At 41.3% G+C, this 144,179-nt stretch overlaps 4 protein-coding genes across 4 annotated transcripts; 2 read left to right on the plus strand and 2 right to left on the minus strand.

The window, feature by feature from the left end:
- Positions 1–15,337: 15,337 nt before the first annotated feature.
- LOC149297701 (zinc finger protein 609-like) lies at positions 15,338–41,138 on the minus strand. The gene is made up of 8 exons (XM_089488298.1): positions 40,407–41,138; positions 25,704–25,929; positions 23,538–23,625; positions 19,621–22,024; positions 18,020–18,389; positions 16,542–16,717; positions 16,000–16,228; positions 15,338–15,411 (listed from the first exon to the last, which is right to left on the minus strand). Exons 1-8 carry the CDS (start codon positions 41,136–41,138, stop codon positions 15,338–15,340), a joined length of 4,299 nt encoding a protein of 1,432 aa, XP_089344424.1.
- Positions 41,139–61,012: 19,874 nt separating this feature from the next.
- On the minus strand, positions 61,013–71,052 carry LOC149297702 (activating signal cointegrator 1-like). Its single transcript, XM_089488175.1, has 13 exons — positions 70,976–71,052; positions 69,946–70,112; positions 69,611–69,756; positions 67,541–67,759; positions 67,373–67,451; positions 65,604–65,733; positions 65,268–65,483; positions 64,853–64,973; positions 63,525–63,703; positions 62,745–62,869; positions 62,565–62,656; positions 61,507–61,609; positions 61,013–61,080 (listed from the first exon to the last, which is right to left on the minus strand). Exons 1-13 carry the CDS (start codon positions 71,050–71,052, stop codon positions 61,013–61,015), a joined length of 1,722 nt encoding a protein of 573 aa, XP_089344301.1.
- Positions 71,053–76,445: 5,393 nt separating this feature from the next.
- On the plus strand, positions 76,446–78,572 carry LOC149297703 (PCNA-associated factor-like). Its single transcript, XM_089488359.1, has 4 exons — positions 76,446–76,497; positions 78,017–78,100; positions 78,216–78,396; positions 78,527–78,572. The coding sequence occupies exons 1-4, from the start codon at positions 76,446–76,448 to the stop codon at positions 78,570–78,572; spliced, it is 363 nt and encodes a 120-aa protein (XP_089344485.1).
- Positions 78,573–116,403: 37,831 nt separating this feature from the next.
- CSNK1G1 (casein kinase 1 gamma 1) lies at positions 116,404–138,820 on the plus strand. Its single transcript, XM_089488358.1, has 12 exons — positions 116,404–116,584; positions 121,967–122,007; positions 124,248–124,317; positions 125,975–126,126; positions 127,208–127,442; positions 129,731–129,816; positions 129,970–130,054; positions 130,326–130,474; positions 130,606–130,713; positions 132,357–132,467; positions 133,740–133,846; positions 138,763–138,820. The coding sequence occupies exons 1-12, from the start codon at positions 116,404–116,406 to the stop codon at positions 138,818–138,820; spliced, it is 1,383 nt and encodes a 460-aa protein (XP_089344484.1).
- The last annotated feature ends 5,359 nt before the right edge of the window (positions 138,821–144,179 follow it).

Below are 144,179 nucleotides of genomic sequence, written 5' to 3' on the forward strand. Positions count from 1 at the left end.
TAAATAATAATTGGTTAAATAAAAACATTATTATTGCATACCTTACATTTCACAGTCATTTATTATTTTTTAAGCATATTTAAGGCATTTAATTGCCAAAGGAAACAAAGCATACATTTATACCAGCAACATCCTATATACATGTGGTTAATCGTAATAAATGACCTTGCACACTAATGCCACCAATCCTTGGTTTGCGAAACAATATACATTATATTCCTAATAATGACAAATGTGGGTAATCATTAAACATTTACATACGGACCCTCTATTTACTTTTTATAGGTTTTATATAAGTGTTTAAAAGAGTGCTTTCTTTTCTATAATATGAATGAACATAAGCAGGAAAGGACATTTGGTGTAGTTTAATAATCACACGACATCTGGCTTTGCCCAATTTGTTCCTGTGTTTTTTCAGTAAGCACTATTTACCGGCTTCTCACTTCCACGCCGTTGATTGTTTCTCGCACCTCCTTACGTGATTACGCTACAATGTCTTGTGTGGCAAAAAATAAACACAAAACTAAAAGGGGGGTGGGGGGTAAAAGGGCTGGATCACAGGACACGTCTGCTCACAAGCCTTCCCAAGTCACCATGGTGGCTACAAGTTTAAACATGGGAGGGGGCTGCAAATGTAGGCACCTAGTGATTGTATCTACTTTAGGAATGATGATAGAGCCCGAAGCCATGATAATGTATGAAACCAGCATGGGAAGAGTGTAACCGGTTAGCCTACCCCTGGTGCAAAGTATCCATGGTGTAAGGGTTTGTTTTGTGTCCCCAAGAGATCCCAAGAAAAGGTGGATGCTATGGCGAGATGTGATCCTTTAACGGGTGCGGGTGGGATCTGGCACATGACCGGGGATCCCTACGGGATTACACCACCGATCGGATCATTAAAATCTACAGCACCAGAAACATCGAATTAAACGAGGGACCCGAGAAGCGCAGCAGATCGCCTTCCAGCCAGCGACACATGCTGAAGCCGGACTGTGTGTAAATAATATAATAGTGCTTCACATGGAGTGAAGTAAATAACCGAAACCGCTTTACCGGCCGGGGGCGTGTTACACAGCGGCTTCCTATAACCCCAGCACGCGACTGCTTCACAGAAAACTTTCCTCTGAGAACACGGTATGAGGCGTCCGAAGCGAGGGGCTTGGATGGGGTGTGTTTGCACTACATGCCCTCTCTACACATCCACTCCAGCGTCCCCTCCCCACTTCCCAACTCCCTGCTCTTTCCTCTAGTCACACCGTGTGTCCAAGAGGTCTCGCACCGCTCACCATGGAGTCTCTCCCGACACCGGCCTTTTCCACCATCCCGTCGGCACCGCACACTCCTGTCACAGCTCCGCCGCTACCAGCGGCCTCCCCTCAGTTTCCGTCTCACCGCAGCCTCCAGGCTTTGCTAGGCCCCGCCCGACACATCGAAACGAGAGCTCCGACGTCACGACGCACATTCAACGGCAGCGCGTACTACTCTTTGGGGCGGATGCAAAGTAAACGCCATCTTGCCATATCCATTACGCCTTCGGCTGGTAATCTCGCGTTGCGTAGCCAGTAGCGGCAGAGCGAAGCAATAGCTAAACACACGTGTACACACGCGACTCCCCCTCCCCCGACTGACCGTCAGTGGTTTAGCTCATACTTAAACAAAGCAGCGTGGTGTTAGGACACACAGCGCCGTGCGCCCTCCATTTTGGTACACCCGCTGCCTATCACCTGAGGTGAAGTGTGTGGAGTTGCCATATTTGTACACCCAGACGATACCCCTGATGCTATTAGGTTTGTGTGGCAGAAACACTTAACACCTTCATGTCAAAACATTTTCATCAGGTCGTTGTTCAGTTGTACATCAAATTATATATTACATGTTTTTCTTCAAGACAAGTAGTATGTGTGTATACTAAGATGTATTAGGTCTCTGAAAACGCGGGGAAAATCATGTAAATGTCTTTGGAGCAAGGTACTAGGCCTTTAGGGTTACACTGCAGCACCAGGGAACTAGAGACTCTCAGGGGGACTGATTTTAATGAAACCCTGCAGTATATCTTTTGTTTGGTATGATAGATTATTATTATTATTTTTATATAGCGCCAACATATTCCACAGAGCTGTACAATGAATAAGCGGACGATAACAATTCGACTTACAGAAACAAGGTAAGAACGGCCCAGGGCTGGACTAGCGATGACGAGGCGGCCCTGGCACCTCAGTGCCAAAGATGGCCAATTACACACGGCCATGCGCTACTTTTTTTTTGTCATGTAGTATATAGTCGGGCATATCCATCTACTGGCCGCGTGCTGGAGCAGCAGATCAGATGCCACTTTTCAGGAACCCATATTAGTTTTGTATTTTAAACATTTGAACTTGGAATTTCAGATAAACAACGTCCATTGCGTAAATTGGCATTAAATGAGATGCTGATAACACCCACCAACTTCAGCCAAACCTATCGCATGCTCAATCCTACCTTTAATTTTGTCCCCCTTATTGTGATAGGACAAATGCTAAAGACCCCACCCCATATTTAAAATGCACCTTCTTGGAACATTACATACACCGGGGAGTCATATAATTATTGTTTCACTGTATTGCACTAAATACAAATAATATATGGATTTGTTTAGAATTGTACTTAAAGAATACAGGTGTTCATCTTACAATAAAAAAAAACGTAAGCAGGTAAGCCATCCTCTGATACCTATTTGCATGGTATCATTAAATAATCTATTCTTTTGGGGTGTACACGTTTCTGGCAATATCAAGGTTTATTGACTAAGGTGGGAGCTGAAAGGTGAATTGTGGTTTCATCTTACCTACTTCACTAAACATTGCGAAAGGTGCAAGGAGGGCTGACCTTCCTTGGCCTTGAATAGTGCACTATTCAATAGGCTTTCAAGATCTCTTACCAATTTAACAATGTATTGTAAAGGTGAATTACAGTTGTAGCAGGTGGTAGATACAGGGAATAGCCTTCCAAGTGGTAGAAGCTAATACAGTGAGGTAATTTAAACATGCCTGGGATAGGCATACCTTGGAACCCTCTACCGGAGACTCCGGGAAGAGCACTGGTAGATAGAAACAGCAAATTAAATTGCATAAATAAAATACATTATTCTTCTAAATAAATATTTTTTTCAGTAACATAAATAATTTAGAGGTCACATGGTCAAGTATTGGGACCAACCACACCCCCTAAAACAAAGGTGTGCACATACATGTACAAATACTTTTAGGCAGTACATGGGTATGACAAATTGAAACAGAGTAAAGAGACCTCTTTGTATGTGTACAGTCTACCCGTGAAAAGGGGGGGAACAATAGCATGACCGAAAAGAAGCAGAAAGTTTAATGGGAGAAAGTTTTGTGATGAGAGTAGACAACGTGGGGGCATTGTCATGAATGGCTCTGTATTCATGAATTAGGGTTCTCTGGAAACATAGAGTTTGATGGTGGATGAGAAACTTTTGGCCCATCTAGTCTAATTTAAACTAAAAACTGGTATAACCACAATTTCATTTTGCTGTCATTGCCACTAGCTATCCAGCCCAGCAGCCTGTCTGCCTTTCCCAATGCTTTTTTGCATTGCCTGCTTGCCTATCTTAAAGCCCTTAGAAACAATCACTCCCAAGTCCCTTTCTGTTGTCACAGACAGCACAATACCCTAATACTATATTTTGCGTTTGCATTTATCAACATTAAAGAGCACCTGCCACGATCTCCACCATTGTTCTACTTTACTTAAATCATTTGCCATTTGGCTTATTCCATCAGGAATGCGTAGCCTGTTGCAGACCTTTGTATTTTTTATTGGGAGCGTGCAGTGAAGCACTGACTCATAGGTTAGATAAACTATTGTAAGCCTTGGCCTGCTGTCTGGGTGAAGCCCTCCAAATAGTAAATAAGTAGTGGCCATTGTAATCAGCAGGGTAAACATAGCAGGGGCCAAGGCAGGAATATTTTCAGAAAAATAACCTAGAGTGGTTATGTACCAGAAACAAATCTTTGTCCAGTAAAAACAACTGTGCGTTTTTACAATTGTGCTATATATATATATATAATTACTATTATTAGTTATTTTATATAGCGCCATCGTATTCCACAGCCCTGTACTAATGGTAAACAGGGCATAACAAGGAATGCAATATAATAATAACAATTTGACTTACAGAAACAAGAGGTAATGAGGGCCCTGTTCAAACTACCTTACAATATATATACCGTATTGGCTCGATTATAGGCCGCACCCGATGATAGGCCACACCCTTAGTGTACCATTCCATTAGTGGAATGGTATGACAGTATTTTACCTAATAAACAGGAATACATGTATTTACCATTTTTGGTATCTGCGCCCATCGCACAGGCGTAGACAACCTCCACTGCCGGCCCCGGAAGGTTATATCATGCCGGTGCTCCGTTATAGAAGTGCCGGGAGTGGAGGTTGTCTATTCGCACCTGTCCACAGAAGCAATCAATCAGATTCCAAACTCTCCACCAAGGCTGGAATGGGCTACTAGACCACCGCCAAGCAGCTTGGTGTGATGGTGACAACAATTGGTGCGATTATTCGCAAATGGAAGAAACACAAAACAACTGGCAATCTCCCTCGGTCTGGGGCTCCATGCAAGGTCTCACCTCGTGGAGTTTCAATGATCATGAGGAGAACTGGATGAAAGTGTTGTGAGATGAGACCAAAATCGAGCTATTTGGCATCAACTCAACTCGCCATGTTTGGAGGTGGAGGAATGCTGCCTATGACCTCAAGAACACCATCCCCATCCTCAAACATGGAGGTGGCTACATTATGCTTTGGGGGTGTTTTTCTGCTAAGGGGCCAGGACAACTTCACCGCATCAAAGGGACGATGGATGGGGCCATGTACAGTCAAATCTTGGGGAGAACCTTCTTCCCTTCAGCCATGGCATTGAAAATGGGTTGTGGATGGGTATTTCAGCATGACAATGACCCAAAGCACACAGCAAAGGCAACAAAGGAGTGGCTCAAGAAGAAGCACATTAAGGTCATGGAGTGAGCAAACCTGGTGGCCAACTACAAGAAATGTCTGACCTCTGTGATTGCCAACAGGGGTTTGCCACCAAGTACTATATCATGTTTTGCAAAGGGGCAGAATAGTTATTTCACTGAGTAAAATGCAATCTTATTATATATTTGAAATGCGTTGTTTTTTTGTTGCTATCCTGTCTCTCACTGTTTAAATAAACCTACCATTAAAATTATAGACTGATCATGTCTTTGTCAGTGGGCAAACGTACAAAATTAGCAGGGGATCAAATATTTTTTTCCCTTACTGTATAACTTAGTGGCAAACTATAGGGTAGTAGCAAATTGTGTAAGCCCCAGCCTCACTGGAGCAACAGTTTGTCCCTCACATACATCTCGCAGCCTTCTTACATATGCCCCAGTCCACCTAGCTAGGAAGAGAAAGCGCCTAAATTCTCAATAATCTTACTCCCTACTCTTACCACACACTCCATCATTTCAACATGGAGGCTCCTTCCTGCATGAGTTTGTGGATCAAAGGACCCATTAGCCTACACTTAGGTCAGATGTAACAAATGCCTTAGATGCCCATCTCATACCCTACTAAATAGCTTCTCTACATCAAATTCTCCGACCCACTGTGGAGTGGGGGATGCATTGCCTCGTGAAGAACAGATTTCACAGACATTGATACTGACACCCAGATAGAAGTCATGAACAAGGCAGTGAAGATCTTAGTGTGCATACACAGACATGTGCTTCAAAATGCTTCCCTAAAATGAGGGCTTACAGTGGATATAAAAAGTCTACACACCCGTTTAAATGCCAGGTTCTTATTTTGGTGCCTTCCACATAAACTTAGCCAGATCAGTGCAAAGATACAAACTCTTCTCTTGATTTAATCAGCAACTGGGAAAAAAGTAGTATTGTACACTCCACACCTCCAACTGTGGAAATGGCTTTGTCTAGGTTCCACTATATCTTTAGAATGGACTGAACTGAGTCAGCCTTACATAAGGAAATACACACCGAAGCCTTCTTTACACACTGGCTCTCCTATATTAATACCTTGGACCATCCTACCCAAACTATACTACTTTGGACATTTCGGTATACACAATGGTTCTCAAACCACTTACTGGAGGGACAACACCCCATCCCAACCCTATTGTCGACCTCCTGACACTCATTGACTCGAGTCAAATGACTCTTGTCCTTACTTAACAGGGAAAAGGCGGGGACACAAGGATGATTGCATCGTTCTTCCTAGTCCTCACAAATAGGCAACACCAGCTCCTTTCATGCATACCAAGGGCATACATGTGTTCTGGACTGCATCGATAAAGGTCTTCTTTCTTTGACTATGATATGAGATTGGCCTGCTGTGGGCAAACTAAGTTACCTGTTTTGGTGCCTAGTCATTACTGGAGTGCCGACCCGCTTGCTAACACCTTTACCTTTTCTCTCTTCAATATAAATCTGATCGATTGTAACAGACACTAGACAATTTCGATGAATGTGACCTTTTATTTCTCAATATGGAAATATCACCAAATGCTGTAAACATTCCCTGTTGATAATTAATAAAAAGATTTATAAAATAAAAGTGGCTTACATTTGTGAATATGGTTTAACCCCTTCAGTACTGAGGATTTTTAGCACACTAAATACTGTACATTAAATATCGTTTTCCATTTTTATCATATGTTGGTTTAATCAAGATCTCTCTTTTGCATGTTTGATGTACCCATACAAACTAGACATCCTTTTCAGGACAATTAGGGATTTCTTTTGAAACTGTAGAAACACATAAGAAAAGAATAACTATGAGTGCTAGTATGTAAAACAAAATATACTAAAATATTTATTTTAAACATTAGGTGCCACTGCTAAATGATGACACACGTTATGATCAGCAACATCCCCTGACTTCAGTAATACCCCACATAGGTAGTTTTTGCACAACCATCACTTTACAATTACCCTTTAGTGTACTATTTTTAATGCTACTAGCTTAAGGGGTTTGGGGACAGTGAAGGGATGGGATGGGGGTCGATACTTGTAGTGATAGGGCAATAGGAATAAATCATTTTTTCATAATTATTCCTCTGTATATATAACCGTGACCTTACTATATAGTGTATTTTTTTTATTATTCATATATCATTTAAAAAAGAAGTTTGTTGGCTCCATAGCCTTGCATGCTGATTGCAATGTGTGGGATCAGCCAGCAGGGTGAGCAATCAGAAATCCCCCAAGGTTCTAGCTCCTCCAGTAACCTTCTGGAGGGTGTGAGCATTGACACCTACTTGAAGTGAAAGCCTGGTCACATGATCGGGCATTCCTTTATAATTTGGAGCCTAAGCGTTTAAGTGTAAACAGGAGACATCTGTCTTTCACAGAAGTCTCAAGTGTACATTTAAACATGTGGAATTTGATGTGACTGGAGGCAACAGATGGCTGCCGATTAGCTTAGCATCCATTTGCACTACACTACAGAGGAGAATCTACACTACCACCACGTATGGAAAACATGGTTGGTCCTTGCAAACCACATATCCAACACGTTGATGACCCTAAAGTAAATTACCATTTCCAATCTATGACATTCCACTGGAACCCTAGCGCCCTGAAAGATCTTAAAATTGTGTAAAACTATGGCTGCCCACAGTATATGAGAGTCTTAAGGATTTCAGCTTGTTGGAGACTACCAGTGCCTCAGGAGACCAGATGCAGTGATTAGCATCAGAACAGGTTGTGGCAGAAACAGGTCACACAACTGTAGAAATGTCGCTAGTAAATTATTTGGTAAATTTTTAAATACCTACAAAAATTTAAGGATGACCCACAGTTAAAGGCCAGTTAGCTACAGCAGAAACTTTTCAAATATTCCTCTTGAGAACTGAATCAGGCACAATAAGTAAAACAAGGTGGCACAAAACAGATATCCAAATCTGAATAGGCAGCATCACATCCACAGCAGATACATGTAGAATGGCTGGAAATTATGTTTATGCAGTTGTATAAAGAAGCCACTTGCCTTGTTTTCTTCATAGTTGCATATTTGCAAATGCTTCCTGTACTTATTGATCAACCTTTCACAATGCTGTGGGAGAATATTGACCCACTCAAACTGCTAACTCTAGGGCATTTGTGGGGTTTCAAGCATGATCTGCTTGTTTTTATACCTACCCCAATATCTTATGAGATTTATGTCTGGTTATTGACTAGACCATTCCAAAACTTTCCAATTTCTCCTTTGCAAGCTACTCTGATGTTGCTTGTGTGTTTTGGATCATCAGCTGATGGGTCAGTGGCCTGACTTTCTGTTGTCCAGGCCCTGATGCAAAGCATCCCCAAATCATGACACTTAACACCACCATGCTTGACTGTTAGTATGAAGGTCATAATGTTGCTGTTGCAGTATTTATGTCTGGCAAAAAAAACCAACAGGACAAATGTTGCTCAATGAGCTCTGCTTTTGTCTCCTGTGCCCATAGAACATTGTTCTCTTGGAAGCATTTTGAGAAGCAGAAGGCTTTTTGGCAAACTCTAGACAAGCATCCATGTTCTTACAGGGCACTGGTTCTCATTTTGCTACTGTACCATGATTTCCACATTTTCCTGATGTGGAGACATGAATGCCAAATTTATGTCAGAGGCCTGCGGGTGCCTGGATTTCATTCTAGGGTCATTGTGACTCCATTTGGTCAATCTAACAGTTGTTTGTTGGAACCTATGCTGTGCCACCATTTGTTCAACATGGCTCAGTTAGTGGCTTAGTGGAGGCCCTTAGCCATAAAAATTTCAGTTTAACAATTGGTAAAAATATGTTTTTCGGAAGCTTGTGTGCTGAAAGCTTCAGCCTGGTGGCAGGAGCCAACATCAGTAAGCCTGGCCCACCTAAAGCAACCCAACCCAATAATCCCTTTAATTTGTGTTTAATTTAAACTGTGGGGGGTAATTTATTCACTCCTGGAGATTACACGTTTAGTTAGTTTAACAGACAAATTAAACCAGCACCAAATTGTGGGAAAGCTATCAAAGTCCCTCTGTACCAAGATAAAAATAAATTAATCATCTACATCGGCACACAGTCGCAAACCCGCAGCCAGAAGACGCACAAAAAATAGCAAGTTCTAAAAGTCTTTGTAAACTTAGAACATCCTAAGTAGTTTGCCCCCTTTACTTTGTTTAGTTAGTAAATCTGTAATTAGCCCCACCTCCAAGGAATAAAAAGGCTGTGTAGAATTAAAGGGCTTTGCAGTCATATACGTGATGTGCAATTGTGCTGCCATCTGGTGCTCATTAGGTAGACACAGTAGTCAAGAGATTTGGTTCACTAATCACCAGGGGGATGTGATGCAAATAAAACATGAAATTGCTTCACCAGGAGGCCCATGTGTTACTTGATAAAATCTATTTGAGAGGGAAACTTTCATTAAACCCACTGCCTTCAAAAGGGGGACAGAGCACAAAAATTAAGATTGTCACACTAAAACAAGGACTATTGGCAGCATGAAAAGGAGTCGGGGTTTATCTAGTAGACTAGGCTAAGATAGAGCTAGAAAGCATACGCATGGCTTTATGTCTCCACTGCCTGAAAACATTACATTACACAAAGACTAGGACTGTAAAATATCTTTGAAATGTATTTTTAATCTGATACTAGTAAATGAAAAAAAAAGTCTGGTGGGACTTCTGCTTTAAAGAGGAAAAGCTTATGCGAGTTTCCTGTAATAGCGAAGAGAAAGCTGCTAATTGATCTGTTTGCCAGTGTGAGATAAAAGTACGCCACCGCAAACTGTGGAAAATAAATGTGCTAGTAGGTTGCCAGCTTATCCATTGTGTCAGATAGTTAACATGCAGGGTTCATTCTCTGTGATGTCATAGGTGTCTCCATGTCAAACCCCCTTCCCCATAAAAAAGAACAAATATACACAAATATTTTGATAAACAAGAACAGGCGAAGCGTTTATCATCAACTCCCATCTCCCTCATCTAAAAAGCTGGTGATGCAAAAGTAATGCCATAAGACTGGAAAAGTGTATCTTATGTATATATTACTTTGTTTCTTAAAGTTATTATGGAATTTACCAACTTTTTATGTATGCTTTATCTGCATCATTCTTGCATTAGTGCGACACCGACACAGGATGGATGTGTGCGCATTTTTTTTGTTTTTAAATAGTTGATACGTTTATGATTTAGCTTGGTATATATGGGGGAATAATAGTTAGAACACATACATATACCCCAAGGTTACATGTAAGCTGTTTATAAAGTGGTTATCTAAATTATTACTATGGCTAAATAATGAAAAACTACCCCACCCCCCATCACTCAAATGGTAAAAGTGGCTGTGTGTGACTTAAAGCGCATATATATCCTTTACTAAAAATTTTAAATCTTGCCCACTACAGGGAATATTTAGTGTGATTATCGACAACCTATATAACTCATTGCTGACATAGGCAGCCATCGCCATAGACAAACACTGATAGTAGAATGGGTCATACCAAAGCGCTCAGTGACTACAAATGCAGCAGTGTCATAAGATGGTAAATGTATATTAATGGCATTACAGCAGAAAATACTAGGACCTTCCTGGATCCCATAGTGTTTTGATCCTGCTGATCTTGGCAGGAATACTTATCTTCAACTCTTTAGTTATCTTTGGGATACACTTGCTGAGTCCTTAATGATCTCTTCCTACACACGCAAGTCGTCCTGCATAGGCAGCAGCCCATGATTTGGCTACGTCAGGGGTTTCTGGACAAAATTATGGACTCGGGTCTAAATAGCCATATGCCTATCCCATGCGTGTTTGAAGCCTCTTACAAGTTCAGCCTTTATCACTTCCGCTCTACCACCTTCTCAGTAAATTGGAACATGCTTACATTACCTCGAACCCTCTAATTATTCGATTATGAGCTGTTCTAACATTTCCCATCCTTTGAAATAAACATTTCATTCTGTATATCACATCTGCTCCTTCACTTCCAAGCTATAAATATTGCAATCCTTTAGCCTTTCCTTATAGTTGTTAACCTGCAACCCTTTCACCACTTTACTAGCCCTCCTTTGAACTCTTTCCAAAATGTCCATATCCTTCTAGAAATGGGGTCTCCAGAATTGTACACAATTATCTAGATGAGGGTTGACCAGAGATCTGTAAAGTTCCCTATTCAATAAGGAACCTATTTCTGCCCATTTGTTTTGAAGGCATCGGGAAATGTGAAGGTTACCAATAAAGGGTTTTTTTTGTGTTTTTTTTTTTAAAGCCTTTTATCCAAAACCTGGAAATAACACAGATGCCTACTGTTGGCCTGAGCTCTAGACAGAACTGTAGTCCTTTCTTTCCCTTTGAAGATTTTCCAACAGATATATGTTTGCATTTGCATTCTTAGTTTTAACACTTTTGTGGTCCTCGTGTTCAGCTGTAATTTTTACCTCTCCCATTTAGTGTATCCGCACAGGGTATATATTGGGTTTTTTTCTCTCTTTTCCAAAGAAGAGCTTTCTTTAGATTTCATTTTTATCATACCTGTATTCAAAATGCAAGGGGAGCCCAGAGTTCTCTGCAGGGTCTAGAAAGACCCTCTCAATAACTTATTTTGTAAAGGATGCCACTATCTTGCAAGTGGCGCATGTGACTGCTCTCACAGCGCGTCCTGGGGTGAGTCCACACAGTGATACGGTTTAACCTTAGGAGGCGATCATTGACTGCCTCCTAAGGTCTTTTAAATCAGGCGTCTACACTGTATGGCGGCCGTAGATTCCTGAGGGAGGGGCCACATGGGGCTCGTAGAGTGTGGCTGAATACCTCAACATCAAGGCATTACAGCAACACCGTTTAATTGAAGAAAGCAATCTTAGATCGCTTTCCAAGCCTGTTTAATGCCATGACATGCCAGGCACGACATTGGTCGTTAACTGATTCTTTTTGCATCACCGGTCATTAAGGGGTTAAACATTTATGTTTGGTATATCCTTTCTTACTACAAAGACAGGAGTTGCCTATCTTATCTTTGTGTTAATAGGAAATGGACAGGGATAACAATCACGCAAGAACAGTTCTTCTATAGAGAAACAGACATATTTAAATACGGAGATTTGATACATTTGGTATGACCCATGTGGAGGTCAGTCATAACTTACCTGTATTTTCTACTAGTGTATAATATGCATCCCCAGATTAGGTCCCTGGCTGCTGATCATGAGCCTGATCAATGATCAGAAGCCTAAAGAGTAATTAATCAGATAATTAGGTTAGAAATTTTTAAAAATAAAATATAAATCTGTAAAATCAAATCAGGCCACTGACATTGAACGGTGAACCCGATCATCAAAGTGGGCATTTTTAGGTATTTTAAGGTATCCTCAGGCACTAAACCCCGCCTTTATTCTTGATGTTTGTTAATAAAGCTACCATTATGTAACATATCATCTGCACTCATATCACACTGTACTTCACTTGTAATACCATTAAGCCGTCACGTACCGCACGTAGGCAGAAGACATTTACTGAAATTATAGACAAAGTATGCATTTTTTATAACTGCAAAAAAAGAACAGAAAAAAAAAATCAACTTTAAATCCTTTTTTGGAAAAAAGAAATTGCTACATAACAAATATACGTTACATCTTTATACAGACATGTATGAAAGGTGAGGAGAGTAACTGCAGAATTGTATTATCAATTCCACCTTCAACTTTGAGTGAGTGAGAACATTCTGTATACAATCAGTTCTTTGTACAACAAAGCAATACAAAAAAAAAAACTTTATTGGAAAACATCCAGAAAGGGTTAAATACATTTTTTCCTCCCGTTTTGTATTTTCAACACAACTTTCTCCATGCAACCCCCAATGGGGGGAGGGGGTGCAACTTGTGGAAAACAAATGTTTACTTTAAAAATAAAACAAAAGCTCTTAGAGTGAGAGGCCGTTTCAAGTGTTGCATATCTTTCTTGGGATTTCAAGATCTGCATTACTATTCTCCGGGAAACAAAAGAAAAAATAACCTAAAGAGCTGAACGAAACAAAAGTAACATTAAAAAAAAAACAAAAACAGCGCCCTTTTATGAAAAAGGGAAATGGGTTATTGTAGTTAGGAGCTGTTTAAAGGGTTGTCGGAGGACCAATGACCTGCATAAAGAGGAGTAGCTGCTGGCAACTGATTTAGGTGTTCAGATCAGCAACTTGAACACAGTTGGGAGTCACTGGGTGATAAACAAGGTAACAATGTCCAATCAGCAATCGGGGGGGGGGGGTCTGGTGACAACATATTTAAAATATTATACCAGGCCAAAGTTACTGGATTACAATCCACAATAAACCCTTCTTTCACATTAGTATATTGTTTTATTCTGGGCAATTCATTGTTTGCTCATATACAACTATTTTTTTCTTTTTTGCTTAACTAGTGAACATTTTTTTTTTCTTTTCATCTTGACATGCAATAACCCAACTACTGCAGTTATGGGACCCGACAATGTGCTGAGCATATTTTAAAACAAACAAGACCTAACATTTTTAACAAAAGATCTGTAGATGTGTTGGACCTCCCTCGCATATCTATGAGAGAATGCGAGGGTGTGTGTACTGGGATATCTAATATACACACATATATACTTACGTGGTCAGTTAAATGCATACATTGTATTTTGGGACCAATTAGTGGTTAAACAGATCTAAAATGCAGAAGTGAAGTATTTTCAATATTTAAGATTAGTGTCTTACAAAAGAACAAAGTAACAGGGTTATGTACATTATGCACAGTCATGAGCTTTTACAGAAGCCAGCTATGACATCACAGTTGTGATATCTCTTCTTCGTGTGGTCAATTTACTTGAACCCTCCACAAGAAAATTGGAGAGTAGGAAAACAGGTTAAAATTTTAATTTAAGAGCTCTCTGGTTAAAACAAGTGATGAGCAGGAAATGGAAACATCCCAAGACAATGTTAACTTCTGTACCGCCAACGTGAGCAGCAATAAAATATAGCACATACAACATTACTACTGTTCTGGCAGCACAGTGTTTAACACCTGGACATCTGCATTGGAGGTAGCCAACCAACAGCTAGCTAGATATTGCTGAAACGCAGTCCTCATGATCCTCAGCCAGACATATGCTGATCTAGGATCACAAGAGTTGTAGCTCTACACCAAGCAGGAGAGCTGCTATTATGTCTTCATCTGTCCTATGTTACAGGAAGCTGTGATCCCTGCTGTTAACCTAGGGATATATTTTGGCCCTTTGAACCTTTTGGCCTAACATCTACCAAATCCGGGTGCCACTGCAGGAAAAGTGATGAAATTAAGGCAACCGAAACACCAGCTCCAAGCGGTCATTCCTAATAAGTGACAAACACAGAACTATATACCTTGTTGAGTCCAGTAGATCTCATCCCAAGTAAAAAAAAACAAAAAAAAAAAAACGTTGATAACTTTGGAGGTGAACTATGCCGGTTTAACTTTTGATATTTGGAAGAGTTTATGCCTGAGGATGTGTCAAGAAGGAAGTCCACAGACGTTATAGAGATGAGTGATGGAGTGCATTAACAAGACAAAAACAAATGTATCATTCTGTAACTTTCAAAACAACTTTTAACTAGAAGTCTGTTGCCAAAAAATGTCCCCCAAGACCCAGAGGGTTTATTAAAGAACAAGTGTATAGTTTCATCGCCAACACTTTGCGAAAATAAAATCCCTACTTCTGCGAAAGGCAATGCTGAATAAATACAGCCCCAAAACGTTGTCTCCAAATGGTTGCAAAGTAGACAGCTTGTGAAAGGGCAATGGTTGGGTTTTCTGTGTCTGGGAGTTGAGTTGAAACCTGGAGGGCTTAGCTGAAAGCTGTGGCCATAGAAAATGCTCAACACCATTCAAATGATGCACAGACTCATTCCCGGGTGTGTCTTGTGATCCCGTCACAGGACGCAGATTATACAGGGACCTCCAATGAAATCATTTCCTATGAGAGAGAGGATGGAACACAACATTATGGCATCAGGGGGATTCTGGGTAAACAGGAACAGCAGTTACATGTAAATTTGATGAGGGAATGCAGGGACTGCTGGTGGCATGCAGGAGGACAAGAGGCGGTGTGAAGAAAGATGAAGGTACAAAAAGTATATACAGGAAAAATCAGTGCAGTGAGGGGTCAAGAAAACTCAGGGCACAGGAGTAGATGGAGGCTATAGAATGGCTGTGCAGGAAAGTCGAAACCATGTGGCTGGGGGTGCAAACCGGCAGGACAGTAAAGGCAACCGAGAAGTAAGAACCAAAAGGATGGTCGTACATGGTGGAACTTACCGCTCTCACCTCCTGGGGGGCGGGTATAGTGAAGGTGCTGACCCTTGCTGACTGGCCACAATGGCCGTGGAGGACAAACCTAGAAGATGAAAAGAAAAAAAAAGCACATTCATCTCAAGGAAGCAAGGCACATTATTCACGTTCAATATTTTAGCCGTTTTCTTTTTTAAAACTGTCCGCGATAAAGGAAGTTTCTTGGCACAAATGAAATAAAACTGGTTTTTGTCAATGTAAGCATACAAAGCTGTAATTTGTGCTGGATGAGAAAATATTTCCTGCCCTTCCCTATTAAACAAATACTAAAAGCGGAACTTGTATTCTAAGTCATTGATTGTTACAGTAAGCACACTGTGTCTTAAACTGCAGACCAGAAGTGAACAAAAGCACTCCCAGGGAAACGGCAAACTCAAGTCATGAATAATATATCCCTGAAAATGGAAAAGCAAGCATTTGGAGGCTCAAATTACTCATTGGTCAGTATTACATGCATTTAAGATATTGCTTTTAAGAATATGTATAAAGTGTAAATCAAATTTAAAATCACTTTAGTTTTTTCCTCTTTAAATACAGTGCTAATAACATTTAAAAGGAACATTCCTGCCATCATGTGCACTTTAACGTATATGGTAGCTGCGTAAGAGGAGGACGTGGAATAGCTGTACTCTACCGGTGGCATAGGGCAATTGGTACTGTCCAGGGAGCAGGGAGTAGCCAAGGTGATGATGATGGTGGTGTGTGGACATTAAGCGTTGTGAAGGAGAAGTGCGAGGTCTTTCGGAACTCCTGTCCCCTCCTCTGTCAGGGGCTCCCATGCTGCTGCAACCTCCACCTGCCGAGGACCCTCCGGGCATACTGCATCCCCCTCGATCACGCTCTTGCGGAGATTTATCTGCAATCTGCACAAAGGCAAGGAAGTCATATGTCATGTTTACCTTTATATGAACACAATCATGAAAAACTACTTTGCTTGCCTTTTTATATTGTACACCTGCCTGCTAAGTAATTGGGTGGCAACATCTGATTCCTCTCTTCTAAAAATATTGCAGTGGCGTTGCATTTTATCTTTTTTTTAATTTTTACCTTATGTAAATTAATCTACAGAACAATAATGTATTTCAACTACGCATTTTTGAATTCTTTATCATTTTCACAGAACTTTTCCTGATTTCCATGGTTATTACCCCTCCCCTCCATGCTCAGACAACTCACTGTGGGTGACTTGCTCTTGTAATGGCTCGCATGTTGCTGTAAGATATCCAGAGCTTTGGATTCAGAGGTGGGTTTGCAGCCGACACTCGGACTGGCTCGGGACTTCTCAGACTCCTCACTGCCGGAGACCTTGTTACCATATGGGGAGAAAGAGTAGCTGGAGGGGAGATAAGAACCTGGATGGAAAAAGAGGAGGGGTTAAAACACATTATCATCGTTACAAAAGGAGTTTCCATACCACACGCAAATTTAAACATACTAAGGCTGTTTTGCCTTGCATTATTTAACCCCTTAACTACCAATGACGGCCCAGGCACGTCAGACACAAACGGTCAGGTAACGACCAATGACGTGCCTGGCACGTCATTTCATTAAACAAGCTTATAAAGTGATCTACGATCATTTTCTTTGCTTAAACGGTGTTGCTGTAATTCCTCGATGTCGAGGCATTCAGCAACACAGATCGGCATCAGGGGCCATGTCTGGCCCCTCCCTGTGGGCGACAACATCCGCCATACACTGTATGGCGGCGGAAGGCCGTTTTAAGAGTTTTGGAGGCTATCAACAACCGCTGAAATGCATCGAGAAAGCTAAAAAAAGTGGTAACATTTAAAAATTATGCAGTGATGTCACCATCAGAGGAACCATCCAGACTGACCAAAATGGGGGGAAAAAAGCGCACTTCTCAAATGTGGCCTTTCACTGTACTTGGGGGATGTTGCTGAACACATATTGGGGTGTTTGATAGTGACGTATACCTGGAGCTATAAATTTATACCTGAAGCACAATTTGTGTGAAATACAAAAAAAAAATTACTACCACAAACTTTGGCAAAGGCTGGTGGTAGAATTTCATGCATGGAAAGGGCTAAAATACCAGCAATTGAAATAACTTGGGGTGTCGAGTTATAAAATTATATGGTTTCAAAGATGGCCCTATTAGTACATGGGGGCAGTAGGACCAGATGTCAAAGCTCCAAGCACACTTCCTAAATGTGGTGTTTTACCTCCCAAACCCGACAAACCCATGTATCACTGTACTTGGGAGATGTTGCTGAACACATATTGGGGTTTTGTTTTAAAGTGACATATACCAGGAGCTGTAAATCCATACCTGAAGCACCATTTTTGTGATTAAATAAATAAAAAATAAATTACTACCACAAAGTTTGACAAAGGGAATGAGTGCATGAAAAGGGTTAAATACCAGCATTTAAAATACCTTGAGGTGCCTAGTTTTCAAAAATATATGGTTTGATGGGGTAAATTGCATTGGCCGGCTTTAAAGATACCCAAAATAGCACATGGGGCAGAATGACCAGATTATTTTTTTATCCCCACCCTCACAAACATTGCCTGATCACTAACAATCAAGCAACTTAATATGGGACAGATAACATAACAGGGCATGATAAACACAAGGTGTTTTTAATCTCTAAACTATGAGCTTGTTTACTGTTCTGCGTAGTTTTGTTTACCTGAGTAGTTCTGCATCATGACGGCAGGCATTCCTCTGTAACTCGGGTGATTTGGGTCATAGGCCTGACTGTACGTGTAACCGTGGAGATAAGGGATGTAGGACTGGTGCTGAGTGAGGGGTGAGGAGACTGGCACATGGGTACTGGTGCGTGGATCCTTGGGCAGCACTCTCAGGTCCTCTGTTTGTTGTGGTCCCTTGACATCCCCACTCCCGGTCTCTTTGCCATCATCCTTTGAAGACGCTTCCTTAATTCGGTTACGCTCCTCCTTGGCTTTTCTCTCCCGCTCCTCTTTCCATCTCTCATCATCAGCTTTCAAGGCATCGGAGTACTTGGGATAAACATACGTCCACATGCGAGATTCTGCTTCCTGCTGCATATTTCAGGACGAACAACACAATATTAACCACAGATACTCCAAAAGTCTCAGCACCCAGGGCAGGAGACAGAAGTGTTTAACAGGAACGTCCCAACATATATTACATGGCATGTTACTAGCACAATTTGTATTCTTACATGATATACACTCCTGCACATTCAATTATAGTTACTCTTAATTTCCTCTTTGTATATCTGCAGCACACAACCATTAACATACATTGTTTTTCTGCACCTTTTTGTCATGTTCTGCTAAAGGTCTGTTATTGACCCTAGGCTTTCCAAAATGCGTTTTATTTTTTAATCTGAGTTTTAAAGCCTTATTAGGTTTGTCTTTAATTAGGGCAAGCCTTTTCCTGAACAATTCAAGAAAGAAGGATATCGGCAATCATGCAACATGATAGACATTTAATACATTTCCTTTCCAAGACTTTACTTCCTCTTGTCCTAACGTTTCTCCTCATTTGAAATATATATATACATATATATATATATATATATACATATATACATATATATATATGTTAAAGCCCTTCTGTATCTAAAGGGAAACTACCACCATTTGTATTAGTATCAGATTAAAGTAAGTTTACAAAAGTATCGTGCCATTTTCCTCTTAGAAGGCGTTCTAGTTATCCCATACTGCTCTCAGACAGCCGAATATAAACCTTATACGTTATACCCCTGGTATCTCAGCCTAATCTATTTACTACACTGCTGACTCCTTATACTGCCTTGTCGCAAACAACAGAATGGCTCAGTCTTAGGTCACACAGGGTGACACACTGAGTTCTGAAAGTCTATGGAACAAAGGATTTTATTTGACAAATGTGGTGTTTGAGTCATCCAAAATATCAAGACTGACAATAGTGGCAGCCTCGAAGTCTGCGGGAAGTTTATTGGGACAAACTATGTTAAAACGAAGCGTTCTTCAATGTTAAACTGCATTGGTTTATATACCACTGTATTTAATGCACAAAGAAAATATTACACAAAATGTTACATAATACAAGGTGAGGTAATTCAACTGCAAACCTATGTTTAGTAAATACACTCTCTGTAACCCCCACCCTCAAATGAAATCACCCACAATAAATCAAAACGGTTACAGAACCTTCCATGGTGGTTTCCGACCGGATCAAATGGACAAGATTTGAAAACCACTTCTCTACGTTACAATCTCACAACATTCAAGAGAAATTGTGCTGAACACTAATACTTACTTGTCTGTACCACAGCACAGGATCCAGACCAGCTTGACGATTGCATTCTCCCCCTGGTTTAGCCTCTGATGCTTCCTTCCCTGAATGTCCACCTGCTTCAGAAACTTTTGCTTTCAAGCCTTCTGCTTGCTGCACAGGCATCTTAGAGTCCTCTGGTTTGGGAATAATCACTGACTTGCTCGCATCCGGTCCAGCTCCTAGGTCCTTACCTTTGCTTGGTCCTGTCTTTCCTAAATCAGTTAGACTTGGGGCCTTTGTTAGTGTTGGAGGAACTGATGACTTGTGCTTCCATTCTTCTTTCAGAGATGCCTCCCTTTCCCTCATGGCCATTTCTGCCTTCTTCTCCATATTGCGCTGTTGCTGTTGTTGCTCAAGATTCTGTCTCTGCTTCTGATGCTCCTCAAACTGCTGTCTGTATGCTGGGTTGGTGCTAAGCAAGTGAGCATGATAACCTTGATCGGTGTAACCATATGGAGGCACATAGGCATACTGGTTGTAATAAAGGGACTGCATGTACATATTGGGTCGTTGCTGGATTACAGAAGGCTGTTGGCTTGTGCTACATATCTCTGGCTTTTTCTCCTCAGGTGGCTCAGTTTTCATCTTTACCTCAGTCACTTCCATGTCCTCCTCTTTTTTGACCTTGGGAGGCTGATTTTCAGGTGTGGCCTGGCCAGCAGCATTAATAGCACCAGGACTGGAATGCGCATAGTTGGGAGAATAGTATGTTTCAAAGCTCTGGTAATATGGGGACTCTTTGCTTTGTGGTTGTGGTGGGAAGAGGGATTTCTTGGCACCTTCCTTCACCAGCTGCTCTGTGTCTTTGACTTTAGAGCTGTCCATTTTCCCCTCCCCATCCTCCCCTGCATCAGATATGTCAGAATAGGCTGGACTGTTTGTTTTAGCGGAAGTTCCTTCAGCTCCATTTTGGGTCACAACATGTAGAGGAGTCATTGGCTGCCCTGGGCTAGGATTGTCCATTCGGCTTGAAGTTCCCCCTCCTCCAATGGAAGGGCTGGGAGCATTGTCTGAGAAGCTGTAGATTTTGTCAGCCTCTGCCTTTATACTAGCCAGGCGGCTTTGGTGAGAATCGGAGCCATTGAGGAGTCCATCACCTTTCACAGCTGAATCACCCCCCGATTCCGCATAGGGGCTTTTCCCATCCTCTGAGCGACCAGGTTTGATAGCGGTTGCAGGGCTTTCTTCCTCCCTCGTCTCTTTCTTCTTCTTATCCTTCTTTTTCTTATCTCTGGATGGGGTTAACGACGGGTTAATATTGGACGGCTCCCCCATTACTGTTGGTTTTGGCTGAATGGGCTTAAGCTGGGGACTTGTAGGCATTGCTTGAACCACTGTTGTGGTAAGCCCAGAAGAGGAACCTGGACTTGAGGCAGTAAAGGTGGTGGTCTGGATGGTATACATTTGCTGGGGCACTATGGCCGGGGCAATGGGGCGGGCAGACTTTACACTCTTAGAAGAAGGCAACTTCTCCGATTTACTAGTACCACCACTTTTCTTATCTCTGTCTGTCTGTCTCTTTTCCTGAGACTCAAACCCATCATTACTGGTGTCATCAGCTGCTAGGGTTCCATCTTCTGAGCCATCATTTGAAAGTGCCCCTGGGTCCATGTCTCCTTCTGTACTTAACTTCTTTTTGCACACCACCTTTCCACCAAACTTGGCAGAGAGGGTGGGACTATGTGGCTCAACCAAACGGGCTTTCGGGGTAGCAGACCGGGCCGGAGAAAGGGAACCCTTTTGGGACACAAAGGCCCCATTGCAGCCTCCCATATCTAGGTGAAGACTGGGCTCCTCTCCACACTCACTGTCACCATCTGCCTCTGGTTTACTGTCATCGTCTGTGTGTGCATGAGCCTGATGATACTTCAGGCCATTTATGTGCTTGTATTTCTTGTTGCAATTTGGGTGAGGACAGTCTATTAGGATTGGAGAAGAGCAGTTCCTGTCTAGTGTGGTGGGTTCCACTTTGACAGTACTCAGTGGAACAGTTAAGGGAAGCGACACAGACCCTGGTGCTGAAGAAGAGCCCATTGAATTCGTACGAGCACGTTTGCTCCCTTTGGAATCTTCTGAGCTGGAGGTCAGTTCAAGGTCAGAAGGGGGTTTGCTCTTACGCTTGCTAGCTGAAGAAGGGCTAGCTTTGATGTCTTCAGCAGTGCCACATGGAGGAGGACGGTGCTCGCCTGAATTCTGGCTGCCGCGCCTCCCTTTGTTGTTGGCTCCAGCCCGGGTCTTGCTGCTGCTACTACTGCTGCTACTAGCACCTTTGCTGTCGGGGGCTGGAGTGGTGTCTGCAATGGGAGCATTGCTACTGGGTCGCATGCGTTTCCCCCTCCCCCGTCCGTTCCGCATCTCCAAGTCACTGGTGGGAGAGTCGCAGAATCTGGAGGGGGAAAGGGGACAAGAGGAGAGCATCAACATTAAGAAAATAAATTAGCTTTCCAGTGTCAGTACCATCAACAGAGAGAGAGGGGGGGCGAGAGAGAGGGGGAGGGCGAGAGAGAGGGGGGGCGAGAGAGAGGGGGGCGAGAGAGAGGGGGGCGAGAGAGAGGGGGGCGAGAGAGAGGGGGGCGAGAGAGAGGGGGGCGAGAGAGAGGGGGGCGAGAGAGGGGGGGCGAGAGAGAGGGGGGGGGCGAGAGAGAGGGGGGGCGAGAGAGAGGGGGAGCGAGAGAGGGGGAGAGCGAGAGAGGGGGAGAGCGAGAGAGGGGGAGAGCGAGGGGGGAGCGAGGGCAAGAGGGAGAGAGGGGGCAAGAGGGAGAGAGGGGGCAAGAGGGAGAGAGGGGGCAAGAGGGAGAGAGGGGGGCAAGAGGGAGAGAGGGGGCGAGGGCAAGAGGGAGAGAGGGGGCGAGGGCAAGAGGGAGAGAGGGGGCGAGGGCAAGAGGGGGCCACACAAAATGCCAGCATAGTCTATTTATTGGCTTTAGGCATTTTGCACATTCCTTTTAACCCCTTCATTCGCTGCGATAGAGATCACAGTGTGATCGGTGCAGGGGGATCGCGGGGAGGGGAGTGAGAAACCATGTCTCTCACTCCCCCTCCCATCCTGAAAGAGAAAAGCTGAAAAAAAAAAAGTTAGTTCATTAAAAAATAATATTAAATAAATCATTAAAATAATAATATAAATACTAAAAAAAATTATAATGTGAGCTGTGATGTCATTGTGACATCACTGGCATGTTCAGGAGGTCCCTAAGAGGACCTCTAACCATTTCTGTGTTAAAAAAATATATAAAAAATACAAAAAAATGTAATAAATAAATAATAAATATATATATATATATAAAAAATAAAAATATAAAACAAAAACCTTACTTCCCATTGCCCTAGCATAACATCTAGCCAGTATAACCCTCCTGCCCCCGTTCACAACCCCCAAACCCGTTAAGCCATAGGCATAAAAATTATACAAAATTGTACACCTTATAGTATGCTCCCTGGTGCTGGGAAAGTCTGGAAAATCTATATAAATTAGGTATTTCTGAAATCAGGACACCTGAATTGATAAACTTGGAGGGGATTTTCCATCACTTTACCTAATTTTGTGAGGATTCAGAGGGAAAATGTAAAAAAAAAATTAGTTTTTTTTTTCTAATCTTCGCTAGTTTTTACTAAATTTCTCATTCTAAATTTTCAGCTAATCATCCAACTATGGTATCAAACGAAAGCTCAATCTCTCCTTGAAAAAACAATATATAGTTTACATGGGTACACTATTCACAGGAAAGGAGAATAATCGCTAAACCGACATACCCCAAAAATGGCAAAATTGCTCCGGGCTTTGAGGTACCAAAAACCCCTGGGATTGAAGGGGTTAAATCATGATTTAAACTGGACTTATTTTGTTATTAATGTTTGAGGGATTTTTGTTTGGTAGGTGAATATTTCAAAACACTCACCGGGGTGGTGCCCAGTCATGTCGGGTGCAGTCCAACAGCGTGCCAACATAGGTCTTATTTCTCCAAGTCACATTCACAACCAGCATTCCTGGAAATGAGAATGTGTGTTAGACCAATACAGGAAGACTACAGACAAATCAGCAGCGCGGATTAAGCCAAAGATTGTCAACAGACGGAGGTCTCCCTCCCGGGACTGGCCCAGGACAAATCTGCAGCTTGGTCATGGTGGTGGTTTAGCAAAAGGGAGACAGAACAGCATGTCAGAGAGGTGTCTCTTGGAAACATGGTGCAAGACATGTGGAGGTGTTTAGAGTGACTGCATTTCCTCAACATTATGAACAATTGTGGAAACATGACATCCTGAGTATACAAAAAAAGCAATTCTTTTTTCTTGATTTATTACACCACTCACGCGGTCCTGTACAATTAGATCATCAACAATGCGGTATATAATCAAAACCTCTACCAAATTAGTAACAATGGTGGCCCTCCTGTTTAATTCTGTTTATATAAAACAGAGAAGAAATCTATACATAAGCAAAATATCAATACAACAGGACAGAAGAGACTTTTAACATGGTTTAATGGATTGTCAGGGAGGTGGATCAATCTTTGAGACTCATATCAGTGAATAATTCTCTGCAGATGAATATGGGGATGCCCGTAACTTTCCCTTCCTATGACAATTTAGGCATTAGCAGACCAATCTCTCTTTAAACTACCTATTGATCACTATCTTCTATATACATTCCCTTAAAGGGCAAGTGAAGCAGGAACAAACTTATACTTTAAAGTTTATAGGAATTTTTATTTTTGCATCTTCCACACGCCTCATATAGCATGCTGGGTGCATCCATATTGAACATATCGGTTGCTCCTGATGGAAGATGCATATCCCCGTCTAGGTGCGCATGCGCTGTGGCCAATTTTGTTACAGGCAGTGGTGGTCGCTTTGTTTATTGGCGGCGGTCATTTTGCACGTGAGTTTTAAATCAACATTTAAACTGTTCTTATTACTATTATCTTTTATTTATTAGTGTTCACGGGATTTAAAGAAACCTTTTTTCACTAGTTGTCCTTTAATGATGCACTAGTACTTCCCCAGCCTCACATTGTCTTATTAATGGTTCATTTTGTCCATATAAAAATATTAAAATAAATGTGATGGTGCCATTCTTAGTGACTGCCAGCAGGTGGCAGTGTGTCCCATCAGTTACAGACAAGGCCCTTCTGCCATTATAGAAGGTAGAAAGACAAAGGAGAGGTCAGTAAAAGTGCACATTACATCACTCACAGCTTTAATACCCTGCAAGGTCAAAGTTCACACTATTCCCAGTTATGGCCTATACATCACTAAGTGGTGCATACAACGGATATATACCGGTCTTTCTATTAGGTTTCATATATCAGTCACTTGGTGGAAAAACCATCTTTGCTGATTTTGAGAATTAAATTGGGCATTAGTGACTTGACAATGAACTTGATTAAGGCGCGTGTTGTAGCATGCTTTTTTGTTCATTTTAATGAACATCTGCAGTATTAATTCTACTGAGAGAATACAGATGTTTTAGGAAGCCACTTTCTACCTGCTGTTCCAGCAAGCTTCTGTACACCAGATGGCTAGACAGAGTAACCTGCAGCTCGACGAGACATGGACATAAGTACTAATAGCATTTCTTGCAAGGATGCAGTATCTACAGGGTACGATGAGCATATGGGGTTTGCCTGGTAAAGCAAATTTAAAAATCAACCGTAAGATATTATAGAAGACACTTTCATGCTGCACCGATTGATGTTAAATAATATTTCAGGTGGTAGATGCCAACAGAGATGGGGGCACAGATCCGCCGCAGGGGTGACAAACAAAAACAGAAAAAAAAAAACATAAGGAATGATGTATAACAATGCCGCAGGCAGAGACAGACAGAAAATGAATACTTGTGCCACAATATGTATAAATATGCAACCCATTTATTGTACTGAACATATGCACAATGCACCTTTCCACTCATGAGCAATAATGTTGATTGGCATCCAGCCATACCACTTATATGTACCAAGCTGCATAATTCTCCAAACACACCGCAAGGCCATCACGCAAGCCTCAGTGACACCGTTTCTTGGTATTCTATGTTATCAGGGCTTCCACGCAGTCTAACTTCTTACCATCCTCTGTCTCTTGCCACACGATGCCCTCTAGATTAACGCTGGTTCCGGGTTCACAAGGCCCCAGGCATTCGGGTTCAGTGGCAAGTGCCACGTCACTGGTGTTGATGCCTACAGAGCGCGTGCGCACCATGATCTGCTCACACGGTGAGGAAATGTCACTGCTCACCACTGGAACCAACAAATGGAGAGGCAAGCCTGAAGAAGCACACACTGGGGACTCCATCTAAAGGGAGAAAACACAAAAGGAAGATGTTAGTAAGGGAGGAGAAAGTGAACAAATTACTTTTTTATTCACTTGTACCTTCATATTTTTAGTTTCACAATAAAATTATCAGCACTTTAACCCCATATCATGTGTGTTATGGCACTGAAGAAAGATCACTTTTGTTGCGTAAGTCTGTAAATAGCGATTTATAACAGTTGTGGAAAAAATAGTACATACGCTGGTCCTTACTCTCATTCTGCTGTACGAGGCTCAACCCAAAATTCCACCTCTTTTTAAAGCTATTAAATCATTTGTAATAACTTTAACTCCTATTAACTCTCACTTCCTCAGACCCTAGCAAGTTACATTCTTTTCATGACGTGTCACCCAGAAGGAAGCATCTGCCAAACTCAGGTTCGGAGACAAGACCCCATTCTATCATTGTGCCAAATCACTGCGTAATGGCAATGACTTCATCTACGAGTTTGAATAAACGCTGCTAGGCAAATACGCCAGGGCACAGGAATGAGTTTAATGCTATTGTGGATGCAGTGCTTGTTGGCTGCTTGCTTAATGATTAGGTCATAAAATCGCAATCTCTTTTTTTCTATTGCTGAACAAATAGACTTCCTGTCCAGAAATAAGTATGTACTAGGAGTGTCTTAATTCTCATACGCAGCCGACTAGCACGTATAAAACGCTCCCTCGCATCATAAGTGATGAAAAGCCACCAATACAGAAGACGGAAATACACGTACCAACTCAAACCTCCCTGACGCACTTTGCTTGCTTTAGCTCCATAGATTTTTGGCTTATATAGGTTTGACCACCACAGGCATCTCAACCTATATGAACGCGTCATTTCACTCAGTGCACCCTTATCGTGGAAAGTGGTTATGGTTATTGTCTTGCGGTTTTTATGACTGGACAGGGAGCTATATCAATATGTGTTTAAACATCTGCTCATTCACAACTGCGCTGCACCGCGGCCTGAAGCACAATCTCGTATTTTAACAGTGCCGCCATGTTTCACAGGAAGCTGCAGGCCGGCATAATTTGCATATTGCCAACTCTCACTGCATTTATGTGAAAATTTCACTCAATAAGACTTCCCACCACAGCTTGTCACTCGCTGCTTCATGGTGTTTTCACAATGCAACCTATTCTACTTGTTGCCTTTCCACTGGAATGGCTTCTTAGCTACAACATGCCATGAACACCACTTCTTGATGACCACTCATGGTCTAGTTCGGTGCCAGGTGTCGAGCAAGCACTTTTCAGGATATCCTCGTGTCATCAAGATTCCACAGAAATCTGTGTTCTAGCTATCTCACAAGATATTGATAACCCAGCTGAAAGTATTCGAGTTTGGTTTGCACATTTCATGTCAAAATATTTAATCTTTATGGCTGGCTTTGGCTTGGAAAAGATGCCCAATTAAAGAACAAATTTGTGAGCCCATAAATACATCTGTCAAATAGCTCAGAAGCACTCTGCATGAGTGGTCAGTATATAAAATATACATAAACCTAAAATGTTTACACCTAACATTGCACTATTTGGTTCACGTGCAATTTCCATTTAAATGAGAGAGGTGGGGGAGGAGTGCGTTTAATTGTTGTGGGGATTATATTGAGCTTGAGCACAATGGGAACTTAATTACCTCAGCTCCGCTAATTAGTGAGCAGTTGCAATGGTAATTTGCATAGCACAGAATTATTAAAAGCATTCCTCTTCCAAGTAATAGCTGTGAGCAAACCAGTACGGTTTAAATTATAAGGTTTAAGTGAGTGCCAGCAGAAGCAATTGGTGACACGACCCCTGGAACATTTAAAATAACCTGCGGTAACCGGAGACCAAGCAAAGAATGTTTAACCTTCAAGCCACGAGACAGCAGCCCCAGCAGATGTTTGACAAAGTGTACCCTTCACGGCAAAGCGGCACAAAGCCAGCCTGGGCACAAGTTCCGATCACAGACCAGAAGCACGGAAAATGATCCTTCCCATGAGGCACTATGGGCTGTGTCAGCAGGTCCACGGACCACCAGGACCTCCCGTGCCCTTACACTGCATTGGGCTAGAAGCCATTATCCTCCTCCAGTTTACCCATTGAATCCCACTGTTGTGCTAAACCTTTACCACTCTGGGTTGCAAATGTAGAATATCCCCCTATGGAAGGCATTACTAAACACAAAGCCTCATTTCTTAAAGCTACCGACCTGAGCAAAGGGCTTCCAAAAGGAAAAGCAGTAGGAAAAAACCCAATGCAGTAGTGATCTTTTCCGAGGCCCTACAATTAATCGCTCCTTATTTTCATATTTAACTATTATGAAGGAGAGAAGCTTACTGTGGTAGTTTTTATTTTCCACTGCAATGCACATTAATACAGTGACCTGTTCCAGTGCAAACGACACACACTTTTTGAAGAGACATTTTGCAATATAAATGGACAATGAGGCGGTTCTACCAAAGCCACAAAGTTTACAGTGGATATAAAAAGTATTCACACCCCTGTTAAAATGCCAGGTTCTTGTGATGTTAAAGAATGAGACAAAGATAAATCATGTCAGAATTTTTCCACCTTTAATGTCACTTATAACGTAAGCAACTCAGTAGCAAAACAAACTACAATATTTGGGAGGGGGGACCCTCACAATTACACTTATGCAGATTATTGTGTGTGTCCCCTTAAAGATTTCAGTTTGTTTTGCTATTGAGTTGTTCACGTTCTAGGTCACATTAAAGGTGGAAAAAGTTCTGACATGATTTATCTTTGTCTCATTCTTTAACATCATAAGAACCTGGCATTTTAACAGGGGTGTGTAGACTTTTTATACCCACTGTATATTATTCAGCGACAACAGAATTATACCAGTTATGTTACTTTGGAGCAAATTTGTTTTAAGGCTGATTGCAAGACAAGGGCAAGGCCACCATTGGGAATGCGGGCCCCTTTGCTTGGCTGCAGCGGCGCGGTGATCGGGTGCCACGAGAAGCCCAACATGCATTACATGACAATGACACCTTAAAAAGAAGGGAGAGGGGCAATACGGTCAAAAAACATTAAATATATGGAAATAAGAACTCGATTGGAAAAAAACTGCCTCCTACATTCTTTGGCGGTCTCCTTGAGCCAAACCAAATCTGTCGGCCTCCTGGGTAAGAGACTCGGCGCTGTAATAACTAAGCTTACACAGAACAGCGGCCATGTAAATATTTTCTTCTAAATGCCATACTTTGATGATTCAGACGACGGTGTGACTTCTACTCTCCTTGAAGTCGGAGAGTACGGTACAGAAAGGGTCTTATCTGCTAAAGTACAGCAACCAAAAAAATTTAGCTTGAATGATTACTGTCCCTTTAATAAAGGCAGCGATGAGACAGACAGCTCTAGGTGAATCTTTGTAATAATATATAATCGCAAAGTCTTATAATCTTATAACACGATGCTTTAGACATTACATGTGCTCAGTAGTTTCCCTAGTTAATGACCACACGACAACGCTTACAGATTTTATTGACCCCCAACCCCACCGTCAATTATCACGCAGACACAGCACAGGCTGTACAAAAAACAAACGAAACTAAAGAAAACGCGGGGGGGGGGGGGGCATCTTAAAGTACAAATATGGGGGGACTCTGCGGACCATACGGGGAAAGATTTTATCAAGACCAATGGTAAGTGCTAGAAATATTCACAAAGAAGCGAAAGCCTTTTAAAAGATCTTAGGTTTCGGATATTTCCATACAGCTGCGGTGCGTAGTAATGTGATTATCTCTCTATCCATGCATGGACTGCCATGCTGTAGGAATGTAGCCATACAAGAATAGTAACTATTGCATAAGAAGCCAATAAAGTCTGCAAATATATCCATTCAAGAAAACCACCAAGTATCGCCTAGTTTGCTTTGCTTGCATAGAAATGAAAAGTTATTCATACTAGGCAATTTCATCTACTATCTCTATATGTGCCATAACGGGCATAATGATAACGACTACCAATACAGCCAGGCCAGTGTGTTGGCACCCAGAATCCTTGCGCAGGTATCAGAGAACGCACCGCGCTCAGGGACAGACCGGACGGCCCTGGGAACATGCATGAAACTCGCTAATAGCCCGGCTGCAAAAACTTCAGCTAATCTTCTTCTACAGCCGTTTCTTTAGTACAATGTATATTCAAATGTAATATTTAGTTAATTTGCCACATGTTTGTAGACGACAGATCTACTTTAAAGGGAAGCTCCATTTTTTACAATGGATTATACATTTTCATAAATACAGCAATATTCTATTTTTAAAGGAGCAAACAAAACAGATCTAGTTCTAGCATAATATGTTTTCTGGCTGCTGCATTTTAGCCATTTGTATAAGTCCTTATCACACTGCCTGTAGTAAACAATAGAATGACTCGCCCCCAATCACCCAGCTGGACTCTCTGACTAATGAAAGTCTATGGAGGGACATTGTCAAAGAATCAGCTCAGTGTGGTGATTGCCATTGTTAGTCATGCTATATTTTAGGTGAATTTCCAAGTCTGCTGCAGCAATGAAATAAAATTACTTTATTTGGTCAATGCTAACCTACATCATTGTATTCTATGTTAGGAGATTATTTTCCATGGGACTTCCCCCAATTAAGATGGAAAAGGAACGAGTGGGGGGGGGGGGGGGGGGGGGGAAAGACCTTTAAAAGTGAGCTTTCACCTCCAACGCTTTCTAAAGCCACTCCTAAAATTGCCGATGTTTATCCCAAGGTGCCAAGATCTATAGTAAAACTAGCATATCAATTAGTATAGGTTCTGAAGTCGTATCCCTTCTCCCCCACCCTTACTATATACTAATTTTTATCTGTAAAAAATGTAACATTCGGCGAAACGGACAAACCAACATCTGCACATGTAAAAAGTTATTAGAATCAATTTATAGTAACAGAAAAACAATAGAATTTTACTTTATCCTTAATAGAGAAGCAAACCTAGGATCATGTAAAAGAAAGCAATCGACTTAAGGTTAATCCAATCACACCTTGAGTTGTATTGCCACCCAAAGCAATCATTAACCCCTTAAGGACAATGGGCGGTCCCTAAACCCATTGAAAACAAAGCATTTTGAGCCCGTATATGTACGGGCTTTGTCTTTAAGGGGTTAACAAGGATAACAAACGCAGGGTGTATATATGCCTTATGTACCATGGAAAGAGTGCATAGATGTTACATATATTTGATTGCACACGTCATCTATGTTATACAAACATGCATGGGAAAAAGCAGAGACAGACAGACACACAAACACACACAAACACACACCATTGTTTCTTCGTATCAAATAATTTTACTGCGATAGCAGGCTGAGAGGAGCCGCTGGTGTCAGGAGAACAGGGAGAGGAAAGGGCAGAAGGTCCTTAGCAACACCTTCAATTAGACAGAGCTTTAAAGTAAAACTACAGAGAGCAGAACAAGGAGAGTGACACTCCTACCACACCTGAAGAAACAAAGGAGGAGAACCGCATAAACAACCAAACACAGTGCGATTTCCCTTCAACCGGCCAGGCCGTAAAAGGTTTTAAACCATAGTTTTGAAACAAGAACTGGTTCATTTTGAAATCGGTACATTCGGAAGTCTACAGATCCACATAAGGATACAAGCCACCAACTGAGGTCACCGGCATATCATCAGTAGCCAGCAGCATATTTTATTTAAGACTAGCCCGCAATATTTCAGATGTAAATGAGCAAAGCTAGGTTTTTATTCTTACTATAGAGGAATTCCAGCAAGACACAAAGGTTAATTCTAAGTCACAAGAACCTGTTTAGTGAGCAAACCCCCGTTCTGTTTGTCTTGCACCAATCTGCGCTCCCCACAAGCTATTTAAGCAGGCATTAATCCTGACGTGGACAGAAAGCAGATAATCATCATGTTGGTAACTTTAAGCAGCAGTCATTCCAAAGGCTCTTAAATGCAAGAGAAACGTCTACTGGCAGCCCTATCAACAAGAATATAAATGCAGCCAAAAAAGAGATGTTAAGAACAAATCAACTTACAGTTGTCGCTGATAAAACACACAATGCCCATGACGGTTCATCCAACAAAAGGCACACCGTGTGCTGCGGATAACAGGATCAGACATGTAGTCTACAAACCTTTGAGCATCCAACTCACTGCATTTTGGCTGTCGAACCTTTGATTAGAAGGCCAAACGTGCAAATCCACAACAGCAGCAGACAACGCGAGAATAAAGGCAGGGGACCATGTAAGAGCTGTGTCACAAGATCATAGTTAAGCCTTGTTGAGCAGGTAAAATTTTAACGGTAGCAACAAGGTAAATAAACAAATGCACTGTCTGTGCCTCGGGGACGCTCGTTACAGGCACACAGCCCAGGGGAATTAGGGCGACTGCGTGAGTGAAAGGGAATGCCCAGGCTGGCGGCAGCGCTAACTATTCTTCTAGACAGACAAAAGGTGACAATTTGGGTCCTATGGAGAGGTCACCGTCACTGGATCTTTCCTATCCCCAACTGCAAAGCCATTTTTTCTAACTGATATATCGTGTTCTCTCATTCAAGCCTGTTTATAGTGCTCATATTTGAACACTATGTTTGGGATAGTAGAAGAAATAGACATGCTGATGAACTCTAAGTACAGTAACACACAGGAGATGAACAACCACACTAGCAGGGTAATGAGGGGAGGGGGGGGGGTCAAACATGGTTCCAGAAAAGCCCTGTGTATTTAAAATCATTTATCAATAAAGAGCGCTCATTCCTATATCAGGGCAGGTGGAATTTAAAAGTAGAAACCACTTTACTAGAACTATCGAAAGTGATTTTGATTCAAAACAGAGACCCAATGGAAGAAAAAAACCATGACTGGAATATGCCAGTGATAAATGAAAACTAATTATTGAAGAACAGTCTAGTCCCCAAAATTATATTTATTTTATTTTTTTAATGTATGTGGGGGGCCATTATGCAAGGACACCAATACTGTTTCTGTAAGCTTTAATTAATAGAGTTGGAAAATGAAACCACTGTCATTTAAGTTCCTGTCTGGCTGCCTCTACTGAAACCAGGAAGCCTGTTTTATGTAAAACACTGAAGTCAATAAAACGGCTACCGATGGCATGTATGCAGGCAGAGCGTTCAGATGGCACACGTCAGCGACTGGTACTGCCAATTACTAGAAAGAGTTCATGCCAGGGTGTGCCCTCCACTTCCAAGAGCAACCGCTGGAGGAGTTAACGCAGAATTTGATGGCAGATAAGAACAATTTGGCCAACTAGTCTGCCCGTTTCAACGAGGTAAAGGAGGCAGAAGATGCCTCCAACAACTAAAACAATTCCTGCAATAAAATGCACTACACCATGCAAAAATGGACTCCAACACGCTTTTAACATGAAATCAGGACATGGACTCTATTAATAACACGGTGGGTATAGGGTTATTTTTCTCAGCTATATGTCTGAAGCATGTAATTGGACATATAACATTGTAAATCAACAGGATATTGGCGAGATGTGCCTTTACTTTCCCGAATTGAGCAAAAGGTAAGCAGCCTACCTGGCGAAGTACGCGTTGTTCCAGGTTATAGTCTGCGCCATTAAATTTTGGGTTCACTTCAGAGTCTGATTAACAGCGCATTACACAAACTTAAGGACTGCCCTAACTACGCTCAGGAGGTTTGTTGGGAATCAGATTTTTCTGTGTATTATACAGGACCAACTCTTGTAGGAGAAGTTAATTGGGGTCTGCTCTTCATAATTTAAAATAAAGTCCGGACGTTACCCCAAAGAGTTGATCTGCCAGTCCAGTTAAAGCATTTCTATTTTCACATTTAACATAAAAGCCACACACTTTTTTTTTTACACTTAAAAGTCATCTAATGGCCAGCCTCACATGTAGGCACCAACACGGACCCCTTTAAGGCTTAAACAACCTGCTCAATTCACCACGCTTGTAATTAAATAACCGCACAGCATGACCTTTATATTGGCACTGCCAGACTTCCAGTAAATGCCCGCATGGCCTTTGACAGCATGTTGCATGCTTGAGCGTTTTTTGGACCATGCATTTTGCGGTCTCTTGCCGGCTCTGAGCACATCTCTTCTCTCTTGGTACTCTGTCTCAGGACGGGGCATGCAGCATGGACTACTGCCAGCTGCCTGCCCTTTCTGCCAACAATAAATTGTTGGATTAAAAAAGCATTAGGACTGCATTCCAGGGAGGATCAGCTCAGATGCTGGATGTATGCCCAGCAGCCTAACACAGAACCTATTAGGGATGGAGAAATATTTCCTAGAGGCAAGAGAGCAGCTAACATTTGTCACAAACAAATACAACACAGATAACTAAGGGGACATATTACACAAGCAGGGAAACGGACGGGTAAAACATACTTCCAGAGCACGGGAACAAGCATTAGTGCTACACCCAGGGACTAGTCAATCACAGTAAGTGCATAATAGCTGAGGAGCAGGAACCAAAGCATGGTCTATTTATATAATTTAGAGACAGAAACAAACTGGTGCTATACGTAGAACCCCAAAATAGTTTTTAGGTGAGCAAGAGAGTCATCCGTTATTCCTGTAGAAGAGTCTCTCCGTGATATATTCCATTAGTCCTCTGTCGGCACTTATGCACACACTATTTGCTATAAAGCAGAAATGGAATGGAGATGGGGGTATTATCAAGGCATTATATGTAGGAGGATATGACAACTTGACAAGTAACTTTCACACAATATAATATACATTATTTGAAATTAAAATATCACACAGGTACTTCTAACTAAAGCCTACATGTACAGTCTGTATAGGTATGGACACAGATTAAGGTTCTTGTGCAGCACATGCACAGCCATTATCACTCAGCTACCCATAAATGCCTTAGTGTAATTTTAAAGTAACTTTGTTCCTCCTAAAAGCAAAAAAGCTCTATTATAACTGCCAGTCTGCAAGATAGAAGCAATCATGATACCCTGCTTCTCTCAGTTTAATCTTCTTAGTTTAGGATTGTAGCAAAATCTTCTGTGAATCAATGTGCCCACACACGACCAAGACACACCAAGTTTGGAGTCTTTGAAGAGAAAAGCCATTTTGTACATTAAAATAACATGAAACGGATCAGAAATACCGTATAACGATTGTAAAATGTTGTAAATGGCTATTGTTGCCATTATGCGATATCTTCATAGGTGTTCAGAGGCCCTTTATCAGCAACCATCACTCCTGTGTTCTAATGCCTCGTTGTATTAGTCAATCCACGTTTTAAGTTTTAAAGGCCACATGATCATTAAAAAACTAAGTTGCAATTTGAAAACAGCTAACTGACCCCAAAATGTAGCAATTGTTAGTGGAATTAATTTGCCACATGTCTGACCCCCTCGCTCTTTTAATACTGAATTCAACAGGTTGAATGTTTATCTTCAGTCATGTGGTTGGCTCAGCCCACGCAAAGGATTAGCGAATAGTTTTATTCGCATTTTATTTATAGAACGCCAGTAGTATAGAACGCACAGCGCTACGTGCGACATCCATAACACTTCAACTCATCAGCAGACACCTAGGTTACTGGATAACAGCGCGGCTGCCGGCTCTGTGCAAACCTTACGTTTACGGTGTAAACCTTACGTTTACACCGAAAGGGAGAAGCTGCAACACAAGGATGGCTGTGTGTCCGCCTGTGAATAGCTGGGATCTTGTACAAAGGGGAAAAACACACTCATCTGGATTTCTGTTTGAAAATGAAATGGTCACCGACAAAAAACCCCCCACGATCTAATACATTAAGACGTGAAATAAAAAAGGGGGGCTGCTAAGCAACAGCCTATTTATCTGCACCTCTACACATAACATTACGCGCCAATTGTACAAAGCATGTTACACTTATACGGTATGTAGCTTTTCTGTACAGCTCCTCCGTACCGTATCGCTGAATGTAACTAGGAAACACCAACGTCACACACAAGGGAGTTATGTCATTTGGTACTCGGCTTCACAGGACTAAACAATCAGCCTGCACACCATCCGCTTACACAACACCAAACGGCCTGGTCGCTAAGAAACCGAGGAGGATCGAACTATAAATGTATGACTGCCAGTGGGCTCTAGTACACAGACTACATGTACCTCCTGGAGATCCGCGCACACGCTGCCTACTGGATGTGATTTGTTTTAACGATTTGCTCTATAATATGTTCTCTCTAGTTATATGCTGTACTGTTTGACCAACCTTTCGTACTGTGGTCATTTACTTTAGTTTAGTACCCTATGAAATCTATTTACTAAAGTGTTTTTGGTCTAATTTCAATATGAGAAGGTGGCTATAAATGTAATGCATATGTTAAAATGTAACACCATACAGCAGCTTTAAAAAAATGTGCACGTCTGATGCAAGATAAAATGTCCCAGCATGCAACTGAAAGCAGTCCAAAGGCTTCAGAACATTTTGGAGCTATATAAGTCAAACAGCAATACCGATGAAAAAGAATCACTTTGAATATAGTGGCGGGGGTTAAAGTGTTTAGATATGGATGCCTTATGGGTGAAGTGTAACAAGCGATTAACCCTTTCATGTTCACATTCCCATTGAGGGTAGTCCAACCCAGTCTGTAACCGCAAGTATTCTGATTGATTTCAAGTTAAACACTGGAATTATCAGAAAGACGCGGTGAACATTTGTTCTGTTTCATTTAAGGGTGAATGCACCATACTGTGTGCACGATGTAACTGGATGTTGGAACTTGTCCCTAGTTTAACAGTGTAACTGAAACACTATGTACAGAAAGAATAAAAAAAAAAAATCCCTTTTATTTTTATGAGTTCTTGTGATCATGTCCGCTAGCCAAAAGGATGCATAAAAACCAAGTCCCTCTGGCTGGTAGGAGTCATGCGGAGTGGGGATACGCCTGGTGTGATCCTTATGTAAGCGACTACGTGTGCAGCAACACCGGCGCTTGTAATCCTGATACGGCCTTGCTCCCACAGGAGATTCTCCCCAGTACTACACCATGGCAGCCGCTCGGCCCTGTCGCGACTGTTACCACCTGAAATAATTCCATGGTACCGATCTGCTTATCTTGGATCCTCTCTTCTGTTACAACAATACCGGTGAACACATAACATTGGGAAACGTGTGGGTATCTGCCAAGTAGCAACGTGTCTACTGTATCTGTAAGCGGGTACATTAAGAATGATAAGCTGTAAGTGTAGAGGCAATTGGGTGTTTGCCTTAAAACAAGATGGCTGGAAGCAGGTATTGCACAGGCTTGGTAACTAATTTAGCAGGATTCATTCAACCTTAACTGGAAATGAACCTCAAGAAAGGAGTTTAGACATTTGTGTTGATGTTAGGAGTCAAATCTGAAGGCCAACCTAGTACTTTTAGAAGCCTGCAAGGTACATCCATAAAGATCTACAAACAGCTAGGAGCCGCAGCTGTCTGGATGCCGGGATTTGTGAAGCTCTGCCTAACTGATGCCAGGTTTCTACAGAAAAAACTATAACTGCTATAAAACCAGAAGACAAGCATCATCAAATGCATCTCTACCCAACACAGTTTACATTGTTTACAAATACCTTGCTCTCATCTTTTCTCCCTCCAAGGTAAAGAATGGATATTACTACAACAGAGTAATTGAATACGGGTTCATACAAGACTGGACCTTCGAGTGCACCAAAAAAAGCCAAAATTTTATAAATACAAATACACATAGAAGATGCAAACTAAAGAGCCGGGACAGGCATATGCATTTCTCATGTAATGCCAAACAATCTAGTGTGTTGATTAAAATATTACATATTCACCATGAGCAATATCAAGCTGATTTACACCAAACACTAAGTGTAAGATATATATATATATGAGAGAGAGAGCGAGAGATATATGGGTATACTTATACTATAGCACTTACACGACGATGGTCCGCGTCGGCGCCGTTGAACGGTGACTGTTACCAAGCAGTTGGAATTTGAAATTCCTGCCTGACAGTTGACTGGAATCTGCCGCATAGTCCTAGCAACCTGCGGGTTTCATCCCCCATGAACAGAGGCGATTGAGTTTGTGCTACCATCTTCATCAAAGCCAATCAAAAACTACAGTTTTTGGATCTTTTAGTAAAGGCATAAAACATAAACCGCTTCTTTTTCTCCTTTCCTAATGACTAAAAATGAGAAGACTAACAAGGTATCGCTTGCCAACATCTGCAGCATCAATTATTTTAGACTGAAGCATACTTAATTATATAAAACAACCAACATTCTGATGCTATCTGACACCACAGCGATAAATAAGGATGTACAGTACATAATGGAAAAGGTGTGCTTATGAAACTGGCTGTAACGCTTAGATTAGCCGGACGTGCAGTAGGCGCCCTTTAGTCCCTTTTATATTATCTTGGTAATACGGTGTTTGCTGCGGGGGGGGGTTAGAGCCAGGAGCAGTTTCATTTGCCAATTCTCCTTTATGTTCACATTTATTCCTGGTGCGTTGTTAAGGAGAAGGTAGTGTTTGTTTCACTTTATTTTTCCTTTTCAGTTATTATTGCTTTAGTGATGGTAAGTGTGAGGTATGTTTCCCATCGCACACCACCGTGAAGTGTGTTAGTAATAAACGGATAAAATGCTTGATCTCATAAAAACACAGCGCTCTCTCGCACTCTCGGGACACAACTGCACAAACATCTAAAAAGGTCCGCATAAAACAGCACAGGACCCAACGGCTACATAAACTTCACTCGAAAATCCACTAGTCAAAAGCAATGCAGTTCACAGAGACGATTAAGGGGCCAAACGATTACTGACATTGTTCCTGCTTTTTCCTACAAGAAGCTCCTGACTAAGGCAGTTTTGTCTGGAAACACTCGCCTGCTCCCTGAGGGATCTTTAGCAGAACAGAAAACGTCTCACACTTTTATTAGTGCAGCTACGTGACCGTGGCTGACATCTGGCTTTTGCTGCCAACTCTCATCAGTCTCTCTGGCTGGCGTCTATCCCCCTCCCTGCTATTCTCCTTAGCTGCTGACAAGTGCGGTATTCTCCAGCCTCTGGAAATTACCCTGTTACTGCTTCATCCCACCCACCCGTTCTGTGCCCCGGGTGCATTAAAGAGCCGGGGGAGCACAGAGATGGAAGTGGCAAGCAGCCAGAGGTCTGTCAGCAGTTACAAAGTGGGAACGGCAGGCACTCGTGTGAAGCTGGAGAGGATGCTTTGATGCTACATCCTTCTAACGCAGTGTTCAGCCCTCGTGGGAAGAAGCATCCACCCGCTCGCTAAGGCTACGGTCTCATTAGCAACTAGAAATCCACGGCTGGAAAGGTTGCCCAAGTTATAACGGGGTTAAGCTTTCAGTTGCCAAGGCTGTCGGTACACCCTGAACACACATAAGTATGCCTTTTCATCATCCTTTTACGTAACCAGAAATGTCACGCCTTGGAGTAATGGAAAACTCTCCTTATAAAGTTCAAGACTATGCACAGAAATATCTGTGGCATGGCTGTTCCACCAGGAGGTCATTCAATGCAGACATCTCCAACAGGAAGTTTGTGAGCTGCAGCCCGCTCTAAGTCCACCACTTCCGAGGCCAGCCTGTACCACAAAGCGCAACAACATGCCTTTTATCCAACACGTATCAACAAAATGCCACTTTTGACACATGGAGCTCCCCAATGCTCTCATTAAACAGAAGATGCTTTTATTAAACCTACCATCCAGTTAACGGTGGCCATTATATTGCTGCATAAATTGCTACATCTTTAGGAGTTATGTATGGAGCAAATTCCTTTTTGATCTCAATATCCCTAGAGGTATGTTTTATGGCACTTTGCAAGAGCAAATTTGTCCTAACCAGTCTCCCCCTGCATAGGACATGCAAAATCTAACCTAACAGGCAAATCAAGACTGCATGGACTGTAACCTACAGCACGATCAAGAGGCTGTTAGGCCGGCGCTACATTTGCAATCACACCCAAAATTATCATGAAAGCTTTGGTGAAGGAATGACTTAGATACCCACAATGAACACTCTGCCTGTATCCCATTTAGAGCTTCAACATCAGTAATTAAGCATCAGTCCACGAGACTGTACCGGGAGAACCACGGTGCCCCAGCCTGTGGTATGTGCAGCATTTTAACGGGAAACTGCTTCACTATTTACACTTAGCAGCTTTCTGACATCCCTAGTTCACTACAAAAGTGAACATATCGTAAATGCATCGGTAATGTGTGAGACCTCCGAGAAATTTATATTATATATATATATATACACACATACATATATACACACATACATATATACACACACACACGAAGCTCACAGGGGACTGCCCTTCTTAACGCATACCAATACCAGGAACTTGAAATGCTCAATGTTCCCGCAAACTCACACTTTAGTGACTAAACCTCAATGTCTATAATTTTTAACATCTGCACCCTACATTGTTTAAGAAACACTGCATAGATGTGAACGTATCATAATATACAAATCTACACGTTTAGGCACTCACCATCTCTGCTTTCACCTTCTTCAATCCACGACTGTCGGTTTCCGTATCCTCAGGCTCTGTTTTAATGGCTGCTATATTGAGGGTGCTGCCACTGTCAACTGCCATCCCCCCTCCCAACTGATCCACTGAAGCCACTACTGCCTCTTGCAATGCAACACCTCTACTCCCCACTCCTGTGGCAGGCTGAAGAACTCCTGATGGCTCCTTCTCTCCACTACTCACGGCTACCTCACTCTTGTCCTTTTTGGCCTTCCCACTTTCCTTCTTGGTACCAGATGAGGTACGAGAGGCCTTTCCAGATTTTTCCCCTCCCTTAGAAGTCACTGTGGATGAGGGAGCCCCAGAATTACCCCCAACCTCAGAACGTCCTGCTACGTCCTTCTTACTAACTTCCCCTACTGGGAAAAGTCCGGTGGAGGTCTGGCTACTCCTGCCTCCGTCTTTGCTGCTTTTACTCCTCTTCGACTTGGATTTAGACTCTTTGCTTTGGCCACTAGGAACAGGAGTCACAAACTTTATATTGTCAGGTAGAGTGGCCACAGCATTGGGGGCTGGCAGGCCCACCTCCTTAGAGCCGGACATCTCGAGCTTCTGCTGGTCCTTCTCTAGATCGGCATCCAAATCAATAATCAGATTGCCCACTCCGATGTCCCATTCATCACCACTGTCATAGGTCTCCACAGGGTTCGTATCCAGACCTTTCCCTCCTGATGCGCCACTGCTCAAGGACATCTTAAGAATACGCACCCTTCTGCGTCCTTAAATTGTTGCAGGTTGGGATGCCTCGCCAGCCCCTCGCCAGTCTTCTTGTAGTGCAGGATTACTTGAGCACAGAAGATGGAACAAGACAGGATGGAGGATCTATAGAGGTAGGGCACCAGGTGGCTGAGGAGACAGCATAGTTACTGCAGAGGCAAAAAAAATTGTGTGAGCTGGATAAGAATAAGACATTTGCACAAAAGGTACACTCATATGCATTCATCGGGATTAGTATTACTTCACTTACCACATTATTGTCCATGTTACTAAGTGAACTAAGAACTATGGCACGTCTATAATTACCGTATTGCCCCAATTATAGTCCGCACTTTCTGTAAAGGGGTGCAGCCTATACTCTAGGTTTAGCGCAGGGAATGCGCAATTCATATCGCCCGGCACATGCAGTTCCGGGCGCTAGGGAGGTGTTTGTTTTTTCTTTTTCATTTAGCCCCGCAGCACTGTTGGGATTCTGGATCCTCCTCTCTGGCAGCCAGTGGACGTCTGCACGTAGACAACCTCCACTGTAACCGGACCATTCCGCCAGAAGTGCCGGCCAGCAGCGGATGTTGTCTACACGCATCGCGCAGACTTCCACCGGCTGCCCCCACTAGACACCAGGGAGTCTGGAACACAGGTGGCATCGGGATGCATTGGCAAGTCGGGGGGGGGGGGCGGTAGAGTGGCATATCAGGGAAGCAGAGGGGCATAACTATAAGTCAGGTGCATTATGAATTAAGGGGGGACCTTAAAATGGCTTGTGGTTCTCAGAATTTCTGTTTGTATATAACCTATGCTGACTAACTGCATATTAGTTACCAAACATGTTAAAATACATGTATTCCTGTTCATTAGATAAAAAACGATTTTTTCTTTCTATAACCGGGCCAATACTGTATCTTCAGGATGAAAACTTTCTATATTTCTTAGCATTTGTACATAAGACACACATGCAACACAGTGATGCAGCTTTAGTCCTAAACTTAGAATACGTATTATAGTCGAGTGCATATAACTTCTTTACCAATAGTAGCTCATGGTACTTGGTTGGATGTTGTTGCTATTATGGATAGCTGACTAAGGGAAAGCAAATATTATTGGTAACTGACTGTATATGCATGTTGTGTGTGATTTTATTTAATTATTTTTAATGTGATGAACACCAAAGCAAAACCCTTTTCCTTTTAGAACTGGAATAGTTTACTGAGAATATGGTAGACACATGGAACAGCCTCAATACACTAAGTGAATTTACCCATGAACAGGAAGAGCATGAAGTTATCCTGAATGTAAGACAACACCAAGGAACGACTAAGCAGACCAGATGGGCCAAATTATTCTTACCTGCCGTCAAACTCTGCATTTCTATGTAACTGGGCACACAGGGCTTCGCAAAACTCAAGGGGACAATGATAACCATATACTACGGTTCTACGGCCGCTGGGAAAACACCCACGGTAGACAGTCTATCCAGAAATAACGAGCTCAATTGTCTACAATTCCGGCAAAAAAAATCAAATTATGTTTAATTATATGGGACTTGGGTGTGATAACAGTTGGTACATAGGTCATTCCAGGACACAAAGCAGCCTTAATATTCAGCCGCCACTGTAACATGGCATGTACCGGCATGCAAAGCCAAAAATAACACGCAGGACTACTCAAGGTGTTGCTTGAACTACTCTGGCTGAAACAATACCACTAAACATAACGTATTAATCATTTATACATGTAAATGTATTATTTTCATGTGGGTATAAATCCTCTCTACCATATACACTGCTGTCTTACTTGAAAAGTAAGGGTTAATCCAACAGCACTGCATCACATCAATAAAATAAGCTATTAGCAAAAATATCAGACTCGTTTATTTTTCTCTGGATGTTTGGCTCCAAAATACGTAAATGTTTTATAAGGCTTCATAACAGCAACTAGTAAGATAAGAGTCGCAAACGCAGCTAAACAGACAACCTGGTGGATGCAGGCATCGGGGGGGGGGGCCCGCACCCACTAGTTTCCATCATACGTGTTACTTTTATTTCACATCTGCCTTCACTATAGGCAATGCCAGGGCATTTCTTGCAGACCTTCCTCCGTTGGCAGCGAGGATGGCTTCTACTAGCGACAGCCCATGTATAACGTAAACAGCATCCTGTGCAAATTCTAAACCAGGTGCCATTTAGGATGCATATTTAAACACATTATTATACTAACATGGTAATATACTAACACAACACACAATCAGTAACAGTTATATATACACATTGTATCATACACATGCATGCACACACACTAACACACAATAAGATACGTACATACGCATTAACAGAGTAACATACTAACACACACACTTAACATGAGGTTAAAGCTAAAGCTTTATATAAAATAAAAAAAAATCTCCCCCCCCCCCCCCGAGAAAACAACAACTCATTGAAATGATCCCAATTTATCAAAAGGAAAAAAATGTGGTGAGGGATCAGCTCTCTATATAAACAAGATAATATACCAGCCCATAAGTACAAACACAACAAAGTCTGTGACACACGAAAATGGTCTTCGGAGTTCTAGGCAATACTTCTATTGCAACTTCACGTAAGTGAACACACCAACTATCTTTTCTAAAATATATTCTTCAGGTGTCTTGCCATTGTAACAGCGAGAGTAGGTTCTTCCAATATGCTGGCATCACACTTTACACACGGCTACATGGCAAACATTAACACATTACGTGAACGATGAACGGTTCTAAAACTGATATAAATGAAATATTTTTATCTAATAACGGTTAACTAGGATAACTTTCACACACGTGTCAGAAGACTGGAGCATGCACTAGGTGTACAACACTTGGCATAAGACTAACCAGTCAGTAACAGCATTAGTCAAAAAATAAAATAAAATATATATATATATATTTACACATCTGTATATACAATGGCTGACTTATAATACATTGCAAGCTTTCAAGACAATCTAGGTCTCTTCTTCAGGCATGTTATAATAGATAATATGATATATCATAACAGATATAATATGCCTGAAGAGACCTTGATTTCCATTATATGACAGTCAGCCAATAAAAGGTATCATCTTTACCAAAGTTGCTTTTGCTTTCTATGGCTAACTCGGTACAATTCTATACCTTAAAATATGATATGATCTTCATGTAAGTTATGATAATGAACAATCATTTAACACAAATTATTGTATTGTTCATATTGAATATATCATCCAAACATTCACAGTGTGAATCGCCAGGCTAATCACTTCAACAAAAACAAGCTTCTATTCTTCTGATGTGAACCATGCCTTCCAAAAAAGGAATCTCAGTAAACCTACAACCGAGAATTGTTGATTCGCACAACATTGGAAAAGGTTACAAAGCAACCTCAAGGAGTTTACGTATTTGTCAGTCCATAGTTAAATTGTTTATAAAAGGGGATGATTTAGTACTGCGGCTACTCTCCCTTGAAGTGAGTGTCCAGCCAAGGTGGCTCCAAGGGCACAACCAGAATGCTCAATTAGGTAAAAAAAATAAATTAAAAAAAAAGAACCCTGGAGTAAAAGCTAAAGGCTGGAATGAATCATTGGAATCTCTGTTCTTGAGTCTACAATACGCAAAACATTAAAACAGGCATGACGTCCATGGCAAGACACCACTGGTCTCCAATTTGACATCATTGTTTCAGAAGAACATGCAGTAATAAGTATGGCGTAAAAAGAACAACGCGTACCCTCATGAAAACATCATCCCAACAGTGAAGCATGGTGGAGGGAGTATCATGATTTTGGGCTGCTTTGTTGCCTCTGTGCCTGAACAGCTTGCCATCTTCGAGGGGACAATGAATTCCCCAGCTTATCAACGTATCATACAGAAAAATGTCCGCCAGCTGAAGTTATGTGATGCAGCAGGACAATGACCCTAAACATCAAAGCCTTTTGGAGAGGGCACAGTCAGGGCCCAGACCGTAGCTCAGTACAGATGCCACAGATGACCTCAAGAGAGTCCTTAACACCAGACATCCTAAGAATATGGCCGAGCTTACGCAGTTTTGTACGGAAGAATGGTCTAAAACTCCTCCCGAGCATTGTGCAGGTCTGATGTACACTTGCTTGAGGTTATTGCTGCCAAACGCAGTTCTACCAGTTATTAAAGCCAAGGGATCACTTACTTTTCCACCAGCACTGTGAATGTTTAATGGGTATGTTCAATAAAGACATAACGGTTACGATTGTTTGTGTTAGTAGTTTAAGCACGTTGTGTTTGTCTATACTTGTGACTTACATGAAAATTAGATCACATTTTCTTAAATAATGCAGAAAACCATTAATACTTATTTTTTAATGCTTGTGTGTGTAATATATATATATATATTATATATACACATTCACTGCTCCAAAAATTAAAGGGAACACTAAGATTACACATCCTAGATCTGAATGAATGAACTAATCGTATGACATACTTTCATCTTTACATAGTTGAATGTGCCGACAACAAAATCACACAAAAATTCTCAAAGGAAATCAAATTCATCAACCCATGAAGGTCTGGTTATGGGAGTCACACTCAAAATGGAAAAACACACTTGTGGACGTCGGGCCCTCATACCACCCTCATGGAGTCTGTTTCTGACCGGTTGAGTGGACACATGCACATTTGTGGCCTGCCGGAGGTCATTTTGCAGGGCTCTGGCAGTGCTCCTCCTTGCACAAAGGCGGAGGTAGCGGTCCTGCTGCTGGGTTGTTGCCCTCCTACGGCCTCCTCCACGTCTCCTGATGTACTGGCCTGTCCCCTGGTAGCGCCTCCATGCTCTGGACACTACGCTGACAGACGCCGCAAACCTTCTTGCCACAGCTCGCATTGATGTGCCATCCTGGATGAGCTGCACTACCTGAGCCACCTGTGTGGGTTGTAGACTCCGTCTCAGGCTACCACTAGAGTGAAAGCACCGCCAGCATTCAACAGTGACCAAAACATCAGCCAGGAAGCATACGAACTGAGAAGTGGTCTGTGGTCACCACCTGCAGAACCACTCCTTTATTGGGGGTGTCTTGCTAATTGCCTATAATATCCACCTGTTGTCTGTTCCATTTGCACAACAGCATGCGATATTGATTGTCCATCAGTGTGGCTTCCTGAGTGGACAGTGTGATTTCACAGAAGTGCGATTGACTTCAAGTTACATTGTGTTGTTTAAGTGTTCCCTCTATTATTTTGAGCAATATATATATATATTATATTATATATTATATATATTTATATACACACACACACACACACACCACTGTTTGGGGTCACTTGGCTGTTTTCATGGAAAATAAGGCCATTTCTAGCTGTCCTATCAGAATTGTAATAGGGTTTTCTAATGATCAATTAGATTTTTAATCTTAAAACTTGTACCAGCGATCACAATGCACCATTGGAACTCAGGAATGAGGGAAGTGATAAAGCACCTCTGTACGCCTATGAAGATATTCCATTCAAGTTATAACCCTAAATACCTTTTCTTTAAAAAAAAAAAGAAAAAACAGGAGTAGAGAAGAGTTGATCCTGGATGGTATCAATTACACTCCAGAGACATGAGGGGTCTTTGAAGGTGATGTGCTCCTGTTTCTTCTAATCCCAAAGCCAGGAGCAAACGTCAGCTGTCACCTTTGCCAACTTTTCCCACCTATTCCAGGCACTTGGGTAATAAAAGCAAGCACCAATAGGTTGTTGCCATAGTAACAGAAAAAGCTTCTTAAAGGTTGGATCATTATTATGGGTGAATAAAATGGTTAAAAAAAAATATATATCTAACTGCAACGGGATGCAAATGTATTTATCCGTTCTTAAACCTTGACAGTTCTTGTAACTCAAATATATAAGCAATATTTCAAACCATTACATATGCAATAAGTCAAAATATTCCACATATGATTAGTAATTAAAGACGTTTTTAGGGCAGAGAGGTTTATTAATGGGGGCAGGAGGAGATTTCTGCACGTGGCAAGGAAGAGGCTTATGTTAAGGCCTGATATTCCGGACCCTTTAACTTGACATGATGGCACAAACCCCAAACATTATCACATTCAACATGTTATACCAGAACATATTTTATTAGCGTGCATTTGGACACTGCCAGTAGACGTACTGTCAAGCTAAGGTTTGTTTCTTTCAAATGTGAAATATGAAGTCTACTGCCACTTTAAAAAGTACAAAAATTACTATGTTCTTTAATAACAACCTTTAACTATTTAAAATTACAGCTGTATTTAGAATGTTTTTGAAGATCAATGCTTAAGTCATCAAAATGGTTTTGAAAGGATTAACCCCAAAAAGACAGAAAGGTATGACAGACAATGAAGGAAGTGTGTATATTATAGACCATCATTAAAAAGCGAGTTATCTGCTCCAAGAGAGGGAAACTGACCTGGAAGATGTTCCAAGAGCGGAAGAACAAAGTCAGCAACAAGTCAGAGAGAAAAAAAAACACAAGGAAAGCTGAAGAACTGTCATTTTCATACAATGCAATGGTCAAACCCACACAGCTCACCAGACAGTGTCAAAAATATGTTTTAAATTCTACAACATCCACTTTATTCATCCAATTCGGCCCCTTCATATTACCATCAATTTCCTAATTTCCCTTTGAAGGATGATTGAACCCATAAATGATCAGTGCTAGGGGGCCTCCTGCGTTTCAGCACAGACTGGGAAAAGAACGTGCTCTTAGGAACATGTCACAATCTGGAGCCAGTTAACATCATGTATGTAAAGACCTTCTAGAATGCTGCTACGCGGTTACACACCTATAATAATGCTGCAAATCAATTAATAGATATTCTAGACCGTTGCTATAGTAACTACAGCCACGATCAAGCATTGGGTACAGAAGCTCCAAACACCGGCCTTTACATAGCCTGTAACCCTTTCGCATGTAAAATGTACCTTTAGAAATAAGGGATAGTTTGACATGAAATGGCAGAAAATACACACTTTAACATTGTTTTATGCATACATTAAATATTATCAGATAAACAAAAAGCAAGCAACCGCTGAAAAATAATAAAAATATGCTAGTCTTGTTACTTATGCAGCAGTTAACAGGTTAAAATTTCCGCCTGCTCCTTCCAGATGGTTCCGGGCTTATGAATTGAGACAATGAACCCCTGACCCGTCGGCCTCCACTTTCCAGGAAGGTGAAGAAGGGGTGAAACAATAGAGTTTATGACGCTAGGCTTTAAAACTTGGTCTGTTTCAGGGGTTAATCCGTGATAAGGCCTGTGTTTACTGGACACGAGTCGGATCACATATAAAACATATTGCTGGTGTTCCACGCGCAGATGTTTAGATTTGTGTTGGACAGCTTTCAAGAAATAGCAACACCTATAAAGACTGCTTCCACTGAACAGGCATATAACCTTGTTATAGGTTGCAGCAGGTAACGGATTAGAAAGTAGACTATTAAATGCCCGTGTTTAATAGCATTTCATAGTCTACAACCTCTGCAAGGTTCTCATACCGCAGCCAGAAGGCTACGATCATCTGCCAGAGGGCATCACAATGCATGCGAGCTACTAGATTTATTACACTAGCGTGGATGGGGGAGGGGGGGGTGAAAAGGAAAATGTTGAGGAGGTAGGCTTATTAAACCAGAAAAGGCCAAAAGACAGAACTTCTATCCTATACAATGCTAAAAAGTCGCCATTCAGCAATAACATTTACTAAAGGGAACACCCTGGGATGAAATCACCGCTGCGTGTCTTGTATATAAAATAAAAAAAAGTATTCTTAAAAATTCTAGCCGAAAGAAAGTTTGACTCTTCCCCAAGCTATGCATTAACTGCACTTACAGACATACCACTAAGCAGAACGAAAAGCAACATTATTATTATTATTATATAGAATTTGGAAAAAAACTCTCACAAGGAGAGTCGGCGCAGCAGGAGAAGAAAACAAAAAAAAAGGAAGAAAGCGCTTTACAGAAAATGATCCATTTAGCGTGGGATTAAAGGTGGTGTGTGAGGGCTTTCAAGATATTCGTGATTAATATCCTCTGTATGTAAACTTAGTTTCTCTTAAGTAGAGTGTAAATATATTCTGTAGAAAATAGAGATATCTGTAATAACTCCTTTCAACCAGAATTTTCTCCGGTTTCCCACAACACTTAAAAAACAAAAACAAGGTTAAATGAGCGGCCAAAACGAAGAGAAAGATTATATCCCGAGCAGAAGACAGAAAATTGAGAAGCACATTTATAATAAACGCAATAGAAAATGACCATATAGTGCGTTAAGAAGAACATATAGCAAATGTTTTTTTTGTGGTTTTTTTTAAACATTTGGTTTAACATACAGATACCGTATTTCCTTTATTATAAGGCAAGGTTTTTTCAAAGCAAATGCTCTGAAAAACAACCCTCATCTTACATTCGAGATCATCTTATAATCAGACCTCAAGACAGCGCTGCAGGGGACCTGGACCCTCCTCTCTAGCAGCCGGTGGACGCCTGCACAGACAACCTCCGCTGCTGCTGCTGCTGGCATCACATGACCTTCCAGTGCTCCACCCCAGAAGCCCCGGCAGCAGCAGAGGTTGTCTGTGCACAGCCCGCAGATGTTCACCGGCTGCCAGAGAGGAGGATTCCCCGCAGCGCTGCAGGAGACCTGGATCCTCCTCCCTGGCAGCCAGTTAATGACTGTGCGATGCGCGCAGATAACCTCCACTGCTGCACTTCCGCCGGGGCTTCTATGACAGAGCACTGGCATGACGTGACATTCCGGTGCTCAGTCATAGAAGCACAAGCGGAACTAACGGGCAGCAGAGTAGTCTCGTATTCAAACTTTTTATTTTTTCCTAAATTAAAATTCAAAATTTGAGGGTCGTCTTATAATCAGGGTTGTCTTATAATTGAGCAAATACGGTAATATCTGCGGCAGAGTTCATATTGTGAAGTAGTCTCCCTTTTCATTTTCCACTCTTTCAAAGCCTGGCAGGGAGCGTGCCACCGGCACTAAGGGATCTGGCAACAATTCAAGGAGGCAGCAGCCGCTAGTACAGGGAACAAGTGAATCATGTGCTTTAACATAAAGGTTTCTAAAATGTGTTACTGATTAAATGTTTCATTCGCTTATCAACAGAGGCCCCTTCCAGAATCATCTATTAATACATTATGCATAAAACCTATGGAGATCCTATATAAGAAGTACATTATTATGATCGTGATGTTTTGTTCTTATTTGCCTGTAAGTGCAGCATGCTCCAACTTAGGGAAAGTAAAAAGACCTGGAAAAGTATTTCTTTGAGCATTAAACACAGTGAGCGTTGCACAGTCATGTAGTTTAGCAATGGAGAAAAGGGCAATTTATTATATTTCAATAAAACCTGGAGGTCACCATTATTGTGTTTTGGATGACTTTGCCTACTCAAACATAAATAGTAAGCTCATTCTGTCCTGCTTCTGTCCTGCTTATCCAATGAATCCATAGATTTTGATTAGTCAGAGTCCTTCAGGGTGATTAAAACTAAGCCACTCTCTTGTGCCATGAAATGAAATACACTTACAATACTGATAGGCCCAAGGCTGAAATACACACCCAATGTGATAAGAGTTGCTTTAAAAAAAGCACACTATCTTTTGAAAACTTGTTTTTGGTATGATAGCAGTACTAATAAAACTGAACTCATTGCCTTCACTCCTTCCACCTCTAATGAAGTACTTGAATTCTCAATTAGCACAATGACTATTTCTTCCACTAAACTATTAGCCTTGAGGTCATCTTCAACTCAACCCCCTCCTTCATGCCTCTAACTGAACCTCTCGCCAAATCCTGCCGTTTGCACCTACAAAACATCTCTCGCATCTACCCATTACTTTGTGTATGCAGTCTATATATTGCTATAATTGCAATACTCTTCTGGTTGCCATCCATCTGCAAACTATCCAAAATGCTGCTAGGCTTATATTCCTTACACAACACTTCTTCTGCTCCCTATTACCTTAAGAATGCCATTTAACCCCTTAAGGACAATGGGCGGTCCCTAAACCCATTGAAAACAATGCATTTTGTCATTAAGGGGTTAAAATCATTCTTCTAACACACAAAGCCATCCATAACACTGATCCTCCATACATTTCTGCCCTTATAACAAAATACTCCTCATCTCCATCCTTACGTTCTGCCCGTGGGCTGAGGCTTTAATCCTCACCCATCAGCTTCCCCGCTTACAAGACTTCCATTTGCTACGGCATGCTTCCGGAACTCACTTCTACTTCCAGCCTACCTCTCGATATTAAAGAAAAATATCCAAACCCACTTCTTCAGAGAAGCAAACCATGTCAGTAGCTAGAACGTACCAGCAACATCCATCTATGACGCCATGTCTGCCCATACCTTGTTTCTCTATACCGCATTCCCTCTAGATTAGAAGCTTGCAAGCAGGGCAAGCAGAATACCTGCTTGAAGCATGAATAACCCTTATTCCAGCAGGAAGGTAAACGTTCCCATTTGACTCGCTGAAATATTTGCAGAGGTTACACAAGAGGACGATGCTACGGTAAGTATGTGTGCGCAGATCTGGGAGAGCACTTGCTACAAACAAGTTGCACCGGATGATTTCAGAAAACAAGGCCTGTGTTCCTCTGAATACAGGTCTGCACAGGTGTGTACATGGATCTTTTTGGTATATACACACATATATATATATATATATATATATATATATATATATATACACACACACACACACACACACACACACACATCTATACACACACACACACATCTATACACACACACATCTATACACACACACACACACATCTATACACACACACACACACATCTATACACACACACACACACACACACACACACATCTATACACACACACACATACATCTATACACACACACACATACATCTATACACACACACACACATACATATATCTATACACACACACACACACACACACATATACATATATCTATACACACACACATATACATATATCTATACACACACACATATACACATATATATATCAGAATTAGCCCCCACGAAAGACTACATCACATACATTTGTTTTGCGGCAACCAATTCTTCATCAAGCCAACATGGGACACTGGAGGTGTACAAAATATTCACCAAGCATGTGTACAAGTTTCTGGTCTACAAGTATGGCGCACAGCATAGGAAAGAATATGAGGAGTACTCGGCGCGGAGGAGGAATAACGGCGTCCATCAAGATATTCACTGATGCAACAGAACTCACACTATAATGTACAGTGTTTTCCAATAATACACTGGAATGAAAATGTATGAACGCAATTCACTGCAACAAACGGGGAAGCCAGAAGTGAAAATGAAGTGCTAGCCTTATGTGTTTAAATACAACTTCACGTAAAGATGTACCATATATATATAGAAAGTATGAGGCAAAAACACAAATATATATATATATACACACACATGCTAATACTTAAATTGCATGTGAGCTTTATATCCTAAAGGCAAGTTTTACCCTTAGAAAAGCCTATATATGTTTTATAGCACTACCAATAAAATATCAAGCTTTGTTGTACTTTGGCTGGGGAGGACAAATGACCCAGATTTTAAAGAACTTTCCCAATCACAAAGGAACCTAATCACGTTACAAGACATGCCAGTCTCTGAGTGCATTTGTCATGCAAAGAGTTAAGAGAGGGGGGGGAAGGGCAGTAATACAATGTCATGATGTACAATCTGTGCCTTACATTTAAGAGGCTGCATTATTTATGTGACCAGCAGTAAAAAGAGAAAGCGCTGGCGTAGTTTTATTCGGGATAATGACAATGCTTTAGTATATATTAGAATAGCTGCCAACAAAAAAAACAAACCACAACACAGTGGGAACAAAGTCATCATAGAAGGGAAGTAATGCTACCGGTCTCTAGAGTAAAGATCAAATACACACACATAAAAATAGTCTGCATCCCCACGCAGTCACACACACACACACATATATATTATATACACACACACACACACACACACACAGATATGGAATAGAAAGGGACAACCACGAGATTCCCAATCCAGAAGAAAGGAGGCCAAACTGGTAGAGGGCACAATGGAGATAGCAGAAACTGAACAAAAGGTCATATCCATTTTCCCTCAGCCCCAGAAAGACACAAAGAGCCCCGGCATGTTGCGATATACTGTGCATCTCGCCCATGTCCTTAAATCACCCCACCCGACACTTTCCATCTTTCCATAAATATAGGTTTGCTGTGGAATAGTAGGGAGTACTGTCTGAAAGCAGACTAGAGGAAAGAGTCTGAGGGGGGAGGTGAGCAATGAAGACTAACATGCGAGAGAAAACATAAGAAAGAAAAGCTGTGAAGTGAGAAGAATGAAAACAGGACTAGGAATGAAAGAAATGCAGAAGAGATGAGATTGAAAAAAGGAAACAAGGCCTGGGTGGGGGGGGCAGCCGCTTTGATAGAACTATTATTGTAGTAACCCAATCTACTACTGCAGATGCTTAGCATGAAAGAGAATAGAAGCTAGACAATCGGAGTGGGGGATGGGAGGAGGCAGGCAGCATTTCCCACGTTTAATCCTCCAGGCAAGCGGGGTACAGCTTTCACAAAACAGACACCCTGACCAGCGGCGGTGAGATGGGAACAGCCGCCGGGTACACAACCCAGACGACAAAAAACAATGGGGCAGGAGACCGATATTCATTTCTAATAACGGGAAGTTGGGAAGAGAAGCCGTAACTGTGAAAGACAGCAAAACATGCTTCCATAAAACAGGCTTTTTAAACCAAAGTAACGATAAGGACCAAACTTAGCCGCTGCTGCTTGCGCATAATTATGGTTAACACATTTTTTGGTAGGGGATTGTGGGTGTTCGGGTGGATATACGTACATATATACATTCTGTAATACGAATGTATGAGATACATATCCAAAGCATCTCCCGTGTAAAGTAATTCAAAAGCAACAAAACAACAGAAGAGAATAGAAAACCTCATGAAAATTGATACAAACAAAAATGTTGCCTCTCATGAAGAAGCAAAGTTTGCTTCGCTTTCCCAGGCAAAGTAAGAGGAGCAAGAAGCCGCCTCTTCTCCCCAGCGTCTGGGTTACCATTACAGGGAAATGTTTCGGAGGATGGACTTTAATACATTCTGCTATTTCAGTAGAGAACCAACGGTAACGGTCGATGGAGTTTATCTACATCAGCCCGGAAGAGATCGCTACTGGACGAGGAGCCACGACATCCTCAGTCCTGAACATCGGAAGCCATATGAAGCTGGTCCAGCACGGGGAAAAGTAAAGAGCAGCTGTGAAGTAGTGAGGATAATTCCAAAGATTAGTGACATGCTTCCAGTAGCGTGTATTTAGTGTGTTCCTACACACCAGTATACACGGCCAAGTTTCATAGAGTACACAGACATCGCAATATGATATGAAAAATGGATTTCCAGAAAACCAACAGCCGGTGAGAAAAGCTTCTAAAACTAGTGTGCCGGCCAGCAGTGTATTATTCACCTCTGAACGGGAAGTGGACAGGGTCACCGGCAAGCACTTTACCAAACCCCAGTCACTGCATTCGCTATCTGGGCCGTCTCTGGTACGCAGAGCACAGGGCGTGAAGAGGTTGGCAGAGAATGTATCGTCACTACGCAGATTAACACCAATTCCAGTGAAAACTTAAATATACGCGCTTCATACACATTTTAATGCATTCACTTGTTTCATGAAGGGATCCATCATCAAGACCAGAGTTCCCCCTAAGCTGTGCATTTTTAGAGAGCGCACACGTCCAAAAATTGTGCGCACAACAGTTTAGCCCAATAAAAAAAATATATATTATTTATTTTGATACTTTATGAGGCGCGGATATTGTGCGCACATAATTTTGGCTCTGGGACAATTTTTGCACAAGAGAAATTTTCTGCGCACACAACCTAAGAAAAATTAGATGGAACATTGATCAAGACCCCTTTATGTGTTTCCCCTCCCCCAGGGCGGCCGAGGTTTCGAACATCACGATGATCGATTTTAAGGACAACGAGCCACATATCTTAAGGCATTAGGGCTTATTTACTAAACCAGGTGCTTACGGTTTCAACTCTGACCTTACTATGCGTGGCGAGGGGCCAATCCAGTGAGGTTCCCAAAGATGGCCCTGTACAATGCATAATCAAGTCGCAATTAAAGCAGTTCTCGCTGGTGACAGGCACTGGCCCTTCATAACATAAAATGAAGCTGGGGAGTTATAACCGCAAACTAGTAAATGGACATGTTAAAGCGTACTTGGGTAGGAATACATTGTGGACACCCCCCCCTCCTCCTCCATGTACTTCCAGTCCCGTAGGACACAGGTCTACTAGCCCGTTTTACATAACACCATAAACACCAGGGCCTGTGCACGAGTCAGCGTGCCAGAACACGGATGTTCCGGAACGTGCACACTGGTTCTGTTTTGTACATATAGTCAATATTATATTTCCACCCCATTCAGCCATAAATCAGGGAACTTGCAGCAAAAGCAGAAATCATGTACATGTAGAAGATTCGCAGGGTCACACACATTGTCATCAATTCCCGGAAGGGGTACACCAACGAGGGGCACGTGCAGTCAGCTAGGCTAACTATAGGGTGTAATAACAATAATATAATATATAACGGGTGCACGCCGGCTTCAATCAGCACTTTCACGCGTTAAGCAACACTTGCCACATAAAGACAACAAACTTGGCAGGTACACATCCAGTAGCAGTCCAATATATAATATATCACGGTATGCAGTACACGTATATTGTGTGTACATATCGGCTGATAATACATGTTTTAGGTCTGTAGGCAGATATTAGCTACATGTATTTTTACATCGCTCTCTATAAGCAGTATTAATATACTCACACCACATTGGACACAGAAACGTTGTGTACACGAACATATCTGTACGTAAAACGTGTATATATATATATAAAAGGGACTGGCCTGCTAAGCGGTACAATGAGGTATATTTTAGGAACAGTATTCAGTCATGCTACACGGGAATACGTCGCGTTCTAATCACGAACTCGGTCACCGACGAGGAAATGCGTGCACATTATTCATGACAAGAGCAGCAGCATCGCACACATTCACTCTCAAGCTTTCGCTCACCCTCTTTCTGGCCTCAAGTGTCCTCCATCTTGTCCTATCCCGCACAGTTTCCAGGGAATCTTTTCACACGGGGCCCGGGATCCCCCCCATCCCTTCGCCCTCCCCCCTCAAAATACCCAGGCAATGACTACTCCAGTTCCAGGCTTCACCGTCCACACAGGCCTCAACTAGATTCGGACCGATAGGAAGACTGTGCTTCCGGCGCGGCCGGAGACACGCCCACTGATCCGACCGGGAACGCTCGCCTTCCCGCGATACGTCATGAAACACGCCCATCGACAACTGCGTCACGTCCAAACAGAACGTTAAACAGAGAGTTCTACACACCAGAGTTATGTGTGCCAATCGAATTGTTCCAAAATGTATTGCAAGGGGCTCGACCAGGTGTCTTAGAAATGCAGACATTCAGGAAGATATAGGCACTGTTTCGACCAAATGGCCTCCGTAATGGAGTAAAATATTTAAAATGATGACGTTTCTTGAAACAGGTTTCGGTTGTACCTTATAATTACGTCGTCAGTAACGTCATTGTGTTACAGCAATATGACCTGAGGCCTAGTAAGCCTAATGCCCTGAGCTTTGTATGTATATACGTGATCATTATTTATGACGTTCCATGTGTAAAGCATACTATAAATTATTATATTTATATATATCATGCTTAAGAATCTGTAAATCTAGTAGTTCTGAACAAAAAGCATACAGAAGGAAAGACCAGTTATATAAATACCGGTACATCATTACACAAAGAGATAGACAGATCTAGCTTACTTATTTTGAGTTTTCATACACCGTATGTACTAAGAAGAAACAGTGCATGATAATCTGTTACTGGACACAAAATATTTAGCCAGGATGAGGGCTGCAATTATTTAAATACAGATGCGTACTTTTAACATTTTTACCAATGTTATGCTGCCTGCTGTAAAAATCATGATATAGGGTATGTGGATGCGCATCAAACGCCTACTAATTTCTGCACTGTTATAAACCATGATGTACAGATTCAACTGGATAGTCGCCTAAATCTAACCACTCAAGGTTGTAGATAAATGGAACAGCCTTCCATTAGAAGTGGTAGACGTTAATACAATGAAGAGCATGGGAGTCTAAGATGAGATAAAGGACAGATGAAGGGCTGAGTCTTACGTCGGGAAAAATGGGTAGACTAGACAGACCGTAAGGTTCTTACCTGCCGTCAAATTCTATGTTTCTCTAGTCATTGGTAAAGCTATCCAAGTTTATTTAAGGTGTGAGTGGAGGCCAGACCGTTTCAGCTTGGGTGTCAAGTCCAAGCGAGAGGCCCAATAATATAATGACCCGTAATTTATTTAGCAGGCAATACACCTGATGAATGTTGTACAGAAGAGGTCCAGTGCTGTTATAACCGCTGCCTAATGCCATTGTTACTTTACATATTCCAAAGACTATTTAAAAGTTTAAAGTAAAACACATAAAAAGATTACGCTTTCGGTGGTACCCCAAACTCTTCTGATCGGCGTAATCCATCCAAATACTGTCAGTGCCTGGTATAAGTCGTGTGTAAGTAAGTACATCTGCCCCTCACGCCGGAGTTCAGCTACTAAGTGCCGGCTTGCTAAATGGTACCAGTATGAGCAAAGAGGTGCATCCCTGTTTCATTTACTTAATATAAAGTCACGGACATGTATGAGCCACTACAATGTATTTAAAAAGAAACAAAGAACAACATATTACGCTGGGGAGAGGGAAAAAAAATGTAACCCCTTACATTGTGTCTTTTACAGTGTGATAGATTGTGTACTTTTTTGAGACTGTGTCCAAAACTACATATCCCAGGAGCTTAACTTGAATAAATGAATAAAACAATATATAGGTCTCTGTAGGTAAACTATATGTGTATTTGATTAACATCTAAATCTAATTATGGCAAAAGTGGTGTTGGATGTTCAGAATGTATTGCGAAGGAGAAGCTGAAACACAACACTCCATTTAGTGAATGAATATTATTGTATATATTGGGGTTTTATAAGATTTGAGTCTTGCTCTTATGTAGAAAGCTCTTAGACATGCACACTGTATCTAAAATCTAAACACAAATGGGGGGATAGTATCATTGAGTGGAGAAATAGAGCAGTAGGTGTATGTATTATCCAAATAATTTCGTATTATAAGATCTGTGATTTTATATAACAAAAAAAAAAGCAGTGTGTTTAGGAGAAACGCCACTCGATCAGCAGAAAGACATAAATCAAGATGGGGAAAAAACTTCTCCCCGATACCCCAGGAAAGAAATATTATTATAATTATTACCTTTTATTTATTAAGTGCCAACAAATAAATAGCAAATATACATTAATACATTCAGACACATCAAAAATTGAATACTAGAATTAGGGTGAAAGATGGGTTGAGGGAGACTAAGAGGTAGACAAGGAGAGTAGAGATTTTGGCAACTTTTAAGGCTGGGAGAGAACCATAATGGATGAAATTAGGTAGGGACGAAAAATTTACATTTTTTGTTTAATGTATTTGCAAAACTCATACCATGCAATTGGTCATACTTGAAGTTTTTAACCAAACCCAATATTCAGACATTTTGTTGGAAGCATTTGGTGTTATTTAGAAAATAGTGCAGTCACCATAACAACCAGTGCAATGTTCCTGCTTCGTTGTGCACCAGAATCGTTCCGTGTGCATGAGCCGATGTCCAGGACACGCAAGTTCTTTGGAAGATCTGGCGGCTGCAGTGCCCTCCTGTGTCTTCTGGGTAATATTAGCAGTTCGCTTCTACTCAACCAAGACCTCACTGTATGCCTTCATACGTTCTTAATGAGATATGCAAAGACAATATAATTGGCTCGATCTATAAATAATGAAGTATCATCTATGCCCTACTTTAACATGCTATATAGAGAAGCGCCTGAAAGTGTTATCTCCGCAGCACTACCAATTTCAGGGAGTGTGGCAAAGATTTCTATCGCGATTAACTAATTATATAGAGAATATTCTCTATTCTAAGGGTATTTTGTACCCGAAAACCTAGAGGGGTTTCCCGTATTCTACAATGTGTTTGTTCAATATGTTTATAATTTATATGTTTTTATTTCAAGCGCAGGCGGGGGCTTCCTGGGGTCGGCTACTGGGGGCTGTCCAGGAGTAGGGTAGAGACATGACCTCACACTACTCTCCTGCCTGGAGAAAGAAGAAAGCAAACGTGGATCCCTGGGGAAGGAGGGATTTACTCAGAGCCTCCAGATCTAACCGTTTCCAATTATATATTTGTCTTGATTTTGAAAATACCAAATATAAAAACACATTTCTGGAAAGCAGACAACCCGGGGTGTTTCACTAGAAGCATTTAACCGCTTGTTATGCAGTCATTTGGCCACCAAAGTTAGCTGTAGTATCACTTTAAGGTGCTTTTTTTTGTTTGTTTTTTTGTTTTTTTGTACAAGTTACATGGGACTGCAGAAACAAAACTTCAAGATGTATTCAGTTGCATCCCCACCTAATAGAAATACCAGAAATAAATTTTTTGGGCCGTTACAAGCCACAAATCAGAATTTCTTATTACAGGTTCCAAAAATTCATATGGGATGTTGTAGTAGCACAGCAGTTAGAGCCCCCTCCCCATGAAAAATATATACTTGTGAAAAGCAAACTGGACGTATTTGATCTCCAACCTTTTCCAAAAATTAGCCAAAATACTAAATTTCTGCTCTTTCTTCCCCACCATCACATTGGTTAGCATTTGTTTTTACAAAAGGTAAGTGTGGCGAAATCCACCAAAATTCTATGTTAACTCCAGATAATGGAAATACCCCACATGTATAGGGTTTTTTATTTTGAGATATAGGGTGCCACGGGGAGTATTGTATATCTCAGAAGCAGACAGTATACTACATATGATAGGGACACATAATCTGGCGCACATCATGCTGTCACTATAGGTGTTAAGGCAGATGGATATATATATATTTTTTATTTTTACATGATCCACCATGATAATAATGCGTTAAGAGGCATATTATCTCATCATGGTACTCACAAAGACAGGCATATTCCAGTATGATTCTTCATGGCTTTCTTGCACTACTAATCTATATAAAAGCCATATTGCTCTTACAGATACAGGATGAGGCATTTGATACATACATATAAAACCCACTCAATGACTCAATTTTATATATAAAAACTATGATGTAGTATTATAACATGTTGAGATTATATATATATATTAGAATATATTTAATATTTATCATTTTCTAATCAGAATTGTACAATATGTTTGTAACATTCTGGACATTCTTATTGTGTATTTATATTCTACATGAATCTACAGCTGTTTTTTTTTTTTATAAATGGAGATGTGATTCACTGTCTGACTTTTTTTTGACAAAATAAAGATTGTCCATTCCAAAAAGGACAGGTCCATCAACACAGATATTTTCACTTTTTTCATGTATAGTTTGCAATTTTGTGACTATTAGCACAAAAACAATATTTTCTGAAATAAGGGATTTATTTGTCATTAAAGTCCATATATATATATATATATATATATATATATATATATATATATATATATATATATATATATATATATATTAAAGACTTTTGCAACATCAGCCAGTAAGTAAGAATTTCTTCCAAAAGACATCGCTTTCATCCAATCCTCCCTGATAAACTCTTCTTGGCATCTTCTAATGTACGTCATGTTCGGCTTTTTCTCATCAATAACCCTTTTTTGGCTCCCTGGTGTATTTTGGAATCCAACTTCCCTTTAAATAACATACAAAATATGAACATTAATGGTGTGCTTTTTATTTGTGTCCATATAACTTTTCAGCATGCTAAACGGTTATTATACAGTTAATACTAAGTCTGGAAATGCATTTATATATATATTTATTCTCCAACAATTTATCAAATCCAGACAAGTTTAAAACGACCGTCAACAAACAAATAAACCTACAGCATTAAAAGTACTAACCATACAGCACCTCTGATGATAATATAAAAGCATTACAGAAAATGAATAAATATTTATTTCGGAGCACCAGAACACATTCCCGTCACACGGATGGCCTTTTGGCTGAACCTTTGTATAAATCTTTATCTATGCATAGCTAAAATGAATTGCTTTTTAAAAGGCACCACAGTTGTGCCCTGCTCCATATGACTTAAGTAAGAATATTTGAACTTACAGATCTTGTGTTGACCTTTCATGGGAAATTTTACAAACAGTTCTTGTGGATTGGTGCAAATAAAGACAAACGGAGAAGCGGACTCCTGACTGAGTGAAGAATACTACAAAGAACAGATAATGCACTGATCAGAACAAAACATGCCTATGGTTTTATATCAATAAATAGTATTTTAAACAAAATGCTTACTAAATACATTGCGTACGATCTCAGGTATAATACACATGCTAAATTTAGGACTAGATTTAAAGGAAAACAGTACCTCAAAGCTTATGTTTAAAAGGAAAAAATGTGATTATATAAAAGATTTTATAGTAACTCTATTACTTTATTATGAAACCAAATGACCTTGCTTAATTAAGGAAAAGTGCTGCTTGACAAAGATGTTACCCTCCCTGGATTTTCTAGGACGTATACAAAAAGGAAATGGAGGTTTAATACAGTCTTGTAAATACTACTAAGTTTTAAGAAGGTACTTTAGTTTGTATGCTAAATCTACGAGATAAAACATTGTGCACAAAACTTCACCCAGGTGCACCCTCCGAACAGGATAAATCAAAGAAGAAAAGCACACCCGGGATTTTTATTATTATTAATGATGATTTTCTGTATTTACATCAACATAGTAGCGACACAAAAATGATGTAAATACAGAGAATTTGGGTTTTTTAATTCTTTGGTGTGCTCTCCTTCTTTGAGATGTATACATATACCCACACACTATAGAATTAGTATGGGTACATTAATAAATAGGGGACATGGTCAAATTTGTGGGGGGGTGTCCAAACCCTTGGGGGGACAAAAAGGCTCTTCAACATTCTATTGCTAATTATTCCAATGTTTAAGTAACTAAATGTTTAAAACCAACAGTTAAAATGACTTAACAGTTACACCCCACATTACCTTCCCGCTGCTCATGTATATGCATTCAGACTGCTGGTATTAAAAAAATGGCATATAATGTACTAGACATATTAAGGTTTTATTTCCTTTACTAGACTGTTGGTACATGCACATCCCCTAGTTCATTCTTTGCCTTACAAAGTATATATTCTCACCTGTTCTTTAAACTGCTCCAGGGGCAGGCAGTCCACCACTTCCACACACCCCAAAAGGCATCCAGTGGGGTAATCTTTGGGAAAGGCCACATCTACAGTGTAACGTGGGTAAAACAAGATATATTTTTATTGTAGCAAAATTATCATAGCACAAGTTAAAATGCTAACTGGGAAAAGAACCTTTGTCTAGCAGCACTCTGTATGAAGCTTCAATCTCGGAAATTTCTTGCGTGGAAGGTCTTTTCGCAGCCGCTGCAATCCACAGACGACCTCGGTGAGCACTGTACCATGTCCTGCCCTCCACCCTGCGCAAGAAACAAGGGTACATAAAGAGGGTCATTCATAAGTGAGCACAGCAATAGCAACAAGTGACTGCACTGGTGTTATCACAAACCAAAAAGATCCTTCTGTACAATTCTATTTAATCCATAGCTCATGAAACATGCCTCAATACCTCCATTGCTAGTTGTCAGTACACAGCAGAAGATATATATACACACAAACCAAAAGGGACGTCACAGGTAAATACAGAATTTGAAAGTCATGGCTATTTATTTTCAGTAACAGGAGCAGCGTTACAATGCGCACTATATTCAATGTCACAAGACGTAGCAATAGTGAAACGAGAAGAAAAAACCTGAAAGTGAAGAGTACAGTGAAAAAAATAAATATAAATATATATATAATACAGAAAGGATGCAGCAAAGCAAAGGTACATGCATACCATGTAAAAGTTACCTACAGGTTTAACCCTTTAACAGCCACAAAAGTGGCCCCATACAACCACCAGGATGTTACAGTACTTTCTAATGATTTCTCCACCCGCACATGTGAGATCAGGCTAATGAGATTAAAACAGTAGTAGAAATGAAAAAAGATCCCTGTAGCCTACAATATCACAGGTACCGCCAGTAAAAAAAAAACCAAAAAAAACCAACAAATCACATTAAACTGCCTCACCGTTTAATTCCAGCTACTAATAGGGAAGCCCAAGGTTGGTGCATGCTCAGACACATGCCCTGGTCACTTATCTCCTGCAGCTCCCGGTCCTGTATGCGCAGCCGGCTCCTTTCTGGGTGCTCTTCTGTCCCTTCTACGAGGGGTTTCTTCCTGTGTGAGCCACTAACCTGATCCACCCACTGGAATAATACAACAACATTTACGCACTCCATAGTACCCTAACATAGTACCCTACATCAAACTGCATGGAAAAATTGACAGGGGGGGGCGGTGGACAAAGGGGCAAATACATAATACATATAAGGGGGTCATCCTTTATATGTATGTTTGTGCATGCTGTTAGCATGTGCGTGCGCATGTTACTGTATGTGTTGGTGCGTGCAGCTGGAGTGTCAGGCGTGAGCCGGGGGGGGGGATGTGTGCATGTTGCAAGTGTAGTGTGTCAGAGCAACTAAGGTCAACAATCTATGGGGCAGAGCAGATTTCACTGCTCCCATCCAGTTGCACAGGACACCGCAGAGACAGGGACCCCCCGAGTACTCATGCAAGCTGCCCATAATACAAGTGGCACCGCTTTGACACAACGAGGGAAGCCACAAGAGCATGGCACATTTCACAACTATTGTATCCCATGTTTTCTGCGTTCTCTCTCAGTTACATGATATTCTCAACAATGGGGCCCCCTGCCAAAGTCAAATAGCCCTGGGCCATGCATAACACTAAGGAGGACTGGGACTATAATATCATATTAAATGTACATGACAGCTGGAGTGTCCCTTTAATTATAACAGACCTATCTAGCCATAAAAAGGTCATCATAGTGACTTATCTTATTAAATCCAGTAATCAGACAAAGTGTGTGTGTGTTTTCAGTTTGGGAGAATTGAGGCTGCGAGCCCAGAGACTGTGCATAAGGTACTGTTATGGATGTTTATTTTATTTTGCTAACCGGGAACCGGAGTACCTGGCCAGTGTGCTAGAGAGGAAATTCCAGTTATGTTTGTCTCCAAGCTGGAGTAGGACTTAATTTATCTTTTGTCTATTTGTTGGATGGCTGATTTAAAGAAACAGTCCTATGTATAAAACAAAGCATAATAAACCCTTATGTCAATGTATTATTTGAAGGTGACAACCCCATCAACCTGTCCCTAATTATATATATATATATATACACACACATATATATATATAAATCTGAATGTACAATTGTCACTAGACAATTTACATTTTTTAAAAAGGAACACAATTTTCCATTTGTTCCAAATAAATTAAATACAGCAAGAACTGAAGCATCATTGTAGGTTGACACTGCAATAGGAGAGGCTTACCAAGGGTGGGGGGAGCAACACGCTGGGATTTAGTAAAACGGAGTCATCTGATCTTTCCCTGGAACTCCTGGATGGTGGCACCACGGTTCCTGATTTAATAGTCTGAACTGTCTCATCAAACCTGCAATGCAAAGAGGTCAAAATCTGCACTAATCCTAGACAAGCAGTAAACCGTTTCCAAATACGCTATTTTTTTTTTCTTCAAACACATAAATCGGCATTTATGAGGGAAGTGAATTTATGAAACGTTCACCTGTGGCAACCACCTAATTGTTAATGCTGTAATATAAAAATGTTATTTAGTACAGGCTATTTTTCTAAATGTAACACTGTAGATTCAGTTATACTATGTAAATTAGACAGAAACAAAATACCACTGTGCTTTCATTCAAATCAGTTATACAGTCATCCCAACCTCTTGTGGTACTCTGCCAGATCCTCTCCCTCATCTAGGACTTTGCGGCCAGCAAAGTCTATGGTGACCTTGTGGCTGAGCCGAGAAGCGTGACGTAGATCTTGCAACTCCTGTTCCCTCCTACGAATTGCCTCACGTTCTGCCTCAGACAACCACTGGTTGGTATCGGAGGAGAAGTAATCAGACTCGTCATCGATCACTTGAGTTCGCCGTACACTGATGCGTGGAACAAAAATGCACGTATTCATGTCAGTTATCTTATGGTTTGCATGTCCTCTTACCTATTCTCAAAGAACAAAGCAATAGGACAATGCCACAGAACAAGAATGACAATACCTGGTCTTATCAAACTCCAATAGCCTATCCCGATGTTGCAAGGCCCTTTCCAAACCTTCTTTCATTCTTATCTCTTGTCGGGGTAAAAGGTCTTTACTAGAAACATCCATTTTTAAGGATGACTCAGCGCCTGCAAACAAAGGGATGCTAGTTAAAACAGAGAACACATTCAGCTGTCAGCCTCAGTAATTGTCTCGTAGACATATTTCTTCCCTGCCATCCCTGGTGGCACAGTGGAGAGATACAGGCTCCGACTCCTGAGGTAGGCAGGACTTCAGCACTTAAAAGGGTTATTCTGCCTTTTAGCCCTGTGTTCTCCTGCCTACCCCAGGTAGGCTTCAGCTCCCGTTTTTTTTTTTTGTAGGCTCTAGGTTGAGCCAAGTCCGGAGGCACTAAGTCCGCGCACAGTTCTAGGTTGAGCCAGGGGTTCTCCATGTTCCAGGACTGCGTGAGCAGCTTACTCCATCTTTATTCTGCCATTCTTCTATTCTAGCTCTTTTCAGGCATACCAGACATCTTTTTTCCTATGGAAGCTTCAAAATGGCGCCAAGCTCACAACATATCGCCTCTCAGTTGTCCCTGAATAAGCTTCTAGATTTTTTTACAAGATGGCTTTTCCAAGCACCTGCAGTTTTCTACTATCAAGGTAAACAGCAGCTATTGGTGCCTTCAACGATTCCAATCTGGCTAAGAAAAGCCGAATCAGACGATTCATTAAAGCTAATGACCAGATCCTTTTTAGAACATCTACCAAAATTCCTCCCTGGGACCTTAATGTGGCTCTTAATCAGCTCACCTAAGACCCCTTTGAACCATTGGAAGAAGCTTCTGTTCCTTTTTGTTTTGGAAGATATCTCTGTTTTGGAAGACAGCTCTTACAGTTACAGGTTATGAATATTCAATAACCTTTTGTTCAGTTTTTTCTAGACAAGATACTCCTGTGTTTGCCATCTGAATTGGTTATTTAGGTTCATTTGGCTTTCCATTACAACCAAGAGATTACTCTTCATGTTTTCTGTGAAGATTTCTAATAAGATGTCAGGATGATCCTTAATACCTTAGATATTTGAAGAGATTCCTTTCTATATTTCTTGGAAGAACTCAAGCTTCATAAGATACTCTAGTCTGTTCAGTTCATATGTGGGTCCAAAGAAAAGCCACAAGACATCCAAGCACTCTATTGTTTGGCGAATTCTACAAGTTATCTGTAACTGTAATGCCAGAGCTAATCTGCAGGTTCCGGATTTTCGCACAGCTCACTGCGCTGTGGCTGCTTCCTGGGCCAAAAGACATCTTGTCAGTCCTGACCGGATTCGCAAGGCTGCCACATGGAAGAGCTTAAACTCCTACACACACTACCACCTGGATCTTCACTCTGCCAGTGATGCCACCTCTCTAATTATTTTTTTCTCCCTCCCTTTCTTTGTTATAACTCTGTGGTGCCACCAGTGATGGCAAGGAAACATTGAATTCCACTTACTGTGAACTTTGTTTTCCCTGTATATCCCTCAGTGGCACGTGCTGCCCCCACCCCCCTATAATTTTTTGTTTTGGTATTTGTTGCCTTCAGTGTGGTCTTTGGGAAACAGCGAGGGCTTAAAGGCGAGAACAGAATGAGAACATCTTGCCTACCTCGGGAGGCAGAACCTCCATCTCTCCATTGTGCCACAAGGGATTCACAGGGAAAACAATGTTTACTGTAGGCATAATACAACATTTTGTTGTAGCAAGGAGAACACTAACTCTTCACAACAGTGTAAAGTTTTTACCTCCCAGAAGTTTCTTCCGTAATTTTTGGCTTTTGTTTGAGTCTCGTTGCAGAATATCCTGTTCTTCATTGGTGCACACCTAAGCGGTTGAATTAAAGAGGTGAAGAAGAACATGATGCTAAGCAGGGTTCAGTTTAAGAAAATGGTTAAGCAGTAAGTGTTGCTTACCAAGTTCCCACAGAAGAGACAAGGCCCGGAGCCCTCCTGTTCACACACAATACGTCCACAAGCCATGCAGTTGTTGATAAGCCTATGTTTCTGGGCCAGGCATTCGCAGGGGTAGCGTCCAGGGATCAGCACAGCCAGTCTGTCCTGGCCCTCTTTGGCATACAGGTTGACATACTTTTGTTTCTTCTTCGTAGATGTGAGGCTGGCCATTGCTTGAGCCTAAACAAATGAAAAAAATATGATTTGTTTAAGCACAGACTTTAATATAAATTCACTAAAATGGGGTAAACATAAATCACCTTTAAGAAAAGCTGCAGTGCAACACCCATCTGTGGTCAAATGTTTTGCCCCAGTGACTGGCTTCTTAAAACAGATGAGTAGCAAGAAAGCACTCCCACTGAAATAATCAGATCTCTTGGCGGGCCTGGGTGGCACTGAGGGCATCATGAAAATGCACTAAATAGCTGTGTGGTCCATTTAAATTTTCATGCTCTCTGCAGAATCCCCTCATATGCATTTTGATCCTTTCTACACCTCCACCAGCAAATGCATTGCAGAAGCTCTGGTGCCGGCTTAGCGAACACTGAAGTGAGGGGTCTGTTCAGACTTCACGTGCGTGTGTCTGGACACTACTGCCATTGATTTCAACGGGAGTACTTTACTGTCACTGACTGACAGCTTGAGGCAGAAATATCGGACCACTGAGGACAGCTTCTGCTGCAGGATTGGAAATTCTAGATCCTGTATTTTCTGGATTATTTTTTTTGTTGTAGGAATGTGTATTACAGAACTCACATAAAAATGTATTAAGGATTATTCTTTAGAGGGGATGTTATGGATATTAAACTGTCCCTTTAAAGTCCTTAAGAGTTCCCTGGAAGTTAGCTGCTAGTTAATCAGAGTGGCTTGTCACCAGGTATTTACACCAGGACTAGCCAGATAATGGCTGTTGATTTTCCATGGAAAGCCTTGTTTGCCACTTTGTATGCTTTACAGCTGTGGCTGAACAAAAGCTTATTTTCCTAAACCCATGTGACCCCTTTTCCCAAGTGTCATAACTCTATTGTTATCTTAAACTCAACCTGGCATTCACACACATAACCTATCACAGTGCTGAGGCATGATAGGGAAGGCATGAATGGAATGTGAGCCCTGTGATCATCTTTAGGCTACTGCATGTTTTATCTGTGTCAATCCCCCACTGAATAACACAGAGAAGGTAGGTACTTCTCTGATTACCCTACCACAGATCCTCCCATGAGTCACGAGGTTGTGCAATAATCTACCTCTGCTCGTTTATCTCTGTTTATTGGTTTATTTGCTCTGATGCCTAACTTAAATATTTGCTATTTTAACAGCTTGACATTCTGCACTTTATATAATAAATCAGTACTTGTTACTTGATTGGGTTACAATGAAAATTCAGGATTCACTTGGCCAAAACCTAAAATGATCCCCCACCTTTAAAATAATAAAGAAAAAATAACCACACTTTTATTAAACATAACACACCAAAATTGGATAGAAAAATTCAATAACAATATTAATATATGTGTGTGTATGTATGTATGTATGTATGTATATATATATATATATATATATATATAATATGATTGTTAACAGCAATCACACTCCTATCATGCTAAGTCAGCCGGTACATGCTGGAATCTGGGTATGATAGGATGATTGATAGGAGTGTGAGATATATATATATAGATATATATATATATATATAGATATATATATATATATATATATATATATATATATATATATATATATCTCACACCGTGTTTCCCCAAAAATAAGACACTGTCTTATATTTATTTTTCCTCAAGAAGACACACTATGGCTTATTTTCAGGGGATGTCTTATTTTTATTAAGTATGGTACAACAATCTACATTTATTCAAATATACTCTGGGAATACAGATACTCAGGAAAAGCATAGATAGGCCAGCAAAGCTGATGTGTAAGGGCTGGCTTATTTATCAGGGATCCAGTGAGAACTGGGTCCAATCTGCACAGTGAAGCTTTTCCCCTATCCCCTGGTTACACGATATCACAAACCTTAGCCAAGTCCATTGGAGTCTTCACTTCTTCAACAGTTGTGTTTACTAAAGACTGTGTAGGAAGAGGTTCCAGCTTGTTCCTGCCTTTTCGTTTCCCTTTCTTGCCCAGCTCTCCTGAAAGCAGCACCTGCACGTGGCAAGCCTCTTTTCCATAGACCATACGAAGGAAATACAAAACAGACCTCTTTAGACAACAATTCCTTGAGAAGGTCAAGGCTCGTCGCTCAAACAATTCATAAATGCAAATGCCAGTACAATAAATATAGGGTAAAATAAATGATTCATATTGTCGGCGGTATATTTATGTGCAGAAAACAATCTTTAGGAACTGACCATCTTTCTTGTATGTCTGTGGTGAGGTTGAGTTGGATGGTTGCTTGGTCTTCCTCCATCGATCCTTCAACTCACGAATAAAAGAACGCTTTTTCTCATCTGAGCCCTGGACAAGGTCATTAATGTACTCTTCAAATTCTTCTTCGTTGTCAATGGACAGCATGTACCTGTGTTAAAGTGATTTAATGCAAATAAAGTCTTTAAATTAGATTGCAGGCCTAAAAAGAGCAGGACCCTCTCTTCCTTCTATACAAATGTGTTAATATGCGTTAATGCTATTGTCATTTTGTATATTGTCAATTATACCGCTGATTTTCACTCTACGTTATTGTAATAACTATGGAATCTGCTGGAAAACAGGAAATAGTGAACTGGCTGAACAGAGTTTCAGCTTTAGGAGGACTAGAAGAAACTGATGCTAGGTACTTTTAGCAGCCTGCTTTCCTAGGTAAGATGGTCTTACCCAAATGACACATTGTATTCTTTAGGATCTGTATACATACAAACAAAATGTAGAATAAATGTTACTTGGAAACATTTAAGGAACAGTGACATTTTATTTCACAGGAGACCAAATCTCCCCAGTGAAATACTCCAGGTAGTCTACGTTCCAAAAATATGTACTTTGTGGGTTACTTACTGTTTTGTTTTTTTTCTTTTTGTCCTATAATTGTCACAAAGATATAGGAACTCATATTTCCAAACTCAATCTATGTTGGGTTATTTTGGTAAACTGCTTTAATGAAAAATTACATCAAAATCATATACAAATGTAGCACCCCCGGTTTTTTTAAATATACATATATACCCACAGTAAAGAAGGGGTTAAACCTCTAGCGTACAAAACCAATGACAGGTCTACAACACACCGCGTTCATGTACTGTTTACATGGAACTGGCCCTTTCATTTCAGGGGTTGTTGTTACCCACATGGAATTCACTAATCGTCTAAAAGTTAGCGATCCCCTTCGCATTACTCAGTTCTACATTGGTGACCGGTACTTTCTACCTAATTATTTCTTAAACTCACTGCACGATGTCCTCGCTGCCACTCAGCCCGAATGATCTTTCCAACTCCTCCACACACCATCTCAGCAGATCCGCCATCCTAACGCCGAACCGGTAACGGCGACGTCTGACTGCGGAACCGGAACTGCCAAGCCGGCCAATAACAGTGACACACACTCTGTGCTACACTTATAATGCTCCCCTCGGAAACACAGCCGCGAACCCTTAAGTCCTTCCTATCCTACAATGGCAAGAATGTTGCAATACAAATTGCATAATGTTTGTATCAGTGGTTGTTGGACGAGGTTAGCTGTACGATGTATATCAAGCCTGATGTGGCTTTACTATAAGCGTTCCATATACATTTGTATTTAACTATGTGTATACTGAAAAATAAAACTATGTATCATTTTTTTCTACGGAGTGTTTGGGACAGTCTGTCTGACCGTCATTAAAGCTTCCATGCAAATGTTTTCCATCATTTCAATTAAACCCCTTCAGGACCAGGGTTATTTTATAATGTTTGCATGACAGAACCACAGCATAGTGGCCAACTTTCCTACTGTTTCTGGGACAGTCCATAGAATTGGGAGCTTGTCTCAGTACTTTCATTGTCCCAGGAAATCAGCAGTTGTGGGTGTCAGGTGCAGGTCCGGTTGGGGAGATCACAGAGCAGGGAAGCACGAGGTCTGTTCCTTCAGACTTCTGCTTCAGTGCTCCCTAACACCGTGTGCTGATGGCAGAATGGAAGCCGCACATACAGCAAGGGAGCGCTGAAGCAGATCTCGCACTCCCACCACAGTCTTTGGCACAGGTGATAAATTAGAAAAAAACTGAGGAATAGTAGGAGGAGAAAGGGCGAGAGATAAAGAGAAAGGGGAGAGATAAGGAGAAAGTGGGGAGGTAATGAGAAACAGAGATAGGGATAGATAAAAATTAGGAGAGTTAAAAAAGACGGGTGATGAGAAACGGGAGAGTGTTTGTATTTTGAAAGTGTGTGTATGTTAGGGCTAGTGTGTCTAAGGTCAAATAAGTGTGTGGTTTGTAAGATTAAATATGAACCAGTATGTTTGTGTGTAAGGGCAAGCTTGAATGTGCAAGTGTATGTGTGAATGGGCAGGCCTTTGTAAGGGCAAGATATTGTGTGTATTGTGACAGTCTATCCATACTTTTAATGTTTTGGGCCTAAAATAAATAAAATGATTCACTCTAACACACGCTTAACTCAGGGGCACTATTTAGTATTGTTTGAAAATAAAAATTGGAAATCTCCTTCGCAACTGTGAAAATGTCCACCATGAACCATTGTCTGTGCCTATACTTGGTTAAAATGAGTGTGTGTGACTGTCGGTCTCAGTGTTCAGGGATAAAATGTGCGTGTTTGCATTTAGTGTTTGAGTGTATAAGCCCAGTTGGTGGTGTAGAGAACAGAGTACTGAGCCGTGAAGAAGCTGTATAGAGTAAGGGGGCAGAGCAATAAATTCCTATGCCTGGGTGTGATGTACCCTTTCTACCTGGCTCAGCTACCCCTGCATAGGAAATAACAGATCTGCACCCTGCTCTGTATTGCATCTTTATTCTGCTAGGCTCTAAAAATATTGCATCTATGTAAAACAAAAAAGAGGAGTGTAAGAGAATATTCTTGCCTGGGGTGCCACTAGGACCGGCTACTAAAACAAAGTTGAACCCCGGAATATTAAGGGTTGACCAGGGTCATGCAAAATTACATTATGTTAAGCAGTTGTAGCACGGCTACATTGAAGAAAAGGCCAAAGCATGATTAGCGAGTGGCGTGAGTGGGTGTGAATGTGTGTCTGGGTATGATAGTGTATATGAGTCTCTGTATGTTATCGTACACATGTTTTTCTGGGTAAGTTGGTGTATGTCAGGGTGAGTGTGTGTCAGGGTATGGTAGTGTAATGGGGTATGGTAGTATGGACAGATTTGGATATGTGTCTTTTAGGGTGATTGCCTCTTTGGATCGTCACCTGTCGGCAATGCTTGGTGTGTCAGGCGCCTTGGAAGGTGCTTTCAAACAGTCATTGTAGTGTCTGTACCAGCGTACAACGTAGTTCATCTGTGTGTGTGTTGATGTTGCTGCTGCATTATTTTATTTAATAAAATTACATAGGTTAAACTTCTTTAGGATAGTGCCAGTCTTATGTTAATTTTTAATGTATTATACGGTGGATATAAAAACTCTACACACCCTTGGTTGCTTAAGTGCGCAAAAGCCATGGTCCGCAGAGAGCTTCCAAAGCATCAGAGGGATCTCATTGTTGAAACATATCAGTCAGGAGAAGGGTACAAAAGAATTTCCAAAGCATTAGATATACCATGGAACACAGTGAAGACAGTGATCATCAAGTGGAGAAAATATGGCACAACAGAGACATTACCAAGAACTAGACGTCCCTCCAAAATTGATGAAAAGACGAGAAGAAAACAGTCGGGCTTACAAGAGGCCAACTGCAACATTAAAGGAACTGCAGGAATTTCTGGCAAGTACTGGCTGTGCGCTACAACAATCTCCCGTATTCTTCGCGTCACTTGAAGAAGCCCTGGGCGGGGCGAAACGCATCTGACATCACCTGGAGGTACCTACGTGTGAACTACCCAGCGAAAAATATCCAGGACTCCTGAGAATCGTTTAATTATTTGTGTTGTGACTCTCGTGATAGTAGCCGCCACAGCTAAGAGTAAGCCTTTTTAATCTATTTTTAACTTTATATGATTAAAAAATGTATTACACTATATCGTATTTTTCTTATGTTTTATATAATATGAGCCAGCGTCATCCACCATATGTCAGAGGTTGGGATGTGAAAACATAAAGACAAGCTGATATACTGAGCAGTATTTTGATCTGCTCCTGCTAATGTGAGTTGAACTACAGAGGGGGAGATTGTGTATCCAGAATCGTATCACACAGTGTGCACGAATATTTTTCTTGTTCTCTTTCTATTTTTTGATAAGCTATCCATATACTCAGAGAAAAGGGGGAAAAAAAAGAAGATACATTGTATTTTCAAATGAAGCTCTTCAGGACCCTCTAACAGTTTATTTAAGTATCATTTTTTTTCTTTTGTGATAAGATACCTGCACAATATTTTGTTATATTCTGTTACAATTGTATCATGGCGCTCCAGCTACTTTTCTTTCTCAATTTTGTAAAGGGTGTGCAAGGGAACCAGCACTTTAAATGTTGTAGAGTAGCTTTGTCAAATAAGTTAAAGATAGCTCCTAATAACATCTTTTGCACTTTACAGTCATCAAGTCGAGACAATATGGCACAATAGAGAAATTACCAATAACTGGACGTCCAGAATTGATGAAAAGGTGAGAGGAAAACTGGTCAGGGAGGCTTACAAGAAGCCTACTGCAACATTAGAGGAACTGCAGGAATTTCTGGCAAGTACTGGCTGTGTGCTACATGTGACAACAATCTCCCGTATTCTTCATATGAATGGGCCATGGGGTAGGGTGGAAAGATGGAAGCCATTTCTTACAAAGAAAAATATCCAAGCCAGACTGAAGTGTGCAAACACAAACATCAAGTCCCCAAAAGCACGTGAGAAAATGTGTTATGGTTCGATGAAACCAAGGTGGAACCTTTTGGCCATAATTCCAAAAGGTATGTTTGGTGCAAAAACAACACTGTACATCACCCAAAGAACACCATGCCCACAGTGAAGCATGGTGGTTGCAGCATCATGCTTTGAGGCTGTTTTTCTTCAGCTAGAACCGCAGGGAGGGAATTATGAACAGTTCTAAATACCAGGCAATTTTGGCACAAAACCTTCAGGTGTCTGTTAGGAAGCTGAAGTTCACCTTTCAGCATGACAACAACCCAAAGCACACATCCAAATCCACAAACGCAGGGCTTCACCAGAAGAAGATTAACGTTTTGGAATGGCCCTGCTATGCATGTTACATTTTTCTGTAATCTATGTATTTTGGACATTGCAGAGAACTTTGTCCTGGCATTGCATAACAGGCTCAACTCAGTAGGTGAGGGTACACAAGATTTTGCAAGGTCTACACTAAAAGGAGGGTACATAGGAGAGCTGTAGTTTCAGCTACATTATTATTTATTATTTTAAACAGCACCATCAAATTCCATAGCATTGTACAATGGATGGACAGGACAAAACCAATAGTATGTAACATAACAAGCTTACAACCAATAGTCTCTGAGATTTCCTCAACCATTGAACTGCACATTATGCAGGGTCAGTCCATCAATTCTGCTGACCTGGTCATCTGGCACGACTTAATCACTTGATCTTCTGTTGCAGTTTGCTGTTGTTGGCTGGATACGAACATAAAAACTTAACATCCAGCTGCGCATTTCCAGTTGGCGGCCAAACTTACATACCAGGTCCAGCCTTTATTCTTGCTGGAAAGACTTGAGAGACAGTGCATGGTAAAATGAGGGTGATGAAACTCCTCCTTCCAACTCTGTTTAGCGAATAAACCCCAATGTTTGATCGTGTGCATGATATCACAGTGAGTGTCAGACCTTGGAGGGAGGCGTTCCTCTAAAGCTTCTTCTAAAAATAAACCATTCTAGGCTTACCGCACATTACAGTACTTTAGAGTACTTTAATGTGCGTTCCTTGTTCACTAGTGTCCCTTTAAATCTTTTACAAGCTATACATGGCCTTAAATGACCAACACTTTACAGATATTTAAAACTTTTATTGTATGCTTTTCTTTGGTTGCGCATTACATAAGTATAAGTTTTGGTTTCCTGGCCTTCTGAACACAATTGCCACTGTTGCTCCCACAAACACTACCAATGTAGACCTAGCACGCCTAACCTTTTATTCTGTGGTAGGTAAGAGTGTATTCACCAACCCAGCTGTTTGCAGTAGCAGGTTTCAAAATAGAGGGCACATGTATATATATATATACCTGCTTGTGTACAGTCACAGGGTTTTTGTAACATGAAGATCCACATACTTAAGTGAGCATGCTTCTGTCGGATTTCCATGGCCCATATAGATTATTAGTTCATAGAGAATATCAAAGCTCCACTTCCGTAAAGTATTGTGTATTACATCTAACTGCGTGCTGGAAATGATGCGTATATACTGTAAACAGGATACTGGTTTTCCTCAACATAGACTGTCGTTTTAAATACCCAATTCTACACCAAATTGCAAACGCCAACACATCATCTCATTTCGGAAAGCGGGAAATGGGAAAAAACCGCCGCCTCGAACCCGCCGAAAGTCGAGACCAGAGGCAAGAGTGACAGGCTATCCTCAGGCGGGAAATCTAGAATCCGCGCTAGGAGGACCGCCTGCCTCATTTCAATTGGTGGAGTTTTGGTGAATGGGTGGAGACCCCCAATATTTACCCAATAAGAAACTAAAAGGCGTGGAAAAACGCCCTGCTAGTTGAGCGGGAAGTTTAAAGGCCGGCCAGGAGCCTCTTTGACGGATAGAGCGATTTTGGCGGCAGCGGGGGTCTATTGGTTGGGGAACATGGTGCGCACCAAGGCAGACAGTGCAGGTTCTAGCGGCAGCTACAGGAAAGGTAGGCGACATGTACATATATGTTCACTTGGTTTGTCTGTGATGTTCGGGATTTACATCTCGGATTTCTGTTAAAATGCCTCAAGTCGCCCCCACCTTTTACATTTACTCCGATAGTTGTTTTTCTGAAAGCGTGGAAAGGCATTAGCTGTGTAGTTGCTTTGTATGCGCTCTAATAAACATGTCCAAATGCCTACATTTCGTAATTTCACTTAGTTTTAACATGTGGTCGCAAAACGTACAGTTGTGATCTGGTCTCATGGGTGATTTAACCCCCTTGTTTGCCCGCTTGCTTGGGCGCCGAGACGATTTGCCGGTAGCCAAGTTCCCGTTACCGATCACATCGTGTATGTAGCATCCTCCCGCCAAAAACTATATGTAGAAACAGGCTTTGAGGGTTAATGAGTATGGGTTTGTGCCCATATAGACCTGTATCTGCCATCATAATAGGAGATAAAACTAAGTCTTGTGAATCTCTCAGCGACCTCTGACGAGTCGGACCAAAATATCCCATAAAATAGCTCCGCTGACTGAACCGATTGCTCATGGCATCCTTTCTGAAGGTATAAGCTGAAGTCCTGGCAAGCAGCTCAATGTTAATGCTTTAGCCCAAGTGACTTGTGAGTTTTTTTGGGTTACAACGCTATCCATTTTGCTCAATATAAAATGGCTTTCTGAATGTACTATAATCACTGACACTGCTGTCACTACAGTTTGATAAGGTTTCTGTAGCAAAATACCAGAAGTATATTCCATGTTTTTGAATGGACATGCTAGCCATGCTTTTGCACAGTTGCCCCATCAGAGCAGGGCTGGCACCATCTGGGTATATTTGCATGGAGGTTACCTGGGGCAGGGCAAGGTGTTCTAAACATGCGCAAGAAGCATAGTGACAAATACTCACTGCACTGAGGTAGCTGGGTGAGCGTTACATTGAATCCTGTTCTCTAATTCAGTAATGTAAAACAAAAAACACAGCTTTTTAGTCTCGTGTAACAAATTTCCCTGCCGGTAATGTGGAAACCATCCGTACGCGTAACTTGAATCTTGCTTTTTTTGTTAGAAGCAAGTTCTTTTATTTATATAGTGCCAACAACCTAGAGATCCCCGATAGGACATGGGTGCAGGATGACAAACGCGCTCTAGAAAATGGTGCACCCATGCTGTGTATGGGTTGACCTTTGCAGACTTCATTTGGTAAAATTAGTATTGTTTTAATGCACCATATTTTCTTAAAATGGACAATATATTTAGAAAGAATACAATGTTCAAAACATTTCTTTTATAGCTAATGCTATAAGTGCCTTATTAACAGGATGAAAACTAGGCGTTTTATTGTGCCACATATGAAATTATGTCAAAAAAATCAGACGTCAGCTTCATTGCTTTTAAAGAGACCTAAGGTCTTCAAAGCTTAAAACTACTTTATGTATGTTGTGAAAACACAAGATATGCACCTCTTCAAAAGCCTCTGGTTCACATTAAGATGCTCTTTTAATGTGTGTTTTTCTTCTCTAAAGCTGTTGCTGCCAGAGCCCCAAGGAAAACATTTGGAAGCAGTTCTAGTTCCTCAAACCCACTTACATCGCCATTGGGGAAGAAAAGTAAGTTCATGCAAAGGGGTTTGTGGTTTTTTATTTTTTTATTTTTTTTTATTAAATGTTCCAATGACAGAGTTCATATTTTATTTTTTTTTATATATATATATATATTTAGCAGCTGAAAGCAAATATGCTGGAGGAAATCCAGTGTGTGTTAGACCAACGCCGAAATGGCAGAAAGGAATAGGAGAGTTCTTTGGATCTCCTTCGTCCAGCAAACCAGAGAAGGAGAACCGTGTGCCGTCTGATGATGATGTTGAGGAAGCTGGCGGCAGTGGTGTAGGGAAAGCTCCAAGGAAGTAAGTTATGTGTTGGGGTATGAAACCAGTTTCACAGTAATGGTGGCAGCCTTTTTATAAAAAAAAAATTGGAGCAACAGGGTTGTGAGTTGCGTATCATTGGGTAACTGTCTAAATGCTTTTTTTGTAGATCCCGTCCGCTTCCTTCAGAAGATGATGCCTCGGATGATGAATGAGCTGCTTTGCAAAGTCATTAGTTTGTTTCTCATTCTACTTCTGTATATTTGTAAATAAAGTTCATGATGTAGGTTTTTGTACAGGTCAGGTCTTGTTGTTGGGCAGCTACGATCTGAGTTATTCTTACACATAAGAGTATTTTTAAATAAAACTGGTTTTCCTGTGTCTACTCGTAGTTTTTATATATATCCAGATTATTGTGCGGCTATTTGCCATAAATCGGGTTTGTTTAGCATAATGGGAAATACAATTTTACAATGGCATTTTTTATCTTTTTTTTTTTTTTTTTTTTTTTATGATAAATTCGTCTTTTGCAAATGTGTGCTCATGGGAATCATGCTGTGTCTTGTGCATCATATCCATAGATTATATCAGCAGTCTACCTCCAGGCCAACTAATGCATCTAAATACCAAGAGAGATCAACCAAATAGAAGGGCATTGATTGTAAAGGAGTTCATTTTCCATTTTAAGAAACTGGGAAGCTTTCTGAGTCCATTTAAAAAGCTTGGATTTTATTTATCAACATAGACTGAAATATTAAGGTTCCGATTAGTTTATAGTCTTCAGACTCGGGTAATCTCAGACGGTTCATTTTCAATAATTTACACGATTATGCAAACCTCCCGCTAAACGGGAGAGTTTAATGCATGAGAGACACTTAGATGGACCGAGAGCTATGTGTATTTGACCAGTATGGTGTGGTGAACAGGAATAGCAGCATAAGGCAAGTCGTCATATACAGAACGGCATTTAGATTACTCGGTTCTGGAGTAGTTTTAATATGAACTCTGTAAATGGTATTTATATCTGTATATGCTGAACTGTTTACTATATAAACCTGCCTTCAAAGCCTCTTGACAATGCATGTAGAAGCACCTCTGTTTCTGAACAGAAGATTATTTAGCTGAACACTGGAAAGAAACTACTTTGCGTTATCATGCGAAACACCAGCGTCATGCGTTGGAATGTCAATGAAGTGACTGCGCTCTTTCTGTGGCTCCATCTGCATTATTGTAGCCTCTTGGGGTACTTCTGCAAAAGCGTAGAGCAATGGTGTGTCCCACAGGGACAGCCTCTTCCCCATTCTACCTACTAAGGGTGACCTTGCTGTGGATGCCAAGTTAAGGGCGTGGGTAGTGGTGAGAAGCATACCAAGACAGAAGAACAAGAAGCAGAGCTTCATAAAGGGAGATGGACACAGAAATGATTGGAGGAGAAAGAGGTAGAGGGATTGTGAGTGGAAAAAAAACCAACGAAACAAACAATAATGGAGCTCTGCTTATGTTTCGTTTGTGTTGCTATTTTTGGACATTTGTACACTTTAATGAAAAAGGGAGGTGTATGAATCAAAACGTCCAAGTCTAGCCAGCAGATTCAGTGGCGCTAATACAAAAGTGGGGTTGTGGTAAATTTCCTATATATCGCACAAAATTCACAATAACTGACGCACGGTGAGAGCTACTTGTACAGAAGAAGGGCCCTTACGCTTTTAGGAGCTAGCGGAAGAATGGTTGAGAACAATAGAGATTGGATTGTAGTAAGGGTGATATGGTCAGTGGCGTGTTAAGAGGTGTAGAAAAGTATAGCGACCCCAGAACTAAACTGAGACACAACACAGGGCAGCAGAGATGAACAAGTGTGGGAGAAGGCGGTTCTAAAGGTAGAGTTAGAGGTAGGATTTGTGTCGGGAGAAAGCTATGGATGTCATCAGAATGAAGGGTTTGTAGAAGAAGGGAATCAAACTGCAGAGATGTCCAAGAGGATAAGCAAGTCACATAGTACATAAAATTAACCCCTTAATGACAAAGCCCATACATGTACGGGCTCAAAATGCATTGTTTTCAATAGGTTTTGGGACCGCCCATTGTCCTTAAGGGACATCAGGGGAAAAAATTCCTTCTTGACTCCAAGAGGCAGTCGGATTTCTCCTAGGATCAAGAAGCTCTAAAATATTAATGTTATTCTATTTATAGCCGTGTATGGCAGGCATTTCTAAAAAAAAATATCCAGACCCCTTTTGAAGGCATCTAGTGAATACCTTTATTGTCCTCACTGTAAAGAATCCCTTCCTTTGTCGTCTATGAAACCCGTGCTCTTCCAGTCTCAGAGGGTGACCTCTTGTTCTTTGTACATTTCTGTTAATGAACAGGTCACCGAAGAGCTCGTTATATTGGCCCTGCATATATTTATATAATGTTATATCCCCTCTGAGAAGCTGTTTTTCTCGCGTATATGATTTTAACTTTTGTAGTCTCTCCGTAAATAGTATCTTCCAATCGCCTTATTCATTTTGTTGCCCTCCTTTGCACTTTTTCTAGTTCTATAATGTCCTTTTTAAGGACCGGTGCCCAGAACTGTACCGAATATTCAAGGTGAGGTCTTACCATTGACCTGTAAAAAGGCAAGATGACATCCTCCTCCTGTGAATCAATACCTCGTTTTATGCAGGTCAAGACCTTATTGGCCCTTGCAGCTGCTTGCTGGCACTGTGCACTGTTGTTAAGTCTATTGTCTACCATTATTCCCAAGTCCTTCTCATTGGTAGTTTTCCCCAAGGTTATTCCATTTATAGGTTGCATTTTTTTATTTTTACCATAATGCGTAACCTTGCATTTATCTATGTTGAACCTTATCTGTGATGTCCTGTTTTAGCTGTGAGGAGATCATTAGTGATTTGATGGAGGCTGTCTCAGTAGAGTGTTATGGATAAAAACCTGGTTGTAAAAGTTCATGCAGAGTTAGAAGAAAATTGGCAGGTCCAAATTAAAAGTTCCTGTAGTTCGGAGGCCAGGAGCATAAGAGACAGGGATGGGGATGTGAAGTCCAGGGAAGATTTTATTTTCCTTGTCATCTTAGCTCTTTGGAAATTTTATTTATTCATGTTATTTTTATATCAGGGCTACATGAACCCCAGGTGGCAGGACGCCATGGCGACAAGAAATCCCATTCAGGCACCTAGGGTTTTGCCGGGGAGAACCGGGTAAACTGTACAAAAGTACAACGAGCATCTTAGTGTTGGGCATATCTCGGGGCTGTAGGGTCCCGCTTCCTCAGGCCCAGGAGTCTGCTGAGTGAGCCAAGAGATATGATGTTATTTCTCAGCACAAGCAGCATTCGAGGGAGCAGGAAACAAGACCTGTACTGGGCTAACAAAGGTAGAAGTAACAAAAGTGTATGTGTGTAATTATAAGGGGAGTTAAGCCTCTATCCCCAGAACCAAGCAGGAAGCCCTTAATGGGATCCCAGCCAGTTCTGATGGAGAGGGCCTTATGCTGCCATGATCCTGAGGGTGGCAGTTTTGTAAAGCCCTGTTGCCTAAATAGCGCAGGGTGGCATGTAGTTGTGGGGATAGGAGTTTGGGTTCAAGTAAAGGTCACCTATTAAGTCTATAGAAACAGGAATTTTCTGGGGTGCGCTCGCGCTGCTGAGACACCTCGCGCAGCGCGAAACCACGCTATAAATAGAGGGGGTGGAAGGGGCAGCGTCTCATGCCAGGTACTAACCTGTTAAAGGCTGGTAACCTTAGTTACGCAGGAGAGCCGCGGGCGAAGATGGAACTTCTGCTTGTAAAGCTCCCACCCACCGTACCCCCCCCTTTATTTTTTTTTTTTTTATAAAAAAAAAAAGATTTTGTTGTGTACTTTTATTAGGGTTAAAGTTATCTCTTATAGGGATAAACTGATACAGAGTTGGTTTGCCTTCCAGCTTTTAGGGCGGTCGGCTTCGTATATATATATATATTTGTGGTGTATATTGTATGAAGGTGAGACTCTGGGTTTGGGCCAAGAGTTTCGTCGGAAGAAAGGTTATGGTTTAAACATGAGTTGTTAAAGCTTAATAAAAGTCCACGGCCTGGTTATTCCAAATCAGTGTGTTTGTCTTTATTTCAAAACATTTGATTAAAAAAAAGGTTACATTATGTTGGTTACAATATCCCTTACAACTACATGTAGTAACTACATTGTTTTCCTTGTCGTGGCTTTTAATTAGATAAACGTGAAGAATGCATGCTTTGGTGATCAACATTTGAGTGTCTGCGTTTGCTTGGATGTTTTTCAGTTTAGTGTCTGAGTTGGATTATGCTTTTTTGTTCTGCATGTGTGGGATCCATACCATAGTTTCACTGCTGCCTGGTAATGTCTGGTGGTATTCCAGGCCTGTTGCCTTTGAGGTCTTCCTTTCTTGTTATTATTTTGAGAGAGGAACCTGGATTGCTTAAGGTGACAATGACATGTTCACTTTTTTGCTGTCCTATCACCCTGGAGGGTGACGTATGGTAAATATGATCAATGTTTCTTATTTTTCAGATACTGCAATTAGATAAGTAAAATAGTAAAATAAAAGTGGTTTTCTTACTAATGCTCATTCGCGCAAACTCCCACACATGGATTAATAAAAAAAAAAAAAAAAAGAAAAAACAGATAAGTATCACAAGGGTTACTTTGAGGAGCATATGCAGTTGCTTGTGCCCTTCAATATGCCCCTTTGTCTTCATGGGGAATCCCTGATCACTGATATTTTACGTGTCAAAGCGAGCGGTGCAGGTTCCACGATAGGCCACGATGGGGCGCTTCAGTGTTACTCGCAGGAAGTGGGGAGACACTTCCGCATGGTAACAGTACAAGCCGTTACTATGGAGAGATTAAAATACAGAAAGAGGAAGTCACCCGGAAGTAAGTAGCGCACGGAGGGTTTAGGAAGCGCCAGCTTCATAGCTGGCAAACGGACTCGTTGGAAAGAAGGAAGGTGAGGCGTTTCTTCCCAGTCTGCGTAATATGTGTCACTGATTATGCTTATTTTGCTTAGAGAAATCTAATAAACGACAAATGCAGCAAGTGAGGCGTTAGCGTACAAACTGATAGCACACAATATCAGTTTTATGTCTGCATATCTGTCCTTGGTATCCCTCTACCCTATATTTAAAATCAAACCGCCCGCCTCTCTATGCCTTCTTGTGTTATTTGGAATAGAATGGTTAGTTTCCCGGAAGAAAAATGGCCACCGTTAGGTTTCCCCTACGATAATTACTGCGAACACACGTCATTCCGGTTGTTCCCGTAAATCCCACCCCTTTCCTTGTTGTGCAGGAGCAAAGGGCGGAGTCGTCGTTAGCGTTTCCGGCCCGGCTCTGCCGTGTGTGAGAAAGAAACCGGGATATAGGAGGGCGGGCGAGGTCCCGGAAGCCTCCAGGTAACAGAGGCGTATCGAAGAAGTCTAGGGGTAGGCGAGGGCGGCATTGTATGAATTGGGAGGGGGTTATTTCCGGATTATAGGTGTCTCCGTGGTTTTGGAGTTGAAAAAGCGATCGTGTTCATCACAGCCTGGTACCAAGGCGTTATCGGAGCAAGTCGCGCTGCTACCCACCTCTAATAGGGCCAAGCTCCGGGCACCAACTGGTAGGAATCCCTTGACTAGTTGAGTATTGTAAGCCATTCATTAGCTTGTGGGGGACGGTGCTCCCGTTGCACCGATGGACTTATAAAACCTAGCAGAGACCTTTCCGAAATCAGGGCTACGGCCGAATGCTTCGTTAAGCTCCTCACTACGCCAAGTAGCCACCAGCGGCTCTGCTTCCTGGGAGTATCGGGGCCGTGACACCCAGCACTTGGACAATAGCTGCACAGGCCATCGGCTGGGGAGACCCAGCACCGAATACTAAGCGATCTCGTACTGGAAGCAGAGCTATTGATTGAGCTGACGCAGCACAGAAGTTGGCACAGAACACCCGAGGGCCAAAACAGACAACGAGGTGAGGGCACAACCCTTCCCCTGTAACAGAAGTCCCCCCAATGCACAGAGTGGCTTCTTCATGATGCTAACACACCCTAATCACTGCATGTATCTGACACACGGGGTATGGCATTGTCAAAAACCACATTACCATCTGCTAGATCCAATTACTTTATGCCAATAAATAACCTACATGAATGTCACTGGGTTGTGAATACTGATCCTATATCTGAATATGGTAGATTACCCTTACCGCACCCCGAGTAGTCCGTATAGCCACTCAATAAACCCCCGCATGGACAGCCATTCTTCTCACTGCATATTTGAGTAACCGTTCCCAATGTCTGGTGCTAGAGGTTGGCCTGTCGTATAAGTGTGCTCCTTTACCATAGGGGGCACGTAAGGCATATTTATTGTCTGTGGGTGTATAGAGTACTTAAGCTTTTCCTACGACGATAATCCTCCCAGTCTTCACGGCAGCCCGGTAAACCATGGAGGTGTAATGATGGGTGGTTATTGTCTGGATGGGGCATGGAGACAGCTGAAACATTTCTCAGGCTTGTGTTAATTTAGTCTTGTGGAGACACTGGATGTTTCATTTAGTAGCTAAATACAACTGATTCAAAATGATCAGATTTACTGTGCTTTTGAGACAAAGTATTAATACATCGGGTGGATTGTTGTATTGGTTTCTAGCGGGTGCTAGTAGAAACTAGTAGAAATCCTGCGAATCACAACTATATACAACATACCACTTTGAATTCGTTTTTTATTTAGAGACCTCTATACATTTGGACATTGATATATTTTCCCATAAATAATGAGGCATTAGGGTCTTCAATAACCAGATCTGAAAATAGTGTTCTTCATGTAGGCAATATGGCAAGATCGGTGTTGACATGCATTAATTAATTCTACTATGGCTTTGCACGTCATTGATCTTTGGTATCATGTTGATGTGCTGTGGTCTATGTTCATTTTAAAATCTAATAATTAAAAAGGGTCACGCCATTAGGAATGATTAGTTTACTGCATTATATCTGACCAGTTTAATGTAAAGTAGTATCAGCCTCACTGGTATCCTGAAGCATCCCCTTAAGTAATAAACACAGGTTGGATCAGTGTTTCTCCGTGTTCAGTTTGGTTGTGTGTTTTGAAAACAGCGGAGGAAGTTCTTTCTTTCTTTTTGTTTGATTACTAGTGATGTATACGTGATCTATTGTGCATGCATGATCATGATAACCATTTAAAAAAAGTGTGTGTGTGTGTGTGTGTGTGTGTGTGTGTGTATATATATATATATATATATATATATATATATATATATATATATATATATGTGTGTGTATATATATATATATATATATATATATATATATATATATATATATATATATATATATATATATATATATATATATATATATAAATATGGGCTTCTTTCACCATGGAGGCCATTTGACTGTGGACGGTGTACAGAGAAATGTCCTGTAGAGAACAGGACCTTGGTTAATTTCAGTGCAAATACTATGGTACACAACACAGTGCAGCTCACGATCAAGCTAACGAGGTTAACTGAAACACCACCTATACGTCAAGTGGAATCAACATATGGAAAAATACTAAAACAATTGTATCAGTCCTCAGTAAACCACAATGACATTTGGAAATGGCAGTTTAGGGAAATAAGAAAAATCTAGACATATATGTGACAGTATAAAAACCACTTTTAATAAAATCACAACTGTCAGTCTAAGAAACCACAGGGCCCTTGTGGCTAAACTCAGTTGCCTAATTGACCAGAAAAAAAGAAATACCAAAAAATATATACACTGCTCAAAATAATAAAGGGAACATTTAAACAACACAATGTAACTCAACGGCAATCACACTTCTGTGAAATCACACTGATGGACAATCAATTTCACATGCTGCTGTGCAAATGGAACAGACAACAGGTGGAAATTATAGGCAATTAGCAAGACACCCCCAATAAAGGAGTGGTTCTGCAGGTGGTGACCACAGACCACTTCTCAGTTCCTATGCTTCCTGGCTGATGTTTTGGTCACTTTTGACAGGCCAGTACATCAGGAGACGTGGAGGAGGCCGTAGGAGGGCAACAATTCAGCAGCAGGACCGCTACCTCCGCCTTTGTGCAAGGAGGAGCAGGGGGAGCACTGCCAGAGCCCTGTAAAATGACCTCCAGCAGGCCACAAATGTGCATGTGTCCACTCAACCGGTCAGAAACAGACTCCATGAGGGTCCGACGTCCACAGGTGGGGGTTGTGCTTACAGCTCAACACCGTGCAGGACGTTTCGCATTTGCCAGAGAACACCAGGATTGGCATATTCGCCACTGGCGCCCTGTGCTCTTCGCAGATGAAAGCAGGTTCACACTGAGCAGACGTGACAGAGTCTGGAGACGCCGTGGAGAACGTTCTGCTGCCTGCAACATCCTCCAGCATGACCGGTTTGGCAGTGGGTCAGTAATGGTGTGGGGTGGCATTTCTTTGGGGGGCCGCACAGCCCTCCATGTGCTTGCCAGAGGTAGCCTGACAGCCATTAGGTACCGAGATGAGATCCTCAGACCCCTTGTGAGACCATATGCTGGTGCGGTTGGCCCTGGGTTCCTCCTAATGCAAGACAATGCTAGACCTCATGTGTTTCAGCACTGAATAATTCAAAACATCGTGCTGATGGTATAGATCCCTTGGGGTAGGCAGTAAGCACTATGTCTTTATAGAATCACTGGCCGGTGCCTTATTTGGTAAAACAGATGTTCTTTTTCTTAACGGATCATAAAAGGTGGTACACTGTACCGCTCACCATCTGATGTTAAACCGGATTTTTGTCGCTAGCAGATCTTTTCCAGTACAACGCTCCAACTGGGAGATATGGCTCTGGATGGAAGGTAGCCTCTCACACAGGCGAGCGCACTGGCAATCACCTGCGTCTGACGTAATAGTCAGATGATATCCGTCAGTTGTTAACTGTGTGTGGGACGTTCTGGCCGAAATCGCAAACACAGACAAACTCAGTGATGGTATTCGCTGGGTGCTCGCATGGATTCCACAATCAATCAGCATACAGCCAAAAAGTGCAGATAGTGCCTCCCAAACTTTCACAGTTGCTGCCGGCTTAGCAGCCAGTATCTGAACAGTGTCCAATATAATAGTGTGTTTAAAAACAACGTGTTTCAGGGTATAGTAGCTGTAAGAGCAGTCCCCTTCCTCAGTAGCTGTCTGAGCTTACATTATTATATATTTTTTATTATATATATTTTTTGGTATTTCTTTTTTTCTGGTCAATTAAGCAACTGAGTTTAGCCACAAGGGCCCTGTGGTTTCTTAGACTGACAGTTGTGATTTTATTAAAAGTGGTTTTTATACTGTTACATATATGTCTAGATTTTTCTTATTTCCCTAAACTGCAATTTCCAAATGTCATTGAGGTTTACTGAGGACTGATACAATTGTTTTACTATTTTTCCAAATACTATGGTAGTTGGCTTTATTGCTGACAAACGTTGTATTTAGCCAATGTTTATATGCTGATAGATGGGATAGGTACTTTCCCGTATTGCAGTGAATGCAAGCCGATGTAATTGAGTCTCTACATTTGACAGTAATTTTCCTATTGTAATGAATAGAAGTAATTAAAATTTCTATTCAGAAGTAGACCTTATCATTCACACAATTGAGGATGACCAGTTAACTTGCGTCATTCTCTTTGTTGCTCGATTCATGTGCCAGTTTTGGTTTCTTGAAGCAGCAAGTCACTGGCAAGCAAGTGCTCCCATTCAAATCGGTGGACGGACTTTCTGCGCATGCACACAGGGGTCTCATAAAACCCCATGGAAGTCTTGTGTGCACCTGGGTAAGCAGGAGCTGTGTTCGGGCAGGGAAAGAAAATAATTTCACTGGGGGAATTGCGATGAAAGTTTCAATGCATTTGAAAGAGGATCGCTCTGCTATATCATTATGTATAATGGCTGGAGCATCCCTTTAACTATCCACACTTTGGGATTTAGTCACTGGGTAGTTTGCTTGAGTCACTGCATACATTCACAGACTGTATGCCTTATACAGGGCCACACTTGGCAACTTTCACCTGCAAAAGTTTTATCTGGCATTGCACAGTTCAATCAGTGAGCTGAATTTCCAGAACTCTTATTGATTTACCGATGTATTACGCAGTCCTAACTCAGCTCATGGAGGAGCAGCGGAGAAGCTCAATGGGATTGGCAATACGGTGACTTTTTACTGCATGCAAATTGGAGCACCCGTTTTTTGGTTATTGGAGTTAAAAATTAGACTTCTGTCTCAACACCTCTCCTGGCTACTGCTAATGGAATAAATCATGTGTATATAAAGTTGCACATGCTCAGTAGCTGTCTCCCCTCTCCTGAAGCTCAAGATGTAGCACAGCACAGCAAATGTTCAGATAGCGTACCCATTTGTGTGTGTGTGCGCGCCCGCTCAGCTACCATTGACTAGAACAAGAGATCTATTGAGTTTGGGAAATAAGCATACTTGGGTACGCTTCCTGCTCTTAATAGAGGCTGCTTCGGGGCAGAGGGGATGGTTGATAAGCGAGACGCAGAAAAAAAGCCTGCATTGGTTTGCATGCATTGAAGGCAATGTGCATTTCCCATGGACGTAAGACTAGAGTGCTGCTTTAAATAACAGGTTCGGTAGGTGTGCTGCCATACTTTGTGCTTTTGTTACACGTATTCAGAAAACAGACACTCACAGTATAGGGGTCTACAAACCTTTCATATTGCTCAGATGTGTTTAATACCAAGGGACGTCCCTCAAAATCTGCAAAAGCAATGTGATTAAGAATAAAGCTGTTATACTCTTATACTTTCATGATGGATTACAAGACACAACAGAATCTCAGGCACCCCCCTGCTATGTAGCATTTCTGCCTTTAGGAATTTTTTTTTCTCTGAATAATCTGTGCTTTGCAAGTGTTTGATACAGAGGAGGTGGTGAAAATAGATTGTTCTGCTCATAACTATAGTGAATAAACTCCAATTACTAACTACCTTTTATGTATTTAGTTTTTGGATGTTTTTTTTCTGCAATGAATTTGGTGCTTGAGTCCCCCCCTTTTTTTTTTTTTTTTTTTTTTTTTTGTGACTATTCCTACTTTATATCTATTGGGCATTACGCGCCGATCATTATTTTGTTAGTTTTGTTATGCGAGTTTCGTTCATATCGGTTGCTGCTAGAAGAGGCTTCTCTGCAGAAGGCTGTTAGACAGATGTGTGATTCGGTAAGAATGAGTAATCCCCCACTAATCTTGTATCCATGGACTGTGCAGATAATGGGCATTCATATTTTTAATTAATGTGGGTAGAGGGCTCATATTCTGACTGAAATAACTATGCTTGAGTTTGCATACAGTAAATGGCATTGGAGAACATGCATAATGCACTCCAACATAAGTTAAATGTAAATGGAACTAGATTTATCCCAGGGTACAATTTACTTAAAGCATTGCATAGCGATGTATGGAGTAATATAAATAAGTTCTAATGAACTTAATTTATCCGAAGGCATGGACATCTCCATTTTGGCCGTTTTGAGATATTTGGGTGGCATATATTTTATAACCATTGTAGGGATCTGGTTTCCATTGTGACCTTAAACGGACATTTTGGCACCATTTTCCATGGTTTTTTGTGTGTATGTGGGAGTCGTTCTCACTGAAAAACTGACCTTGAGGCTTAAAAATAAAAATTCTGTGGCATTCCCTGCACAAACACCACACTGAGATTTTTTTTTTTTTTTTGTCCTTTCCTTCTTAGACTGCCATTAGTCAGATGGTCCCTCTTGGGAAGTTAAGTCTGGGCTATTGTTTCTCGCAAAGCTGTACGATAAGGAGTCAGGGTGTCTAGTAGACTGGGCTAGAACATACATGTCACAAATATGCCAAAAAAACATTGTATTATGTGAAAGCTGATGATTTTGAAACACACCATATTGTTTTAAAAGCAGGATTATCAGTAGTAAACAGAATGGTAGGCGTTCCCGTAATTTAATATATATTGTGTGTGTGTGTGTATATATAATATTTACATGTTTGATATATATATATATATATATATCAATCTCAATCAATCTCAGATGTTTGTAATTAAATCTATTTATTTTGGTGGTGTGGAGCTGTATGCATATAAAGCCTTCCATTTCCCTGGCAATGAGTCTGTGTGCGACTGCTCTCTCACGCAGTGTGGGAGTGAGAGCGCTCAGTATCGTGCTTTCACATGGAGCCCCGCTACTCATTGTTCATCCACTAAGAGATTGGATTGTTCACTAAATCAAACCTTAACAAAGTAATGGCAGGCTGTTTGGAGGAGGAACATGTTTGGGGGGGAAACCCAAAATAATACTGTGCAGATGTTCATACGCCTGACTATCAAGCGTTCCATGCAACAGTATTCCAAGCTTGGTGTACATGCCCGAACATGTTCCTGTGTCTAGCATTCAGGGGCTTGAAATCCTTCTGCAGATTTGTTCATACTATACTGATGCCCCCAAAATTTCTGTTGGCATTGGGATTTGTCTGTACATCAGGCTTTATATGTAGTCACTTTTGTGGACTTTTGTTTTGTGTTTTTTTTTTTTTTTTTGTGTGACATACTTGCTTGAATTAATTCTATTCATTTCTTGTTAATAAGGATGTTGTGTTGTGCTTTGGGTTCTGTATTGTATTTTTAGGAAATGAACACTCCCACCAACAAACTCGGTTCCCTATAAGTGTTGTACGTTTTACTTTTATTTGCTGAAATGTATTAAGGAAAGCATTAGCCCACCGGCATTGTTTCACTTTTCGTTTTATTCTTTCCTTTTAAGGGTGAATATGTCTACCTACTTTTGTATCACATGACAATTAAAAGGAGCAGTCTAGTCTACAGAATTGTATTTCTTAATTATGTTTTGTGTCCGTTTCACAAGGACGCAAGCAATTTACTGCTTGCAGATGAAAGTCCTCCCCTGCCTGCCTCCACTGAAACCCAGGAAGTGTTGGTATGTAATCTGCTTGCACATGTCCAGTAGCACGCCCACTGAAGCAGCAGCCAATCATATGTATGCTAGCATAACATCCATATCTGTGATTGGCTGCCACTGATTCTAACGGGAGGTTGGCTTTCAGTGATTAGAATTGGAGTTCTAATGATCATGTGCAAGAAGTATCAATGTATTGTCCTCGCTTTCAGTAGAGTCGGCTGAGGGATGAGTTCAATGAGGCCAAGGAATAACCAAACAATGCCTGCACCCAAGTTCAGTATGCATTTAATGTGAAAGCAGGGCCAGGTTGTTTGGTATCTGGTTAACTGAGCACTCATCTGGCGGTTCTATAACCTACCTACCAGTAGTGATAGCTCTCTGGATGTGTTAACGTCATGGGAGTTGTAGTTGCTGTTTATTGGGTATCCCTGTCTTTAATGCTGTGAAAACTTTTGGGAAGACTTCTCTTTCCTTAATACACAAAAAGCTGACTGGGCTGTGAAGCCCACTTGTAATTAAGCTTCTGTGGCAGCGGTCCCATCGTAAAGAAGCATGTCTCATGTGACCACATGGAGACTCCCTGGGCCAGCTGCCTCTCAGATTTGTCTGTGAGCCGCCCCATCTGCCTACATAGACCCGTGTGATTGCCTTTAAGTAAGTGGTTTTCATTCTGGTATGACAACCAAAGTGAAGGGACCGATATTTATGGCGTGCATAGTGAAGGAAGATAATGCATAGAAAACATACATCTTGTATATTGCTTCTGTGTATACTGTGACAGTGAGCTTTAGTGTCTGGGGTTACTCTTCTGTTTATTGGTACATAGAAACCTGTTTGCCCTTTAATGTTTTGATGTTGACGTAAGCTAATGGATACCAAGTTAAAAAATAAAAATAAAATGCCTCTAGCCTTGTATTATAGCCAATGTCTGACTTTTCCCAAAATACAATGCTTTGCACGTTTAACGCTACTTGAATGAATATAATATTTATATAAAACTTCCTTTTATAATGGATGGTCATTGTGGTTTATCGTCAGACGTTATTAAATTGTACATTTAAGACATTTTCTTAATTGTGCATTTATTTAAGCTAATATTTTGCCTTACTGGCCTATTTCTTCTGATGTCTTATGATACCGTAGCCCACTTCTCCAGGCACTGGAAAGTGTGTCGCCCTTGAAGGGGTTACGCGAATATAACTCTGACATGTTATACTGTCATGTAATATTAATGCACTAGGGGGGTGAGGGGTTGTTAAAAGGCTTATATCGATTCTGTCTTCTGCATACACTAGGCCATTTTCTCCTCCCCCGCTGCACTCCCTTCCCAGCGCTCTGCTTGGCAATGCTGGGGGTGAGCTCTTTGTTTCTGTCATGCCGAGTGTTCGTCTTCTAATATTCCTCCTATTGTGAAATCATGTGGGTAGGATAATTACCTGACAGCCCATCTGTACGTTCTTCCTAGTCTTCCTCCTCTGAGTGATGATTAACAGGGGAGGTAATTTCAGGGCCTTGCAGTATTAATGCTGTAGTCCAAGGTAGAAGTAATGCCAACATATCTTTTGTCAAAGGGTATGGCTGATACCAAGCTGTGTGTTTGGAAGTATTTTGTTGACCCCATTCTGCTCTTTGTGGTATAAGCGAGCTCTTGGGGTGAATGGCTTTCTGTTTTCGGACATGTGCTAAAATGAGACAACAGATGAGAAGCATTCGGCCAATATCGTCTGGGTAATACGGGTAAATAAGGCTTAACTAACAGAACACTGGAGGTATTAATTTCATCGTATAGGTACGCTCTGCCATCGGAGGCACGTTAATGCCCGTGATAGCTGAGTGTTGCCTTATGTTTTATCCCTTATTTTTCCCTTTGCAATTAAGTGCATAGAGAGAGTCTTTCAGAATCCCGTGTGTATTTGCGGTGTTTCCCTGCCCCCAGCCATTTGCCTTGCAGAGTATAAGCGTGAATGCTTACCTCCAGCACTGTCTGGCGTTATATTTCCGAGGGGGTCTATGAAGACCCTCCCACTAGTGCACATTTGATGATCCTTTTGATTTCAGTATGAGTGTTTTTTTTTTTTTTTGTTTTTTGTTTTAAGCAGCCAAAGTGCTCCTGCTCGAGGTTGTAGAGACGGTGAATGATGTGGCTTTAGCGCTTCTTAAAATGCCTAGCAGTGGCTTGCTTTTCATGGAGATTCGAGCCCTTCCCTTTCCTGTGTGTGCTTCACCCTGTGAGGCATCCATCTGGAGCTGCTCCTGTCACACAGCAGGGACTGTGCCTTTGTTCTCTTGAATAGACATAAAGATTGTTCATTTTAGAATAAAGTTTTGACACGGGCAATAAAACCCCTCTTCTATTTTATGGCTTTCTATCGGTAAACCACGTGCATGTTTTCTCCCAGCCCCCAATACATTGGCAGCCTGGATCATGGGATATATTAAAGCTAACGTGAATCCCTAAAATCTTTGGCGGTAGCATAAACGTGTGTGTGTGTTATGTAATTGGCGCCCTTAATAAAAGGTACAGCAAAGGCTTTAGGACATGAGCGACTAAACACGTGGTTCTGGCTGTTTGCCTGTGATAAGTGCAGTTCACTTTTTGGATTTAATTTAAAATGGTTTTATAAATGGGTTGACTTGTTTTTAAAGATATAAATGTCTGCTGGTTTCACAGAGTGAGATAGGAAGTTTTAGTTAGGGCTGTCTGTGTTTAACTACTGAAGCATGTCTCAAGTGTAGAACTAATGGGTGGCCCAAATGGCCAGAGGGGGGCGGGAAATACTCGCGTAGGCCGGTTATCAGTCCCTACACTGATTGGCTTGGCTGTTTCGTTTACATGTGTGGCTAGTCTTTTTAGTTGATTACATATCCTGTTGTAAGCATGCGATTGTGCGAAGAGTATTAGACAGGAAGCATTCTTGGTTTACGGAGGTGGAAGCTGCAGAGCTCTAGAGTTCAGGTGTAGGCCTTTGATGCAGCTTCTTTCAATCTGCTGACGTCAGGAGAGGCTTTTGTCGGAAGCCCTGGTACGCTGGTTAGGGGCAAAGGCACAACTTTCTGTTTGGGTGAAAGACCTTTGTTTTCATGTAGGCAGTCGGTGAATGCAGCGTGTTATTGATTGGTTGGAGATCAATTGTTGTTCTGCAGTCTGTTTCCTGGGCAAAGCTATATTGGGGACCTGGCCATCTTTACATGACGTGCCAAAATAGTCTGATAAAAGTATTTTAGTGGCATCTAGAGGTAATCCAGTCAACCTGGCATATTTAGTTTTATACTCCCCTACAACTGAAATATATAAAAAAAAAAATATTTAAATATATATATATATTATGAAAAAATGTAACGCTGTTGCTCTATTCTTTCTGCGTTACATGAGTCCCCCCCCTTGTTTTTCTTAAAGCAATTTTAAATTACATTTAGACTACAGTAATGTTTTGAACCTTTACAGTAATGTGTCTTTCTTTTATTGAAAATTGTGCAATAAAACCTACCAAGACCCTTTCTTGCTGTATAGTACACAATAAAGACCATGGAGGAAAGTGTACAAAAATGTGTAAAAGGGCTGTTAGGAAACATTCTCTTATCAGTATTTCATTGCTGCAAATTGAACACAATTTTTGGATGTCCCATCTTTAACACAAGCGGTCCAATTAAAATTTAATTAAACTACTTTATTTCCAGCAGGGATACACAGAATGAATTAATGGCATGTTTGTGGCCCTTGAGGATTGTATTTGCGCAGGCCTGAGTATTTAGTGCTTTTTTTTTTTTTTCCCCTCTCTCCTTTCAAATCTAGTTACCTGATCTACTGAGCTGTAGCTGCACATTCCCCATTGTGATGTTTGAGCATTAAATACGCAATGTTATATTCAATATGCTGATCTGGGTTTTGCCATCTGTTGCTACAAAAACATCCAGCAGCAGGGTTCAATATAAACATATATATATAGCGCAAAATGGAAAGGCTTTCCTACACCTACATTTCTGTTCCGAAATCCATATTTCCTCTTTCAATCCAGATTTTTTTTCCCACCTTTATGGCACTCCTGTTTTCTTGTAACACAAAACATGTTATTTAGTCATGTGATGTGTGACCAATTGCTGCACAACATGATTTACATCCTCCTCACCACGCAGTGACAACACGGCTCCTTTCCTGTGTCTAATTCCCGTGTCTGTGTGCCAGTACACTTAGCGAAACGGCAGTTGTTCAGATTGGGCCGCTTGGAGAGGATGGGCTCTCGCACCTGCCATCATCCATCAGTTTGTGTAGCTCGACCGTATCCTTTTTCATCCCACATTGTGTACTTCCTGTCCTTAAGTCTCTACCATTCCTGTCATTCTTCAACACTAATCCTTCGTATTTCTCGTCTTACTGTGCTTTGTACAGGCTGCCCAAACACGCATTGAATTCGGTTGGCATCTATATCTGCAATAGCTGGTTGGAGGTGATTTAACTACCTGATACTTTTCCAATGCTCTCTGGATGCCAATTAAATTGTTAGAATGCTCTCTGTATATTTAGAGACTGCTGAAGGGTTCAGGGGGGATATAAAATTAAAGGGACAGTCCTACTAAAGAAGAATGCATTTTAAGGCTCTCTCTGTACTTTATATGTATTCATTAAAAAAAAAAACAAAAAAAAAAACCCCACTGCTTTTCAGCCGTCCTCTGTTGTATTACGATGAAGGGACCTGATGATACACATTAAGGATGGCTGGCAGTGTACTTTTAAGGATAGGTTTGTGTTCTTTAGGTCTGTTCTAAGGAACGTGTTAAAGGGTGTACATTTTTTGTATAAATACTCCATTAAGTAAGATAAAACCCTACCTCCCCCCATCTCATACTGCCTGTTAGCAACAATCACTGATGTTCCCAAATAGCGCATGTGTGACAAGGCCTTACAGGTTCGCTCAGCTGCTGGCTGGATTGCATTTTTCACGAGTTTCCGGATAAACGGCACGTCAGCGCTGTCCCCTTTCTCATCTTATTTACCATGAGATTTGTAGCTCTTTGCGAAAGCTCATTTCACAGCCAGTTTGTCTTCAATAGGAGGGAGGGTTACTATACACAGCCAAACAGGATTTTCAGGTACTACGAAGTGCAGAAACATCCATGTACTTTTTTGTGCACTTGCACACCTTTTGTGCAGTATTGTGGGATCACAAAATGCATTCTTTCGATTGAAAAGTTTTTTATTGACATCCAGGCACAGCAGACGACAGAATATGCAAAAATAAAAATCGTACAGGTCAGAGTAAAGCGGCGCCTAGACATCATTTCCTTTTTTTTGTTAACATGATAACAATGTGCAAGTAGCAGAAACATCAGCAGTCATCAACATAGGTATCATTGAACCAGTGAATACAAAAAGTAATATAGACATCACTAATGTCACGGAAAGTCACAGGCCTCAGCAAGATAAGGTGGTAGTGAGGAGACAAATAGGAGAAAAAAGGCCCATAGACAGCGGCCCCCAGGAGCATGCCCGGAAAACAAGAACACGATAATTCGTAGTGGGAACAAACAGGGGAAGGGAAACCTCAACAGGGAACGGGCCAACCCGTAGGCAGAAACCCCAGGCGGACACCTCACAAACCACTGGGCAGCAAAAAAGAAAGGCGGAACAGCCCTATTGGGCAGAGGTCTCAGCACAGGAACCAGGGAAAAAAAAACAACAAAAAAAGGGGGGGACTCTCAAAGGGAGGGAAGAAGAGGGAAACCAGGGCGGAAAAGCGAGGGAGCAAAATAACAGGAGAAGAAAAAAATAAAAATAAAAAAAAAAAAAAAAAAAGGGGAAGAAAGAGACCACACCATGCACCCGAATGGTACCTCACAGAGCAGCAATCCGGCCTGTGGAGCCATCAGCGTAGGCGGAAGACATCCAGGGGGTCCACACCTTCAGAAAGCGTTCAGTAGTATCGTGTATGTATGCAGTGAGTTTTTCCATGTGCATAATATGCCAAATCTTAGATAAAATTAGTGATCGGGGAGGGATGCATGTGTTCCAATGTTTAGCGATAGAGAGTCGCGCCGCCGCGCATATCCTGTGAATGAGCCGCTGGGTGCATCTGGGAAATTGGGGGTCAGGGTGATCCTTATTGAGTAAAGCCGTCAAAGGGCACTTATCAACCCGGGTGCCCACAAGTTCACTGAGAAGATCAAAGACCCAGGTCCACATATCCACGGCCAGAGGGCACGCCCACCACATGTGAAAGTACGAGCCCCTCTCTCCACAACCCCTCGTACAGCCATCACCGGAGCCCGGGAACATCTGGGCAACCCGGGAAGGAGGAAGATACCACCTGCCAACCACCTTGAACGCGCCTTCTTTAATGAGAGTATTAGCGGTAAGTGAGAACGTGTTAGTGTATATTTCCGTCCAGTCTGACTGAGTGAAAGATATCCCAAGGTCATTCTCCCACAAACGGCAATGGGAAGGGGCGGCAGAGAAGGTATGCGCTGTAAGGTGGGCATAAAGCTGCGAAATCGCGCCCGGACGTCTCTCCCCAGCCCAGCACAGCCGCTCGAATGGAGTCATAAGAGGGAAGGTGCGGGGAAGCTTGAGCCCCGCCAAAAACGAGCGAAGCTGAAGGAAACGATACGTTTCCGCAGGGGGCATCTGAAAAGAGCCAGTGAGAGTACGCACGGTGTGTAAATAGCCCTGGTGATATAGGTGACCAACCTTCGAAAAACCATGAGACCTCCACCAGTGGAAGGAAGCCAACACCAACCCTGCAGGAAAAGCAGAATTGTGGAACAGAGGGGTAAGGGCAGACGGCGTGCGGTACAAAGCGCGGCTCGTTTTAAGTCGGTCCCATAAAGAGAGGGAAAAGGACAGCGTAGGGCTATCGGTACAGGACGGGCGCGCGCTCCCCCCCAGCCAACAGACCCCCGAGACATCAGGTAAGTGACACAGAGCCCCCTCAAGGGCAACCCATCTAGGGGCTTGAGAACCGAGATGGACCAGCGCCAGTTGCGCCAACTGGGCAGCATGAAAATAGGACAGAAGGTGAGGGACCCCCAGGCCCCCCATAACGCGCGACCGGTAGAGATGAGCACGTCGCCACCTCGGCCTGGCCCCCCTCCAAACAAAGCGAAAGATCTCCGCCTGCAGAAGGTCCAGGTCCCGAAGCACCAGAGGGACAGGGAGCGAACGAAAAAGGTAGAGAATTTTAGGCAAAAGTGTCATCTTAACACTATAAACTCTACCGAGTAGAGAAATATTATAGGGCATCCACCGACGGAGGTCACCCTTCAGCTTCTGCAGCATCGGGAGATAATTAGCAGCATAGAGGTCGGGAAGGCGGGCAGTCAGGTATACCCCCAGATAGCAAAGCCGATGAGGCTGCCACTTAAAATCGAAGTTCAAGGCTATAAGCTCAACGGTGTGGGAAGGTAATGAGATATTCAACGCCTCACATTTAGAGCTGTTGACCTTATAGCCCGAGATGGCCGAAAAGCGGGACAAAAGGGCATACAGGTTCGGCAGGGACACCAGGGGGGATGTGAGGGAAAGGAGCACATCATCTGCGAAGAGACTAACTTTGTAATTAGAGCCTCCCACCTGCACCCCCTTAATGTCGGGATTCAGGCGAATAGAAGCTGCCAGAGGCTCAATACACAGAGCAAATAGAAGGGGAGAAAGGGGACAGCCTTGCCGCGTACCATTGCGGATAGGGAATGGGGAAGACACTGCCCCCCTGGTGTCCACCACCGCGCTAGGGAAAGAATAAAGACCACGCAGAGCAGTGAGTATACCCCCAGTGAAACCAAAAGTCCCGAGCGTCGCCCACATGTAGTCCCAGTCGACCCGGTCAAACGCTTTTTCCGCATCCAGAGAAAGTAACAAGGTCGGAGACCGAGCCAACCGGGACGCATGAACGACATCCAGGGCGCGGCGGATGTTATCAGGGGCCTCCCTACCCAAGACAAAGCCCACCTGGTCCGGGTGGATCAGGCTTGGTAAGCATGGGGCAATCCGCATGGCCAGAATCTTAGCGTAGAGTTTAACGTCCACATTAATGAGGGAAATGGGACGGTAATTGGAGCAAAAGGAAGCATCCTTCCCTTCCTTGGGAATCACAACAATTTTGGCGGAAAGCATCTCTGGAGGTATCGGGGATCCCGAGAGGAATTTGTTGAACAGTACAGTCAAATGTGGGGACAGAATGTGTTTGAAGCGTTTATAGTAGGCGGCCGTGAACCCATCCACACCGGGGGCCCTAGCGCCCTTCATGGTACTTAGGGCCAAATCTACCTCCTCCTGAGTGATCGCAGCGGATAAATGAAGCGCATCGGCCGGGGAAAGCGACGGTAACCGAGAGTCACGGAGGAAATCCCGTATAGATTGGGCAGTGTGGGGTGTATGAGAGGTCTTATGGCCATCGTAAAGCGAGGTGTAATAGTTAGTGAATTGCTTACAAATGACATCCGGATGAGAGGATGTCCCCCCCGAGGACGTATGTATTTGCCGAATATGATGGGATCTCGCGGCTAAACGAAGGCGTCACAAAATGCATTCTAATGTATACAGATGGCCCCCAGTTTACATATCTCCTACATACGTAGAGCTAGACATAGATAAGAAAGTTCACTCACATTCTCTCATACACTCATGTGCTCTCAATGTCTACTAAAGGGCAGATCCTCCACAATTGGAGGAATGGGGGAAAGGCTATACCCACGGTGCTCCCCTCTTGAAGTACTCCAAGAGCCCAGAATATTGCAGGCAGATTTGGAGAGAATGAGAAGTGTTTCTCCACCACTTTCTGGTCTTTTTGAGTACTTCTGCAAAAGGGTGGAGCCACTGGGAACAGCCCTCCCCCAGTCCTCCAATTGGGGGAAAGGGTGTGTATGGAGACTCTGCCCTTATGACTTCATAGTTTCTTTCAAATTACTTTGAGGGTAATTCGAAAGATTAACGAGAACTATTAAAATGTACTTGTATAAATATAATTTCCCACAATATAATTCTGTCATGTACGTGGCTGCACTAAAAATAGGTAATAGGACTTTCGATGGGCAAACATGGAGAGACGTAAACCTGTGGGGACATGCATGCCTGAGCTTTAGAGATGGAACAGAAACTTTATTACACATAATGACTTGGTGAGACGATGTGATCGTGCCATGCAGGAAGATAATAAATGGCAAGAGAGGAAATCCAAGGTATTCATTATTTCTAGATGTTGCAGCATTGGCACTAAGGCACCATTGGATGGTTTTAATGCTGATTTTTTTTTCGGGGGGGGGGTTCGTGTGCAAAAAATATATTGCTTATGGTAAGAATGCTTGACTATTATACGGGTATTGTCTACTTTAATCTGTATACATTTAAAACTTTTATTTTCAGTATCAGGATCTTAATGTGGAGGAGAGATGTAGTTCATCAATGTTTTGTACTACTGGCTGTGGCTGCTAACAGATACACTATATGGCAGGGCTTGACAAATTTGTTTTGAATCTAGGAGCCAGCTAAAAAAAGTTAGGAGCCAGGATTTTTTTTAAACAGTTTTATTTTCACCGACAAAAATTGATGCCCCAAGGGAATCCCCCCCCTTTAAATATAGGTCCACTTTCCTCGAACCCCTATTTTTTTTTTTTTTTAATACTTACATTTTCGCTTTGCTTTTCTTCCTGCTCTCCTCCGACGTGATGATCCTCGCCCCGTCGCGTGGAACTCTTCTGTGAGCCCGCCCCCTTGAGTGTCATGTCTTGAAAGGGGCGGGACGAAGAGCCTCACTGAGGCACTGCCACTCAGGCGGCCAGCTGGCACACACCGTGCTGCTAACACCTAAAAAAAAATTAAAGCAGCCAGCGTGCACACACGGCGCTCTTACCACCTCACCGCGAGGCTGCACCGCGTGAACGTTGGTCTAATTTTATTAGGCGGTCGGCTTGCACACAGTGTGCTGCACCGTGAGCAGGGCCAGTCCAGCCTTGCTCACGCGGGCCGCACATTGGACGCCCCTGACCTAGGCGCCAGGACAAAATTCTCAGTCGCCATGGTAACCTTGCATCTGGGATTAGGCATATCTGGGGGGCAGAGTGGCATATCTGGGGATGTAAGGCATATCTGGGAGGCAGTGTGGCAAGTGTGGGCTCAGATGTGCATAAAAATAAGACATTTTTTTCAGGGTTTTTTTTCTGCTCTTTGTTTTTTCACCACATTTATTCATTAAATTATTTTAAATAAAGAAAAAAAAATGTATTAATCTGATTAATCGAAAAAAATTAAATAATAATCGGGCAACTAGTAAAGGTTCTCTCTTGTACATTGATCTGCCGAACCTCACTTTCAGCACACCTATCACAACATACTCGCATTACTCCGATCATACCTAATTCCAATCACACGCCCCACTCCTATGACCCCCAGCCAGCACATCTAATACCCATTACACCCTGCCACCACACATCCTTACTCGCTCCTATCACACCCCGCCACCACACATCCCTACTTACTCCTATCACATCCAGCCACTACACATCACAACTCACTCCTATCACACCCGGGCATCACGTATCAGGTCCATCATATCCAGCTATTACACATTACACCTCACTCCCAGACAGCTTCTTTTTTCCTCCTCCTTATGCCCTTGAGTAGAGCGAGAAACTCCAGAAGATGCTAAACGGGGCGGGCCAGGAACGGAAAGGGAGGGGTGTGTCAAGACAGACACTCGGGGGAGTGGCTGGGAGAATGAGAGAGGTGGTAGATAGCAAGATAGTTCCTCCCCTGTCTCTCTGTTGGTGCTGGCTGCTGCAGGGGAAGCTTCGCACTTTTGAGTAAGGCTGTTGCCGGTTCCCTGTCACAAAAGTGCGGTGCTCACGCGGGCCGCACGTTGGACGCCCCTAACCTAGGCGCCAGGACAAAATTCTGTCTCTATGGTGAACTGGCGCCTGGGATTTGTCGAGCCCTGCTATATGGGCAAAAGTACTGGGACACACCTTAATTATTCAGTTCAGGTGTTTCAATCAGACCCTTTGCTACAGGTGTATGAAATCAAGCACCTAGCCGTGCAGTCTGTATTTATGAACATCTGTGGGGGGGGGAAAGGTGGTCGTTCTGAAGAGCTCATTGGTACTATGATAGGATGCCACCTTTCCAATAAGTTGGTTTGTGAAATGTCATCCTTGCTAGATATTCCACGGCTAACTGTTAGTGGTATTATTGGAAAGCGTTTAGGAACAGCAGCAACTCAGCCATGAAGCAGAAGACCACGTAAAGTCACAGAGCGTGGTCACCGAGTGCTGAGGCGTATGGTATGTAGAAGGCGCCAGTGCTTTGCTGAGGAATTCCAAATTTCCACTGACAATAATATCACCAAAACTGTCTGGTGGGAGATTCGTGCAATTGGTTTCCATGGGTGAGCAGCTGCATTCAAGGCTCATATAACGAACTACAATGCCAAGTGCCAGATCAAGCGGTGTAAAACATGCCATCACTGGACTTTGGATCAGTGGGAACGTGTTCTCTGGAGTGAAGAATCGTGCTTCTCTGATTGGCGAGTCTGGGTTTGGCGGATGCCAGGAGAACGTTGCCTGACTGCAACTATAAACTATGAAGTTTGATAGAGGAGGGATAATTGGTATGGGGCTGTTTTTTCAGGGGTGGGCCCCTACTTCCAATGAAGGGAAAGCTTAATGCTTCAGCACACAATGCTAGGCTTCCAACTTTGTGGGAACACTTTTGTGGGAAGGTCCCTTTTCCATTCCAGCATGACTGTGTCCGAGTGCACAAAGCAAGGTCCATAAAGACACGGCTGGATGAGTTTGGTGTGGAAGAACTTGACCGACCTGCGCAGAGCCCTGACCTTAACCTCATCTATCACCTTTTGGGAGATTGAGCCGGGCGTTCTTGTCAAACATCATTGCCTGATCTCACAAATTCTCTACTGGATGAATGGGCAAATAATCGAAAGAAAAAAATCTTGTGGAAAGCCTTCCCAGAAAAGTGGGAACTGTTATAGCTGCAAAGGGGGACAAACTTCTTATTTATGTCTATGTAGTTAGAATGTGATGTCATGAAAGTCCCTGTTGGTGTAATGCTCACAATGTTGTCTCAATATTTTTGTCCATATGATGTATAAGGGGTTGGCTAGTTCAGGATTACTCATCGGTTAATCACTTTACATGTTTTCACTGTGTATGAACTGTAGGCATGGGCTTGTAAGCACTCTTGAGGTGACGAAAACCCAGCTGCTCTGGATTCCCACCGTTTACTGGCTTTTCCTAGCGGATATTTGTTAGAACGACTGTTTGATCTAAAGGGGCAATGATGCCCAGCATTTATTTCCTATACAACAGACTGTGAGACTAAAGGATACAGGGCCTAGGCTGTCTGCAGGAAATGGGGCTTGTGGGGACTGACAGCCAAATAGAGCAGTCATGGCAAAAACAAATAACTTAAGTTTCTTAATGACGTATAGGTGCAAGATTTGTTACAGTGCTCCCTGTTTTTACAAGGACTTTACAGCCTTTATGTTTCATAGTGTGACATACTGTCCATCACTTGGGACAATATTATCCCTTTTGTGATTTTCGTTTTGGAGATTCTGTTCATTATCTTGGTTTCTAGAAGACGTCTGATAGTTATGCACAGTTCTAGGTTACAACATGTGTAACATTAGTCATTTACACTATCAACTGCCCCAAAACACATTAATCTTCAAGTCCCTGGCTTTGTTAATCAGTAAAAGAATCATTGAATAGTCCTTTTAGCATTATAAATAGTTGTATAGAGTAGTGTATTGCAAGAGAAGTGGAGTTTGGCTCATGCTGTTCCAATGAAGTTCATTTATCTGCCGACTTTGCCATTGTGGGCAGTCATCTGAGATTTGGATGATCTTCTCTACTTGAAGAGCTGCTGGAGACTTATAGTATGAAGTATATACCTTTTTTATTACTCAAGTGGTCCCTGTCTTTTGTTTACAAAACGCAACATTAAGGGCATTCGTTTATCTGGTCTAAAATGTTCTCAAATTTTGGACCAAATCGATTCAGGGAAACCTTTTCAAACCGGTAATGGACAAATTGATACAAGCATGGGGCTTCTGCTACTGATGTGTAAGCACTCAGACCCAGTAGAGTATTGAGTATCATATCCAGGGGGCTGCAAGTAATACGTTTTAAAAAAAATTGTCCTGTAAAACTTCCCTTTTCATTTCGAGAATAGTTTAAGTGGCAGTGGAACATGGGATGAGCTGGGGTTTCAGTGGTATATGTTCCTCTCACCCCTGGCACGGTGATGACGGCAGCCAGCCGGTTCTCTTGACTTAATATTCACAATGCTTTCATTTTAATTAGAATTTAGATTTTAAAGGTTTTAAACAATGGAACTGAAGTAGAATCCCCACTTTTCAAGCCACTGTGCCCGTTTTAGGAACGCTCTTTTCTACAAAGGGCGGTCCAGTGGGTTGGTGGAACTATACTATAGGTTTTTAGATATTTTAACCCAATCAAATTCTTGGCCCCCATATGTGATGAATTATTTTCACTGTTACACCTTAGTAGCATTCGTTAAAATGTAACTACAGGCTACTTGTGTGTTTAATTGGTACTGTTCTTCTTTTGCCTTTGCCGTATAATCTGTATCTGCTCATGGGTGGAATATGCATATGTTCATTTAGACAATTGTGGGGTTTTTTTTGGGGGGGGCTGCCACTAAATTTCATCCTTCTGGCCTTAAGCTATAAAATAAGTTTGTCTATTTAGTGAAATGAGGAAACTGAAATTGTTATGGGTGTTTAAAAAGGGGGCAGCCAAGTAAATTCAGTATTCGGCAAACGCCTCCAGTCTTTCCCTGAGCTGTCCTGGGATAGCACATTATTTATTTCAGTGTTAACGTGCTGTGGTATGGGGGTCCTGGTGATACATACATACATACATACATACATACATACCCTTCTAACAGCCCTCTCCATAATAAACCTACCCCTTAAACTGCACATCCATATTGGTAGGGAGGACTTGTACATGCCACAGAAAACAGTTATTCCAAGTGAATAAAGGTGTTTGTGTCATGTTGAAATGAGCAGCAGTTCCTTGGGTCTGCTACCTGTTGCCTGACATGGCGCGCCGATGGGCAGAGTTGGGTTGGTGAGGGGTTTTTATAGAAAAAAAAATAGTATAGAATTATGCAAGAACTGACATGACTGTTTACATCCTGTGGCTGCCGGTCTAATTTGCAATCACTTTGGTCAATTCCTTAAGATCATTTTAGACACTGTCTGGACCTGAGGGATGTTAAACTATACTTGCGTGTGTGCTCTAGTTCCACTTAAGAAGTTTGTCTTGCTTTGGCTAGAGGAGGGCAAACTTTTTCATGCCGTCAGATATCCGTCATTGTGTAAACCCCCTCTCGCCTTTTGTTCTTGTAAGCCTAAATTATGTGATGTGTCCTATTAATGTACTGTACATTCATATAGAATGCTATAGATACTTATTTATCCCATTGTTTAGTATGAGAATGACAAAGAAAACCAGTGTAGTTTAAATCAAAATATTCTTAAAATATGCTTCACTGAATTTCCCCCACTATCTGAAAATTAAACGAATAAAAGAAATCTGTCCGCCCTCTACATGGTTATGGAGAGGCACAAAGCCATGTGCTGGGAGCCCACCGCTAGCAGTCTTGGTAGCTCGCTGCTCAGTCATAAGGTGTTATCCTCCATATTGTTGCAATAGGTTTAATGGAACTTGAAAATGATCACGACATGGAAGAATATTACAGACTGGAAAATGTTACAGATCTTTTGTACGTCTAACTAGAAGATCTATAAACATGCACTTCCAGCAAGTAATGGTTTATTTTATATCATGTAGCAAATCACTTATGGTTTAGAAACAAGTATTAAACAAACATTGTGAATGATATGATTTGTATTTCTTTATTCTGGACAGAGGGTAGAGATGAGGCTCCAGCATGGTCTGGATTTAGGAGGGACACTGGCTGAGGAACGCTGTTCCTAAATTAACATTTCTTCCTTTTATATAATGGAAGTTTAGTATTTTTAAGGTTGAGCAGTCTTACAAATCGGTGGGGGGCTCTTTTAGTAGAGGTGCCATGTGTTTGGGGGGGGCTCTTTTAGGAGAGGCATCGGTGCTGTGGGGGGCTCTTTTAGGAGAGGCATCGGTTGTGTGTGTCTCCTTTTAGGAGAGGCATCGGCTGTGTGTGTCTCCTTTTAGGAGAGGCATCGGCTGTGTGTGTCTCCTTTTAGGAGAGGCATCGGCTGTGTGTGTCTCCTTTTAGGAGAGGCATTGGCTGTGTGTGTGTCTCCTTTTAGGAGAGGCATTGGCTGTGTGTGTCTGTCTCCTTTTAGGAGAGGCATCGGCTGTGTGTGTCTGTCTCCTTTTAGGAGAGGCATCGGCTGTGTGTGTCTCCTTTTAGGAGAGGCATCGGCTGTGTGTGTCTCCTTTTAGGAGAGGCATCGGCTGTGTGTCTCTCCTTTTAGGAGAGGCATCGGCTGTGTGTGTCTCCTTTTAGGAGAGGCATCGGCTGTGTGTGTCTCCTTTTAGGAGAGGCATCGGCTGTGTGTGTCTGTCTCCTTTTAGGAGAGGCATCGGCTGTGTGTGTCTGTCTCCTTTTAGGAGAGGCATCGGCTGTGCGTGTCTCCTTTTAGGAGAGGCATCGGCTGTGTGTGTCTCCTTTTAGGAGAGGCATCGGCTGTGTGTGTCTCCTTTTAGGAGAGGCATTGGCTGTGTGTGTCTGTCTCCTTTTAGGAGAGGCATCGGTGCAGTGTAGCTTCTTGATCAGTCAGCAGAGATTAGTGAGGTAAGATGCAGGGCCAGGGCGGTCATCAAGGAAATGGATAGAGCTGGGAAACCACCACCCAGGTTAATAAGTCCTTTTGATCTGTGGAATCAATCGGCGCTGCCTGCAGGGTAAGATTCAGAGGTTATTTATAGCTACACAAAAGGCAAGAATAAAGTGGCTGCAGCAGAGCTGCTATGGGGATGGAGTAGGGTATTATGTATTTATATAAAGGGAAAACGCTTGTACTTGGCGCACACTTGATCTGCACAGGAAAAGTGCAACTGAGCGTTTTATGTGTTAAATGGGAACAGTCGCATTTCTGATTAATCAACAATTGGATCCAGCACTCAAAAACTTGCTTTATCTCCAGTGTTCAGATTCACACTTTTACCCCATCCGCGCAGTACAGCCATACATACTGTGTATTGTCGGAAAAATGGCCGAATGCGCTCGCATTTGCAAAAATAGCGTGGATTCAAGTTGTAGCGCACACAGAGAGCACTGCATGTAAATCTTACAGGAAAACCGAGAACTAAGAGCCTCCGATGCAAAAACTTTATGAATGTTTTCCTGCCTGTCTGCTTGTAGTTACAAAGATTTACTTGGCAGACGTTGATGGCAATAAAAATATGCCACATACTGAGAAAACTAAAGATGAAGTGCCACTTTAGGTGAAGATTGCACTTGAATAGCAAAGCCGGAAGTTTAAGTTGGAATTTAGAGATTGGCTTTAGAGAGAATGTTTACATTCTTGAGAATCTTAGGCGAGGCAGTAATCATATATGTAGTTCGGGGAGTTGGGATTGATAATTTGTTGGTATGGAGAATTGCCAGTTTGCATATGTTAAGCACTTATATGGAAACGCAACATGGAATCTTTTTTATCTGAGAGAAAAATCCCCGCCTAAGGTTATTGACCTCGGCAAAAAAAAAACTTCAATCGGAAAGGTTTGGTTGAAGTATTACCGGTATCTAAGAATAGATTGCTCTCCCTCCCACTGGCCCGCAATGGGACACTGAGCAAGCATGCCGCAATGAGGCGAGAGTACAGTTCTGTTCTTTAAATCTTGTGTTTGCCTGCAATCTCTGAAACAAGTAAATGTGGATTATGGGCCAGTTTGGAGAATCTTCCCTGACTGGCCCAGGTAGCTGTAAAGCCAATGGAGGTCAGTGCTGTTGCAGCATAGACCTCCATTGCAGCTCCTGCCTGGCCACCTCAATGCCCTGCAGCTGGGTGCCTCAAGGTTGGTGGCCATGCCTCTGGTCCCTTTTGCTCCTGACACTCTCCTGCCAACCAATGCTGCTGCCCCCTCCTTTTAGTCCAACAAAGGTGTCTCGTTTTGGGCATCTGGAATGTTGGCCACAGGGATCGACAAACTTGGTTTGAAGCTTTTTTTTTTCTTTTTCAATCATGTTTTTATTTTCCTTGCACCTGTTTTTTGTCGGGCCTTGCCATACAATTACACACTCCAGCACCATGCACGCGCACTAACATTCTTTGCTCATGTATACACTTGCTAACACTGTTAATACTCACTCTCGACACTATATGCTGACATACACAATCATGCTAATGCCATGCTGGAACATAAACACCGTACTATAATACACATGCGCATGCACACACACACTCACATTAAACTATATGTATATACAATTACACAAAGTATTACTATGGATGCATACACATGGAATCTGGCACTACAATACAGTAGACACACGCGCTCCAGCACTATACATTTACGTATGTACACATTGACTCTGACGCTATAATGTACACACACTCACATACGCTATCCCCCACTCTCACCATTCCCCTCTCACCTGCTGGAGGCCAGCCACGCCGCTGCCTGTCTTTTTTTTTTTCGCAGTGAGGCGAGTGCTGTGCATTACATGCCTCACTGCACCTTCCACACCATGCCCCATTCATGATGGCAATACATTGGGCAACCTGGTGCCCGAGGTTTGTGAAGGCCTGGTTGGGTGTGTATTGTGACGTTTAAGCTTTGATAGTCAGACACTATAACAGCTCTATTTTCAGCTTGGTTCGTGTGAATTACCCAACTCTCCATAAACTTAGCATTGAACTTTACAGGATCTCACCAACTATGCACTGCTGTCTGCAGATCAATTAACAAAAAAAGGAAATTGCCTTTCCAAGAATTTGGAATAGATTATGCATACCACTGCTGCTGCCATAGTGATTACTCAGGAGTCAAGGGGAAAGAGCATAAAAACTGCCTGTATACAATGGAGAAAAGCTGAGCTATAAACTGATTTTATTGACTGCATAGTTGTGCCTTTTTCACCCTTTTTCGTTGGCTGGTAACAGTAATTAATGCGTCATGTTTTTTGTGGAAGCCGAATGATGGTTTTGACATTGTTACAGTGTGTATCATTAAATGGAAACTTCATGAAGAAATCATTACTGGACTGTACGGCTCACACTATTACTTGTGCTATTGTCTCTTAAACCTGTCCCTGCTCTCCCTTTTATGTAGTCTGGTCTGCAAACAGCGGTCTCTTTATCTACCTGCTGTCTGTCAGGTCAGAGGCAGCAGATCTCTGCGGCAGCGGCCATCTGGGTACGTTATCTGTTCTTGTCAGAGATTTGAGATGATGGATGATGGTTGCAACCCGAGTAGGTGTATTTACTCTTACTTTGTATTCACAACTTTGTACAATAAAACATGTCATCTGTAAGGGTGTTCTCAGTTTCTCTTGTATTTTTGTCTTTTGGTGTTTTTTTTTCTTTAATGCCTAAATCCTTGTCAAAGATATGAAAGTACTGAGAACGACTGTTTATTGGCAGTTGACGCACACTAGGGCTCCTAAATGAGAGATGCAAACTGCAGTCCTATTACAGAATCTTCTGGTAAAGTAACCCAGTATACTGCACAATACATATGACCTTTCCAAGCTCTACTGACAATCAAATGTTAAGGCTGGTTGAGCTGGGGTAGGCTCAATCTCCTTGTTGGGAGCAGCAGGAGATTAAGTGATCTTCATCTCTAGCAATGGTTCCTCTCCATGTACTTCTGGACACCCCCGATGACCTATGTCTGTCCTGTCTCTCTTCTGGTGGACTTTCTGGCTCCTCATTGAGCCAAAATGTGCTCTCCTGAAGTCATATCAGCTGTTAAAAGTGGACACCTATGAATTACACTTGCTGCTGGTTAGTTAATGATAGGCTCGTCCTGGGACTTGATTTAACAATGTTACTATATATGAATTCCACTTCTGCTTTCTTTGAAAATCACTGTTAGCTTAATTGCTTTACCATTTTCATCCCCCTACACCCCCAATCCTTGGAAGCATGTGATGCCCTCTTAGTGCCGTATAGTGCTGTAAATACCCGGATACCTGGCATCGCTGCCAGGCTGTTGTCATAAGGCAGCTGCAATGTAAATTAACCAAAAAACAACAAGTGAGTCATTGCTTTGACAGAAAAGAAATAACAATCGATAGAGCAAACACAGTCCAAACCTAGTTTCTAGTGCACTTAGGGATAGTCCAGGTTTATGGAGGGGGTATTCTAAATGCATAAAAAAAAGCAAGAATGGTGAAGCCATGTGTAAAAAGCTAAGTACACCTTATGATTCAATAGCTCGTAGAACCATCTTCAAGCAGCAATAACTTGAAGTCTTGAGTTGATCAGTTTCCCACATCATTGTGGAAGAGTTTTGGCCCACTCTTCTTTACAATGTTGCTTCAGTTCATTGAGGTTTGCGGTTGTTTTTGTGCACAGCTCTTGTAATGTCCCGCTGCAGACTTCAATCAGGTTGAGGTCTGGATTTTGACTCTTTCATTGCAACACCTTGATTCTTGTTTTCAGCCATCATGTTGTAGATTTGCTGGTGTGCTTTGGGATCATTGTCCTGTTCCACAAAGCTTTAGCTGTTGGGTAAATGGCCACACATTTGACTCTAAAATACTTTGGTATATGGAGGAGTTTAAGGTTGACTCAATGAGTGCAAGGTTCACAGATCCTGTGGCTCTAAAAGAAGCCCAAATCACCCCTCCACCACCATGCTTAACAGTTGGTATGAAGTTTTTGTGTTGAAATGCTGTCTGTTTTTTGACTAGCATTGTTCTGTGCGTAATGGCCAAACATCCCCGCTTTGGTCTCATCTGTCCAAAGGAAATTGCTCCAGAAGTCTTGTTTCGTTCAGATGCAAGATTACAAACCTAAGCAGTGTTGTCATGTTTTTTGTTTTAGAAAAGAGGCTTTCTCCTGGCAACCCTTCCAAACAAACCATTCTTGCTCAGTCTTTTTCTAGTTGTATTGTCATGAACGTCATGGTTATTGAGGCCTGTAGAGTTTGCAATGTATGTCTTGGGTTTTTTTTGCACTTTTTGTGAGCGTTGAATGTCCTGACCTTGCTGTGAATTTGCTGGCACGTCCACTCCTGGGAAGATTGGCAACTGTCTTGAATATTTTCCACTTCTGAATCTTTCACTGTAGTATTATGGTCTTTATATTGTTCGGAAATGGCATTATAAAACGTCCCAGATTGATTGGCAGCAACAATTGCTTCTCTAACATCATTGCTGATGTCTTCCCCCTTGGCATTGTGTTAACACACGCACACACAAACAAGCTGCTAAAAAAAAAAAAAATTTGTAGAGGTGTTCATACTTGCTGATCTATGAATCAGGGGCATTTGATTAGCAGCACTTTAATTCCTATGAAAGCAGTAAGGGTGTACTTAATTTTTCACACACAGCTTTTCAATTTTGGCTTTATTTTTGTTGAATAAATCATGGCACTGTGTAATGTTTCATATTTTGTTAATCTGAGGTTGTATTTACCTAATTTTACAACAAATTATGCCTTGACATGTAAAACCATAGAATTCAAAAAGGGAGTACTTTATTTTCCTCATGACTTTGTGTGTATATTCTGCACTTTTTATAGGCTCTTGTAAGTATCACCAGGAAGCCATCAGGGCAGTGTGATTAATGTTGGGGCAAAATAGTTTATTAAATACACAAGACTCATAATTTCCACTGGGTTGTAACTTGTATGTTTTCTTCAAAACAAAAGAACTTTAAGGTCAAACCTGTCTTAAACATTTTTATAGTCATAATTATTACCTACAGCATTTGGTTATTAAGTTGAATGCTATATGATTTCGTGTTCGAGTGTACAAGTAGCTGCAGGCTTAATGACACCAAAGCGTCTGTTGGTACAAATGATTATACAGTTAATTACATAGTTATGTGATGGAATTGTAAACATATCACATTGTATATATTGTCCAATGCAATAAATTAGTCAGGGTATATACTAGATAACTTTTGGGATCTCAAAACTCTGTTCAATTTAAAGGCCTATGTAGAACCCCTCTCCATTCATGCCAAGAGCTTTGATGTCTAGACGTGTCTTAAAGGGTGCTGTCCAGAAACCATTCTAGATTCCCTGATCAGATTAAAGTGCCTTGTTTGGTCGATATGGGTGTGTAGGCAACTTCTCGGATTTAAGAAGAAAATATGATTCACCTCCATCATAAAATACGATAATGTACGGAGTGTACCTTGTTTTCTTCTCTGTGTGTTCACGAATTCAAGAGTAATCCGGTACATACACGGTTATATGGGGTGTAACGACGATCACTTGCAAAGTGACTTAATTGAACTGATGTGGCCATTTAAGGATTAGAATATTTAAGTAACTGAGTAAATTCTGTGGTTGACATGCCTTAGTTGTAGCTACGTATTTGTGGAAAAAGCAGGTTCTTTTGCTCCACAAGATATCGTGACCTATATGGCTGATGTGTGTCTTAATATTTCAGTAACGTGTTTAGGAATAACACTATAGTGGACCTGGGCCATAACCTGTATCTTAAGCTATTCACCAACATTGTGTCTCATAGCTTATGTTAAAGGGGCAATCCAGCTTTTTTTGTGGTTATTACTACTTTTTCAGTTTACATTTCCAGAGGGATTTGTAAGAACCCCCTCTATGCATTTTCACTGTTTACCCACCCTAATATTTTACCTTGGCTTGCAGGAGATGCATTTGTGAGGTTACCGGGATCTTTGACAGGACTAGGGCTGCGCCTGCAACTAACTATTTTCATGATCAATTAGTTGGCCGCAGGGCCGGCCCGACAATGGAGCCGAGTGGGGCAACCGCTCCAGGCGGCACTTTGCCGCCCCAAGCCCTTGTTTTGGTTTTTTTAAGCCGAGAAGAGAGAGGGCGCAGAGTGGTTTTATCTTACCAAGTTGTCAGTACCCGCTCGGCGCCACTATCTTTCTCCTCTGCGAGCCCTCTAGCTCGGTCTCGGTGCTGGCTTGTAATGTTGAGCGCCGGAAGATTACGTCATTTCCGGCGCTCAGCTTTACAAGCCGGCACCGAGACCGAGCAGGGAGACTCACCGCAGGACTGCTGAAAGGTAAGTACGGTGGGGTGGGGGGGGAAAGGGTAGATAATGGGGGGGCGTCAGGGAGAGGAAGGGTAGATAATAATGGGGGGGGGGCATTTTAAACTTCGCCCCAGGCGCATTTTGTCTTGGGCCGGCCCTGGTTGGCCGATTAAAAAAAAAAATAAAAAAAATTTTCATTTATTTAAAATTTAATAAACAGGTTGTTAAAAACAAACCGCAGAATAAAAAAAACTTTGATAAAATGCATTTCTTGTTTTTATTTCCCAACCTGCCCCCCCCCGTTATGCACATTTGAGCCCAGGCTTGCCACTCCGTCCTCCCCCAGATATGCCACTCCGTCCTCCCCCAAATAATTTTATGCTCGGTTAGATGAGTGTCTCAGCCATGTGGATGCTATAAGCAAATGGGCGGGGCCTAATCAGTGTGACTGCAGGGAGGGACTAGGAAGCAAAGGGGCGGGGCCAGGGAGGGACTGTGAGTCACACTGAATGAACCGGATTATAAAACGAGGGGTGTATTTCAGTGCTTTTGCTCTGAAAAAAACCCTCATTTTATAATCGATGAAAATCGATTCAACTAATCGATAATGAAAGTAGCTGGCAACGATTTTCATTATCTATTTTATCGATATGTTGTTGCAGCCCTAGACAGGATCCCATTCAGTTTCCACACGGCAAGCCTTTTTTATTTTTAAGAGTAAATGATGTATTTTAAAGTATATACATAGTATAATACGTGGCTTTTTGGCTCATTTACCTCAATATGGATTCCAAAAGGTCAACTCGGTCAAGTTGAGGATGTTGAGGATATTGATTTAATAGCATAATGTTGATTGGAAAGCTGGCAAAGTTGATCTTTTCTTCAGTTGATATGCATTAATTACAAGAATCAAACCAAGAAAATCTTATTGAAGCAGCAATGTTAGAAAATTGCGAGAAATCTTCGTGAAAACGACCATTGAAACAAGAGTGAACTTAATAAACTTCACTTTTGTCAACCTAAATTACTGTTAAGATAATGTGGGTGATGGCTCATGTAAAGGATTACAGAAAACAAGCTTTTGATGTGATGCAATTGCTCCCAGTGCATCAAATATGACTTAGATCTTTCTTCGTTCTCTGAACAGGAGATGGCATCTAGTGTTTTGTAAACAATATGGAGACCTGTTCTATAGTCTGTATAATTTCTATCATTAGATTATTGTAACCCACACATGTTCTAGTTCAGGGGTTTCCAAGTTTTTTCTGCAGTGGGCCACTTCATCAGAATTGTATATGTGTGTGGGCCGCACTCATTTTTCACTGTGTGAAAATATGGCCTTTAATAAGATATGCAGATTAAAATAAAGTAAATGACACAAAACCTTTACTTTTCCTCTCACTGATTTCTGGGCCTAGAAAGTTTTGTGACTACAAATTCAGGATTCTGGATAAGTTAAAATGAAATAGTTCTATTTAGTTTAGGGATATACCGAAATGAAAATTCTGGACCAAAACCGAAAATTCAGGCTTCACTTAGCCAAAACTGAAAATGACCCCCCACATACTTTTAATAAAAGTAAGTTGCACACCAAAATTGTAAAAAAAAAAATGATATATTATGATTAACAGCAATCTCAGGCATACCCAGATTCTAGTATGTACTGGTTGGCTGGGCATTGTACCAGTAATTTTTGTCCAATTTTAGTGTGTAACCACACTTTTATTAAAAGTAACACACCACAATTGGAAAAAAAATCAACAATATGACTTGGCATAATAGGAGTCTGATTGCTAACAGCAAACACTCTTTTCATACCCAGGCAACCAGTAAAGGCTGGAACCTAGGCATCATGGGACTGTGATTGCTGTTAGCAATCACACTCCTATCATGCCAAGTCAGCCAGTACACGCGTGGTACAGGGTGGCTGTAAGTGCAGACCCCATACTGGCAGCATCAATACACAAGGTTTCAGCATGTACTGGCTGACTTAGGCATGATAGGAGTGTGATTGCAAACAGCAATCACAGTCCCATCATGCCTAGGTTCCAGCACTTACACATCCATGCTATCACACACACATTCATTCATTAATATACTCATTCATTCACACATTCATTCCCTCACAGGCATACTCATTCAAACAACCTCCCCCACCCCCTTACCTACTACAGCTCTCGATGCCGCTCACAGACTTCAGCAGGGGGCGCGGCCTCCCTCGTTCTCCCCACAGAGGAGGCAGGACTGGAGCAGAGAATAGACCCTCCCACAAGTAAGCAGCATAGCTTGTGATCCTGGCTGCCGATCTCACGCGGGCCGCACCTCGAGGTCACGCGGGCCGCATGTTGGACACCCCTGTTCTAGTCTGTTAAGTTAAAAATTAGCTTGACTGACTGTTTTGCTAGTAGAAAATGAACAGCTAGTGTATGCCGCTTCCCAGCAGTTTAATTACATGACTTGGTGCCAGATGAATTTTCACAAATGTTGTTGCCACCTTTCTTCGCTGTGTGTTGGTAGGTTTCTTTCTTTATGTAAATCCAGCACATGTTAACATGCTGTAATGTTTTATTGCTACTAATTTGGCTTCCGAGCTTGTCTTGTAAGCAGTGGTCTTTCAACATATTTCCCCTCTGAGTTTGCAGTGCACCTGTCACGGGGCATGAGTTCTGTCAATGTTCAGCAGTAACTTGACCTGTTCTTCAATTAACTTTATCCTTTCCTCTTTTCATAGGCACGTCTGTGAATATACAATGGGATTCCTTTGTTATGGAGTTGCTGAGTCGCTCTGAGACTTTCCTGTGTTAAATCTGCGCGGTGATGTGATCTGTTCCTCCGGCCCCTGAGGATACTCGGCTGGATATTTTTCTACCACCCGTTATTTTTGTGGCGTGTGCGCATTGGGAACTCCCTAGCTTGCGCAGGGATCCCTGGATCTAGCTCTTATGGTATAGGAACATGGACCATAGCAACAGGGAGAAGGATGATAGGCAACGAGCGGCTAAAGCTATGCCTGTGCGGACTGGTCATAGTTCCCGCCCATCCAGCTCTACCACTTCCTCTGGGGTCCTCATGGTGGGACCCAACTTCCGGGTGGGGAAGAAGATCGGATGTGGGAATTTTGGGGAGCTACGGCTAGGTAAGATGCTCTCTGTTATAATTGGTTACATGGAAATGGCTTTAGCAATGTATTTTTCCATTCTTAAATTAAGTACTTGGTTGATGATGCACGGCACGCCATGTGCGTGTGTGATAAAGTATATGGTAGGACACGATTTCTTTCAGCTATTACAATTTAGTGTAGCTCTCTGGTTAATTGTCACCTTTTTGCCATTCTTGGGTACTGTGAATATAGCATAAGGGCCAGAAACCTCAGTTAAAATATTTGAGCAGAGTAATGATTTTTATAGGAGAGTGATATAAAATCCATGACCGACAGATAAAATGCAGTGCTTCTCCTATCAGAACCAATTGTCTAACCTTCTGTACAGGAACAGCATGTGCTACAACCAGTGAGCAATTATTTAATTTTGTTATTTTATATATTTTCAACAAAATTTCATTGTTTTCATCCAAAACAAAAATGAGCCGCTCAACCAAGAATGGACAGCCGCGTACTTCATTGTTTTGGCAGAGGGAAATGTCTCTGTCCTGAGTTTCCAGCCCGGGACCACACACAGTTTATAGAATATATACAATATGTATATTTTAATCTAAATTGTGGATATTGTTTTTAGACTCCTGCCTATTAATGTATTATAGTGTCTATGGTAACGCTGTGGTGTTTAAGCTGAGGTCATCAAATTACCTGTCCTACATCATCGTATGCAGCAATGTATTTTATGGCCAAGGAGAAAAATATACTCCCCTTTTAAATTTTGATACTGTGAAAGCAAGTCATATGTCTTCGTACCAGAAGTGGTATGGCCGCTGCTGTGTGATGAATGATGATGCTGTAAGAGGTATTTTGCATTACCCGGTGAGCCTGGGTTGTGAATTAGAGATTCCAGATCTGACATCTGTGTAGGTCTCGGATTTTATATCCTTCCCTATCGGAACCAATCGTGTAATTAGCAACGGGTAAAGCGCTGCAGGAAACGTTAACTTCTATCTTGCCAGTGTGATGATCCAAAACACCAGGCTAATGTAGAAATCTAATGTGTGATCACTTTGGTGCTGCCTCTTCTGGGGAAAATATTATCCATGTTATCACTCATTATTTCTGGTCCCCAAGGGTTAACTATCGTTTCAGTGGAAGTAGAATGTCTTACGGGTTAGGAAAGACCTTGCCTTGCCCTGCAGGCATTGAAATAGTTAATACCGATAACTGAGGTTTCATTCACTCTTAGAAGTTAAACCATACCATACCATGGATAACCACAGTCAAATAAAAAATTGTGCTATGTGAATACATTTTTGATGGCTGCATTTATAGTGATGCTCTATTAATCCTGATTTCATTCTGATTTCACTTTCTGCAAAGTATAAGCATATTTACATAGCCACACCTTTGATTAGGAGTCACTGAATGTATGCCATAACCTATAAACCTAAAATGAGACTAACGGTCTATAAAAGTCTCGCTAGTCATGTAGTTAACTGATATCTCTAACATGTTAGTTTTTTTGGAAGGTGTTAAGTTTTTGCTCTTTAGGAGTGGATGAAATAACTTGATGTGTTTTATGTATTCTGAAGGTATTACACTGTATTATGTTACTGATATAATAGTTCTTGCATATTCAACTCCATTTCCCCTTGAATCTATTGGTGACTGAAAGCATACACTGTAGCAGCCTGTCTAATAAGTTTCCCAAGCAGTTGTGGGGAGTTTCTCTGCAGAGTTCCACATATGTAGAGCTTATATAATACATTGGCAAACCCTAGACTTGTGCACATGGACCATAAAGAACGTTCCCAGCAAATATTTATTTTCGTTGTTTTCCTACCCGTTCATTTCAGACAAACTTCAGAGAGCTTTTTCAGATTTGGAAATGAAGTTTGTTGTCACTCACCCTCATTCACGCTCTCTCAAGGTCTCAATGTCTTCCCTTCATAACCCCTTACCTGTACCCCATGTCCTATTTCTCAGCCCCTCTTGTTCTTCGTGTCTGCTTCTTCCACAACAGGGCGGAGCCTCCATGCAGACACTCCCCCGATTCCGGGCATCCCAAGGGCTGAGGCTCCGCCTTTTTGAGGAAGTACTCAGAGGCCGTAATAATGCAGACAAATCAATGGAGAAAAGGAAACCTTTCTGCACGTGAATCCTTTTGCATTGTTCTGGCCTCTTGGTGCAAAGAGACAGAGCCACAGCCCATTCCCCCAGTCAGGCGTGATGTCATCGTCTTGTGCGCCAAGGCTCTGCCCGGTTGTGGAAGCACTCCAGGGGGCCAGGAGTACATAGCAGGGAGCAGCAGAACAAAAAGAGGCAAGGCAAGAATCAGAGCTGCAGAAAATAGACAGGGACACAGATGGTTGGCAGACACGGGTGCTACTTTTGTTCTTTTCTGTTGCAGACAAAGAGTAAAACCTTAAATTCTGTACCTCTTCCATACAGCCAAAAGAATCCTTTTTTTTTTTTTTTTTTTTTTTTTTTTTTTTTTGTCTCCAATGCTCTTATTATATCCTGGCATCTAGTTCAAACAGTATTTAATTTATATATTTGTATATATATATGTATATATATAATGTGTGTGTGTGTGTGTATATGTATAAAAATGAGAGTTCAGGCACACCCGTGTTGGTCCCTGCATCAACTACATGGGGATGTACTGTAAATAGCTTCAAAGGAAGATTAAAAAAAAGACATTAGAAGCACTTTAGAAATCGTAATCTCATTTGAGCAGGGCCCGCCTCACTTTTTGTGTCTAAGTAATAACAATATCTACCCATTGTACAGCACTGCAGAATATGAATATATTATAAATGGGTCATAAACCTTAAGTCTTTATCTGCAGTGATGTTGAATGTTAAAATACAAATAGTAATTTTAGGAGGGGAGTCGAAAGCTTTATCTTTACTATTCTTAAGAATGTGTTCCTGTATCGTAGTCTCTTTTGCTCAATTTGCCACTTTTTCCGAGGCACTGGGTTGTGTTCAGTGACAAAATGCTATCGACCCCCCCAGGGTAATCGGCGTGATCTCCCAGATTGGATGCCATTTAATTTTCCAGTTAGGGTTGACCTTTGTTTTAAATATACCCTTCGTTTTTATCTTGCTTTATGTTCGAACGGAAGTGACGTGCAGTGCTGGTATCTGCTGTTCTCATAGTTTCTGGCCCGGGGGACAGTTTCAGGTCGCAAACATCCATTTTTTTTCCAAATACATTTTTAAGGGGTGGTCCTATGGATTTATTTAATTTTGTGGCGCATTTCATATAGTGTATACTACTTTTTGGTTCATGGATATTCAATAAGTAAGAAAAAAAATATGAGTAAAGGGAGGAAGTCTCTAATATCGGCATGTGCGGTGATATTTTGGTTGCTGTTTCCTACACTAACACCATACACCATAGTTTCAGTGTCCTGTTGGGTGATTAAGACCGAGCCATCTATTATTTTTGCTACAGGCAGTGTAAGGACTCGGAGACCCTGCTAGAATAATGCCTAGCCCAAATACATGTAGCAAATGTAGATTTTGTTATATTAAAATTGTTATAAAAGCGGAAAATCAGGAATTGGGGTAAACTGGCACTAATAAAGTAGCACACGGATGGAAAGTGGTTTGTGTCTCTGACGTAAGATAATTGAATTTTGGACTAGCAATTATCATATTTAACCTAAACTCCTTATTGTTTACTGTCCCCTATGTGGGATGCGTTTGCAATCTGCATAAATATATATCCACATCTATTGGCTAAACTATGAAGATTTTTTCTTTTTTTTTTTTTTGTCACTTTCATGATTTGATTTGGTTCTGGAAAAAAATAAGTTTTTGAGGTTTTGTTTTTTTTTGCTTCTATAATTTGTAATATATAGTGTTTATGAATAGCTTAGTTGTCCTGGAAAAAATATAGGTTTCCATAGGTAAAATGTACACAGTTTCTAAGCTTGTGACCTTAAATGTAAATATACCAAAAAATTGTCCCAGCCCCCCACGGGGGGAGAAATGTGCCCCTCACACTCATAGCATTAAATATGCTATATTGCCACCTCTCTGGCAGCAAGAGCACAGTGCTTCCCCTCATTTTTTATTTTTAGTTAAAACGTTTATTCGTATGTGAAATAGTAAATATGTAAAATAACGCAATAACCTGAACAAACATAGCTCTTCATAATAAACATACTATTACTATATTTTAATAATTACTATTAAACAGTCACTCAAGATCCCAAAACACAGCGATTTGGGCTGTTCCCTAATTCATCCTGTTGTCCCTATCACGCCCCCCCCACACACACTTCCTCGGTTTACCTCCAATACTCAATTGTTTGTGGTCTTTGGAGTCCCACATATTCAGTCCCAATCTACATTCAATAAGAGGAAATAGCCTACGCTAAATATGAACATACATTCACAGGGCAGATTATTGGTTAATGCAGGCATCTGCTACCGACATGTACAAGGCTTCATTTTCCATACTTTCATTCGCTTTTCCCATTTTCTCAAGTGTTTCCATTTATAGAGAGAGCGCACAAATCCAGGTGCCAGCCCCTTAGGCACTCCCGATCATGGTACATGCGTCTTGTAATCATTGCTTACTCCTACTCCCTTCCCTCAGGTAATGACTCATTGGAGAATTAAATTGCAGGCTTTTCCTTCTCTTTCTCATAATACACATCTAAGGAGATGAATCTTTTCCTGCGGGAATGTATTTATCATCACCGATCTTTAATCTTTGTTTTAAAGATACAATATCTCAGGGTTTGACATTTGGATTAAAATTGGGCAGAGTTGCAACTACATACAGCATGGAGGTGGCAAGAGAACACCCCCCCCCCCCCCCCTTGTGCATCTTAGTTAGCAAACCAATCTGTAGGTAGAATCCTTTATCTGAACTTTCATTTTCATGTCCTTCACATGCTTTGTATTCTTTTCATGCCTGTGCCAAAGGGTTTTAAACCCTTACCTCGAGGGCTGAATTCCTGCGATAGATTTAGGGTTTCAGTGATTACCGTGCGATCCGAACGGCGCATCGGATCTCTAAATGGTCTGCGTTTACACGCTGCCTTAATACCATGCATGCAATAGGCACATCAAAGAAAACCGAGAAGAAAAGCACGGAAAAACCTGTAAACGCAAAATAACATTATGTCGTACAAGTAATTATTGTTCCAATCTATTACGTATGTTCTGATGTAAGTGCTGTTTAGATGGTTGATAATTTAATGGAAAAAATGCCTTTGTCATAATTTTATATTTTGAGGAAAAGGTAAAAAAACATAATATCAAATCTTTGTAATTGGTAATTCACAAAAAAATGTGAGTATTAGTAATTGTGTGAATATTAATGTATGTAATATATATGACTATTTTTACTCGGTATTGTAACCCGGTGGTTTTTTTTTTTTCTTTTTCCTTTTAGGGAAGAATCTTTACACCAATGAGTATGTGGCAATTAAACTGGTGAGTGTTACTGCCTCCGTCCGCAGGACTTTATCTGCTTCTTCCTGACATGCGAACATGTTTCCTTCCTCTTCCTGCTTATGTGTCTGTCCTGTCAACTTCCTCCACACGGCCACATCTTCACGCAGGATGTGTTAGGGCGAGAGGCTCGGAAGCCCCTCGGGAGTTTTGTATACGTGAAACATGATCGCGGGGGAAATCTGCTTTTATTGGCCATCTCTATCATCAAAAGCTTCATACCAATGCAACGTTTTGTTCTGCATTACCCTTCACTTGGTATGAAGTAATCATGGCGGTCTCAGCGTCTGCATTGAGGGCATCCTCAACACATGCAGGCATAACAACGCTCCGAACAGCGTTCTTCTGGCCGGAGGAAACCCCACCCGTGTGCACAATGCCAGTCAGCCATATAGGAATATGCAGCCAGGAAGTCATTTACGCTCTGCTTTGTTTACCTGACCTTGTACATGTTTTCTCCTCTTCCTCTCCCGGTCACCAGCCACAGTAAAACAAATTGAAAACGCTACAAGTTTGTGGCTCATTTAGGAAGATAACAAGCTGTAAATTAGCATGTTCTTCCTCCGTTCATAGTGTGTGTCTATATGATATAGAAAACCTCCTCCCTGTTATTACGTGGGCTGCTTAGGTTTGCTGATTCCACAGACACATAAATGCACATATGTTGCTATGGGAATTTGATCAAAAACAAAGCTGGAATGTGTCGTTAACACAATATTCCCTTCTGTTTTGCTCATTTTCAGCAGTATGTTATGTATGGTGAGAGATCACAGCGTAGATGTGCGTAAATTTTAAAATTGATATTTTGAAATGATGATAAAACAGAGCTGTGGTCTACTGAAGCAAAATAGCTGCCCATAGCCAATGTAATTGTCATTTGTGTGATATCTTGTATAATGGAGAGGGGCTGATTGATCAATAAGGCTATATTAGAACTACCTTTGCAACACCTGTTAAAATAATGTCGCCTTGTCTTCTGTATATGAGTTCAAACACGTACGTATGGGATGTAATATGATAAATCTGGTAGGTTCTGTCATGCATGTTTAAGAATGTAACACACATAGCTTCATGTTATAGCTATGATTTTAGGATAGATATGTTTGTAGTATATAATTACCTGCATTAGACACAAACCCTTTTAATTAGCTCTATGCCCATTGTACCCTGTGTTTTTTACATTATTAATAAAAAAATAAAAAAAAGGCCAGAAGCGACCTGCATTTACTTTTCTTACCCCCTTCCGCTTTGTCCTCGCATCACCGAGCTTAGTTAACACTTTTTTTCTGGTAGAATTCCTCCTGCTAGCTATCTTAACAAGTTCAGTGTGAATTTCTAAGTAGCACAATGTTGGCAGGATGAATACAATGAGGCAACGCCACCTTATCTCAATGTATTTTTTGTTCTTATTTTTGAAGCCTCCATGTCTGTACATAACCAACATGAAATATGTAGATGTCGCCACAATCCATTAGCTTTGTGATTCTACAGACATGCAGTCGTTGCGTTGCATGGTTTATCTTTAGGAACTGATGAATTGGAACACCATTGAGATTATCGGGGCTTTTTTTTTTTTTTTTTTTTTTGTGAGCTTAAGTACTCCACCCTCTCCTTTATTCAATATTGTACTTCTTTAACTCCTCGCGTTTTCTTTTATACATCATCTGACCTTTAAACGCATAACATGCTTGTTCAACCACTTGGTCTCGCTGCTTTGTGAAGACATTGATCCCGCAGTACATTCTCTTCGTCATTATCAATGTAGTGAATATTTAAATTGACATGTTATTTCAAAGTTATAGATTTATATAGCACCATCATATTCCGCAGTGCTTTACAGTGGACTGTGGTTTACCCGATACCTGTTGCTTTCAAGGGACCGCTTGGCTTTTAAAGGAGCTTATCCTTGCTTGCTGTCCCTTTAAATAAATGTTGCATACGGTCTAAGGGGGCACTGAGGCAACCATCATTGCATGTTAAAGCATATCACCAGGTCTTAAAATCCCTTTGACTTGTGATTTACTCTTAACCCTCCCAACATGGATTTAAAAAAAAAAAAAGCTTTAATACATTTAAGCCTACCCATGTAAGATTGCGAGCCGCTCTCCCGTTTTGTTCGAACCCCCCCCCTTGTCGGTTTACCATACCTCATGTATTCTAACAAGTGCTGTCTAACTTGTGAAAGCTTTAAAAGTAAAATGATAATGTTTGCTTTTGTTTAGGAACCAATCAAATCTCGAGCTCCACAGCTTCACCTGGAATACCGGTTTTACAAGCAACTTGGGAACACAGGTATGCTTATTCTGCGTAGTTCTATTCTTTCCAGATACAAAGTTTCTTGCACTGTTTAAATGCTGTCCTGGAGTCGGAGAAAATGGCTACGGATTGTAATCGGAACTTGTACTAAGGTTTCTAATACACTATTGCACATACTAAATACTTGATTAATCACTTAAACATAATGGGTACAAGGAAATAAAGAATCCTATTTGTCTGCATAATGAGCTGCATGTATCTCCGGATGTGAATTATTTTTTCATACGTAGTTTGGTGCTTTTCTTAGTCAACAGTGTTTTATTGCTTTATTTTTCAGTGATTTCAGACTCTTGATATTTCTCCATTTATCAAATGGTGTAAATAAGCGCCACCTAGTGGTTGTCCCATAGTGTTTTTGGAGACTCCCACCAGCACAGCGTGCCTTTTGGCATTTCTTTTTTCGGTCACATTCTCTAGACACGATTCAAGCCTCATGTGTAATGGCCCAAACCATGGAAAAAAGTTTTCAATGGGACTATTAAACCCGTCATATTAAGTGTCTGCCGCTCACCCAGTATACTCTTGTCCTGTAACACTTTCATCTTGTATAGACCCCAGTTTTCAAAGAGGGTACCATGGCACATTAGCACACACACTACTATTCTGCTATATATAGGAGCTTGGATATTAATGGGAAAACTAACCATGTACTAGGTTATAATCTAAGTTTCATTCAGCCCAGCTTGTTTTTTTTAAAGCCAATTATGCAATATGTTATCTTTAATGCTTTCACAATGCCAGTCATTCTTAACACGTGGTTACATTGTGGCTGCAAGACTACTTATGGTGGCTGGGCTGTAAGAAGAATGCAGTAATGGCCACGTTAGTGCCCAATACTCTTTCCCTTGTCTGCAGCTTTCTTATCTGTTCACAATGTTCCTGTGGTTAGACATAGATGCTTTGTGGTGTTGCTTACTGTTTTTAATTACAGTTTCCATCCAATAGTCGCAACTCAGTCAGATCTTTGGTAATCCTCAAAGGCAACATTGCAGTTTTGACTCCCACTCATGTTTTATGTGGTTAATTTGTATATCTTTGTAGTGTGTTTAGCAATGTGTGCCAAGTAGTTTTTTTTGCCTTCTTTAGGCAGAAGAGCAAGACAACTTACATCAGGTTTTGCATGTTTGTCCCTTAGTTCCTCTTTTCCCCTGGTGATTTATATTCAGTGTCACCTTTCCTAGCCAGACGTTCATGGTAGTAGCCCGATTTGTCGTCAGAGATGCCATATGTGAGGCCCGAATATTGTCCCAAATAGGCACATTTTGCTGTTTTTGCAACAGTACATGGCTTGCGTAAAGGACCATTTTCGGCATTAATATTTAGGCTTTGTCACATGTAATGCAATAGAGTACCATGTTCCAATCTCCGAGATGCTTCCAGCTCATGGGAACTAGCTTCTCAAATAGTAGATTATGAGTAGGTGAGGATTTGTGTAAAACAAATGATAAAATTGCTGCTTATGTGTTTGTTTGTGACAAATGTTATGTATTCCTTACCACCGTAAGCCAATAATAAAATGATATAAAAGTATGGCAGGTCTTCACCAGGTATTCTTTACTTGCTTTCTCGTTAAAAACTGCTGATGCATCATGTAATTCTTCCTGTTGACCTTTTATGCATTGTCTTGTTACAGCTGACGGGCTTCCTCAGGTCTTCTACTTTGGACCATGTGGAAAGTACAATGCCATGGTACTGGAGCTTCTGGGCCCAAGTTTGGAAGACTTGTTTGACCTTTGTGACCGGACTTTCACCTTGAAGACTGTGCTGATGATTGCTATTCAGCTGGTGAGTAGAGTTTGCCACGTCTTATTTCATTGTTTTAAATGGAAGGTAGAAAGCAGTGTTTCCTGAGTGCTGCAAACTATTGTTACACTGCTCTTTTGTCAGCAAAACAATGTTGTATTTCTTACCCACAATGCTCTGCCACCAATAAGAATATATATATATATATATATATATATATATATATATATATATATATATATATAATATATATTAAAGGAAAGTTCCATCATGGGAACAATGGTTGTACTTTTGGGATCCAGAACTGATCAGTTTATCAACGTCTCCCTCTCTTGAAGGTGTGTATATATATATATATATATATATATATATATCTATATATATATATATCTATATATATATATATATATATATCTATATCTCAATTATCTTGCTTTTATTTACTGCAATGTTTTTTTTATCTGTATTGGCATGCATAAAATTATAAGTATGATTTAAAAAAAAAAGATGTATCCCATCTGACCACAAGCCCCTCTTTTTAGTTTATAAAAATGCATCTTTGTAAAATCTGTAGATTCTCACATACCGTGCACACTCTTTGTAAAGTGTTACAGGAAAGATGATTGTAATGGTGCTTGATGAGCAGACTAGATGGTCCATGTTGCCGTTATCTGCCACCAAATTCTGTTCCAAACCACCCAATAATATTTTTGTCTGTACGTAGCTGCGACCACAGTATTATAGGCAGACATCTGAGATGCTGATAAAAAAAAAAATTAACATATAAATTTATTGCAATGTTTAAAATTCATTCTTATAGCAGGAAACAATCAAGGTTATTAAGTGATTCTGGGGCAGCTTGAGCCATTGTCACCATAGGAACTAATAGTGTTTTGTTTTGTTTTCTTTTACTTTTGTGTTTTAGCACACTGTATTTTTTGTTTAATTACTCCAATAACCACTCCAGCAATTACTTGCTAATGATTATTACTTTGCATGTAAACTGTTCAAATTGTCATTAAACAGGAAAGAGCAGTCTGCAATTGAGTGCTTTATTTTGAAATATGGAATTAAGTAATTCTAATGATCCAGTAATTTTTTTCTTTTTTTTTTTTCTTTTTAGATTTCAAGGATGGAATATGTACACTCCAAGAACCTCATATACCGGGATGTCAAGCCAGAAAACTTCCTGATCGGCCGCCAAGGCAACAAGAAGGAGCATGTCATCCATATTATAGACTTTGGGTTGGCCAAGGAATACATTGACCCAGAAACCAAAAAGCACATACCTTACCGCGAACACAAGAGCCTGACTGGAACGGCCAGATACATGTCCATTAATACTCACCTGGGGAAAGGTTTGAAATGTTCCCTTTTATTTGCTTTTCCCTGATATGTTACAAGGAGTGAGGGTGAATCCTAGAAGAAACCACTATGGTTTAGTGCTAGTTGGGGCTCATATGTGATCATGGATTAAGACATCTCAGCAAATTAATTAGAATTGTTCTGTATTCACAGTACTAATGCCAATTTACTTGGTGCAAAACATTTTAATTAAAAGTCCCTAAAATTTTTCTCTAAAACATGAATTGCTCCTAATATGGTTTGGCGTCTCCTGTTTTGTTGTACAGTTATGTGACCGTTAATATGACACTTTCTGTAACAGGAAACAGGTGATACATGTCTGTGTCTTCTATAAAGTATGATTCAACTTTAACTGACAATTCTATTTTTATGTTTAAACCACTTAATCCCTCATAAATTCTGCGGAGTTATAGAATGCTGGGCTCAAATGCCCCCATCTGAGGAGCAACCAGCAGCGCATAATGGGTTTTCTAATTACACTTTGAAATCCTTTGTCTCTTGGGACCAAGATTTAAAATAGAGCTCTGTAGAACTAAAATGCCAAGCATCGTATGAGATCACGTGGACTCCATCAGTGTGGAGTAGACCAATGGGGAGCTTGACAAGTGCCTTGTTGCTCTCATCTGATTTGTGTAAACAATCTGATTTTGTTTCTAGGAACCCCTCTGCAGCTTTGTCACAGGCTGCCACTCCTTGCCACCATGATGGCACATACATTTTTAAACCTCGCTTGACAAGACATATCGCCTTGCGTAATAGTTTACAGATGTAGTTAGGTCCCTTTGCCCACCGCATAGTTAAATGCAAAATATCCTGCACTTGTGTCACTGTTCGGGCAGCTGAGTTCTGCAACAAGTTGTGCTAGAATCTACACAGCTCTTTCCTAAACTCTTTCCCTTAGCTCTTGATCTCAAGGCTGGGAGTTAATTACAAAGTAATAATAATAATATTGGGAGAAATGATCATGCAGATATTTCACTTTTTCCAGAACCTGCATTTTACGGTTTCATGTACCAAGTAAAACTAATGGTTACACTGCTTATTTTAATCTGTATCTAATCTGCATGATTATTTCTCACCTGCTATGTTGGTGATTTGTTCAGGAAGCTTTGGGAAGGCTGGGGAGAAGGACGTGAGCGTCGGCCCAGGAAATTGATTACATAATGCTGGTCCTGCCACAGGCTGCTGCCACCCCCCAAAACTGTTGCACTGGCAAATAAGACAAAACTATATGAGTATTTTTAATTGAGCCAGTGTTTGGCCCATACATGACCTTAGTCTGGAATGTACACAGCTCTATGGAATTTCCTACAAAATTGTATGACTACTTCTTTTCACCCTAGAAACTGTCACAGCTGCAGTAAATTGAGTTTCAACATAGCTTTGTTTAGCTGCGGTGGTAAGATGCACAGAATAAAATGACTTTATGGGTATTTCTCGGCGTGAGTTAAACCATACCCTGAGCTGCTTCCTTCCTTGTTAGCTAAACATGGCCTTTAGTAAATAATCCGTGTGTTCCTCTCTCCGCATGCGTTCTCGGTTTTTACTAGAAAACTGGGGCTTCTGAAAGAACATAAGGCTTGGTTTACTTAGTGTGTATTTGCTGGTAATATCAGGCTGCGTTCCATGCGACATTCAGTACTCTTGTTATTGTTAAACCTCTTGTTATACTATATTCTCGCTGTTCTGTTTTTGTGGCGCATAGAGAATTGCATAACCGGAACATTTCTATGGAAACTGTTATGTAAATTGTTATTGTATTGGTGCTGTAATAATGATTCACTCTATCATTAGCCCATCCTCCTTCTCATATGTTCTGTTCACCAGAGGCTTCTGCTTATAATGCCCCACCGTGCAGAGGATCAGTAAAGATGTGATCGCCATGTTAATCTGTAACCTTTAACCGCAGAATCTTACTTCTAAGTCTTCATTGACTGATGTAAATCCAGAATAAGTCATTTTCTGATGGGCTTCATTATTTTTTTACGTAAAACCAACATATCCATGTATAATGTAGACCACTTTTTATGTACGTTTGGGTTCTATATTACGTTCTTGTTGAAGGACAGAGCTGTTAAACCAAAAATACCCATATGAGCTACATATGGGTTTATGAAATCCATAGATTTCAGTTGGTGGGGAGGAATTTCATATAAGGGAAATATACCTTTTTTGGTTTAATAGTTTAACCTTGTAATGGCATGATATCCCATAGGTCTCCTATGACATGATTTTAAGACGGGATGATACAAATAAATTAACTGATATTTGTTTTGTTTAGAGCAAAGCCGGAGAGATGACTTGGAGGCCCTGGGACACATGTTTATGTATTTCCTGCGAGGTAGTCTTCCATGGCAAGGCCTTAAGGTATACTTCTGTATGTGTGTGTAGTTCAATGTCCTTCTGTACAAAGCTGCGGTTCTGCAAGCATTCATAATGCGGTTACTTGTCTGAGTAGATGCCAAACCATATATATTGCATGTTTGCCTTACTGTTATTCTACCTTTGGTTGTTTCGCAGGCAGACACGTTGAAGGAGCGTTATCAAAAGATTGGCGACACAAAACGGAACACTCCAGTTGAGGTTCTCTGTGAAAACTTCCCAGGTGAGAAAAATGGTTCTATCTGATTGGGCTTTGTGCTCCTGGTCATAATCTTCCTTCAGTTGCTCATATCTTTGCCTCTGTGACCTTTTCACATATTTACAATATTTGCAGTGTATTTGTATGTGCAAGTATATCTTTATATGTCACTTACACCTACGTTTTTCCCTACGTTGGCATTTGCTAAAACTACCAAGAGGTATGCTTCTTGTTTTCACTACATTTATGTTAACGCGCACATGGGTCTCACTTTTCCGCTCTCCTTTTTCTGCAGAGGAGATGGCTACTTACTTGAGATACGTAAGAAGATTGGATTTCTTTGAAAAGCCAGACTACGACTATCTGCGAACACTTTTTTCGGAACTCTTTGAACGGAAGGGATACACATTTGACTATGTTTATGACTGGGTTGGCAGGCCAATTGTGAGTAAGCTAGGGTTAAACACTATATAACATTTCCAATATACAGTCAGCCTTTTCGTTACCTATCCTTTTCCATCTAGGGCAGAAGCAGGAACCTTTAATCTTATGGATTTTATTTTTTCGTTCCCCAGCCTACCCCTGTTGGATCCGTCCATGTTGATTCTGGGACCTCAGCGATAACCAGGGATAGCCATGTCCACAGAGAGAGACCGTCACAAACACAGCCACTAAGAAACCAGGTTAGTTCTTTGTCCAAACGTGCAGAGGGATCTAAGACCCCTGTGTGGTGCTCATTCAATTGGAACCCTAAACACCAGACTATAATGATGAGTTGCTCCTTTTTTTTCAATATATCATCACGGTAGTATTGATGAAGGAAATAGACAATATGTGAATGTGCTGACAGACATCTATCCATATTTGTCAAGGGGAAACAGAAAAATATTCAGTTCAGGCTCCTTTTTAAAAATATAATCAAATTTTTAAATAAACATACAGTAAAGCTGCTACCCCGCTGGGTAGAGGTGAAACTATCTAGCCATAGTCCAGTAACGTGTTTTTACACAATGTGCCTGTCAATGTAGTGATCATGCTGCATAACTGATGCAAGCTCTCACTTTAGAGGTAAAAAAATAGGTCCCTTACCTTGCGTAGAAATCCTGGTATAATCCCATGTACAAGTTGACGACATCTCTCCAGGATGTTTGTAATTGTTACCTTTGGCTACGATTGGTTACTTCTAATTAAAGGGAATGGTCTTGGACCTGATTTGTCAAGTTTTATTTGTGATAGTGGTTTATTTATGCTGTGGGATTTCTACATGGATGAGCAATGCCGCATGGGCATTCCCTAAAGCTGTTACTGGACATCAACAAATGGGGTATGAGGTTACTCCATTTTTCATATATGCAAATTCCTATAAAAGCCTCTAGAGCCTGTTATGTATATAGCATATATTTGTAACTTCTGGATAGATGGTTGTTGGTGCTTCATATCTCTTGGTCATTTCTGCTTTGTCTATCATTAACCCCCTTTTGTTGCCAAATAGGAAGATCTTATAGTCCGGCCATTTGGTAGCAAAGGACTTTTTTTTTTTTTTCATTTTGCATTGTTTTTCTAAGATTAAGTATTCAACAGACATCATAATCTTTCCAGTTACTCAGTGGGTATCCTAAATTATTTCTTGATCCCCAGAAAAGCATCAGTGTGGTGGTAGTGGGCAAACATTTTGGGACCCTAACACCACAACACATACTGTTTAAGGGGGGAACCCTAACATAATCCTTGTTGGTGTTGGACTCTTGTCTTTCACAATCAAGGCTTTTAAAATACAAATATCTGAAGTTAAAAAGCAAGCCTTTAGATTTGTTTGTCATATGCCGGATTTGTAGATTTTATTATAATTTGGACAGCACTGAAAATAAGCACATTTGCTGTAAGATCTACTAATTATTTCCAGCCTTTGATCTTGCTAGTCAGATATTTTGAGATCTTTTTTACTGTCAGGGTTACCTGTCTTTTAAGGCCCTTCATAAGGTTTTCAGTGTGAATTCCAAATGTTACTATTACCCAACTGATGCTTTTTTTTTTTTCTGTTAACGGAATGCACATCACTATGGTTTATATTGCATTTATATACTTGATTTGCTTTTCTCAGCCCTCTCATGTCTGGCTGCTATATTTTTGCACATGTTGCATCCAGCGCTGCTGGGAGGGCTGATTGCAAGGCTATGCTAGCAGCACGCAGCCACAGCTTGGCTTTCTACCCACTAACACAGTGATCTGTTTCCATTGCTTTGGCCTGGCTGAACCCCTTTTCCATCCAATACCTACCTCTCCTACCTCATCTCGCAAACGCATGCTTCCTAACGCCTCTGCGCAGACGGGCGCCACAGACCGCCGAGGAGCATGGGAATTACAAGCCAGCCGACAGGCTCACCCCGCTTACTTGGCACCTCACCTGGCATCTGACCGGCATGGGGGATCTGTGCAGGTATTAGATACTCAACATGAGGATGTTTTTTGCACTTGTGGAATAGTGTTATAGACTTTTTGAGCTAGAACAAAGATAGTTCCCAAATACCCCTTGTAACTTTAGTATTAATACCAACCAGTTATTATGAAGTGTATGGATGGACACTTGTGTTTTTTTTAATCTAAGACAATATTGGATATGTTGGCCCAAGAAGAAATGTTTACATCTTTCTGAGTTGGCAGAATAAAAAGAATAGAGTTACATGAGCTTTCCGGACCCCAGAGGTCTGTCCTGCAGATAACTTTTCATGTAAAGAGACCTTTGGGGCTCCAAAAGCTTGTGTAAGTGTGCATCCTTTTCTATGTTGGCCCAATAAAAGGAATCGGGTTTGACTAAACGTTTAATTAAGGGGTATTAATCTTATCATGCGTGGTTTCAAGGTTCACAATTTCCTATATAAGCCACCTGAATATGGCTAAAAAGACAAATGCACTGTAGTAGGATCCTTTGTGCCACATAAGACAATGATCCAGTACAATTGCAAATTATATTAGTATTTCTGCATTTAATTAGATATTTGCCATAGCAGTGTACATGTTCCTGTATGTTGGATCATGCCCTACATCATCATTGGGTAGCCCCTTTTGTCCGGTGCACATGTCACTAAAGAATGTTGGTCCCACCCTGGCTTTGGGTTATCACACTCTTCATATCCAGAAGTGTTAATTTATATAAGCTATAGTCAATATTGTCTCTGGTTGTTGGTTTCATCCCCATATGGTATTGCTTCTCAAACCAGAACCCCAATTGCCTTTAAGGTTGATTCTCAGCCTTTTTATGTCTGGGAAGTATTTAAAGTTGTATTGGTATGTTCTCAACCAAGAACATTCGGTATCAGTCTGTTTTGATTCAAGCAATATGCATACTGACTACTGCTCGGCACCGGCAATAGTTTTTTCTAAAATTAAAAATTAAAGTTCCCGGTAGGGACAACGCACACAACTCGTACAACAACCTTGAGAAACCTCTAATATATCAGATTTTAAGACGACGTTTTAAGGAAGATAGTCCGTGTGCTACAGTCGACATCCAGGCTGCTAATAGAAAGTATTGCAGTCTACAATCTGCAAAGATTGAGTGATTTGTAGATCGGCTGGTTTGAGCGCCTCACGGTAGCAAACTATTTCCTAAATGTAAACTTGGAATATATGCATATAATAAATAATCTAAGTCAATGTTTAAGACTGTTGCCTGTCTACCTCCTAACTGATTTGGTCTTTGATGTCTCAGGTGATGAGTTCAACAAATGGGCAGCTGAATGCTGATGACCAAACGGGTGGTCACTCCAACGCACCAATCACAGCGCAGGCCGAGGTGGAGGTTGTGGAGGAAGCTAAGTATGTGCCCCTTCTGTTCCAAGAGCAACTCTCACCCTTGCACGTCTCACTTAGTTATCCTTTACGTTGTTCCTCATTTGTCCCATATTTACCACCTTGTGTCTTGAACACCTACACCCATTTACAACCACCTCTTGAAATGCAGCCGCTTATGCATGCGGTCGCTTAGGCTCCCTCGGTGAGACTCCCAAGTATACTTGGCACAGATCCGTGTCAGATAGTGATGCAGTCCACCAAACCACGGCAAGCTTATTGACCTGTGCCTCAATAACGACTCTTGTTGACACTTGCTTTTGGGGTTTAGTTTTTTTATTTTTATGGATTGTATTAGTCTGTTTTTCTTACTTTACTGTAAATAAGATAACATGTCTAGGTTACTCTTCAGTTACTTAAAGGTCAGCATTTGGTGCATAATCTGCTACTTAGTGTTTTGGACAGGTAGATTGTCAATTATAATTTATAAATGTTACGAATGGTTTATAAATAGGGTAATCACAAATCATGATTAGCTCAAATACACTTGGAAATACCTGATGTAGCAGTTGTTGTTGATCTCATGGAATCTGATGCAGATTTATATTTTCTATCTGTGGCATAGAAAAAATATGCTTGAACAGTTATATAGATTGTATTTACATTTCTTACCAGTTGTAGCCATAGACCCTTACTTTATAGGGCTTAATTATTATTCACCTTGATATTAAACTGCTGGGATAACCGCATAGTACCGTTCTGAGCTAGAATCTTTTAATCTGCCAGCCACTCGTTGATATTTATAGTACCTCTGACACTGCACGCAGCGAGATAAATGCTGATAATACTTTTAGCCTTGCCGCCATATGTCAGAGGCCCTATGTTGTCAATATGAAGGTTATATAGTTTTGTTTTTGATAAGACATCCAGCTTTTGGCTTTAGATTATTATATAGCCAACATCGTTATGCCCACCCTTTTCTTTGCTAGTCAGGCTTTACAGGAGTTCTATTTAATCAGTTGGTGCAATTCTGCTTGTTGACCAATCCTGCTTTAAATGTAGTGTTATGGGCCAGAAAATAAACATAGCAAAGCCTAGCCATAATAAAAGAAAATCTGGTAATGTACCTCCTGTAGCCTGGCTTTTAAAAATGTCTGAAATAGACCAGAAATTATTTTTTTTTATTGGATAGACTTCTTTGTCCACTTGGGTTTTCTATTTTTTGGTGAAGTGTGGTTCAGCCTGAGTGTGTCTGGAAAGACCCAACCTTTCTTAACCCTGATATATTTCCCACTTACAACCAGCAAGGCATGTTGTCTGCATGGCTACATCCCCCATCCTCTTCCTCGTGTCTCTTGGTGTATTAATATTTCTTTCTTTCTCTCTCTCTGTCTTTTTAACACACTGTAGCTGCGTGAAAATGCTCAACTTGTGGTGAGTCTCTCTCTCTGCTGAACATACACCAGGGAGAGGACCCCTCCTAATTAGGCACTTGGGACACCTCTCACGAGATAGTCTTCTGGTTAGCCAAATACTGGAGAGGTCTTAAGGGTCGGGACTCTTACTTACCAGCAGTATAGGGGGAGAGGTGCACAGAATGCCATGTCCATCTTCATCAACAACTGTACATTACAGTCGCTTGCGCTTTATATATCTATATATTAACACAAGCCTTGTTTTCACTTGTCAGATCTGTCTTCAGTTGCGTTAATTTTTGTGAAATAGTTTGGGATGTTTGTATAGCTGCTGCTGGCCACCAATCTATATCTAGGTAGTTGATGCCCTTGGTGGAGTAATTGTAATGACCAGTGCTGTGGAATTGGCTGTCCTTAACATGGTGAGCTAGAAATCATGTCTTCTCGTCCAACCAAAATGATGTTCACGTGGAGAAGAAATAGTGGTTAAGCATTTATTTCATTAATATTGGCCAAAAACATTTTAACCTATTGTGGGGCTATGTTATTTATAGGAAGTGTCCTCCAAGTGAAGGGTTGTTTGAGTGTAAACTCTTCCGCTTGTAGTATGGTGTTTTTAGGATAATCCAAAAGTGTTTTTGCTTTTGAGAGGGGAGCTTCTCTGTCCTTCAATTTTAAATTTGTGACCTCTGGAAGGCTGTTGGAACCACATAATTCTTTGTCTTTTTGCCGTAACTCTTAAAAGCACTCAAGTTACTGTTATATACCCTATATGTATGTACCTTAGGCTGTATACTTTTTTAGTGTAGCGTGTGTGTGTATGTAAAATTTTATTTTGGTTACAAAGTGTTCACATAAATGTACTATATTGAAGGATCCCATGAATGTCTTTGATACATTTACACACAATGTATCAAGCAGCTTTGTGAACTTGCACACACAATCGTCTTCTCCCATTCTGTTAGTGTGTATCTATCTGCTAATTACCGTTAGCTCGAATACAATACTTTTTTTTTTTTCTCCCCCGTGCAAATGTTCTGAAAATTACCCCGCGTCTTATATTCAAGGCTGTTTTATAATCCGACCTCAAATAGAGGTCTGACTATAAAACCAAGATCCGGATCCACCGCAGCGCTGCAGGGGACCTGGATCCTCCTGTATGGCAGCCGGTGGACGTCTCCACAATGCAAGTAGACAACTTCCGCTGCTGCCCAGAAGTGCCGGGTAACAGCAGAGGTTGTCTATGCGCATCGAGCAGTTGTTCACCAGCTGCCCCACTAGACACCAGGGAGTCTGAAGCAGGGGGGGACAAATCTGGGGATGCATTGGCAAGTCTAAGGGGAGGGCAGAGTGGCATATAGGTGGGTATAAGGCATAACTGCGGCAGAGTGGCAAAAGGAAATACATTTTACAGGTTTTTTTTTTTTATGAAACACCTACACCTAGTTTTTTATTAAATATGAAAAAATTATATACACGTGAATTAATATTTACTAGTAAAACTTTTCTTATAGTGTAGTCTTATATTCAGGCCTTTTCTTTTTTCTTCTAAATTAATATAACAATTTTAGGGGGGTCGTCTTATAATCGAGTAAATATGGTACTTCAACACTTTGAGGTAAATGGTATACCAAACTTGTCTGTAGTTTAACAACAAAGAGCACTTATGATGAGCCATATTACTGTTTAATGAGCGGTTTGAGTGGAGCAACTGTGTCATTGTATCACCGTTTTACTTGGCCCCAGGGCAGGCCTGGGGTGCCTTAATCAGGGAGTGGGCGTCACCCATGCAGGATAAGTCTTGGTACCACGCAGCTCCACGCAATGAAGGTGAGTTCTAGGGAGTGGGGTTGGCCGCCACCCTGTTGGCTCTCTCCAGAGGCGGAGAGGAACAGGATCAGTTGGGGAGATCATGGATCTCTCTCTAACCGGAACAAAAGGAGAGTGGTTCCTACAGAACTCTGCTTAAGCACTCCCTGGCAACTGATGCTGAGCACCCAGTTATGAGGGCGCTCAGCCCTGAGGCAGCAAGCACTGCGAGGGAGCATTGTAACGGAGGTCTGTAAGAATACAGATAAGAGTGTGTGTGTGTTGTGGAAGCATTTTGTATGTTAGGGTACGTACGCATGTGGCTCTAAGGGTAAACGTGTGTGTATGGGCAGGCATTTGTAGGTGCAATGTATACGTGTGTAATTTGTGATATATATACATTCTATCCAGGGGGACTCTTCAGTATTGTGTTAAACTGAAAAATTGCTCCTTTGCGGAGTTCAGCAATCGTGAAGATATCCGTGCCTATCTCTGGTTAAAATGAGTTGGTGTGTGGGTGTCAGAATACAGGGTTACAATAAGGGTGTGTGGAGGTTGCAGTGTATGGTGTTAGAGAAGTGTGTGTCAGACTGTCAGTGTATGGCGTTGCTGTGTTGTTGGACTCCAGTACTTTATGCAAATAAATGCAGGCATTGTTTACCTATGAGTATGAAACTGACACTGCATTCGTGTGTGACTGCCTGCCTGGCTGCCTGGCAGGTGTAAGCAGGAAGCATACTAATGCACCTGCTTTGTTGCACTCCTGGTCAGTGGTATCAACTTCCATTGACCAGGATGGGAGTTACACTGAACATGCGCAAGAATGTGTATGGTATGCTCACTGTTTGCTGTAGAGTGAGCTGGGAATATATCTATTCCCTCTAATATCACTATTTGCATACCTGCGAGTATCGTTTGCATAGGTGCTCATGTGGCTGCATAATATAAAACAATTGCCTAGCGTTGAATAGATTGTGCTCTGTAAATGTCTTTTTTTTTTTTTTCTGTTTAGGTGACACGTGATATATGTTGGTGGCAGCATAACTTTGGAAAAAATGCCTAAAATGTATAATGTCTTAACTCTTTGCTTGTATTTGCTGCCAGCCTTCGAGCCAAGTATAACATTTCCCAATCAATCATCGTATCACTTTTAAATACCTTTTTCATCTTTATTTCTGGCTTGTGTTAATGTAACTCGTATACTAAATACAAAGATGTGGCTTGTATATAGTAGTTCGTTTTTTTCGTCATAAGTAGGTAGCGTGCAGAACAAAATATTCAGTGTCATAGTAGCTGTAGGAATTGCAAAAATCGACCAGCATGCATGATATTCTTTACAGCTGAGGTGCAAAGCTTATAAGTAAAATATGTAATTTATATATATATATATATTTATTTATTTATTTATCGGTCAAATGAAAATGAATTGGCTTTGAAGCACTGTGACCTCCTTTTGAACAGATGAGATCTGTCTGTCGTTTCCTGTCACTTAGTACTTTTTCTTTAATTATATCTTTTTCTAGTCTCTTCCGGCTGTTACTTGTTAAATGTCGTGATACGTGGCTGGTATTTTCTAAGTACATTTTCATCTGCATAAAAAGACCCATCCATGCAAGTTCTGTTCATCCATACATATCTTCTGCATCCGTGGTTAACATTGTTGAATGGAATAGTTGTCAGTATCTGAGCCCTACTTGTTGTTTTTGTTTTCTGTGGCAGGTGCTGCTGCTTTTTTAAGAGGAAACGGAAGAACCACTCTCAGCGACACCACAAGTGAACTCCCAGAATCCTGTGGGGAAGAAGTTGCGTGAGCTTGGCACCTGCAGTGTTTGCGCTGCCAGTGACTCTAGGGCTTTGGGATGAGGATGTGGGTTCTACATGAAGTAAAACCCAAGGGGATATAAAACAGAAAATCAAATGCTGTTGGCATCATTCTGAGGCTGACCCATAAATGGTTACAGAGACCAGGTGCAATAAAGCTTAGCCCTTTGATGTGAGAGTCCCAAGAGGAAAGCCACCACCTTTGAATCAAAAAAGGGACTGGCAGGGACCATCCCTTCCTAATCCTTTCTATTATCTGCATTGGTTACTGCGCTCCTACATTGCTTGAATGCAGCAAGATTCATTCCCCTTTGTAGCCATGTCTGGGCCTGTGGCATCTCCGCTACCATCTCACCCCTGCCTCAGTCATGGTGGCTGGAGGCATTTAAAAAAAAATGACTACTTTTTTGTTATTTTAATATTTGTGTTTTTGTTTCTCCTATGATTCAATGGTTTTTTGTTCCCAGATCTTTTTTTTTTCTCTCTATTAGAAATAAACATAGAGAATTAAAAGCATTCCACGGTAGATGGGCCGCTTCCTGCATGGGTAAAATGCCTCACGGGGTCTGTGTTGCACTACTGGCTTTAAACTAAATATACCTTTTTTTAATAAGAATTGTGTGCGTTCTCTTGCTCTGCATGTACACTTCAGAGTGACTTTGGCTCAGGATCTGCGATGACGGAGCCTCGTCTCCCTGCTTAGCTTTATGTATACAGCAGATCCCACACAAACTGAGGAGAAGTAAATTGTGTTGCTGCTTCAGGGGAAAAGAAAATCATAAAAAGACAGAATTACTATAGTAAGATTTTTTTTTATTTTTTTTTTATGCTTGAATTCCTAATCTTAACCCTCTTGCAATGTCATAATTTTAATAGTGTTTGTCAAACCTCACATTTAATTTCTTGTTTGTTTTTAAAATGCTATTGTATACCTTTCCTACAAAACACCACGTTGTTTTGTCTGTTTAAATTACTGTGGAGGGTAACACAAGTTCCCTGTTTTATAACATACACTGAGTTTTGCTGCAGAAAACTGTGAATGCATCACCCTTGCTTTTATATTAAAGCTCCCACTTTTTTTTTTTTATAAATTGGATTACTGTTTACTGTAACCCAGCTGGTTATAGGCTTTTTGGTCGTGTGAGCAGAATTCAGTTTTGGGCACCTGGACAAACATAAAAACGCTTTGTAAGTTCTACAATGTAGGCGTACATATCAAGAGCAAGATGAGTGGTGTCAAACTGGTACAAAGGAGTGACTCCATCGCCCATAGATGAGATCATCAGACAAATCTTCCACACTGCCAAAAATTCATCATCGGAGATGCCTACAGAGCAGCCTGTCAGATTTTACCATCATTCCCCACAATACTGCAGATGGAATATCGCGCACTAATCCTACGCTTAGAGCCAGCCTTGTACATGAACCCTGCCGCCATCAAATCATAAGGAAATGCTCTTAATCTAATATTATGAACACTGAAGGAATGTTTATCTCGCCCTATTTCCATGTCTGATTGCCATAAGAGGTGATTCCCAAATGCACTGATGAGGCTGGGTTACCTCATAGTGGTGTGCGAATGAAGAAAGGTTTCCCTACTACTCCAGTGCCTTTTGTGGGTTTTTTTTTGTCTGCTCAGTCTTTCAATCTTCCAACTGCTGAAAATATTTGTAATGAAGACTTGCCTCATAAAGAAGCAAATCTTTGGGTTTAGAGGTAAACCTGTCACTCCAGCCAATCCTCCTTTTAATTCCTCCTCTCTTTTTGTTCCATGCTGATGGATCACCCCTCAGGAATCTTTCCACTTAACTTGTAATGTACAGAGACCTCCATTATTTTTTTTTTTGTAATTTGATTTTGAAGGTATATTTAATTTAGAGAATTGCATTGCACTGTAGTTACAAGGAGATTTTTTTAAGATTTTTTTTTCCTTTCAAAACTTTAATAAATGTTTGTCTGTAAAATGCTCTTGTGAAGATTGATTGTGTGCTTTGAAGTTCTTTTAAGTTATATGAAAAGAAAAACAGAATAATTAGGGCACACTTACATTAATATAGTGTACTTTTATTATAAAATAAGTCTGTCGCCATGCTTTTGGTGTATGACATTGCAATCTTTCAATTACATGTGCTTGTTTATTGCTGCTTGGATCATCTCTCATTTTTATTACGCAGCAGTTGGAAATAGAAATTGTTTTATAACTGCAATGTTTACAGTGAGAAGGATAATATATGAACCGGGACCTTCGATAGCCAGTGTTGTCTCAGTGGATAATTTGCACCCCTGCAGAGCTAGTCACTGGTTTATAAATTGGTTTGATATGACCCATTAGACCTACAACCTTGTTGACACCCTATTGATATAGATGCATAGAACTTGCTGGATAGCATCCCTTACAAATCCTTCAAATTGTTTCACAATATGGTTATTCGCCTTATCAGGCTATAGTTTTCTTTCACGGAATTTTTTTTTATATAAGAGCATTATTATTGAAGAGAGACAGATCACAATATATAGATAGATGTGCTGTGGATCTTCCAGACATAAGTTAAGGATAGAGTGCAAAATGCAGAAGCCAAACTCCACCATAGGTTAACAGACAAAACTTTAACAACATTGTGTAAACTGTGGGAATATCCCTGGCATTCATGGTCAGACGTGCGATCACTCAAATGTTATTTAAGTATTACTTCTCTTACATTTTTATCTGTACATAACAAATAGAAGAAACAGCAAATATTTTTTTTTTTAATACATACTTGTATGATAAACATTTGGCCATTAGTGCCCCTTTTAAGCACCACTTTTTTGGATGTTATGTTCCGCTATGAAATCAATAGTCGTCTAAACACATTGGCTGACCGGTAGGGAATGTGTGGGCTATGAAAATACAGATGCAGTATTGTGGAGCTCAACATTAACGTTTTCAAACTCTCCTTAGCTGCTTGCTTCTGTCAGACAAGTGGGCAACCTCTAAATCAATACTTTTTATTCTATATAGAACCATCATTTTCCGCAGCCCTGTACAATGGGTGAACAGCACATAATATATAACAAAACAATTTTTCAGGTAAGGAGGGCTCCACTCAAACAAGTTTACAATCTAAAGCAAATTAGGGTGTATTACACTAGGTGTATGTGCTGCTGTTAGGGATGGACCAACCACACTACTTTAAACCTTGCAGGAGAGGGACTATGAAAGATGCGCTAAGGAATGCAGGCTGTGTGTTTGCAGTTGTCCTTTAAAAAAAAAAAAAAAGTGTCAAGGTATTTTTGAAGAATATTATAATAAGTGGGGTGGAGGGCATTCCAGAGTATAGGGGCAGTCCTAGAGCCATCTTGTAAGTAGGTTTGTGAACCTGAAATCAGAGGAGAAGAAAAATTGAGATTATTGGATGATTGAGAGACCGGTTAGATTTGTATTTAGAAATGAGCGAGGAGATGTAGGGAGGGAAACTGCTATAAAGTGCTTTGAAAGTAAGAGCCAGGATTTTTTAATGAATCCTAAAGCACACAGGCTCCTAGTGAAGAGGAGAGATATGTCTGGCAGCAGCATTCATGGTGGATTGTAGAGGGGCGAGATGGCTAAGGCAATAGTCAAAGCTGGTGATGATGACGGCACGTCATGTTAGGGACAAATGTGGGCAATGTTTTCAAGATGGAGACAGTAGTTTTTTGAGACATGGGATATGGGGGTGAATGAGAGCCAAGGGTGGCATCGTGTGAGGGTGGGGAGATAATGGCACCATTAACATTGAGGGAAACAGGGAATGGACTATGAGGAGATCAATTTTTAAGATTACGTTTTAGGAAACGTGCAGACATCCGGTTACAGACAGAGGTGAGTCAGTTAGTTACACAAGCTAAGACAAAGGGAGAGAAATCAGGAACCGATAGGTAGATCTGGATGCCATCAGCATACAGGTTGTATTAAAAGGTTGAGATTAGTTTGCTAAGTGAGGTTGTGTAAAGTGAGAACATAAGGGGCCCTGCACCTAAGAATTGGAGTACACCAAAAGGGTAAGGGGAGAGGAAGTGTTGCTGAAGGGACTATCAGAAAGGTAGAATGTAAATTAGGAGGGAGTGTCACAGAGAGAGTTTTTAGGGGACAAGGGTGGTTTACAGTGTCAAAAGCAAAAAGGTCCAGTAGGATTAGCATAGAGGCCCTTGGATTTAGCAGTGAGGTAATTGGTAACTTTAGTAAGGCTGCTCTCAGTAGACTGTTGAGTGGGATCAAGGTTGAGGAGGCTCAAGTAAAGAGTTGGAGTCAAGAAACTTGAGTGTAAAAAAAAAAAAAACATTTCAAGAGGCTTTGGGGTGGGAGGAAGACTGTATAATTGAGGGAGGATGGACCAGATCCAGTAGAGAGGGAGATGTTGAAGAAATAAGGTAGTGTAGGGAAAGGAGTACATGGGAGTGACTGGGTGAGAAGAGATTCAGTCAAGGGGAAATATCAGTAAGAGGAAAGGAGAGCATGAACCCCATCTTAAGTGATGAGAGAATCTGTTTAATATAGAAGAGAAAGAAGAGTTCAGTGCATGGGAGGGCGCAGAGTCAGAAGGAGGGCAAGGGGAGTAGGGAGTCTTTACGATATATCACGTAAATCATCAGTTTTATTATTGAGCTATGTCTGAGGCAGGAAGGCTGATGGAAGGGGTAGTTATGATAGGGTTAAGAAGGGAATTGAAAGTACTGAAGAGGCATTTATGGTTGAGACAGGGAGGAGATAAGGGAGGTCAAGTAGTAGGAACCAAGCAATAATTTATAGCGTAGGAAGTCAGACATAGAATGAGTCTTCCGCCAACTATGTTCAGCATCGTGGGAGAAACGTCAAAGGGGGAAAGCTTCTTAAAAATCTCCCCTTTTCATTGTTGGTACGCTAAAGCCCTATCTCCCTGAGGACTTAAGTGGGACTTCGGGGAGGTGGGATAAGAAGACAGTAGTGTCCTATGGCTACTATAATCTGGTGTGTGGTTTAATGTATTGTTAAATGAGCTGCATCAAAATGTAGGATATTGAACTAAATAGTATTGAGTGCTAATAAACAGTTATATAAAGGAAGCAACATGGCTTACGTGTGTAATGGCATCAAATCCGAAATGTGGGCATAAAGTGCACTGTGTCTGTTGAATAATACACCTAATCAGCAATTATTCTTCTCTGGCTTAAAGGGACACGCCAGCTATCATATGCACCTTTATGCATATATTAGAGCGGCCATTTTTGTTGTGTTCCTTTTGCGATGCATTCTGCAAATCCCCCCCCCCCACAACACATCTCCATGCATGGGATATGCTTGGAGCATCTCCGCTCCG

Source organism: Sceloporus occidentalis, unplaced genomic scaffold (assembly GCF_023333645.1).
Source record: "Sceloporus occidentalis isolate IW3139 unplaced genomic scaffold, rSceOcc1.0.p SCAF_37, whole genome shotgun sequence".
Lineage (NCBI taxonomy): Eukaryota > Metazoa > Chordata > Lepidosauria > Squamata > Phrynosomatidae > Sceloporus > Sceloporus occidentalis.

Excerpts from the sequence above, each read along its gene's own strand:
- LOC149297702 (XM_089488175.1), bottom strand. The coding sequence starts at position 71,052 with ATGGCGGATCTGCTGAGATGGTGTGTGGAGGAGTTGGAAAGATCATTC. Across the intron at positions 70,113-70,975 it reads GGCAGCGAGGACATCGTGCA|GTACATGCTGTCCATTGACA; the intron begins GTGAGTTTAAGA and ends ACTTTAACACAG. Across the intron at positions 62,657-62,744 it reads CAGAGTGCTGCTAGACAAAG|ATGTGGCCTTTCCCAAAGAT; the intron begins GTTCTTTTCCCA and ends GTTACACTGTAG.
- LOC149297701 (XM_089488298.1), bottom strand. The coding sequence starts at position 41,138 with ATGTCCTTGAGCAGTGGCGCATCAGGAGGGAAAGGTCTGGATACGAAC. Across the intron at positions 23,626-25,703 it reads GTGGCAAGAGACAGAGGATG|GAATGCTGGTTGTGAATGTG; the intron begins GTAAGAAGTTAG and ends TCTCATTTCCAG. Across the intron at positions 16,229-16,541 it reads ACAAGAGCAAGTCACCCACA|ATTGCAGATAAATCTCCGCA; the intron begins GTGAGTTGTCTG and ends GCCTTTGTGCAG.
- CSNK1G1 (XM_089488358.1), top strand. The coding sequence starts at position 116,404 with ATGGACCATAGCAACAGGGAGAAGGATGATAGGCAACGAGCGGCTAAA. Across the intron at positions 116,585-121,966 it reads TTTTGGGGAGCTACGGCTAG|GGAAGAATCTTTACACCAAT; the intron begins GTAAGATGCTCT and ends TTTTCCTTTTAG. Across the intron at positions 127,443-129,730 it reads TAATACTCACCTGGGGAAAG|AGCAAAGCCGGAGAGATGAC; the intron begins GTTTGAAATGTT and ends TGTTTTGTTTAG.
- LOC149297703 (XM_089488359.1), top strand. The coding sequence starts at position 76,446 with ATGGTGCGCACCAAGGCAGACAGTGCAGGTTCTAGCGGCAGCTACAGG. Across the intron at positions 76,498-78,016 it reads TAGCGGCAGCTACAGGAAAG|CTGTTGCTGCCAGAGCCCCA; the intron begins GTAGGCGACATG and ends TCTTCTCTAAAG. Across the intron at positions 78,101-78,215 it reads ATCGCCATTGGGGAAGAAAA|CTGAAAGCAAATATGCTGGA; the intron begins GTAAGTTCATGC and ends TATATTTAGCAG.